At 45.8% G+C, this 144,179-nt stretch overlaps 6 protein-coding genes across 8 annotated transcripts; 1 reads left to right on the top strand and 5 right to left on the bottom strand.

The window, feature by feature from the left end:
• Positions 1-26,649: 26,649 nt before the first annotated feature.
• LOC116957641 (beta-1,3-galactosyl-O-glycosyl-glycoprotein beta-1,6-N-acetylglucosaminyltransferase-like) lies at positions 26,650-34,508 on the bottom strand. Its single transcript, XM_032979910.2, has 2 exons — positions 32,901-34,508; positions 26,650-30,329 (listed from the first exon to the last, which is right to left on the bottom strand). Exons 1-2 carry the CDS (start codon positions 33,522-33,524, stop codon positions 29,631-29,633), a joined length of 1,323 nt encoding a protein of 440 aa, XP_032835801.2. The 5' UTR covers positions 33,525-34,508; the 3' UTR covers positions 26,650-29,630.
• A 50,891-nt stretch (positions 34,509-85,399) lies between these two features.
• Positions 85,400-94,345, bottom strand: LOC116957643 (uncharacterized). The gene is made up of 4 exons (XM_032979912.2): positions 91,289-94,345; positions 89,584-89,931; positions 88,077-88,331; positions 85,400-85,943 (listed from the first exon to the last, which is right to left on the bottom strand). Exons 2-4 carry the CDS (start codon positions 89,929-89,931, stop codon positions 85,560-85,562), a joined length of 987 nt encoding a protein of 328 aa, XP_032835803.2. The 5' UTR covers positions 91,289-94,345; the 3' UTR covers positions 85,400-85,559.
• A 94-nt stretch (positions 94,346-94,439) lies between these two features.
• LOC116957612 (uncharacterized) lies at positions 94,440-120,398 on the bottom strand. Of its 3 annotated transcripts, XM_076056960.1 has the most exons (4): positions 120,066-120,398; positions 116,753-116,890; positions 113,719-113,979; positions 94,440-106,307 (listed from the first exon to the last, which is right to left on the bottom strand). In XM_076056960.1, the coding sequence occupies exons 1-4, from the start codon at positions 120,106-120,108 to the stop codon at positions 104,701-104,703; spliced, it is 2,049 nt and encodes a 682-aa protein (XP_075913075.1). In that variant the 5' UTR covers positions 120,109-120,398; the 3' UTR covers positions 94,440-104,700. The 3 variants fall into 3 exon arrangements, with proteins under 3 accessions (XP_075913075.1, XP_075913076.1, XP_075913074.1); XM_076056961.1 differs by lacking the exon at positions 120,066-120,398 and having other exon boundaries at positions 113,719-114,007; positions 116,753-116,850; XM_076056959.1 differs by lacking the exons at positions 116,753-116,890; positions 120,066-120,398 and having other exon boundaries at positions 113,719-115,275.
• Positions 120,399-120,719: 321 nt separating this feature from the next.
• On the bottom strand, positions 120,720-123,306 carry LOC116938035 (zona pellucida sperm-binding protein 3-like). The gene is made up of 5 exons (XM_032945200.2): positions 123,181-123,306; positions 122,337-122,514; positions 121,822-121,957; positions 121,630-121,724; positions 120,720-120,900 (listed from the first exon to the last, which is right to left on the bottom strand). The coding sequence occupies exons 1-5, from the start codon at positions 123,218-123,220 to the stop codon at positions 120,735-120,737; spliced, it is 615 nt and encodes a 204-aa protein (XP_032801091.2). The 5' UTR covers positions 123,221-123,306; the 3' UTR covers positions 120,720-120,734.
• Positions 123,307-123,689: 383 nt separating this feature from the next.
• On the bottom strand, positions 123,690-125,219 carry LOC142907454 (zona pellucida sperm-binding protein 3-like). The gene is made up of 3 exons (XM_076056958.1): positions 125,102-125,219; positions 124,405-124,616; positions 123,690-123,978 (listed from the first exon to the last, which is right to left on the bottom strand). The coding sequence occupies exons 1-3, from the start codon at positions 125,154-125,156 to the stop codon at positions 123,811-123,813; spliced, it is 435 nt and encodes a 144-aa protein (XP_075913073.1). The 5' UTR covers positions 125,157-125,219; the 3' UTR covers positions 123,690-123,810.
• A 390-nt stretch (positions 125,220-125,609) lies between these two features.
• Positions 125,610-139,470, top strand: LOC116938036 (zona pellucida sperm-binding protein 4-like). The gene is made up of 13 exons (XM_076056957.1): positions 125,610-125,684; positions 129,765-129,838; positions 130,686-130,775; positions 131,608-131,729; positions 133,142-133,256; positions 133,852-133,986; positions 134,307-134,485; positions 135,901-135,998; positions 136,370-136,497; positions 137,499-137,688; positions 138,193-138,328; positions 138,756-138,849; positions 139,132-139,470. Exons 1-13 carry the CDS (start codon positions 125,647-125,649, stop codon positions 139,389-139,391), a joined length of 1,659 nt encoding a protein of 552 aa, XP_075913072.1. The 5' UTR covers positions 125,610-125,646; the 3' UTR covers positions 139,392-139,470.
• Positions 139,471-144,179: the final 4,709 nt, after the last annotated feature.

The raw sequence follows: 144,179 nt of genomic DNA, 5'->3' as shown, positions 1-144,179 counted from the left end.
ACCAATATTAATCATGAGAGGTTTTTTTGGGCTAGATCGCGTAAATATAAATACGTCGTTAAACCTGGTACCACTAGACTGTATGAGCTACCAAAGATTCATAAAATCGGCATCCCATTACGACCCATAGTCACTACAATTGGCTCTGCCACATATAAATTAGCAAAATATATAACTAATCAAATACAGCCCTACATCGTTAGGACATCTTCATTCATAAGAAATTCAGAACATCTTGTGAATGTGATTAAAGATATTAAACTTAATCCTAATGATATTCTGGTAAGTTTTGATGTGATTTCTCTATTAACTAAGGTCACAGTGAACGAATCGCTTAAATTACTTGATACACTTGTAAAGAATACAGGTTTACCAAAATATATTCCGAAACTTGCTGACAATTGTTTAAATAACACTTACTTCTTATGGAGAGGGGATTTCTTTAAACAAAAGGAAGGAGCAGCAATGGGCTCTCCTTTATCTCCTGCTATAGCAAATCTGTACATGGAAAACTTTTATATAAGAGCACTTGCCTCGAACACATTAAAACCATCTTTTTGATTTAGATATGTGGATGACACTTTGGTTGTCTGGCCACATGGTGAAGATACACTTAATGATTTTCTAAATCATCTCAATGCACAAAACCCGGCCATCCAGTTCACCATGGAAATGGAGGTGAATAACATACTCCCGTTCCTAGATAGTTTGCTTGGACATGGCCTAAACGGTAAAATAACACAGCGTTTACAGAAAGCAAACGCACACTGATGCCTATATGAATGCAGACTCGCATCATCATCTAGCTCAGAAATCCTCTCTTATCAAGACGCTCATACATCGGGCTTAAGCAGTGTCAGATGGTGAAAGTTTAGTGAGAGAGATCAAACACGTTAAAAACGCATTACGACAGAATGGCTACAATAATACCCAAATTATCAGAGCAATGAATGCCAAATCATGATCGCAAAGCAACTGCTGAAAGCGATCAGATCGTTAAAACAATTAAAATTCCATATATCTCAGGAATAACTGACAAATTAGCCCGTGTTTTGCAAAAGCAAAACATTACAGTAAGATTTGGTAAAGTACACAAAATTCAAATACTAGTATCTTGCACTAAAGACAGCGTTGGAATGAAGACAGTCAAGCCCAGGTCGCGTCCTTTAAGCTGTGGGAGGAAACAAAACGCTTTGACAAAGGAATTAGCATAAAATGCTCATAGAGTACCGGCACGGAAGGGGGGGGGAGTTTACAAATGTACAAAAGTTGGTGTGAAGGGAAACGCTTTGACAAATAAATGAGCATAAAATGCTCATAGAGTACTGGCACGGGGGGGGGGGGGGAGGAGAATTTACAAATGTACAAATGTTGGTGTGAAAGGAAATGACTGTAAAGCAACGTAAAGGACCGGCACGGGAGGGGGGGGGGGGGAGGGAAGGGGGAGGGGAGTTTACAAACGTTGGTGTGAAGAGAAATAAGCTGCTGTGAAAGTTTGGTATATCACTACTTGGATAAATATACTATACCATTGAAAATTTGTTTAATGTTTGGTATGATTTAGAACATCTTTCCAATGATTGCTTAATTTGAAACCGTCTTCTCCGTTGGAATTGTGTCTGTGTTTGTAAATCTGAATTGCTTCGTGGATAAATCTCTGATGATAACCTGTGGGTTTGCAAAAGACCCTGGTATCAGAGAAAACTATATCGTGATCACCCACAGCGTTGTAACAGTGGTCAGCTACGGCAGAAGAATTCGTTCTGCCGTGTTTCAAATCTGATTTGTGCTCGCGAATTCGGTCAGAGACATTTCGTTTCGTCTCCCCGATATAGCAATCACCATAGGTGCAGCTCAATTTGTAAACCCCGGGGTACTGTAAGTCAGGAATGACATCCTTCACGGATGGGATCAGGTCACGGATTTTGTGTACTGTATTGAACCGGACCAGGATCTTGTGTTTGTTTAGAATTTTGGAGGTCTTTTTGGTAACGCCTTCTATATATGGTAGTGTGATGGTTTTGATCGGAGTGTCAAGTGGTTGTTTCTGTATGGAGGGAGAAACAGCTTGGCGGATGGTATGGTCAGAGTATCCGTTTCTCTTGAGGGCCAGGTGTACATGTTTTAATTCACTGGTTAGGTGGTGTTGGTCCGAAATGCAATGAGCCCTGTGGTATAACGTTTTGATGAGATAATTATTTTGAGCTGGGTGGTGGTGGGAATCAGGTTTCAAGTAGGAATCTGTGTGGGTGGGTTTCCTGGAGACAGAGTGTCTCAATGAGCCATGGATGTTCTGTTTGAGAGAAGACCTGACACTCTGTCTACAGGAAACCCACCCACACAGATTCCTACTTGAAACCTGATTCCCACCACCACCCAGCTTGCCACAAGCTCTGGCCCCGTCCCGGGGGCTCCTACTGACAAAGGAGTAATGTGGGCCCGAACTGTTCCCGCCTGCACCGTCACTGCTCTGTTCGAGGTGTTCAGCACTTGAATGAACATATGCTGGTTCCCCTGGACAATAGTTTCAGCCCCAACCAGTGTGTGGCGATCCGTGGCAGCTGGCGCCGGAGACACCAGGATGGGTGAGTCTGGCCGGGCTGTCACGAGAGAAGACCGATATCACAGCGGAATCAGCATCTGGGCTGCCAGGGGAATGGAGACAGATTCGCTGACCAGAGCCTGCACGTAGGGTACCCCCCGGCCGGCCCCCTCCACCTTTATGAAATGGAGATGTGTTTCCTGGATTTCCACCCGCCCATTGGCCAGATCGATTTTCATAGGCATTTGCTTCAAAAAGTCTGTCCCCAACAGGCAGGGCACAGGCAGCATTGCGGAGACAAGGATGGGTCCTGCTACCAAAAGCTGCCCAATCTGTATTTGGGCTTCAACTTGGCCCAGGAAGCCCATACTCCCTCCATTTGCTGTGATGAACATGGTCTTGACGGGGACTAAAGGCCGTTTTTTTTTATCTGGCAGCATCTCGTGCATGGTGCTCGAGATGATCGTGGCCGATGTCCCCGTGTCAACCGAGATGCGTGCCGACATTCCCGTGATTGCACCGACCAGGACCGAGGTTCCCGACGTGGCCGCTACCACCCGCCTTGCATGGCTTCTGCCATTGTGTGTCCGACCATTGACCAGGTGGCGGCTCACTATCCTGCGGTGTATGGCGAGGTGACGGGGGATGGATTTGAACGGGCTGAAGATGGGGTTCCCTCCTTTGGGGTGTGTCGCACCAGGTGGAGTTGGCTGTCTCCGGCTCCGTGCAACACCCCCTCGCCACGTGCCCCTCTCAACCGCAATGGTGGCAGACCCACCGGGCGTTTCATGAGGGTGGCTCGGCGCGGTGTTGTAGAGGTGGCTGCCAGCGGCGCGGCGGCTAGTTGCGCCCCTGGTCTCTCTGCTCCACCATTCCCCGGATCACCGCGTAGACCTCCAGCAGCGATGGCTCTGGCTCAGACGTTGGAGGTCCGTTCCCAGCTGCCACGTAGGCAGCCTGTGGCGACGGTGCAGGTTCGGCGATTGGCGTCGCTGGCCCCAGTATTACCACGGTAACAATCTGGGTGCTCCTCCCCGCCACGCCAGCCACCTGGCCCACGGGTAGTGCCCGGCCCATGACCTGTTCATGGACTTGTAGGATCCGGGAAGCCCACAGCGAGGTATGTTCCTCCGGCATCACCACTGGCATTACAATGCTGGCGCAGCAAGGATAGGTGGTGAGGTGCTTGACCACGAGATTCTCGAGCGCCTCGTCAGCGAGGCGAGGGAAAGCCCTCCTCGCCAACATGAACAGTGTACCCCTGTAGGCTAAAGGGGACTCTCTAGACCCCCGCTGGCAGTCCTGGAACCGTCTAAACGCGCCCTCAGCTGGGCAGTAGATCTCCCCCAAAGCCTCGTAGGCCACCTGTTGCATGGTCTTGCTATGCGCGGGAAGGGAGGTGTAAGAGGTGAACGCATCGTCGTCCAGAACGGATTGCAACGGACGTAGCGCCTCTTCATCTGACCAGATGTAAAGGAGAGCTGACACAAGGTTTCAGGACGTTCGTCTTTTATTGCTTCCCCCAGTCCACACTCGTCCCAGCCTTCTCGATCCGGTTACCGCCAATTCTCCCCTTTTTCCGCCCATTCTCTCTCTTATATCACCTTGCCTGCTCCTCCCCCTTCCAATGTCATCGTCCCACTCCCCCTCCTTTTTATGGGAATCCTTACCCTGACATCCCTTACATCTTTATGCCCTGGGCCCCTTCTTCTCTCTCGTACCAGACACAGGAGGGTTTGGGGCTGCTTTGGGTAGCTGTAGAGGTTGTGGAAGGTGTTTGGGGCGTGTGTGATAGATTATAGTTGACATAAATTGGAATTGGCTAAACCTACCGCATGACACATGAAACTTTACAAACCAGTACAATCTAAATCCACTGATTACTTCAACAACTCGACCCAATATTGAACGAAAAAAACTAAAATATATATTTTTTATTTTACCAGGTAAGGCCCCACTGAGCTGTGTAGCTCTTTTTCAGAAGCGACCTGGCCACACGTCATGATAGCTCAACTAAGTGATCCTAAAAGGATAATGTGTGATGAAAACAAAAGTACCTGGGGATACGCAGCATGTACCGGGGTGGTAACGTTCACGCTAAACATCGCTCTGTGTGCCCTCTGCTCAAACATGCAGTGACGGTGGCTCGGAGCCAAGTTGTGTCAACTCCACATTCCTACAGTGGAGGTTGCTGTCCATAAAGAATGACCACTGATTAATTCCTATGAAGTGGTTCTACTTTTATTGACTGCTATAGATTGAACTGACATGCAACCGTAATACAGTCTGTTTTTTCTATAACACGTAGTTTTCATAACGTGAATTGGATATATAATGCGCTGAATGTATTAGGAAACTTATTTTTTTATAACGCGGATGTGAATTAGATATAACACAATTGTATGAATGGAACTACGTCACAGCGACTAGGAATAAGTGGTTGGAACGGCTGCCTCGGCGTAGCAGCATCATCATTATCACAAGGCATTGGGATGCTGCTGGATGCTTTAAGATGCTACCCACCATGTACGTATTTTGCATGTTGTCGCAGACTGTGTTTTACCCACTATATTATTTATTATGACGCGATTTTTCCATAACGCGGTGTTCTTCACAAACACAAATACTTAAGATTTATAGGAGAACCAAACTATACGAACTTACCACCGGCCATGACTCGAAGTGCACTGACCACCGTGCTACCTGACCTTCCTGTTGCAGGGGTTAATCGTGATTTGCATATCTCGACAGGCCTCCATTCTGCCACGACCTCCATCTGCCCTTGCACCCACGAGTGGGCCCTTAGAAGTCTCGCTGCAACATCCGTTTGCTTTGTTTTGATCTCGATGGTCTTTGTGGCTGCTTTCGGACACATGAAGTGGAGACAAAACCACACCACAGGTAAAGAAAGGTGTTTTTGCTAGTAAGAGTGGCTGTCGCCTGATGAAGCTAGCTGTTGTTGTGATCGCGAGAGAAGCGTCACCGTGCTCGAATTGTAAATGCTGTGGGGTTACTCTCCAACACAACCTGTGAGTGTTGAAGTAGGAGTGCGTCTTTTGGCGTCTTCTGTTCTAACACCGTTTGAGACTTGGCTCGAAAGAAAGCTGTCTCTGGTGTGGACCAATCAGTTTCAAAGGCAATGCATATATTATCAGAGTATATTTTTGTTTGCATTCTGACCACAAGTATTGTGGTTAATGCACACATGATTCCTTGTGGAAGGTTTAGATATCAAACAGGAGAATTTAGCATAAATTCTCCTGTTTTATATGTAAACCCCTTTGTCAAGGTGCCTCACTTCTCTCAACCAGCTTAAAAGACGCTGCGAATCTTAGCAGCGTTCATTGTAGCTCTGTCGTCCCGACAGGTTTGTTCCTTTCACCTGAAGAAGGCCACTTGTGATGTGGCCGAAACGTCGTGAGAATTTTATTGTTTTATTGTATTATTTTATTCTCATTCTACGTGACTTTACCGAAAGAACCAAAGAAGATGAATCCTTGCATTCACAACAGCTTTAAATCGAAATTTAACGTATACACTTCAAAAATAAGTAAAAAAATCACTGAGGTCTGCATTAGAGAGCTGTTTTCAACGCTGAAACCGAAAATGGATAATGTCACTCATTGGCTGATGGCGTGGCTCAGCCCCCACTAATGAGCGCTCCGAATGGCCAAATTTAGAACCACCACGTGCACATATAACGGAAACATGTTAGCGTTCGTCAACATTTGTAACGTTCAGTCGAAACCATGGGGGTCCTTTGGGAGGCGAAAGGTAAACCGAAAAGACCGTTAACCGATGTCACTGCTAACCGAGGGACTACTGTTTTTATAAAAAAAAAAACATTGTTACTTAGCAGTAGTCGAGGTTTTTTTTAAAATGTGGGTTAGTTCACGTGAATATAATAGCCAATTAAAGTCAGCTTTTTTGTCACGAAAACAAAATGTGCGGAATTAGTTACTTGTTCAGAAGTCACCGGTGTGTGTATGTGTGTCTGTAGCGGTTAACGCGCTGTGCTATGAACCTGGCGACCCGGGTTCGATTCCCGCTCACGGCCAACACCAGTGGACGATAATCTGAACCGGTCCCGGGCCTCCCCTAGGTCGACTCAGCCTCAAATGAGTACCTGGTGCGGTGTGTAAACATTGCCACTAGGGAGACAAAGGCGGTCGGGCGTGGTGCTGGCCACCCACCCCCTCGTGTGCCGTTTTGGCCTTCATAGGTGCTCGCTAACAGCACTTGCCCCTACAGTCTGTTAAGGCTATACGGGGGGTCTTTGTCTTTGTTGGGGAGTAAAACCCACAACATTTTACAAATGAACGACACGTTTATAATTTACGCGATCTAGCCCCCCCCAAAACAACCTATATTATGGATAATATTGGTCGCAAAGCCTTACTACTATTACTATTACACGTTAAACATTACTCATCAGCATTGTAATCAAATTCTGCTTTCTTGCATGGTCAATTACGAGGGTGCAATGCACGTGAGCTCACCAACACGAAGAATACCCTACCTCGTCTCGCACTCCTCACTTTGCTCATGCGCAGCATGCGCGCGTGAGATACATTATCGTGAAAATGTATTTTATCCACAGTCTGCTTTTTCTATTAAGCATATCTGCGGAAAGTCACCGGGAAAACAGATATAGCATGGGGAATATCTGGATATCGCACGATTTTTTGCGTCATATTTTTTTTACGCTCAACATGATTTCATGTATTCGTTTAATAAGAAATGAGAGTTATAATACTGAACCAATGATAGCAGGGCGAAATGTATGAATATTTCTTCAGACTGCCCTAGATATCCTTCAGGCTCAGTGCAGAATTATCTCCACGCCTTCTACTTCACAGCGAGATAGCAAGGTTATTTAGTGACCTTTCTGGCACATGTTTGTCCCCATCAAGAGCAGACCCTCATGCGGATTAAGGCCTCCCGCAGCCTGAAGACACCAACACGATCTCCTCTAAACCTTCAACATCATAGCTAGGCATGTTTTGATTATATCTCTCGCTCTGTCATCCCTTCCCCTGTAAAAAAAAAACAACTTCCTGGACTCATTTTGGGGGTACCCCCCCCCCCCCCATGCTTTGGGGCAGTGAGCCCGTTCCCCATCTTTCTTATGCCCTGCTTTCATAACCAGTGTCGCTTATATATTCTTGGTTCTTTCGGCAAAGTCACGTAGAAGGGAAACAATAAAATAATAAAAAAATATATCTAACAATAAAATTCTCACGACGTTTCGACTGCAACACAAGCAATCATCATCAGGTGTGAAAACCACAGCAAGAAAATGTTCTTGTCGTGAGAATTTTATTGTTTTATATTTTTATTATTTTATTGTTTACCTTCTACGTGACTTTACCGAAAGAACCAAAAATACGAATCCCTGCAGTCACAACAGCTTTAAATCAAAGTGTGGCTTATGTTAACTGTGTGTGCGTGCGTCACAATGCGTTGTGTCATGCCCGTAAATTGTTCCAATATATATAAAATATAAAAAAAATACTAGAGTTACTAAAAATAAGAATAGGTTTCTACCCTTTCTGGCTATAAAAGAGGTCCATAAGAGGTTTCTGGGATCGCGTAAATATAAACCGGCCACCACCTGACACAGCCAAATAGTAAGGTTTGTCACGTGAACAAAATATGCCAATTTGTATTGTTTACGTGACAAAAATCTGTTATAGATAACATTGATCGCGAATGTCCACATTAAGGGACGGCTTTGATGTGGACCAATCAGTTTCAAGGACAATGCATATATTATAATAGTATGTTTTTTGTTTGCATTTTGACTGCAGGTATTGTGGTTAATGCAGACATGAATCCTCGTAAAAAGGTTTCAGTTCTGTTGCCAGAAAAAAGGGGAAAACCCCTATTATTACATTTTGGTACTGGCAAAGGAGGTCTAATGAGGTGTTAAGATATTATTGGTTCTTTCGGTGAATCCCTGCAGTCACGAAAGCTTTAAATCGAGGTGTTAAGATGTTCAAACACCACACTGATGTTTGAAACTCCTGAGACAAGGCCATCAAGAAGTATTTCTTTAGTGTAGGCCAATCAGTTTCAAACACAATGCATATATTATCACAACATTTGTATTTGTTTAGCCACATGTACTTGTGGTTAATGCAGACTTGATTACTTGCAAAACGTATATATTTGGTGTATGAGCATCTTAACATAGATTCTGTGTTATTGCCAGACAGGGTAAAGCCTATTCTTATTTTACATACTTTGCTACTGGAAAAAAATGTTCGATTGAAATATAGTTGCATCTGTAATGCTTTAATTAAATAAAGTGCTTTTATATGATTATGCACTCTTTATTGTAATGACCCTTTAATATTCGAAATGTCTACTAGACTAAACCATTTTTTTTTCTACCAGGGAAGGCCCACTTAGCTATATAGCTTTTTTTTTACAGAAGCAACCTGGCCATCACAAATGATAGCTCTACGAAGTGGCCTATCATTATTTGGAAATTGATAGCAACTGTCAAATACTCGAAATGCATATCGTTGATACTAAATGTGGAGGGAAAAACTGGAGGACATGGAGAACAAAAACCACGTGATCGAGGGAATGAGTGACGCATGCAAACTCCAAATATACAGCAGGTGTTTGGGTCGCGATCGAGCCCATGACCTCCTATATACCACGCAAGGTAGTTCAGATCTTATAGCCACCGTGATACTATACAACATGCGTCACGGTCGGGTTTGAAACCACAACCTCCTCCATCCCGGGATAGGTAGTTAACATCCCTTAGCCATACGAAATGCCATCGCACAGGGTTAATTCGCTCGTTCTCGTAGAGACAGGACGACCCACAGGGGCGCGGAGCAACCACTGACAACAAACAAGGCAGAAGCAAGCAGCAGCTACCAACAGTTGCGTAAGCTCTGCTGTCCTTAATATTATTAAGGTACTATCGGCCAATTAACCCCTTTCCCGTTTCCAAGACATCTACAAGTGTGCTGGGTGTGGGTGCCCCATTCACTACTGAAGCTCTGATTGGTGCAAGGAGGTATCGGTGTAAATTGTATTTGGAGAGAGGCGTAGTAGCAGTAACGCCGTTGTGTTTAAATAAGTTGCTACTTACCACAGAGAACCATCGTGACACGACTGCCGCCACTCTCCAATAGCTGGTGCAAAAACTGTGCCACACAACCCTCCCTCATGGCCTTGTGGAGGAGCCTTGGTACCAATAAAGTTATTTTATTTAAATTTTAGTTCCGATTCCGTTACGATGACGTACACACAGGTAGTGACGTACACGTACATACGTGATTGGAATGGGAAAGGGTTTTAATGGGTGGTTCTTTGGGATATATACTCTTCGATCATTGCGATGAACATTTCATTTTAGCAAACACACCATGTGACCAAAGCCCCATTTGAGAAATGCTTCTCTATCTCTATCAGATTCTGGAAAAGTAAAATGAATATACATTAACAAACACAAATAATTACAGAGTAAATGCGTTATAGAATAGGCAGCCACTGGAGCTATGCACTTTGAAATCTTGATAAAAAAAACTAATTTCTTTTAAAAAAATGTGTGTTGAGTTTGTTGTCCTTCCCCCGCACCTCTAATTAGCACGGTTACTTACGTACGGTGCGAAAGAAGTTAAACATACGTACAGTTACAAACAAACAATAGTCTATGGGTAAGTTCCCCAAACATATTTGGCTTAAGTTAAATGACCAGCACCTTCCTTGAGTGAAACACATTACTAATACACCTACGCGAATCATTTGGTGTTGCTACCTTGGCAGTCGTCAACAACACAGGAATCAAAATACCGAGCAGATCGGGTCACTGGGGTGGCAAGCAAATGTTAGCTCCTTCGCTAGGTGTGCAGGAGGTCTTGAGTTCGATCCTAACCCTGATGCCTACTGGATATTTGGAGTTTGCGTGTCTCTCTCCCCGTGGTCGCGTATATTTTATCCAGGTCCTACAGGTTTTCCCCTCCACATTTAGAATTAATGTCAAGCATTTCAGAGTATTTGGCTGCTATACATTTCCACGTGATGGACCCACTTCGTTGAGCATCTACATCTACAAGAAATTATACAACTTTTAAAGCCATCCCCCCTGTTTAATGTATATGCTGTATACAATGTTTTGAATCGACAGGACTAAAGTTGGACTTAGGAACAAATTCACTTACGAACAGCCTTGTGCGATGATGCTACGCCGAGGCAGCCATTACAACCGCTTATTCCTACTCGTTGAGATGTAGTTCCGTTCGCTCGATCGCGTTATTTCCAATTTGCATCTGTGTTATAAAAATTGTGTTTCCTGATACTTTCATCGCTTTATATGCAATGCACTTTACGAAAACAGTTATTGGAGAACAGGCTATACCTGAAATTGGTCACATGAATCAATTTGTGCAAGGAAGTTCTGAAGCTTACAAATTCCCCTCTCTTGCTGAATCTGGCTTCTGAAATTTGGGCAAACTATTATGTTGAATATTTACTATTCAAGATCGTCTGGGTGAGTAAATGTATCCAGATCAAACGGGCAGTCAATGCCTCCCCCAACCGGTCCTTTGGGTACTCCACTATCTGTAGAAGTGGCTGTGTAGCTCGATCCAGGGTGTCACGGTGGAGAGAAGACATTAACTACCTCGCCTCGTATGCAGGAGGGCATGAGTTCGATGCCGATCCCGACCCTGACATCTGCTGTATGTTTGGATTTTCCATGTCTCTCTCCCCGTGGTCACATGGATCTTTCTCCAGGTCCTGCGGGTTTTCCCTCCACATTTATAAAAAAAAAACATGCGTTTAGAATATTTGGCTGTTATACATTTCCACGCAATAAGTCACTTTGTTGAGCTATCATTTGTGACCAGATTGCATCCGAAAAATATCTATACAGCTCATTTGGCCTTACCTGGTAAAATAGAAAATACATAGTTGAATAGTTTAGTTTAATTATTTGGTTATTTCCCTCATAGCTGACCGTATGCACACTATGAACATTATGGACGGTAGATTTGCAACAAGTAAAAGAAGATCGCTTGTGTCGCGGTCGAAACGTCGTGATTGATTTATTTTAATATAATCTTGTGGTATTTCTACATACGTGACTTTACCGAAAAAAACAATGAGTAATTTATGCAGTCACGAAAGCTTTAATTCTTTATTAAGTAAAATAGGCTTATATTGGGTCATTTTACAGCAATGCTGTCTGAGCATTGGAGGAATTTCTCTATCTGGGATCTGTACAGTTTTTTTTCAGTTTTCAGTTTCATTCATTAGGTATAACCCTGTGAGCCATGCGGCTTTTGACTCGGGTGCAACAGCAAGAAACAAAAACATGAAGAAACATCTTAAAGTGACTACACGCAACAGAAAAATCCAGGAAAAAACAGCAAAGTCTCGCAGAAAAAACACCGTATAGCAACGCTGTCTGAAAAATCCCAGTGGTATGAAAGTCAAACAATAACAACCATAAGACAATTTAGATTAAAGTTATCAGGCTAACTCTGTACTGCAACAAACAAACATGGCTAAACCAAAACTTTTTAAAATCATCAAAATAAAGCTATAAAAACAATGTAACAATCATCATAGAAACTGTGATTCAAATTTAACAATAAACGACATACATAACATGTACGACCAAACTTTGCAGCCATAGCCCGCTGCATGAGTCTCTTTATAACAGCAAGAGTATCAGTAGCTGTATCAAAAATTAACAAAACACCATTAAAGATCAGCACACTTTAATCATACTTTGCAGTGGTCATCCAGAACGATACATTTTATTTCAGGCTATTCTGAATAGCAGTGGCAGCTAGGGGTGTACAACTCCTCTAGAGCAGTTTTGAGTGATCTAAGTTGCAGTTTATTGGCGATAGCATTCCAGACCCTGGGGGCATCAATAGAAAAGGCCGTTCCTCCAGTATTTGTACGGCAATAAGGAATGTGAAGCTGGTAAATGAGCAAAGACCTCAGGTCACATTTGTTCTTCGTAACAGTGAGGAGATCCAGCAGGTAGTCTGCTGATTTTTTCGTAAGTACATCGTGAATAATAAGATCTGATGCACAAGCCATCGATCATTAAGATAAGTTAAGTTTGACCCAATGTAGAGATCGCAGTGGTGGGTCCAATATGGGCAGTTCAATGCAAATCTTAAGGCCGAGTGATAAATTGAGTCAAGCTTCTTCTGTATAGTACTGGGGGCTGATTTATATACGATGTCACAGTAATCAAGTAGAGGCAGTATGGTAGCTTTGATCAATTCAAAGCCGAACATAGGGGGGAAGCAGTGCTAGTCTGGATACAGAAAACCAATTTCTAATTTAGTCTTTTTATCAATGTGATCTTGAAAATTTAGTTTTGAATCAAAGATGACCCCACCATACTGATAGATCTTGACACGCTCTATTTGATGATTATTTAAGGAATATAATTGGGGAAAAATAACTTCCTGCTTTAGTCCTGGTCAGAATCATACAGTGAGAGAAAAAAAGTATTTGATCCCCTGCTGATTTTCTACGTTTGCCCACTGACAAAGAAATGATCAGTCTATAATTTTAATGGTAGTTTGCTTGAACAGTGAGAGACAGAATAACAACAAGAAAAATCCAGAAAAACGCATGTCAAAAATTTTATAAATTGATTTGCATTTTATGAGGGAAACAAATATTTGACCCCCTCTCAATCAGAAAGAATTCTGGCTCCCAGGTGTCTTTTATACAGGTAACGATCTGAGATTAGGAGCACACTCTTAAAGGGAGTGCTCCTAATCTTAGCTTGTTACCTGTATAAAAGATACCTGTCCACAGAAGCAATCAATCAATCAGATTCCAAACTCTTCACCATGGCCAAGACGAAAGAGCTCTCCAAGGATGTCAGGGACAAGATTGTAGACCTACACAAGGCTGGAATGGGCTACAAGACCATTGCCAAGCAGCTTGGTGAGAAGGTGACAACAGTTGGTGTGATTATTCGCAAATGGAAGAAACACAAAAGAACTGTTAATCTCCCGCGGCCTGGGGCTCCATGTGAGATCTCACCTCGTGGAGTTGAAATGATCATGATTACGGGAGGGGTCAGCCCAGAACTACACGGGAGGATTTTGTCAATGATCTCAAGGCAGCTGGGACCATAGTCACCAAGAAAACAATTGGTAACACACTATGCCGTGAAGGACTGAATTCCTGCAGCGCCCGCAAGGTCCCCCTGCTCAAGAAAGCACATATACATGCCCGTCTGAAGTTTGCAAATGAACATCTGAATGATTCAGAGGACAACTGGGTGAAAGTGTTGTGGTCAGATGAGACCAAAATGGAGCTCTTTGGCATCAACTCAACTCGCCGTGTTTGGAGGAGGAGGAATGCTATGACCGCAAGAACACCATCCCTACCGTCAAACATGGAGGTGGAAACATTATGCTTTGGGGGTGTTTTTCTGCTAAGGGGACAGGACAACTTCACCGCATCAAAGGGACGATGGACCGGGCCATGTACGTCAATTCTTGGTTGAGAATCTCCTTCCCTCAGCCAGGGCATTGAAAATGGGTCGTGAATGGGTATTCGTACATGGCAATGACCCAAAATACACGGCCAAGGCAACAAAGGAGTGGCTCAAGAAGAAGCACATTAAGGTACTGGAGTGGCCTAGCCAGTCTCCAGACCTTAATCCCAGAGAAAATCTGCGGAGGGAGCTGAAGGTTCGAGTTGCCAAACGTCAGCTTCGAAACCTTAATGACTTGGAGAAGATCTGCAAAGAGGAGTGGGACAAAATCCCTCTTGAGATGTGTGCAAACCTGGTGGCCAACTACAAGAAACGTCTGACCTCTGTGATTGCCAACACGGGTTTTGCCACCAAGTACTAAGTCATGTTTTGCAAAGGGGTCAAATACTTATTTCCCTCATTAAAATGCAAATCAATTTATAACATTTTTGACATGCATTTTTTTGATTTTGTTGTTGTTAATCTGTCTCTCACTGTTAAAATTAACCTACCATTAAAATTATAGACTGATCATTTCTTTTTCAGTGGGCAAACGTACAAAATCAACAGGGGATCAAATATTTTTTTCCCTCACTGTAGCACCTTGGTTTTGGAGGTATTCAGGACCAGTTTTAGAGCAACTAGCTGATGTTGTAGTTTGTTGAAATCACACTGGAGCTTAGCAATCACGTAATCTGGAGAGTGGCCAGCAGTAATCAGTATCGTGTCATCTGCAAACAGATTTACCCTGGAATGATCTGGGTTAGTGCCCAAATCATTGACATGAAGAGAGAACAAGAGGGGGCCGCGGATGGAACCCTGTGGAACCCCTTTTGTTATCTTAACACTGTTTGACCTCCAACCATCTGTGAATATAGTTTGGGTGCGAGAAGAGAGGTACATTTTTAACCATTCTACTGCGTGTTTGGAGAAACGGTGGCAACTCAGTTTACTAAGCAGGGTGTTGTGGTCAACTGTATCAAAGGCTTTGGACAAGTCAAGAAAAAGACTGGCGCAGTACTGCTTATTATCAAGGCTACTGTAAATGTGATTCAGACATTTTAATGCAGCAGATGGGGTGCTGTATTTTTTTCAGAACCATGATTGGTTTCGATGTAATAGATTGTTGTCGGACAGGAAACTGCTAATTTGGTAGTTTAATAATTTTTCAAAAATTTTCATCAACGGGGACAAAATTGAGATAGGTCGGTAGTTGTTTGGATCATCTTTAGGGTTACCTTTCTGAAGTGGACGAACATAAGAATGTTACCATTCGAGAGGTACTGATGCTTCTTTGATGGACAGGTTTAAAATATGGGCTATAGGTTTGTATATTAGGTGACCAACAGTTAGCAGCGCAAAGATGGGAATACTATCCGCTCCGGTAGAGGAGAACCCTTTGAGTAAGGACAGTTGTTTCAGAACATTACTTTCGTGGATAGGCTGGAAACTAAATTCGTTTAATGTTTGGCCAGGGGTGTAAGAAATTTCATGAGCAGGGGTGACTCCCAATACATTTTCAAAAAGGTCACCAGCTTCAGAAAAATGAAGGTTAAAATTGTCGACTATTTTTTGGGGCTCTGAAAAATAGTCCCCATTACGGTTAAGTGCAACGGGCAGATTATCTGTGTTAGATGCCTTTTCGATACATTTGATTGTTTTCCAGAAGATCCTGGCATTGCCATGTGGTTCCAGGAGAGTGGAGGAAAAGTAAGCATTTTTTGCATGCCGTATTTTTTGACGCATCTACAGTATTCCTTAAAATCCTGTATTCTAACCAGTAATTGACCAAATTACTTTTCTGAGCACATGCCCAAGCCTTGTCCCTAGTTTTCATGAGCTTAGTAATCAAAGGATCAAACCATGGTGGGCGGTTGCCTTTAATTTTAAATCTAACCAACGGAGCATGTTTGTTAAGAATTTGGAGAATCGCTTACCTGAAGGTCTCCAAAGCCGCAGTCAGGTTGCAGATATCACAGACCTTGTCAATATCCGAGTGAAGCGCATCATATTACTCCTCAGTCAGCTCATTTCGTGCGTTCGTTTCTCAATCCGCTTGTCCTGGTGAGGGTAACGGTGGCAGCATGTTGAGTAGGGCGGGCCATACTCTCTTTCACTGGCGACAGACTCTGGCTTTTCCTGGGAAATTCCCAGGCATTCCCAGGACAGCAGAGCGACATCGTCCTGCCAGCGTGTCCTGGGCCGACCCTGGGGTCTTTGCCCAGTAAGAAGTGCCCGGTAGAGTTCCAGGGGGAGTTTATCAGGGAGCATCCTTACCAGGTACCCGAACCACCTGAGGCTCGCCCAGATTATCGAGCTCTTCACCCGATCCCAAACAGTGAACCTGGCAACTCTGCGGAGAATCCTCATTTCGGCCCCTTGTGGCGATGATATCATACTTTCAGTCATTACTCAAAGCCCATGACCAAAGGTTCGGGTGGGAATGTAGATCAACTTGTAAACCGAAAGCTTCGTTCGAGAACTCAGCTGATGCTTCACTACCATGGAACAGTACAGTGCCCGCAACACTATGGACGCCGCACCGATCCACTGGCTGATCTCCCACTCCCACTAACCATCACTCGTGAAAGAGACTCTGAGGTACTTAAACTCCTCCACGAAGGGCAGCTCTTCCCCCCTCACCTGGACAAAACAATCTACTGTCTCCCGGTAGCAAACCATGACCTCAGATTTGGGGGTGCTGATCCTCACCCCAGCTGCTTCACATTCGGCATTCAAACCGTTCAAGTGCATGTTGGAGATGACAGACTGACGAGGCAAAGAGGATAATATCATCTGTAAAAAGTAGTAATGCTAACTCCATGCCCCTGTACTGAATACTCTCCATAACTCGGCTGCACCCTTGATATCCTGTCCATGAAAATCACAAACAGAAGCGGATACACGACGCAATCCTTGCGGGAGTCCAACACCCACAGTGAACGACTTTGATTTAACACCAATAATACGACGATAGCTCGCACTCCAGGAATAGAGGGACCAGATAGCGCACAAACACGGCACCGGTACATCATACTCCCCCAGCACCTCCCACATGACATTGTAGGGAACACGGTCATGTGCTTTCTCCAAATCTACAAAGCAGAGATAAACTGGAGAAGTATAATCCCATAACCCCACAAATATCTGAGAGGGAAAAGAGCTGGTCCACTGTTCTATGATCATGACATAATCCACATTATTACTCCTGAATTTGAGGCTCGACCACCGGACGAAGCCTCCTCTCCAACACTCTGGCATAAGATTTACCTGGGATGCTGAGGAGTGTGATTCCTCTGTAGGTGGAGCACACCCTCTGGTCCTATTTGTTTTAAATAGGAACAATGACCCCAGTATGAAAACCCAGATATACTGTACCCGCCTTCCATGCAACATTGAAGAGGTGTGTTAACCACGACACTCCTACGTACACTGTCCAGCACTTTCAACAAATCTGGCCGGATCTCGTCCACCCCAGCAGCTTTGCCACTCCAAAGGCCATCGACCACCGCAGCGACTTCAGCAGTTGTGATGGATCCGACCCCCCCCCCCAGTTGTTTCCAGGGCTGCCTCCTGAGAGGAGGGCATGTCCACCGGGTTGAGGAGCTCCTCATTGTGTTCCTTCCGTCTCTCGACTATCTCCTTAGTTGAGGTCAATGTTACGCCGCCCTAACTGAAAACAGCCTGAGCCACGTCCCGTCGACCCCTCCTAAGGCGTTGGATGGTTTACCAGAACATCTTTGAAGCTGCCCGGTAGTTCCTCTCCATGGACTCTCCAAACTCCTCCCATGCCAAGGTTTTCGCTTCAGCAACCATCGCAGCTACCGCCCTCTTGGCAAGCCGGTACCTCACAATTAAGTCGGTAGACCTTTTTCTGAGCATAGCTTGGAAAGCCTCCTTCAACTTGACAGCTTCCCTCACCACTGGTGTGCATCAGCGGGTTCTAGGGTTGCTGCCATGACGGGCACCAACTGACTTCATGCCACAGGTTTTTGCAGCTGCATCCTCAATAGAGGTCTTGAACATCGTCCACTCAGAATAAATATCTACGACCTCCCCTGGAGTGCATGAAGTTGGAATCTTTCTGCATTGGATCTTTAGACAGACGTTCCCAGAAAACCCACACTCTTCATTTGGGCCTTCCACGTTTATCTGCTCGGTGAGCCAAGCGTCGAATCCAACTTACCACCAGATTGTAATCAGTTGACTGCCCTCCCTTTACTCGAGTATCCAGAACATATGGCCTTACGTCCGATGATACAACTATAGAGTCAATCATTGACCTACGACCCAAGGTGCTTGGGTGCCAAGTACACTTATGAGCATCTTGTGTTCCAACATGGTGTTTGTTATTGGCATTCCGTGACTAGTGCAGGGAGGGGGGGGGGCATTTCTCCCAATCATGCCTCTCCAGGTATCTCCATCTTTTCCCACGTCAGGATTGAAGTTGCCTGTAAAGACTATGGAATCGGTAGGTGGCACTCTGTGGTCTCCAAGAAGGCCGAATACTCTGATCTGCTGTTCAGTGGATAAGCACAGATAATAGTCAGAGTTTTCCTTTTTGAGACTAGAACTCTTATTGAGGTTACCATATCATCAACTGGGAGAAATTCAAACCGAACATAACCCAGCTGGGGGCTTGTGAGTATCCCCACACCCACCCCGGGGAATCTCACCAGAGGTTACACTAGAATATGAGAGACCACCCCTGATCGAGAAGTTTGGTACCAGTGTCAATGATGTGTGTGTAGTTGAGACCAACTAAATCTAGTCAGTTGCTTTCCCCCCTCCTCCACCAGTTCTGGCTCCTTCCAACACAGTGATGTGGAATTCATGCGTCCCAATAGCTAGTATCCATCGCCAAAGTCTAGTCCATCTGAGACTATCCCTCTCCCTGCCATACTGGCATCGCACCCGCCCCTGACCCTTCATCTTGGGGATGGTGGGCCCACAGGACGGTGTCACATAGCCATTTTGGGCTGGGCCTGACCAGTTTACGTGGGTTACCTGGCTGCCAGGTGCTTGCCAGCGAACACCACCCCCAGGCCTGGCTCCAGGGGGGTGTCCCGGCACACCTTCTCCGGGTGATGTTCTCTGATTTATTTTTATTTTTTTGTTACAATTCATGAGGGGCTTTTGTTTGGACCGTTATTTGTCTTGAACCTCCCTCCAGACCTGTTCGCCAAGGGAGACTCTACCAGGAGCACAAGACTCCACGCGACATAGCTCTGAGGCTTATTGAAACACACAAACCCCACCACCACGATTAGGTTACAATCTTTCAGTGCGGAGCTCATTTCTGAAGTTCAAATTTTATGTTCGTGAGATTTTCTTCCCATTTTATAGCATTTAGTGCCATCCATAGGTATCAGCGTGGCTATAGATTCATACACCCTGACTCGTTTATGCATAACTATTTCTAGCGGAACATATTTCGGAGATTTGTTGAGGTTAGATCACGTAAATATGTCATTAAACACACCACCACCACCCGACACGGCCAAATAGTAAGGGTTTGTCACGTAAACAAAACGTGCCGGTTAGTTAAGAGATCAGCACTAACCGGTTTTGTGTTGGAGAGTAAACCCACAACACTTAAAATTTGAGTACTGTGACCTGTTGCTGGTGATTGCAACATCCAGCTTCATCAGGCAAATCGCCTGATGAAGCTGGTGCTTAGGGGCCGTCCATAAATGACGTCACGCGATTTTGGACGATTTTTGACCCCCCCCCCCCATCGTCCCACGGCATCACAAAAGTTAGACCCCCCTCAAATATGAAGTCACAAAGCTCTGCCCCCCCCCCCCAAATAAAACATGCTTCAAATCGCTATAAACTATTGTCATTATAGTGCGTATTTAATGTGGCGCTGCACTCTGATGTTGTAAGATAAAACATTTATTAAAAAGTCTATTTAATAAAGTAGAACGTGTTGTCTATATTTATTTAAAGTTGCGCATTTTGATGTGACGTCACATTTCTCAAACCCCCCCCCCCCTCGTCACACATCGTCACAAATGTCTGACCCCCCCCCCCCCCCGTGCGTGACGTCATTTATGGACGGCCCCTTAGGCACCTGGTTGGCAAGTGGATGCCAGCCGCGTGGCAGTTCTCCTCGATTAGCATGGTTGGCTGTGTACGGTGCCAAAACAGTTCAGCACAGGTACACTCTACTATGCCACACACTACACGATACACTACTATACACTACTCTGCACACTACAGTCCAAACGACACTACACTCTGCACTTCTATACGCTACACTAAACCCTACTATACACAATACGCTACACACTACGCTACACACTACATATATACACTAATATACACTACACTATACCTTACAATATACACTACACTGAACACGACTATACACTACACTAAACCCTACAATACAGACTATGCTACACACTAAACACTACTATAAACTGCACTATACACGAGGCTACACACTACACGATACACTACAATACACACTATATGCTACTATACACTACACCCTACAATACACACTTATGCCAAACACTACACTATACACTCCTATACAATACAATATACACTAGGCTACACACTACACTGTATAGTGTTGTACACTACAGTACCGTATAGTGTAGAATTAAGGTAAATGGAATTCATCTTGATTTTGGGGGAAAAGTGTTTTGGACGAGTACAGAAACAATTAATACCTGCATCTCACACACAAGCCACTCCATGCTGGTCTGATGTCTTACTATAGACCACCAAATAGCAAGATAATAAATTCACCTCTGGATAAAATTATACCACCCATTGCAAAAGGGGAACGAATAGATCATAGGCGACCTAAATTGGATTTGGCTAAACCAGTGGTTCTTAACCTTGTTGGAGGTACCCAACCCCACCAGTTTCATATGCGCATTCACCGAACCCCTCTTTAGTGAAAAATAAAATGTGATTTTTTTCAAATTCAAGACGTAGATATGTTTTTTACTGGTACACAAAATGAGCCGTGCATGAACATTACCTTGTTCAAAGAATAAAACCAACACAATGCATAAACTCACAACAAATTACATACCTGGAAATCAATGTGACTTCTGCTGTTGCCTTTGAGAGATCAGTTCAGATATGCGTGGCTTCACCTTGGCAAGTGCCACTCTCATGTCATTTTCACAGCAAAGTCTGTTCCTTTTCTTCGTTTTTATGTCCAGCATCCTCGAAAAGGATTGCTCACAAAGATATGTTGTAACAAATGGTATAAAAAAATCCAGGGCTTTCTTAGCAATAACTGGATACTTGTTCATTTGTCGACACCAAAACGTTGAGAGCGTTGTTGTTCTGAAGAGTTGCTGTTGAACCTGGCTCTGCTGAATTTCAATGATTTCGTCGAGGAATTCATCATTGACATCTGCTGTTTCAACAGCAAACGTGAACGGCTGTCTCACCCATGCTGGATATGACTCTCTTGTAGGGAAATATCCGTCGAGAGACTTTGCAAGCTCATCTAAGTGCGTGGCAATTGTTTGCTTCAGTTCCGTGGATACAGAAATATCTCCGATTCCAGACACATCTTCGATCTTACTTGCACAGTCGTCCAGAAGCGGGAAGTTTGCGAAGTTATTGTTCTCTGTTCGTCGTTTCCATAGCGGTAGCTTTTTTTGAAAAGCCTTCAGGTGTTCTTCCGCTTCCATGATATTGACTCCACCACCCTGCATCTGCTGATTGAGATGATTGAGAGCTGCGAATATATCAGCCATGTACGCTAAAATGAGAATGAACTCAGGATTTTTGGAGCAATCTGCATGGCAGTGTTGGTGCTCTTGCAAAAACAGGGCTAATTCCACACGCATGGCAAAAACACGATTCAGCACCTGTCCCCGGGATAACCACCGAATATTAGAATGGAGCAGAAGTACCTCAAATTCAGAGCCCATTTCTTTACACAGCTCACTGAAGATGCGGTGCCTCAGAGCACTTTTTCGCACATAGTTCACACATTCCACCACAGTTTTTAATACTTCTGTCATTTTTGGAGGTAAGGTTTTTGTTGCCAACGCATGCCTGTGCAGAATACAATGCGTCACAATGATGTGTGGTGCATCGGCCTTTACTAGCGCACCAAAACCAGACTTTCTTCCCAGCATGACTGGAGCTCCGTACGTACAAACTGCAGAAACCATATCCCATGAAAGATTGCTGTCTCTGAAGAAGTCATCCACAAGCTTCTTCACATCGGCTGCCTTCGTTGTTGTTGTAAGAGGCTTACAAAATAAAAACTCTTCTTTTATCATGTCGTCTTTCACATAGCGTACAAAAACAGCAAGCTGGCTTAGATCAGAAACGTCTGTGGTTTCGTCGAGTTGAAGGCTGAATTTTGCCGGGCTTGAAATCAGATCCGCGACTACTTGAGCCAAGATGTCTTTACTCATGTCTTCTATTCTGTCACTGACGGTGTCATTTGAAAGGGGAATTTGGGATAATTTACCTTCGGCCGCTGTTCCGAGTATCAGATTCGCCATCTTTAATGCAGCTGGTTTCACAAGTGTTTCACCAATGGTGTGTGGCTTGCCCTGCTTTGCGATCAGGTAAGCAACTTCGTACGATGCTGTCAGGATCGGTTTGTTAACAGGTACAAATCCAAGAGCAGGCAGAGTGGCCCTTTCATCGAATCTGGCTCTCTTCACCCTGAATTCAGCAAGTGTTGTGTTCTTGTATTCCCCGTCTCCATGCAGCTTCAAGAAGTGTTCCTTTAGTTTTGCCGGTGCAAGACTAGAGTTGCTCAACTTGGCGTTGCAAATCATGCAGATAGGACGCTCACTCCCATCACGTTCCGTGATACATGAGAATCCATGTTGTACATATTTGTCCGACCACTTTCTTCTTTTGCCTGACATAGTTAGTATGGATAAAATATTAAAGAAATCACACGACGTACGACAACAACAGTCACACGTTGACTACTGAGTACGCACTAAATTCCCCGCAGCGCTGATTGGCCAAGCAGTGTAGCATGATCATCTGCAGCCAGTGATGGCCAAGCGGGCCGTGTGTGTCATCACAAATTTACACAATAATTCAAGTGTGTCCGGACCTCCGTGGCGGGGGCTCTGCCGAACCCCTGAGATCGACTCACCGAACCCCTGGGGTTCGATCGAACCCAGGTTAAGAACCACTGGGCTAAACCTACCACATGATGTGTTAAACTTTACAACCAGTGCAATCTAAATCAACTGATTATTTTAAACACTCAACCCAATATTAAACTGTGAAACTAAACTATTTATTTTATTTTACTAGGTAAGGCTCACTGAGCTATGGTAGCTCTTTTTCAGAAGCGACCTGCCCACAAATGATAGCTCAACGAAGTGGCTTATGTGGAAATGTGTAGCGACATCGTTGAGCGCTTTACGTGATTGCCACGACTTGTAGCCTGTAGTAACGGCCTCGAGTCAACAGGGGGCAGAATGGAGTACAATGGCGATGAGTTAGGCCCTTGGTCTAACACTCTAACGTAAACCCCACGGCAGCTCGGGACCAGCGGTACAAACTTCCAGACCCCATGAAGGGGGCTGGAGGATAACGTCACTCCCTAGGCCCCTTCAGACGGTTCCAAAAGGGGGGAGTGGCTAGGGGCGGAGTGAGCCAGAGACCAGTATAAAAGACGGTCCCCTGAACGGGACCGGGAGTCATCGTTACCTGAAGACTCAAGAGCCAATTCTAGATTTGAAGCTTTCGTGACTACAAGCCCTTCCCGTAGAGGTTATCAATTCTAGATTAAAAGCTTTAGTGACTGCAAGGATCCATAATCTTTGGTTCTATTCGGTAAAGTCATGTAGGTAAACAATAAAAGAACAAAAATTACGTTTCGGCCACAACAAAAGTGGCCTTCATCAGGTGAAGGGACCAAAGATTATGGATCCTTGCAGTCACGAAAGCTTCAAATCTAGAATTGATAACCTCTACGGCAGGGGTCGGGAACCTTTTTGACTAAGAGAGCCATGAAAGCAAAAAATTTGGAAATTTATTTCAGTGAGAGCCATATAATATATTTTAAAAGTGAATTCAACTAAATGTCAGTATAATAAGCCTCTGAATTTATTCTTTTAAATAATGTTGTTATAACACTCACCATTAATGCGACTTCTGGTGCTGCATGGATTTGCTGATGTCTTTGTAGTCGGGTTGGTACTTGGTGAGGTTAAGCTTCATGCAAGCGTTGAGGCTTTCATCCGTTAAACGTGATCGTAGGTTGGACTTGATGTTTTTAAGATGTGAGAATGACTGCTCACATGCATACGTAGATCCAAACATGGTCAATACAGCAATACTCACACGCTGCAGTGTGTGGTATGTGACAGGAAGCGCGTTCCAAGTTTTGAGAATCAGCTGGTCTTCGGGTTGGAGTTTTTTCATTTCTGTCCACATGTGCTTGCTCGCCAACTCCGCTTTCTGTCGTGTGATTCTTTCCAAATCTTCATTCAGTGACTTGAACTTATTCACCCACATGTCTGAGGCCTTCAGGTCAGCCACTTCTGCTTCAAAATCTCTGACGGAGACACCAGGGATGTAATTCAGGTTGGCTGTGTTCAGTGAACACTCGTTTGGATGGGTGATGAACTTAAAAAGACGAGTGTGCTCACGAAATTCTCCAAAGCGTGCTTTGAAGGACTGTAGGAGACTGGATGTGCAGCCAGCTAGCTGGTGGAGATCAAGGTTTTGAATGGGCTCACTTGCTGTGCATGCATCTTTAAATTGGCTCAGTTTTTCAAAATGTAGTAAACGACCTGTTTCAATATCCGTGATGAAAAGCTCCAGCTTGTTTTCAAAAGCAAATACAGCTTGTTGAAGGGATAACACTGTATTTCCAATGCCTTGCATTTTCACGTTGAGCTGGTTCAGATGTTCAGTCAGATCTACGAGATAGTAAAACTTGAGGAGCCACTCGGTGTCGGCTAGCTCAGGATGCCCGACGCCTTTCATTTCAAGGAAAGTCCGGATTTCGTTCAGGCAAGCCGCAAAACGGCTAAGCACCTTCCCTCTTGACAACCAACGCACATTGCTGTGCAAAAGCAGACCAGGATAGTTATTTACAACTTCATCCAGCAGTGTTTTAAACTGGCGATCATTTAAGGCTCGGGCAACAATAAAGTTGATCACACGAATGACCAGCGACATCACTTCGCCAAACTGCCTGTCACACATCTGAGCACAAAGTGCCTCCTGGTGTATAATGCAATGGAAACTTAGGATGGGTCTATTTTCATGTTCACGGAGAAGCGCCACAAATCCTTTGTTTTTCCCCACCATACACGGAGAACCATCAGCACACACTGAGAGAAGTTTATCCATAGGTAGACTTTTTTCTTGAGCAAACTCCATGAAAGACTTGAATAAATCCTCACCTCTTGTGGACCCTTTTAATGGCAGAACAGCAAGACTTTCTTCGCGCAGTGTGTCACCAACAGCATATCTTGCAATCACGCTGAACTGCGACAAATGGCTCACGTCTGTTGACTCATCCAAAGCCAGAGAAAAGAACGGCGCTGCATTTATGTCCTTCACTTGCGTTTCCTCCACTTTGTTTGCCATCACGATGGTACGATCATGAACAGTTCTTGCCGACAGAGGCATGTCTTGTATCCGTTTGATTATCTTGTCTTTGTTCGGAAGATCATCAAAAAGTTCATTGGCTACATCCAGCATGAACGTTTTAGCATACTCGCCATCTGTGAATGGTTTTCCGTTCCTCACTATTGCTAAAGAACCAGCAAAGCTAGCCGAATTATAGTCACCTTGCCGGGTCCATACGCGGAGTTGCTGCTGGCTAGCTTGCACCCTGCTCAGAAGCTCTTGGCACGCTTTCTTTCTGCTGTCTCCCGCAGGGTATTTTGATGCAAAGGTAGCGTGGCGCGTGTCGAAGTGCCGCTTTACATTCGACCGTTTCAATGATGTAATTTTGTCATTGCAAATTAGACACACCGCAGAACCCGCTCTCTCTACAAAGGCGAATTCTTCGGTCCATTCGTCCTGAAATGTACGATACTCGTCGTCTTTTTTTCTTTTCGCCATCTTCTTCGTCGAAGGGTTAGCTTTGAGCTAATGACCGAGCAGACGCAGTCTCAGACTGATTCAAAAGGGGGCGTTTACCTGTTTTACCCAGCAACGGCAAACGTAGGCCAGTATCATCCAATTAAAATAATGGACAATTGCTCCTGCAGCCCTGAACAGGACATGCGCAGTGAAAAATCGATGGATGGATTAAAACAAGTGAGAATATTTTGTTTTATCTGCGAGCCATATGCAATCATCAAAAGAGCCACATCTGGCTCGCGAGCCATAGGTTCCCGACCCCTGCTCTACGGGGAGGGCTTTCACCTATCTGTTAGAGCTTTCAACAGACAACGGGACAAGAAGTCACAGCTCATCGAGACGCTGACCTTCCTCAAAAGATGCCGCGACCACAAGCTTAAATGACGCGACCTGGGCTTGACTGTCTTCATTCCAACGCTGTCCTCGTGACAGTACGGTCCCTTCACCTGATGAAGGCCACTTGTGTTGTGGCCGAAACGTCGTGATTTTTGTTTTATTTTTTACCTACGTGACTCAAGAGCCACCTTGGAGCTGCCACCTTGAAGACCCGAAGCGAAGAGCCCAAAGGGCAGAACCCGAACCCCTGGCTAAGGTCGGGTCAAAGCTTAACCAGCGAAGAGGTTAGAGCGTAACCAGTGTTCGGGCAGGCTATCCCGGAGGGAATTACCTCCCTAGGTATCGGGTGGAAGTGTCCGTATGCCTTTGTGTTATTGTAATGTTTAAATAAACGTGCTGCCTCCAGAAGAGTGAAGTCCTCTCACGTTTGAACCCACTACAAATGTATAGCAGCCAAATACTCTAAACGCGTGTTGATACTAAATGTGGAGGGAAGATCGAAGAACCTGGAGAAAAATCCACACAACCACGGGGAGAGAGAGACTCAAATTCCAAAAATACAGCAGCTGGCAGAGTCGGGATCAAACCCACGACGTCCTCTATACCAGGCGAGGTAGTTAACATATTGCTACCATGGCGAGATAAGATACAAGTTGGTAAAAAAAGTTAATGATCAGCATGGTCCTGTAAAATAATTAACCAGATATATTACATTTATTTGGGAGGTTTTAATTATGTCTTCCAACATCTACAGTGCTGCGAGAAAGGTTGGGAACCCCTTAGGATTTCACATATTTTACATACTTCAAACCTAAAATGTTATTAGATCTAAATCTAAGCCCTAATAATAGATAACGATCACATGATTAAACAAATGACACGAAAACATCATGTTCTTTCAACATTTATTCATCCTCAAATGATCCTACATTGAACCATATAAAAAATACGTGAATATTTATATTCAGTAACTGGTGACACCCCCTTGAGCATCAATGACTCCAACTAAGTGTCAGTCAGTCTCTCACTTTGGATTTGAGGAATATCGGCCCATTCCTCCTTATAGAACTCCTTCAACTTGGTGACATTTGAGGGTTGCCTTGCATGGACAGCTCGCTTCAGGTCCTGCCACAACATTTCGATGGGGTTTAGGTCCAGACTTTGACTAGGCCATTGTAAAACGTGGAATCTTCTTCTTTTGCAGCCATTATTTTGTATATTTGCTTGTATGTTTAGGATCATGGTCTTGCTGAAAGACCCACTTTTGGTTCAGGTTCAGCTTTAGTGGACGGATAGCCTGACATCCTCCTCCAGAACCTTCTCATACAATGCAGAGTTTATGGTTGTGTCAATGATGGAAAGCTGTACAGATCATGAGGCAGCAAAGCATCCCCAAACCATCACATCACCACCACGATGCTTGATGAGGTTCTTCTGTTCAAAAGTGGTGTTTCGTTTTTTCCAAACAACGTTTGTCATTGAATCCAAAATGTTCTACCTTTAACGCTTCTGTCCAGAGAACATTGTTCCAGAAGTCTTGTAGATCATCTATGTGCACTTTGCCGAACTTCAGACGGGCAGCAATGTCATTTTTGGAGAGTAGTGGCTTTCTCCTTGCTGTTCTTCCATGAACACCATTCTTGTTCAGTCTGTTTCTGATAGTTGAGTCATGAACAGTCACGTTAACCAAGGCGAGAGTGGCCTGCAGATCCTTGGATGTTTTTCTGAGGTTATTTGTGACTTCTTTGATGATTTTCTGGTTTGTTTATGGAGAGATTTTTGTTATAGTGACTGTGGTCTTGAACTTTCTCCATTTGTAGACTATCTGTCTATCAGTGGATTCAAATCCACCAAAAATGGTTTTGTAACGATTTCCGGACTGATGAGCATCAATAACTATTTTTCTGGGGTTCTCAGAAATGTCTTATGATCATGGCATGACCTGTTTCTACACACCTCTGTGGTGAAGACCAAACTGACAAAGTTTTTTATCTTTATATAGGATGCGGCCTCCCAAACTCATCCCTGAAAATCTAACTAATTATTTAAACACCTGATTCAAATTCTTGCCTTAATTGAGCTAATGCAATCAGGGGTTCATTTGCTTTTTGAAATACCTTGAATCTTACTTACTCATTGTTTTTTTAATTCAAACATCATTTTGCTTCAAAAGACATGGAATTGGTGAATATAAACCCTATTAGATATTTAAGAAAATACCAGTTTTGATTCAAGAAGCCTATTATGGATGTTTATCCGGGTCCTCCGGTTTTTTCCATCCACATTTTAAAACATGCGTTTAGAGTATTTGGCTGCTATAAATATCCTCATGACAATACGCTATTTCGTTAAGCAGTTATTTGTGGCCAGGTCGGTTCTGAAAATGAAACTAATAGCTCATTGGGCTTTAGCTAGTAAGATAAAAAATAGTTGTGTTATTTGTATATATTTTTTTAGTGATTTGATTACCTTTCCTATACTTTGCTCGCCAGTTACGGTCAGGCCTGTGCCTACCCTATCACTACACCAACCCCTAACACTACCCCTACCCATAGGGGCGCCAAGATAGCAAGGTAATGTTAATTATATTGCCTGGTATACAGGAGGTCGTGAGTTCTATCCCGACCTTGATGCCCGTTGTTTATTTGGCATTTGCGTCTCTCTCTCTTCTTCCGTGGTCACGTGGATTATTCTCTGGGTCCTGTACATTTTCACACGACATTGATATCAGCCACTTCGTTGAGCTATCATTTGTGGTAGTCAGGGTGATTCTGAAAAATAGCTGCACAGCTCAGTGGGCCTTACCTCGTAAAATAATAATGGTTTAGTTTTCATTTGGCTGCTGCTATAAATTTCCACACGATAAGCCACTTTATTGAGCCATCATTTGTGATGGCCAGGTAGCTTCTGACCAAAGAGCTACATTGCTCAGTGGGGCCCTACTACTGAACTATAATCTATAGCAGTGGTTCTTAACAATTACTGCAGCCTTGCACTCCTTTGGTTCTCAATCGTAAAAAAAACATGTATAATGTTAATGAATACATAGGATTGATTAAACAAAATAGTTGTACTTCCGTGCCCATGCTTAATTTGTCTTTCAATAATTTACCTTCTAAAATAATATAGCCATATGCTCTATAGTTTTATATTAAATAACTATACGTGTCGGCCATCAACCTTCCTCCCCCTCCCATTCTAGATTCCTATGACGAGCGCCGCCTCTGCCAGCGCCTTTTTCCGCAGGTGGTGCTCCAGGCAGTGCACCGCCACGTGGTCGACGGCCGTGTCCACCTTGTTGGCGAAGAGATGGTGCTGGCGCAGCACCCACGCCAGGTCGCCAGCGCCATACACGCAGACGTCCCTGACATGGGTGCCTCGGCAGGGCGGATAGGCCGCCCCGCCGCCGGCCACATCACCCTCGAAGGCGGACCACTTGACTAGGCGCGCCAGCGCCGCCGCGTCCGTCACGTCGTGTATCCGGTGCGCGGGCGTTGAGCCGGGCACGCCGGGCATCCGCTGGAGGGTCGCCCACAGGTGCTCGTCGGGGCTGTAGGTATCCCCTGCCCACTCGATGAGAGCCCGCGCTGCCGGGTCACTCAGCACGTGCTCCACGAAGGCGCGCGTCACCACCACATATGCGCTGCCCGTGAACATGGGTGTGGGGATGGGCGGCGGGCGCTTGGTTAGGCCCGTCGAGCGGATCTCGTTGCCCGCCACTTTGTAGCTGAGGGTCCAGCGCGCCCTCTTGCCCCTGGGCATGCGCACTGTCTCCAGACTGTTGCGGCCATTGAGGGTGCGCAGCGCCCGCACCATCTCGAGGTTCGTCTTGATGGGGAAGTCACGGCCGCACAGGTTGATGAAGTACCTCCATGGAACACGCTCCGCCATGGCCACCTGCAGCCAAAGTGAGCACGTTATGGCGTTGTTGTTGCACTATAATGCCATCGTGTTTGTTCGTATGTCCAGTTGCCTGTTTGGACTGAGAGTCGTAAGTTCAACCTCAGCGCAATAGATGGCGGTGGTGGCATCTACATCTGCATGACATGACGAACCAGTGGCATCTACTTCTACAAAACATGAAGAACCAGTGGCATATAAATTAACAGATTATTATATTTTTGAAGCCATTCCCCATGTTTAGTGTTCATGCCATACAACATGTTTGGAATCGACAGGAGTAAAGTTAGGTTTACAAACAAATCGACTTACGAACAGACCTCTGGAACCTTACTCATTCGAAGCATAAGAAGTTTAAATGAGTGTAATTTTTCAGAGATACAGCGTGGTATTTGATGATAATCTATATTTAACATAATTTTTCTTCATATTTTTTCTTTTTATTTTGCGATTATGATTTGCTAGAATTTTTTTATTTATCTTGTCTGTTATTGTTTATTATTGATTTATTTTACTGTTTTTTGTTGCATTTGTTGGAGAAGCAGTGTTGTTTTTGTTGATGAAACCCGATTTAAGAGCTTCTTGGCTCACACGCTACTTCAAAATGAACTGAAAATGATAAATTTCGTTTTAAAGCTTTCGTGACTGCAAGGATTCATCTTCTTTGGTTCTTTCGGTAAAGGCACGTAGAATGAGAATAAAATAATAAATTAATATAAAATAACACAATAAAATTCTCACGACGTTTCGGCCACAACACAAGTGGCCTTCATCAGGTGAAGGGACGAGACTGTCAAGAGGACATCGCCGGAGCGAACACAGCCAAGCTCAGACCACGACCTTTAAGCTGTGTGAGAAGAAACAGAGCGCCTTAACAAAGGAATTAGCATAAAAATTAGCATTTAATTGGTGGACTTAGCATGATGAACGGTGTAGAGGGGGTGAATATGTGCAGACCGGCGAGGGGGGGAGGGGGAGTTTACATATTGATGGTGTGAAAAGAGAATTTAAGCTGCTGCGAAAGTTTGGGATACCACTACTTGAAAAAATATACTGTACCATTGAAAATTAGTTTAATGTTTGGTTCAGATAATTTAGCATTAAAATAGCTGCGTGATTAGCTTGTGACTGGTCACAGAAATGGCTATGTTAAAGTCAAAGCCTACACATCCACAGAGGCACCTTGTACAAATCAAACAGGAGAATTTAGCATTGAAATAACTGAGTGATTAGCTTGTGACTGGTCATAGAAATAGCTATGTTAAAGTCAAAGCCTACACATCCACAGAGGCACCTAGTACAAATCAAACAGGATAATTTAGCATTGAAATAGCTGAGTGATTAGCTTGTGACTGGTCACAGAAATGGCTATGTTAAAGTCCGCCAATTAAATGCTAATTGTTATGCTAATTCCTTTGTCAAGGTGCTCTGTTTCTTCTCACACAGTTTAAAGGTCGCGGTCTGAGCTTGGCTGTGTTCGCTCCGGCGCTGTCCTCTAGACAGTCTCGTCCCTTCACCTGATGAAGGCCACTTGTGTTGTGGCCGAAACGTCGTGAGAATTGTATTGTGTTATTTTATTTTATTAATTTATTTTTTTATTCTCATTCTCGTGACTTTACCGAAAGAACCAAAAAAGATGAAAATTATAACTGAACATCGCGAAGATTAAAACGTTTCCAGTCGCCATGGATTACCACTAATACTCGCATTTCTTGAGAGCCTCTACAATGATGAAAGTAGCACCCATGAGGCGCCTCAGCAGTGGAGGTGAGAAAAGGTGGTACCAATTTACTCGACCCCTTTGTTGGACCAGGGCCGAACCCAGGCTTCTCTGCAGCTCCTGACGAAGGACACAGGAGGAGCTGGTGTTTGATCACCCCGTCCGAAACGTGCTTATCAATTTGTGTTTGTTTAACACGTAGTCGTTTGCGACTAATACTATCTACAATGGGGGTTTTTGGGGTTAGATCGCGTTAATAGAAATGTGTCGGGAAACCCACCGCCACCCGACACAGCCAATAAGTAAGGGGTTTGTTACTTAAACAAAACACATTTAAAATCAATGTCACGTGTTTAGAGTATTTGGCTGCTATAAATTTCTACATGATGATAAGCCACTTCGTTTAGCTATCATTTGTGATAGCCAGGTCGCTTCTGAAAAATAATTAAATAGTTCAGTGCCCCTCCTGTATACCAGGCAAGGAAGTTAACATCCCCTAGCCACCGTGATACTATACAACAGGTGTAAGGGTAGGGATCGAACCCACGACCCTCCTGTATACGAGGCGAGGTAGTTAACATCTCCTTGCCACCGTGGGGTGCATATGCCAATAAGCCGCGTGTATATTATAATATTTGTAGCGTTATTCTTTACTTCCCCTCTTCCCTTTATTATCTCCCCCCCCAATTCCCTCTTCACCCACGTAATGGTCCCGGGTTCACGTTAAAACAATGCACGAATATTTCCTAGCCATCGTGGAGCGTATGCCTCATCGCTTCAGGCATGGATCTGGCCTTTAAAAAAAAAAAATTTCCACCGACTCCACGCACTCTCTCGCCATTACGCACCAGCTCGCTCATGCAGTTGAGGTCGGCCTGCACTCTCGACCACGAGGCGTAGACGACTCTCTCCAGGTGTGCCGCCACGAACACGTTGGGGAAGCAGGCGGCGAGGGCGCGCGCCGCCTCCAGGTAGGCGCGGGGGGACTTGGCGTCCACGTGGAGGCAGTAGAGGTTCTGCGGGGCGTAGACGGCACGCAGCAGCCTCTCCAGCATGTCCACGCGGTGGTGGGCGACCACGGAGTAGGCGATGGGGAAGGCCTCCTCCTCGCGGCTCAGCGGCACCAGCACGTACCTGCGCGCGCGCCTGAACGCGTCGCAGTCGCGCGTCATCGCGAGCAGCTCCGCCTCGCCAAGCCCATGGTGGCCGCGACTCTTCGCCGTCTTGGCCACGAGCTCGGCCGCGGCGGCGATGGCCACCTCGTCGCCCTCGACGATGGCGGCGCAGTTGAAACGCCGGGAGGTCGAGGTCGACATCTCGACGTCGCTAATCTCTAAGCCTAACGACGGGGAGTAGCGAGGCGGTGGCGGCGGTGATGACTCCTGCATGATGATGGTGTAGAGGCCGACCGCGGTGGACGTGAGCGTGCACATGCAGATGAGTCGGAAGCGCTTCCTGTTGGCGAGCACCATATTTTACTTCTCTTTTCCTCCCTCGAGCACGCGTCGTTGCTGGGCCCAGAACGCTTGGCAGGTTTCAAAGTTTTGTTTTTTAAGTGAGTGTAAAGTCTCACAACTTAGCCAACCTTGCAAATCGGAGATAAGGTGTAGTGTATGGTATAGTGTATAGTAATGTGTATAGTATATAGTTGTGTAGTGTATAGTGTACTGTATAGTAGTGCAGTGTGTAGTGACTAGTTTATTGTATGTGTGTTGAACTTATTTCGCAACGTACGTAGCCAACCGTGCTAATCGGAGGTGCCGAGGGGAAAGGACAACAAAATAAACACAATAACAGCAAGCAATTCCCCGAAGAAATTAATTTGTCAATTTGGATGATGATTTAAACCTTTACACCATAGCTCCCAGTAGCTTCCTAATGTCGGAAGGAAGAGCGCTCCAGACGGCCGCAGAAGCGCATCCGAAAGCGCCGCACGATGTGGTGACCGTCTTTGTTCGACGGCGAGCCAAAAGTATAGCATATGATGTTTTAGTAGAGTATAGTGTAGCATATAGCAGTGTAGTGTATAGTGTAGCGTGTAGTGTCTAGTAGTGTAATGTATAGTTGCGTAGTGTGTAGTAGTGTATAGGGTGGCGTTCTATACCGGCCACAGTAGCAGCGCAGTGTCTTAAAGCGCCGCGTGATGCCGCGTTGATGCACAAAGCAGCCGAGGCGATCCCCACTGCCCCTTCACACTACACGCACTCTGGGTGCCTGAGCAGTCCGCTTGTCACGGAGACAAAACTTCTTCGCCTCGGAGCTCCTGCCAACGCGGGGTGGTGACGCGGGGCGTGTGGGGGTAGTAGAGACGAATAGCACAGCAGTGGAAACCCCTCGCAGACGCAAACCTCGCTTCTGCTTATAACGGCGGAGGCCCTTGACGCTTGCGGACGCGCCTCTGATAACCCCCTTCAGGGGACAACCCCGGGTGTGAGGTGGGTGCCGTGCTAGGGTGGGGTGGGGGGATTAAGGATGCTCAGTGGACCGAGGCACATGCCGGGAGGGGGGGAGGGGAGCGCTCATGACATTAACTCAACCTCCCCTCCGCATCCCACCCATCGCCCCGTCCCCACCCCGCCACAATCCACTCCAACAATCACAGCTAACCAAGCAGCAGCGGTGTGGGTCACGCGAAACAATGGCACGTCCGGGGTCGTCCAGCCTGTAAACGAATTTTCAACCTTCGTCTAAAGTACAAAGGGGTAAAAAAAAAAGACGTCACCCATTGGGGTCCTTTCATAACGTTCATCACCCTGACGTGTTGGTGGTGGTGGTGGTGAGAGTGGGGATGGTGGGGATTATACCTCGGATCGCTTTGTCATCGTACACACGTCTCGTAAATACTGCAACAACAAAAAAAGACGTGATTGTGGGTTAATGTCAGTTATCTTAATCTGGCGTGACGTGAATTGACTTGACGTGGTCCGAATGCAAGCACGATTATCAAGCGTGCGTCACTTTTACATTTACACAATAATATGTTCACAGTTGAGGATGTGTCTGGCTCAGTGGTGAGCGTACTGTGCTAAGAAGCTGGTGACCTCGGAGTTGTTAACTCCCTCGCCTGTTATGCAGGAGGTCGTGGGTTCGACCCAGACCTTGCTGTCTGTTGTATCGTATCACGGTGGCTCGGAGATATTAACTCCCTCGCCTGGTACGCAGGAGTTGTGGGTTCGATTCCGAACCCTGCTCTATATATTTGGTGTATGCGTGTCTCTCTATCTCCCCATGGTCGTGTGCATTTTTCTCTGGACCCTCCGGGTTTTGCCTCCACATTTAGAAACATGCGTTAACATTATTTAGAGTATTTTGCTGCAATAAATGTCCCCATTGTAAGAAGCCACTGTAAGAAGCCACTTCGTTGAGCTAATTGCTCAGTGGGCTTTACCTGGTAAGAAAAAGAATAGCTTAGTTGTATCTTCTTGGTTCTTTCGGTAAAGTCACGTAGAATGGAAATAAAATAATAAAAATAAAACATAATAAAATAAAGTTCTCACGACGTTTTGGCCAAGGGATTGGAGGAGAGGTTCAAACTGAAAAAGGCAGGAAACGGAGGTTGAGCGTTGAGGCGACGGTTGAGAACCATTGAGGGAGGATGGAGATTTGCTGAAAGGAATACATTGAGAAAAGTTTCGAGAGAAAAGGCTCGAAGGGGATAAAAGGGGAGAGCACAAGGAGAGGGGACGTTCGGAGATAGTTGGAGCGTCAAGAGTCAAGCCAGAAGCAAGGCCCAGTGTTGGTGCTGTGTCAAATAAAGAAAAGGCTCCAAGTACCATACGTTATGGTCATCTTTACACTATTATTCCATAAGCGACCTGGCTATCACAAATGATAGCTTAAGGAAGTGTCTTATCACTTAAGTCTTTCAAGGCTACACAGGGGATGAAACGCCCAGGATCAGACCACTTGTTGAATGAGGAGAAGGGCGACTCCCTGTGACGAAGCAATTTACTTACATGCTGTGACAACTGGTCAACAGCTTTTATGCATTGGTGCAGTGCAAACTCCACTGCCGCATCCCCCTGCTGCTGGTAAGTGATTAGTGAGTAACACACTTGGGAGCTCTTTTGCTAGCTGGGCGCACAACAATCCCGACTCCAGGCTCGGGAAAGACGTTCACAGGGCAGAAGAAGCCTTGTCGGTGACATTTCGATGAGACAGGAAGAGGCTCACGGTTCGAAGACCATGGCCGCGGTGGCTAAGGCGTTCATAGCTCCCTCACCTGGTATGAAGGAGGTTGTGGGTTCGATCCCGACCCTGACGCCTGATGTATATTTGGAGTTTGCGTGTCTCTCTCTCCCCGTGGTTGCGTGGATTTGTCTCCGGGTCGTCCGGTTTTTCCCTCCATATTAGGAATGAACCTCATGTGTTTAGCTTATTTGGCCGCTATGAATTCACAGGCTGCAACATTTTCCCAAAATAGCCAGGTTGCATCTGAAAAATAGCTACATAGCAGCTCTGTTGGACCTTTCTCCTGGTAAAATAAAGAAAATAAGAAATAATTCACCGGTGTAATGTCCGTTAAAGACACGCTAACATGATTCGTAAGAGGTGGGACACTGCGTGTCTGCGTCAAAAAAAGTACAAACATTTTTTTCATGTTTAGAAGTTGCACTGCACACTACTCGATTGGGATTACACGGGGTGGGGGTACCTACTGGGAGACTATGGGACTTCATCCTCTTATCTTCAGTTCTCACATGGTTAAACAATGCAAACGTAAAACAACTTATATTCCCACTCTGTGCACATCTCCACGCGGGTGGCTTCGGCGGGTTCACTGGCTGTTGTCATTAGCAGCCTGAAGTCCACCGAAGACACGGACATTTGAGTTCAGAATCAGTATTTATATTGCAGCAGGAGGAATCCGATGAGGTACAAAGCTCGTGGTCACCTATGTTCAGTAGGGGGCACGGGGTCAGAACGTTACAACAACACAGAACACACACAAACACGATAGGAGTCCAAAGTATATGAAAGGTAACAAATAACTTTAATAAATACGAATACAACTAAGCTCCGATTTAAAGCTTCCGTGACTGCAGGGATTAATCTTCTTTGTTCTTTCGGTAAAGTCACGTATAATGGAAATAAAATAATAAAAATGAAACATAATAAAATCAAATTCTCACGACGTTTTGGCCACAAAACAAGTAGCCTTCTTCAGGTGAAGGAACATAACTGTCGGGACGACAGAGCTTCAATGAACACTGCTAAACTTGGCAGCATCTTTTAAGCTGGGTGGGAGGAGCGAAGTGCCTTGACAAAGGAGTTTACATATCAACAGAATAATTTAGCATTGAAGTAGCTCTGTTAATGTGTTGGATTAGCAGGGAGTTAAAGTCAGAAATTACCATGTAACTGCGAGATTAGCATGATGTTAGTGTGAAGGATTAGCATGTAACTGGTCACGGAAGTAGCTATGTTAAAGTCAGAGTTTACATATCAACAGAGGCACTTAGTATATTGACGCTAAAGAACTGCAACTACCCAACTATCATACAATAAGCCGAAGTGAAAGAACTAAGTATAAACTACATCAATATAATAAATGTACTCAATATATTCTTCAATAAGTTGAGCTATTAACATAAAGTAACTGGGTATACACTACACTATATAATGAATACCATATAGTTAACTGATGAAAAAAATTAAAATATAAAGTACATCAATGTTATCAATAAACTCAATATACTCTCAAATCAGCTGAGCAACTAACAATAAGTCGTTATACATTACAATTCTACGTCGAAAAAAGTGGCGGTTTCTTTTTTCTTTTCAACGCTAGCACCACGGAAAGCGACGAGCTTTGTTCAGATGGACGAGTCCATCTATGCTAGGAACAAAGGAAGGGGAAAAAGAGAAACAGCTGTGATGCGCTTCTCTGTCCTGTGTTGCGTTACAACTATGCTATAAACTAGGCTAGTATACATTACAATGTTATACATTCCAATCTAAACTACATTGTATATCGTATACACAGCCCAATGTAAGCTCTAACATTATGCATTATATTGATATGTCTCCATCTAAACTTTTTTCTACCATTAGACGACTATACACCGTAACATACACTGCCATAGACAAACCCCACCCTTGAATTATACAATGCGTTACTATACACTACCCTATACTTTAACCTATAAAATATTAGACTTGTAATATTACACTATGTATTATTCTACCAACTCTACTGTATACCACACTGCTGTATAATCACTAAACAATTACGATACTATATATTGCCTTATGAATTATGGTAAATATTATACTGTCATACTATTTATTATTATACAACATGCTATAAACCATACCATTGACCGTCGTGTGAAAGGTATTAAGAAGCAGTGCCAGCGAATGGACTGTGGTCTGAAAGTCACCGTAAAATACAATCAATAAAGAACCGAAATGGTTTATAACGTCTTTACAATGGTTACTAAGCCAGAATCATTCTTCTCGGTTGAAATTGTCTCTGAGTTTGTATATTTGGATGGCCTCATGAACGAATCTCTCATGGTAGCCGGATGGCTTGCAGAGAACCTCCGTCTTGGAGAAGTCAATGTCATGTGAGCCCACTGAATTATAACAGTGATCTGTCACGGCTGAGGTGTTCATCCTACCGTGTTTAAAGTCTGCTTTATGTTCACGGATGCGGTCCGAGATATGTCGTTTGGTTTCTCCAATGTAGCTGCTACCAAAGAGGCAACTTAGTTTGTAGACGCCCAGGTACTGATTGTTTGGAACCACATCTTTTACAGACGGAACCAAATCACGGATTTTATGTACTGTGTTGAATCGGACCTCGATTTTGTGTTTATTCAGGATTTTGGAGATCTTTTTTGTGACCCCCGCAACGTAGAGTAAGGTGATCGTTTTGAATAGCTCCTCAAGAGGATCCTTCTTCATGGTTGGAGTGATGGCTTGGCGGATTGTGGAGTCGGAGTAACCATTAGCCTTGAGAGCTTGGTGTACGTGCTTGAGTTCACTGGCAATGTGTTCCTGGTCGGAAATGCATTGGGCTCTATCGTATAGTCTTGATGAGGGAATTCTTCTGGGAAGGATGGTGGTGGGAATCCGGTTTTAAGTAAGCATCTGTATGGGTAGCTTTCCTGTACTAGATTTGAAGCTTTCGTGACTGCAAGGATCCATACTCTTTGGTTCTAGGAAGTGTCAAATCAGCGCAGGTGTATTCCTCCATACAGAAACAACCACTTGATACTCCGTTCAAAACCATCACACTACCATATATAGCAGGCGTTACTAAAAAGATCTCCAAAATTCTAAACAAACACAAGATCCTGGTCCGGTTCAATACAGTACACAATATCCGTGACCTGATCCCATCCGTGAAGGATGTCGTTCCTGACTTACAGTACCCCGGGGTTTACAAATTGAGCTGCACCTGTGGTGACTGCTATATCGGGGAGAGGAAACGACATGTCTCTGACCGAATTAGCGAGCACAAATCAGATTTGAAACACGGCAGAACGAATTCTTCTGCAGTAGCTGATCACTGTTACAATGCTGTGGGTGATCACGATATAGTTTTCTCCGATACCAAGGTTCTCTGCAAACCCAGGGGTTTTTATCAGAGATTTGTCCACGAGGCAATTCAGATTTACAAACACAGACACAATTTCAACCGAGAGGATGGTTTCAAATTAAGCAATCATTGGAAAGATGTTCTAAAGCAAACCAAAAATTAAACTCATTTTCAATGGTACAGTATATTTTTTCAAGTAGTGGTATCCCAAAATTTCACAGCAGCTTATCTCCCTTCACACCAACATTATGTAAACTCCCCCCCCCCCCTCACCGTGCCGGTCCAGTACATCATTTTATGATAATTCCTTTGTCAAGGCGTTTTTTGTTTCCTCCCACACAGCTTAAAGGACGCGACCTGGGCTTGGCTGTCTTCACTCCAACGCTGTCTTCTGGACAGTCCGGTCCCTTCACCTGATGAAGGCCACTTGTGTTGTGGCCGAAACGTGATTTTTTAATTTTATTATTACCAATGTGACTTTACCGAATAGAACCAAAGAGTATGGATCATTGCGGTCATGAAAGCTTTAAATCTGGAATTGATAACCTCTACGGGGATGGCTTTCACCTATCTGTTAGAGCTTTCAACAGACAACGGGACGAGAAGTCAAAGCTCATCGAGATGCTGACCTTCCTCAAAAGATGCCGTGAAAACAAGGTAATACCCATCGCTTTCACACTCACATCTGCTGCTGTATGCTCACCGAATTGTAAACAGATTCTGTTTAAGGCCAGCCTATCTTTGATCTCAGAGAGGATAAGACTACTCCGTTTTGAACTCGATACTTTAGACAGGACTCTCCTGCAAGCTCATTTAACGCTAACACAAAAAATGTCACCTTCTGATTGGAATCACGTAGGCAACATGACTGCTTCTTCTGCCGATTCACTTTCAGTCAAATACAAAGCTAACCTGATTTCTAAATTCAACCACCTATCGAAGAAGAACCCAGTCTCACATATAACAAAACTAGACGTTAACAAAATCATCATTAATCAGAGTAGAACCCCGGTTTCGGACAATCTGAAAACAGTACTGGCTAGAGGGCTAAATTTTGCTGTGATATCATGATATCATCTCTCAGGTCGATGTGGCCCTTAAAGGCATAGGACACATCCAAGCAGACGTTGCGAGAGCTGAAATAGCCACTATTCTTAAGAATGCTAAGAAACCCATTAGCAACATCAGCAAAAATGAACGCTCTGAACTCACGAATTAAAAAAAAAAACAGAAATGATATAGTCATCCTCTCAGCCGACAAAGGCAACGCTACTGTAATTATGGATAAAGATTCGTACAACAAAAAAAATCCAGAACCTACTCAACGATGGAAGTTACTCAAAAATAAAAAAATGACCCTACTAATAGCCTAACTATAAAAACCAACAAGATCATCACAAGTTCGACCTCCCGAATCGAACCAACTAAACGTCCCTCCTTAAAACCTTATGCTGCAAGACCCCATAGATTCTCTGCAAACGTAGCAATTATCTCAATTAAAAAAGAGGGATGACATTGTCATCCTCTCAGCCGACAAGGGCAATGCCACTGTCATCATGGACAAAATAGAATATAACAACAAAATTCAGGAACTACTCAACGATGGCAGCTATACAAAAATAAGAAGAGACCCCACCAACAGTCTCGTTACTAAAACCAACAAAATCATTTATGATTCAACAGCATTAATTGATCAAACCAAACAGTTCTCGTTGAAATCTTCTCCGGCCAGGCCACCAACATTATATGGCCTTCCAAACATACGTAAATAATAAACACCCCTCCGTCCCGTCGTATAAACTATCAACTCCCCCACCTACAAACTGGCTCATTTTCTGTCTGGAATCCTGCGGCCTTTTATTGGAAAAAAAACACCTCTGCGGTACTAAACTCTACTCACCTGGTAATGACAATCAAGGGTATTTCCCTGTCCCCAGACGACCTGCTTGTCAGTTTTGATGTGGTTTCCTTATGAAACAAAGTTCCTGTACCTGACACCATCGCAATCATTGAAGACTTGGCTCATCAAGGACTGCATGCTGATGTACCCCCACCCCCCCTGGTGAAACACAGCTTAACCAACACATACTTCACTTGGAATGGAACTTTCTACAAACAAACTGATGGCACCCCAATGGGCTCCCCCCTATCTCCGGTTGTAGTTAACGTTTTCATGGAGAAATTTGAGACTGACGCCATCCAGCCTGCCACTCTATGCCCGACCTTATGGAAGAGGTACGTGGATGACAGTCATCTAGCCACATGGCCGGCCTGCTCTAGACCAATTCCTCGACCACATCAATTCCATACACCCAGCCATCAGATTTACCATGGAAGTAGAAAAAGATGGCAAGCTACCCTTTGTGGATGTCCTAATTAAAAGGAGACCTGATGGTTCAATGAGCCACTCTGTCTACAGGAAAACTACCCATACGAATGCTTACTTAAAACCGGATTCCCACCACCATCCACCCCAGAAGAATTCCCTCATTAAGACTTTATACCATAGAGGCCAATGCATTTTCGACCAGGAACACATTGCCAGTAAACTCAAGCATGTACACCAAGCTCTAATGGCTAATGGTTACTCCGACTACACAATCCGCAAAGCCATCACTCCAAACATGAAGAAGGATCCTCTTGAGGAGCCATTCAAAACCATCACCTTACCCTACATGGCGGGGGTCGCAAAAAAGATCTAAAAAATCCTGAATGAACACAAGATCGAGGTCCGATTCAACACAGTACATAAAATCCGTGATCTGGTTCCGTCTGTAAAAGATGTGGTTCCAGACAATCAGTACCTGGGCGTCAACAAACTAAGTTGCCTCTGTGATAGCAGCTACATTGGATAAACCAAACGACATATCTCAGACCGCATCCGTGAACATGAAGCGGACTTGAAACACGGTAGGACGAACACCTCAGCCGTGGCAGATCACTGTTATAATTCAATGGGCTCACGTGACATTGACTTCTCCAAGACGGAGGTTCTCTGCAAGCCATCCGGCTACCATGAGAGATTCGTTCAGGAGGCCATCCACATATACAAACACAGAGACAATTTCAACCGAGAAGAAGGATTCTGGCTTAGTAACAATTGGAAAGACGTTATAAACTATTTCGGTTCTTGATTGATTGTATTTTACGGACATTTCAGACCGCAGTCCATTTGCTGGCACTGCCTCTTAATACCTTTCACACGACGGTAAATGGTATGGTTTATAGCATGTTGTATAATAATAAATAGTATAACAGTGTAATGTTTAACATAATTCATTAGGGAATATATCGTATCGTAATTGTTTAGTGATTATAGAGCAGTGTGGTATACAGTAGGGTTGGTAGAATAAAACATAGTGTAATATTACAAGTCTAATATTTTATAGTCTCTAGTATAGGGTAGTGTATAGTAACGCCTTGTATAATTAAAGGGTGGGGTTTGTCTATGGCAGTGTATATTACGGTGTATAGTCGTTTAATGTAGAAAAAAGTTTAGTTGGAGACATATCAATATAATGCATAATGTTAGAGCTTACATTGAGCTGTGTATACGATATCATACAATGTAGTTTAGATCGGAAGGTATTCTATTGTAATGTATAGTAGTCTAGTTTTTAGCATAGTTGTAACGCAACACAGGACAGAGCAACGCATCGTGGCTGTTTCTCTCTCCCCCCTCATCCGTTCCGAGCATAGATGGACTCGTCCATCTGAACAAAGCGCGTCGCTTTCCGTGGTGCTAACGTTGAAAAGAAAAAAGAAACCGCCACTTTTTTCGACGTAAAATTGTAATGTATAACGACTTATTGTTTGTAGCTCAGCTGATTGGAGAGTATATTGAGTTTATTGATAACATTGTTGTAGTTTATATTTTAGTTTTTTTTATCAGTTTACTATATGGTATTCATTATATAGTGTAGTGTATACCCAGTTACTTTATGTTAATAGCTCAACTTATTGAAGAATATATTGAGTACATTTATTATATTGATGTAGTTTATACTTAGTTCTTTCACATCGGCTTATTGTATGATAGTTCGGTAGTTGCAGTTCATTAGTGTCAATATACTAAGTGCCTCTGTTGATATGTAAACTCTGATTTTGACATAGCTACTTCTGTTTCCAGTTACATGCTAATCCCTCACACTAACATCATGCTAATCTCCCAGTTACATGGTAATTTCTGACTTTAACATCCTGCTAATCCAACACACGAGCAGAGCTACTTCAATGCTAAATTCATCTGTTGATATGTAAACTCCTTTGTCAAGGCGCTCTGCTCCTCCCACCCACCTTAAAAGCTTTGCAGTGTTCATTGAAGCGCTGTCGTCCCGACAGTTCTGTTCCTTCACCTGAAGAAGGCTACTTGTGTTGTGGCCAAAACGTCGTGAGAATTTTATTTTATTATGTTTCATTTTTATTATTTTATTTCCATTATACGTGACTTTACCGAAAGAACAAAGAAGATTAATCCCTGCAGTCACGGAAGCTTTAAATCGGAGCTTAGTTGTATTCGTGTTTATTAAAGTTATTTGTTACCTTTCATATACTTTGGACTCCTATCGTGTTTGTGTGTGTTCTGTGTTGTTGTAACGTTCTGACCCCGTGCCCCCTACTGAACATAGGTGACCACGAGCTTTGTACCTCATCGGATTCCTCCTGCTGCAATATAAATACTGATTCTGAACTCAAATGTCCGTGTCTTCGGTGGACTTCAGGCTGCTAATGACAACAGCCAGTGAACCCGCCGAAGCCACCCGCGTGGAGATGCGCACAGAGTGGGAATGTAAGTTGTTTTACGTTTGCATTGTTTAACCATGTGAGAACTGAAGATAAGAGGATGAAGTCCCATGGTCTCCCAGTAGGACCCCCCTCCCCGTGTAATCCCAATGCAGTGCAACTTTTAAACATGAAAAAAACAAGTTTGGACTTTTTTTGACGCAGACACGCAGTGGCCCACCTCTTACGAATCATGTTAGCATGTCTTTAACGGACATTACACCGGTGAATTATTTCTTATTTTCTTCATTTTACCAGGAGAAAGGTCCAACAGAGCTGTTATGAAGATATTTTTCAGAAGCAACCTGGCTATTTTGGGAAAATGTTGCAGCCTGGGAATTCATAGCGGCCAAATAGGCTAAACGCATGAGGTTCATTCCTAATATGGAGGGAAAAACCGGGCGACCCGGAGACAAATCCACGCAACCACGGGGAGAGAGAGACACGCAAACTCCAAATATACATCAGGCGTCAGGGTCGGAATCGAACCCACAACTTCCTTCAGACCCTTAAATAGACAGAGACGGCGGGGCTTGGACTGAGAGACAATGGGACACAAATTAGCATGAAACAGTAGCACATACTCGGCAAAGGACTGCGCGGGTGGATGACACTAGTTGTCAGGCACATAGGGGCTGCGGAGGACACAAACCCAAGCCAAGACACAAAGGTAGACACACCTGCAGAGACAACACAAAGACACAGACTTCATACCTCCCCGTAGAGGTGGTTCAAACTTATGTAATTTTATTACTTCTTATTTCTACGTGACTTTACCGAAAAAAACCAAAGCGTAATTCCTGTAGTCACGAAAGCGTCAAATCAAGTTTGAACCACCTCTACGGGGAGGTATGAAGTCTGTGTCTTTGTGTTGTCTCTGCTGGTGTGTCTACCTTTGTGTCTTGACTTGGGTTTGTGTCCTCCGCAGCCCCTATGTGCTTGACAACTAGTGTCATCCACCCGCGCCGTCCTTTGCCGAGTATGTGCTACTGTTTCATGATAATTTGTGTCCCATTGTCTCTCAGTCCCAGCCCCGCCGTCTCTGTCTATTTAAGGCCTCGACACAGAGATGCTGCTTCACTGTGTGCATGTCTCTCCTCATGTGTCTCTGTGCTAACTCGTTCTGCTTGGATGTCGTCTATATATGTGTATGCGGTCTGTATTCTATCACTCTCTTAAATTTCAAACTTAACTTGCAATTTATCAATCTTTTAAATAGCGTAATCAACCAGACCATGCGTTAATTGTGTTTTGACCGACCGTCTGTGTTGCTTTATATGGTTTCCAAATTTAGCTAAACCCTGTTTGATTTAGTGTGCTCCTCCGTCTATATATCTGCGGTTATGTGTTTCATCTCTCTCTTAAATTTAGCTCTTCTGTACCTGATGATGATGATGATTGCTTGTGTTGCAATCGAAACGTCGTACGCTATTATGTAATTTTATTATTTCTTATTTCTACGTGACTTTACCGAAAAAACCAAAGAGTATGACCACAACATGTTGTACTTGGAGCCTTTTCTTTATTTGACACAGCACCAACACTGGGCCTTGCTTCTGGCTTGACTCTTGACGCTCCAACTATCTCCGAACGTCCCCTCTCCTTGTGCTCTCCCCTTTTATCCCCTTCGAGCCTTTTCTCTCGAAACTTTTCTCAATGTATTCCTTTCAGCAAATCTCCGTCCTCCCTCAATGGTTCTCAACCGTCGCCTCAACGCTCAACCTCCGTTTCCTGCCTTTTTCAGTTTGAACCTCTCCTCCAATCCCTTCAAACCTTGCCTCCCGACCAATCACCATGGAGACTTCTCTGCACCAATAGGAGGCCATGGCCTACTTCCTGGTAGTCTGTTTGGCTGCACATTTGGTTGGGGTGAGTGGTCTAGAATTTCGGTCATTACATGACCCCCCCGCCCCCCCCCCTTTTTAAAAAGGAGCCATCCCGGCTAATACCAGGGAGGAATGACTGACCTAACAGACCACGGGGAGCCAAGGGGAATTTCACACACCAGAACTTGGTGACACCATTTCAACATTTTCTGTGTCCAACTATGTAGCAATGCTCTTTGGTGCTTTCGGTAAAGTCACGTAGGTAGAAATAAAATAAAAATAAGACAAAAGAAAGATCCAAAGAGTATGGATTCCTGCAGTCACGAACGCTTCAAACATGTAGCAATAAACAATGCATACACCGAACAATGTGTGGTGTGAATTATTTAGCAGTGCAGATTTAGCACCTTCCACAATTAGTGACAAAAACAACGGGAGGATTGTGGCAACAACGAGGTGCAATGGTCTGCTGCGTTTTCCAGGAAACTGTCAGCGCCATCGTGCACATCTTGCGCGGGTTCTCATTTGCCGGACTGCCATCCTCTGCAGGGTCCCGCGACAAGGCGTTATTGATTGCACCCAGCTCTGTGGGCAGCACAGGGTCATGTACGGGTGATCTGTGTGCAGTTGGCGGCTGCATCGGCTCATCGGACACCTGAGATCTCCGGCGAAACAGGGCAAAGGATGAGTTGTATGGATGATGATGAAGATACGGCTTTAGGCACGATGGGGGTGACCATACCAATGGCAACGTCCCGACTGTATGCGTAGTTGCGTACGCATTGCGGCCACTTAACCTCAGCTATTTCGACTGGGCCCTGCCATGGCAATGTAACTTAGGGGAGATAAGCAAAGGGACCTTGTCGCCAACTGCCCAGGGGAGTGGTGTGATCTCAAGGCATTTTATTTCGCTCGTTAGTGGCCTGGGTTTTCGAGGTGTTTGCCATTGCCGCTGTCCGCACTTCGTGTAGTCAATCGATAATTTTGGTGATCTATTCCTAATGACTGACACTATATGCTGTATGTAACGCTGGCTAGGCAACGTGGAGTTTCATGACATTTTTAATATATTTTGTGTTTTTCATGAAAAGCTTATTATTAAAACTGTAACAAATTATTAGTTTATGTTTGCTTTGTCAAGATGCAAAAAATCAAACAACATCAAAGTGGCGATTCAACAAAATATATCTAAAGGGAAACTTTACGGAGCTGATTGTCAATTTACACCAAATGTGATATATAGAGAGATACATTTTTGATTGAATAAATTCAATACAATCTTTACATTTTAGTCTTTTCCATTAAATTGTTATGAGCCCGTAATATGACGGGCAATTTCACTAGTGAAAAATAAGTTAATACCTCAGTGGGCTTTGCCTGGTAGGATGAGGATGGTTTTCTTTTACAGTAGATCATCGATGATCCGGTGACATCGGGGGGAAGGAGGCGCCAGATTTTCTAAAACGCCAGATAATCACTAATCATTGTTTAAAATGATTTATTTTTGCACATTCTTGAATAAGACTATGTTTTTTAGAGTATAAAATTGGTTTACGATGTGAAATTGGAATAAATAAACATACAGACAAAAAAATATTGTCCCGTAAAAAGTGACTATTTACTGTACCGTACTTACAACTCAAATCTCTAAGACTGCATGGGGTGATGTAGTACGTAGTACTACTATGCTTTTGTTTCAACACAACGATGTGTGTTTGACAATTGCTGGACTGATGCAGCCTCTAGGCTGGGTGCTCCAGATCGTACGGTGTAAATTTTGACTTAAAGCTTTCGTGACTGCAGCAATCCATATCCTTTGGGTCTTTCGGTAAAGCCACGTAAATAGAAAAATAACTGGTAAGACCACCTCAGCTGTACTTAAATCAGCCCACTTGATATCTTCAATCAAGGACATCTCACTATCTCCAGGTGATTTGCTTGTCAGTTTCGATGTGGTATCTTTGTTGACCAAATTCCCTGTGCCTGACACCATTGCAATCATTGAAGATTTGGTCCAACAAGGACTGAATGCTGATGTACTGGCCCTGGTTAGACACTGCCTCACCAACACTTCACCTGGAATGGGACATTCTACAAACAAGTTGAAGGTACCCCAATGGGTTTTCCCTTATCTCCAGTTGTAGCCAATGTTTTCATGGATAAATTTGAGACAGATGCTATCCAGGCATCCACGCTAAATCTTTCTACGTGGAAGAGATACGTAGATGACACGTTCGTCATCTGGCCACATGGCCTACCAGCTCTGAACTAATTCTTCGACCACAATTACATACACCCAGCCATAAAATTCACCATGGAGGTGGAAAAGGATGGCAAGTTACCATTATTGGATGTTTTAATCGAAAAGAGACCTGATGGCTCAATGGGACACTGTCTACAGGAAATCCACCCATAGGGATGCCTACCCAAACCCTGACTCCCACCACCATCCATCCCAGAATAATTCCCTCAACAAAACTCTATACCATAGAGCTCGTATTTCCAACCATCACCACCTAGCCAGAAGAATAGATATTCAGACTACACAATCTGCAAAGCTATCACCCCAACCGTTGGGAAATAACCATCTCAGGCACCCAATTAAAACTATCACCTTGCCATACATAGCAGGGGTCACCTAAAATAATTCCAAAATCATGAGCAAACACAAGATTCAACACAGTACATAAAATTCGAGATCGGATCCCATCTGTGAAGGATGTGATCCCTGACATGCAATACCCCGGTGTCTACAAACAAAGCGGTGTCTGCGGCAGCAGTTACATTGGAGAAACTAAGCGACATGTCTTAGACCGGGTTCGTGAACATAAGGCAGATCTGAAACACGGTAGGACGAATACCTCAGCCGTGGCTGATCATTATTTTAATGCTGTGGGCACACACGAAATTGATTTTGCCAAGACGAAGGTACTCTGAATACCCACTGGCTATCAGCAAAGATTCGTCCATGAAGCCGTCCAGATATACAAACACAGACACAATTTCAACCGAGAAGATGGGTACACACTGAACAATCATTGGAAGGACATTATTAACCAGTTTAGGTCATAACTGGCTGTGTTGTTGCCTTCCTACCTACCTATGTTAGCAGTTATTTTCGACTCTCTGAGTTACATTCACTAACACAGCCACCGTTAGCTGTATTAGTAAATGGCGGCTTGCCATCCTTTTCCACCTCCATGTGGCGATGTTGTATTCCGAGCTCTCTCTAGCTTACATTTACAAGCAAATTTCTTACATTGACATGCTAATCTCTCACAATACAATTCTAGTGGGTTACAGGAGACTTGCAACGTAACTTGGAGGCAACACTTTTATTTATAACGATAACATGACACCCCTTCTTTGGTTCTTTCGGTAAAGTCACGTAGAATGAGAATAAAATAATAAATTGATAAAATAAAATAACACAATAATATTGTGTTATTTTATATTCTCATTCTACGTGACTTTACCGAAAGAACCAAAGAAGATGAATCATTGCAGTCACGAAAGCTTTAAATCGAAACATGACACCCCTTTACCCCTCTCTCTAGGGACGTACAGCCTCTGCGCTAACGTGCCCTATCACTCGGGGTAACCTAGAGCCCTCTGGCTAAGGGTGACCTAGGGGAGACAGACTGACCCGACCCAGCCAAGGTACGGGTCCTGACCACTGGTCCGTACTCAGCCCCGGCCCTTACAAGGACGTCGGGTCCCGAAGTCCCAGGGTCCTAGCTAGGTAGGCTAGGCTGACCCAACCCAGCCAAGGTGCGGGTCCTGACTACTGGTTCACGCTCGGCCTCGGCCCTTACAAGGGCATTGGGTCCTGGGGTCCCAGGGTCCTAGCCTAGCTGGTCTTCGGTCTTCATCTTCGTAGCACTGCCTCGAGCCGACCTGAGAGCCGCCTTTTATACACGTCCCGGGGATTCTCCGTCCCCGGTACCGCCCCCTTTCTGGAACCTTCCAGGGGGTCCTGGAAAGGCCCCCCCAACCCCTCACTTGGGGTCGGGGAGGGGAACCCAGCCTCTCTATGGTCCGACACTCTCTCTCTATCCCCTTGTACAAGTTATAGCCCCCTACAGACCCCTGGCCGCAACTGCAGCTAAGTGAACAGGTGGTGTGTGCATAAGTATTTCCGACGCTACACAATGGCCACCCCCACAGCGGCTTGCGATCCTTTTCCAGCCCAAAGTGGCGATGTTCCTTTCCGAGCTCTCTCTAGCTTACATTTACATGCAAATTTCATCTTTAGCCCCGCCCACTGACCCTTGGGCAACACCCATCTCAAACCTTTATAACTCCCTGCCTTAGCAGCGCTCCTGTGATATATTCTTTCCTGCTTCAGTAGCTCTCAACTAATGACGATTGCTTGTGTTGCGATCGAAACGTCATAATATTTGATTTTTTTTATTATTTTCCTATCTGCGTGGCTTTACCGAAAGACCCAAATAATACGTGTATATTTTGTTATTAGTTATGAAAAATACATATACGTGCAGTATTTTCATTAAGTTGTATGTAGTGTATAATGTACTATCAATATAATATTTGACACTCAAATCAAGCGTAGCTACTTTTTTGTCACACGCAAGTGGTGCCGATCGCCGGACTGATTACAGCTTTTGGAGCGGTTTCACAGTATCGGCCATAGACCGCTGGATATTGGAAGCAGCCAGACAATCGATAATTAATCAACTGTATTTGTATATTTTGAGTGATTTGTTTGCCTTTCATATGAAAATATTGATCTTAAATATGCGTGCCGAAAAGAAACGGAAAAAAACGAGTTAAAACTTGTTTATGTTCGATATTTTTTGCATTGGCCGCACGGCGCGACACACGGGTTTGCCATTTGTCGGAAAGAACAAGACTGTAGCCCACCTCCCTTCACTTCCCCAGCGTATCATGACGTCATCACCCCTCTCCTTACCTCTCCGGCGTCTCATAATGTCATGACCCCTCTCCTCACCTTCCCAGCGTCTATTAACATAATCACCCCTCACCGCCCCAGCGTCTCGTGACATCACACCGCTGCCCCACCTCCCCAACGTCTCATGATGTAATAACCCCATCCTCACAGCCCCAGCGTCTCATGACGTAATCACAGCTCTCCCGCCTCCTCCCCAGCGTCTCACGACATCATCAACCCCACTACTCCAAATCACCTGTGTCGTGTGACGTCATCAACCCGTCTCTTTCCTTACAACCGTTTATGTCTCGTGACGTCATCAACCCCTTCTCACATCGCCCTGCGTGACGTCATCATACTCCTCAAGCTCAATAGTGTTGAATAACGTCAGCCCCCTCCCCTCCACCTCACCACCACCATTCGCTCCCTCTGCGTCTCGTGACGTTATCACCCCTCTCCACCTCACCAGCGTGGCGTGACGTCAAAACCCACCCTCTCCCCACTCGTCCAAATTTGTTTTTTCTTATTTTCTTGTATCTCCCAGTGCGTTACAGACAGACAGACAAACACGCATATTCCTATTATTTGGTTCTTTCGGTAAAGTCTCGTAGAATGAAAATTAAATAATACATTGATAAAATAAAATAACACAATAATATTCTCACGACGTTTCGGCCACAACACAAGCGGCCTTCATCAGGTGAAGGGACGAGACTGTCTGGAGGACACGCATATTGTTATTATTAAATAAATTTTAGTTGTCACAACCACAATGCATATTTGAAATGTATGTTGGTTTATATAACTGGGTGATTATAGAGCAATGTAGTGCAGGTTTTAAGTTTTTGAGAATGTATCACCCAACCCAAAAACAATATCCAGGAATTCTAGATTTGAAGCGTTCGTGATTGCAAGGATTCATACTCTTTGGTTTATATTCTTAGCTCTTTCGGTAAAGTCACGTTGAAGGGAAACAATAAAATAATAAAATATATATAAAACAATAAAAATTCTCACGACGTTTCGACAATAACACAAACGGTCGTCATCAGGTGTGGCGGTTTGCATTAATTTATTTATTTCTAAACGGTGTATTTATTTATAATATAAAAAACGTCAGCGCCACGTGCAGCGATTTGGCAGTTTATTTAGAAGGACTAGTCCATCTATGTTCTGAAAAGAGGAGGGGGGAGACGATAAAGTAATGTATGCTGTCTGAAAGCCACTGTAAGCGTGAACAATCAATTAAGACCTGAAATGGTTTATCAAATCTTTCCAATGATTGCTAAGCCAGAATCCATCTTCTCGGTTGAAATTGTCTCTGTGCTTGTATATGTGGATAGCCTCATGAACGAATCTCTCATGGTAGCCAGATGGCTTACAAAGAACCTCTGTCTTGGAAAAGTCAATGTCATGTGAGCCTACTGAATTATAACAATGATCTTCCAACGGCCGAGGTGTTGGTCCTACCGTGTTTAAGGTCTGCTTTGTGTTCACGAATGCGGTCCGAGACATGGCGTTTGGTTTCTCCAATGTAACTACTACCACAGAGGCAACTTAGTTTGTAGACACCAGGGTACTGTATGTCCGGAATCACATCTTTTACAGACGGAACCAGATCACGGATTTTATGTAATGTGTTGAAACGGACCTGGATCTTGTGTATATTCAAGATTTTGGAGATCTTTTTTTGTGATCCCCGCAATGTAGGGTAAAGTGATGGTTTTGAAAGGCTCCTCAAGAGGGTTCTTCTTCATGGTTTGAGTGATAGCTTTGCGGATTGTATAGTCGGAGTAACCATTAGCCCTAAGAGCTTGGGGTACGTGCTATCGTTTAGTGGACGAGCAGACAAAATGACGGGGTGGGGGAGGGAAGTGGGCGGGGCTGGGAGTGGGGAGTTGAAGCATCAGAACAAAATGTCACCTACGTGACTTTACCGAAAGAACCACAGAGTATGGATCCCTGCAGTCACGAAAACTTAAAATCTAGCCTTACTTCTCTACAAGAACCTCTGGGGGGTGGGGGGGGGCGTGATTTGTCCTATACTCATGGGAACAAAAATGGAAAGCAACAAATTAAACACAAATCAAGGAACTACTGTAACGACAAATGCTAAACAAACAAGAGATCATGGGGACGGAAATCGAAAAGAAACTGCAATGCAACAAAAGCGACGGTTAGAAAAGGCTCGGATAAAGTAACAAATAAAAGCGTGCACATGAAGATGAAGAGGCAAAGCGCGCCAGACTTGCGAAACGACGTGATCGTTTGAATGATGAAACACCAGAAGCTCGTGATGCTCAGTTGGAACGAGATCGTGAACACCACATACAATAAAGAAATCAAGAAACACCAGAAGCTCGTGATACTCGATTGCAATCTGTGCGTGAACGCATGTCACAATTAAGAGTTGCAGAAACACCTGAAGCACGTGATGTCATATTAATGCGAAATTGTGCATATCAATTGCAACGTCTTCAAGCACACTTCAGAATCTGTATTTATACTGGAGGAATCCGATGGGCTATGAAGCTCTTTTTCACAGATATCCAGTCGTGGAGGGTAAGAATGTTACCACAACAAACACAATACACAAACACGTTAGTCGTGACACAGAGTATGTTTCTGCCCAATATTAGGCGATCTAAGAGTACGTTATTTATATTCTTAGCTCTTTCGGTAAAGTCACGTTGAAGGGAAACAATAAAATAATAAAATATATATAAAACAATAAAAATTCTCACGATGTTTCGACCATAGCACAAACGGTCGAAACGTCGTGAGAATTTTTATTGTTTTATATATTTTATTATTTTATTGTTTCCCTTCAACGTGACTTTACCGAAAGAGCTAAGAATATGCATTACTGCAGTCACGAAAGCTTTAAATCAAAATTTAGTACGTTAATTCTTATAGTAGTATATTTAGAGACTATTTTCTCTCTCACAGTAGCAGGGATTCCCCCCCCCTCCAACCTCACCACTACCTCATCACTTTTACATAGTTGCATATTTAACACACTGACAATCCATCCCAGGTTAGACTTTAACCCACGTCAATGGCTCACCATCAGTTTCCGTCGGTTACTCCTCTGGAACGTAACCCCCGCAGTTGGCGAGGGATTGCTGTAATATCCAAGCTTAGACTCAGTCCTGGAGACTTTGATTGGTTCCACCACACATGCACCCTCGTTGGTGTCCTGCCTCTGGACATCTAAAAAGCAAAAAAACAATATTGAAAAATGCAGGCATTTCTTATACTACACACAAGTATGTTCATTCGCTGCAAATTTACATGTATCATTACAGACAAAGGGGCCGCCCATAAATGACGTCACGCGATTTTGGACGATTTTTGACCCCCCTCCTCCCCTTCGTCACACGGCGTCACGAAAAGTCAGACCCCCCCCCCCCTCAAATATGACATGCTTCAAATCGCTTTAAACTATTGCCATTGTAGTGCGTATTTAATGTGGCGCTGCACTCTGATGTTGTAGGAGAAAACATTTATTAACAAGTTAATTTAATTAAGTAGAACGTGTTGTCTATATTTATTTAAAGTTGCGCATTTTTACCTGACGTCACATTTCTCACCTCCCCCCCCCCCCTCCTCGTCACACATCGTCACAAATGTCTGACCCCCACCCCCCCCCCCCCAGGTGCGTGACGTCATTTATGGACGGCCCCAAAGTGCTTGCCACAAATGAACCATAATACCTTGCTGATCTCGTCATGGAGCATAAACCATCATCACGTGAACTCGGGTCATCCCCGCAACGGCTTTTGGCAAGCCATCAAAGACGGTCACAGCATCGTGCGCTTTCAGATGTGCTTCTGCGGCTGTCAGGAACGCTCTTCCATCCCACATTAGGAAGCCACTGGAGATATGTGTGCTACTTTTAAATCTAGATTAAAATCTCACGTCTTTAAAACTGCGTTTTGTGCTTACAGTAGTTTACTGTCCTTCACTCACACATACGATTATCACGGTTGGCTACGTGCAGTGAGAACGAAGTTCAACAGATAATACCTTCCATGCAATATTGTAAGCCTTTCTGGAATATGCAACGCTGTGTCTACGTCATCCCTCCAGTATACGTGATGCTAACTTTTGTCCGTGTTTATATAATGAAAACACCGTCACGCTTCGCTCTCCTGACATTTTCAATGACATCACCCGCTGTTGACTTTACTGATAAGTGTGTATTAGTCTCAGGGTTCTCTCCAGTTCAAATCACTCAACAACCGGACATGAAATCACCATCTCATTTCTCCCTGCACATGTCTGCCGTTAAAACTCGGCAGTCATGGGCATCGGTGACTATACTACGCTGATGAGTCTTAATACGGAAGGAACTGGTCCACAATTGAACCTTATGGCGAGATCCCGGGGTCCCATAAGCCCCCGGCTCTCGCATGAACTGCGTTGCGACGTCATTTTATGTCTGTTGAAGGCGAACGATACGGCAATCTATTCCTCTCTACGAGATCTACACGATGCGCTAATCAAAGATCTGTTTATGACTATGGAAATTTTGGCAACGACGGGTGCTTGGTGAATGATCCGCGCCAGGTGGGTCACGGCGTTTATGTGCGCGGTGGGATGGAGTTGCCAAAAATAAATAAACAACTTACGATTTTTACTCCAGTTTATTCAGGACCCCGGGGTCCCGCCATAAGGTTCAGTTGTCTTCCTTGTTCCTGTTTCTGCGTACCTGTTAATCATGTTTTGAGTTGTTTTTCAATTCGCTTAAGGGTGGCTCGAGACTCAATGACCACAGTGCACATGTTAAACCAGAAGTTACAATCTGCTCCATGCTTTAAGGGTGATAAGCTCTGTTTTTCCCCCTTTTCATTTCCTGATCTGCATGAATCTCTGCTAGAATAAATCATGGCACATGTGGAGGGCCGCCCAGGGACAAACCACACTCTGTGGGCCATACCGACACTTTCAAACTAAAACAATGTGACATCGAAATGCAGGGCCCCCAAAAGCACGGGGCCTGGGGCGGTTATTAAACCCACCACCACCTGATTTTGGCTGTCGCCTGATGAGGCTGGTTGTGATTTCTGGCTAAACGTCGTACTCGAATTGCAAATGCAGATTTACTCTCCAACACACCGGTGTTGTGAACTAGTAACTCATTGGCATGTTTTGTTTACGTGATAAACCTTACTAATTAGCTGTGTCGGGTTGGTGGTGGGCTTAATGATGCACTTATATATTTACACGATCTTATAATAATAAAAAACCTCTATTGTGGATATTGGTCCCGAAAGCCTACTACGTGTTCATTTTGCGTCCATCTCGGAAACCAGTTCAGCCGACCACGAACTCTACAAAATGGCCTACTGCAGAGGCCAGTATTAGCACCAGCCTTGTGTGATCTCTACACCAGCAACATGCTGGTCACATTCAGCCACAAGTTCATTTACGCAGATGATCTAGTACTGGCCAGCCAATCAACAACATTCAGCGCAGCTCAAGACATCTTGAACACCGACCTCAAGAAATTGGAAGAATATTTCAACTCCTGGCGACTTGAGCAAAATCCAACCAAGACCGAATCCTCAACTTTACATCTCAACAACGTCGAGGCAAAAAGTACGCTGAAGATCGAGTTTTGTGGTAAAATCATCACCCACGACCCACTCCTGAAATACCTTTGAGTTGTGCTTAATCGAAGTCACATTTTCAGCTGTAACATTAAGAAGTTGAGCAACAAGACAAAAACCATATTCTTTGGGTCTTTCGGTAAAGTCACGTAGATAGGTTCAAAGAAAATAACAAAAAATAACAATAAAACGACATTCTTTGAACCTGTCTACGTGACTTTACTGAAAGACCCAAAGAATATGAATTCCTGCAGTCACGAAAGCTTAAAGTCAAAAGATCAAAACCCGCATGAACATCAAACTTGATTTGGCGCTATCGTGACTGCAGGAATTACTCTTTGGTTCTTTCGGTAAAGTGACGTAGAAAGAGAAAATAATAATTTAAATAATAGCATACGACGTTTCGATTGCAACACAATCAATCATCATCAGGTACAAATGAAAGAGAAAAAACCTAGTAAACTTAGAGATATAATACAATACAGCACAGATAGTCGGTTAACATAACAGTCAACATCCTACCTGGTTGATTACGTTCTTCCAAAGAGTGTTACATTTAAGAGAGATAAAACACAGAACCGGAGACATAGACAGACACATAAGCAGAGAGAGATAACACAGAGACACACAGAGAGACACACACATAGGCACACAGAGAAACAACGCCTCTGTGTCGAGGCCTTAAATAGTGTTGCATTGCATTACATTTCCAAAATTTACTAAGTTTGTTTGACTTAGTTTGTCTTCTCTCTCTCTCTGTTTCCCCTGGTTTTGTTGCTCTTGCTTCCTGCAGTTGCGCCAGGTCTCTCATTGACATGCTAATTTCTCTATCCCCCCCTCTCTCTCTCTGCCCCCCTCTATCTCTAAGAGGTTGGAAATAATGCGGTCAGTTGATGGCTGATAGTGGTGGTGCTACGGTGGCGAGATGTTAACTACCTCACATGGTGTTCAGGAGGTCGTGGGTTCGATGCCGACCATGAAGCCTGTTGTATAATTGGAACTTGCCCCGTCTCTCTCCCTGTGGTCGCGTGGATTTTTCTCTGGGTCCGTCTGTTTTTCCCTCCGCATCTAGAAACATGAATTTAGATTGTTTTCTGATAGAAATGACCACGTGATATGCCACTTCGTTGAGCTAGCATTTGTAGCCCAATGACGTGTCAAATCCACCCTCCCGCTAGCGTCCACAGATGCTGGAGCTGGGGAGATCTGCACCGAGGGTAACAGCTACAATGTGTGCGTGGCGAGGATTGTGGAGGCCGCGGAGGGAGGCTCCGCCACTCTCCCCTGCAGATTCGCGTTCCCTGAAAGCGTGATGCCGAGCAGAATCAGTGTCACGTGGAGAATTGGAACCTTTCATGGCGAACCCATCTTTAACAACACGGGCGACCCGACCTTTATCAGCGAGCTGTTCATGAACCGCCTCACCCTGGTGGGAGATCCTGACAAACACGAGGCCTCGCTACAGATCACGAACGTGAGACGCAGCGACAAGGACACGTACTTCTGCCGAATAATGTTACACACCCCGTCAAAGAATGTTGTGTTACAGACAATTCCAGGAACTGATCTGATTATACAAGGTAAGAACTGGCATAAACAAAAAATTACCATACAAAAAAGTAATAATGAGAATTGTATAAGCAATTGCCAATTCTCTTCTTTGGTTATTTAGGTAAAGTAAAGTAGAATGAGAATAAAATAATAAAATAAAAATAAGACGATAAAATTCTCACGACGTTTCGGCCACAACACAAGCGGCCTTCTTCAGGTGAAAGAACAGAACTGTCGGGACGACAGTGCTTCAATGAGGGCTGCTGAGATTCGTGGCGTCTTTTAAGCTCGGTGATAGGTGTGAAGCACCTAGAAAGCAGGATAATTTAGCATTGAAATAGCTAGGGATTAGCTTGTGACAAAAAATAGCTGTGTTAAAGTCAAAGTTTACATATCAACAGAGGCATTTAGTATATGGACGCTAAAGGGCCTCCAACTACCCAACTATCATACAGTAAACCAATGTGAGAAAAAACTAAGTATATATTACATCAATATAATAATTGTACTTATATTCTTCAATAAGCTGAGCTATTAATCACAAAGCAACTGGATATACACTACACTATGTAATGAATACCATATAGTAAAACCAATGAAAAACGAAATATAAACTAACTCAATGTTATCAATAAACTCTATATACTCTCCAATCAGCTGAGCCACCAACAATAAGTGGTTATATATCACAATGCCATATTGCGAAAAATGGCGGTTTTTCTTCCCATCAACGACCAACACCACAGACAACGAACGAACTTCGTTCAGATGGACGAGTTCATCCATGGTCGGAACAAAGGAGGGGGAGGGAGACAGCTGCGAAGCGCTGTTATACTCCATGTTGTAAACCATACCATTAACCGTGGTGTGAGAGGCATTAAGAGTCAATGCCAGTGAAAGAGCTGCGGCCTGAAGGTCATCGTAAAATACAATTAATTAAGAACTGAAATGGTTTAAAACATCTTTCCAATGGTTACTAAGCCAGAATCCATCTTCTCGGTTGAAATTGTCTCTGTGCTTGTATATGTGAATGGCCTCATGAACGAATCTCTCATGGTAGCCGGTTGGTTTGCAAAGAACCTCCGTCTTGGAGAAGTCAATGTCATGTGAGCTCACTGAATTATAACAGTGATCTGCCACGGCAGAGGAGTTCGTTCTACCGTGTTTCAAGTCTGCTTTATGTTCGCGGATGCGGTCCGAGATATGTCGTTTGGTTTCTCCAATGTAGCTACTACCACAGAGGCACTTTAGTTTGTAAACGCCCGGGTACTGTATGTCTGGAACAGCATCTTTTACAGATGGAACTAGATCACGGATTTTATGTACTGTGTTGAATCGGACCTGGATCTTGTGTTTATTCAGGATTTTGGAGATCTTTTTAGTGACCCCTGCAATGTAGGGTAAGGTGATGGTTTTGAGTGGCTCCACAAGAGGATCCTTCTTCATGACTGGAGTGATGGCTTTGCAGATTGTGTAGTCGGAGTAACCATTAGCCCTGAGAGCCTGGTGTACGTGCTTGAGTTCACTGGTAATCTGTTCCTGGTCGGAAATGCATTGGGCTCTATGGTATAGAGTCTTGATGAGGGAGTTCTTCTGGGATGGATGGTGGTGGGAATCCGGTTTCAAGTAAGCATCTGTATGGGTAGCTTTCCTGTAGACAGAGTGGCTCATTGAACCATCATGTCTCCTTTTAATTAAGACATTCAAAAAGGGTAGTTTGCCATGTTTTTCGACCTCCATGGTAAATCTGATGGCTGGGTGTATGGAATTGATGTGGTCGCGGAATTGGTCTAGAGCAGGCTGGCCATGTGGCCAGATGACAAAGGTGTCATCCACGTATCTCTTCCATAAAGTCGGGCGTAGAGTGGCAGTCTGGATGGCGTCAGTTTCAAATTTTTCCATGAATACATTGGCTACAACCGGAGATAGGGGGGAGCCCATTGAGGTGCCCTCAGTTTGTTTGTAGAAAGTTCCATTCCATGTGAAGTATGTGTTGGGTAAGCAATGTCTCACCAGGGGGGGTACATCAGTATGCAGTCCTTGATGAACCAGGTCTTCAATGATAGCAATGTGTCAGGTACCGGGACTTTGGTGAACAAGGACACCACATCAAAACTGACAAGCAGGTCGTCTGGGGACAGGGAAATGCCTTTGATTGTCGATACCAGGTGAGTAGAATTTAGTACCGCAGAGGTGGTTTTTCCAGTGAAAGGTCGCAGTATATCAGCAAGAAAACGTGCCTGTTTTCAGGTGGGGGAGTTGATAGTAGAGACGATGGGACGAAGGGGTGTATCTTCTTTGTGTATCTTTGGAAGGCAATATAATCTTGGTGGTCTGGCAGCAGAGGGTTTCAACGAGAACTGTTTGGTCTCATCAATTAATGCTGTTGAATCAGAGATGATTATGTTCGTTTTGGTAACCAGGCTGTTGGTGGGATCTCTTTTTATTTTGTATAGCTGCCATCGTTGAGTAGTTCTTGAATTTTGTTGTTATATTCTGTTTTGCCCATGATGACAGTGGCATTGCCCTTGTCGGCTGAGAGGACGACAATATCATCTCTCTTTTTTAATTGAGATAATTCAAAACGTTCGTATTTGCTGATTTTGCTGGGTGGCAACTTAGCGTTTTTGAGGGTTGCAGCGATTTCAGATCTTGCTACGTCCGCAGAGATGTGACTCAAGCCCTTGAGTGCAACGTCGACATGGGCAATGATATCATTAACCGGTAAGTGTCTCGGTGTGACAGCAAAGTTTAGACCTTTAGCTAAAACGGATTTCAGACCATCAGAAATGGAACTGTTACTGCGATTGATTACGACTTTGTTGACGTCTATCTTTTCGGTGTGTGGATCCGATTTTTTGTTGTAGAGGTGATTGAATTTGGAAATCAAATTGTCCCTACATTTGGTCGACATAGTGGCAGCCGAAGAGGTAGTCATACTGTCTACATGTTCCCAATTCGATGTAGACATTGTTGCTGTCAATGTTAAGTGTGATTTGTAGAGTGTCTTGTCTAACTGATCGAGTTCGGTGCGTGTAAGTCTGTTTTTTTCCGAGATAAGAGCGAAGCTAGTTCTAGCTAGAATTCGTTTTGCATTGAGAGAAGTTGCAGCAGCAGAGGTTAGTGTAAATGCGGTTGGTATTACCTTAGAGTCGCGGCATCTTTTCAGAAAGGTGAGAGACTCTATTAGTTGAGCCGTCTTATCCCGGAGTCTGTTGAATGATCTTAAGGTTGTGTGGAATCCCTCTCCGTAGAGGCGGTTAAATTTCGATTAAAAGCTTTCGTGACTGCAAGGATTCATCTTCTATGGTTCTTTCTGTAAAGTCACGTAGAATGAGAATAAAATAATAAATTGAAAAAATAAAATAACACAATAATATTCTCACGACGTTTCAGCCACAACACAAGCGGCCTTCATCAGGTGAAGGGACGAGACTGTCTGGAGGACAGCACTGGAGTGAAAAAGCCACGCTCAGATCGCGACCTTTAAGCTGTGTGAGAAGAAACAAAGTGCCTTGACAAAGGAATTAGCATAGAATTTAGCTTTGAAATAGCTGAGTGATTAGCTTGTAACTGGTCACAGAAATAGCTATGTTAAAGTCAGAGCATACACATTCACAGAGGCACCTAGTAAAAATCAAACAGGAGAATTTAGCATTGAGATAGCTAGGCGAATTGAGCATTGAAATAACTGAGTGATTAGCTTGTGACTGGTCACAGAAATGGCTATGTTGAAGTCAAGGCCTACACATCTGAGCTATTCACAGTAACTGGGTATACACTACAATATATAATGAATACTACATAGTGAACCAATAAAAAACTAAAATATAAATTACCTCAATGTTATCAAAAAACTCTATATATTCTCCAAACAGCTAAGCTACCAACAAGAAGTCGTTATATATCACAATGCTATATGGTGGAAAAAAATGGGTGGATTCTTACCCTCAACTTTAGCAAAACGGTTAGCTACGGGCCCCGTTCAGACGGACGAGTTCATCCATGGTCGGAACGGAGGAGGGGGAGAGAGACAGCTGCGAGGCGCTGTTATACTCTATGTTGTAAACCATACCATTAACCGTGGTGTGAGAGGTATTAAGAGTCAATGCCAGCGAAAGAGCTGCGGCCTGAAGGTCATCGTCAAATACAATTAATTAAGAACTGAAATGGTTTAAAACATCTTTCCAATGGTTACTAAGCCAGAATCCATCTTCTCGGTTGAAATTGTCTCTGTGCTTGTATATGTGAATGGCCTCATGAACGAATGTCTCATGGTAGCCGGTTGGTTTGCAAAGAACCTCCGTCTTGGAGAAGTCAATGTCACGTGAGCCCACTGAATTATAACAGTGATCTGCCACGGCAGAGGAGTTCGTTCTACCGTGTTTCAAGTTTGCTTTATATTCGCGGATGCGGTCCGAGATATGTCGTTTGGTTTCTCCAATGTAGCTACTACCACAGAGGCACTTTAGTTTGTAAACGCCCGGGTACTGTATTTCTGGAACAGCATCTTTACCGGCGGAACTAGATCACGGATTTTTATGTACTGAGTTGAATCGGACCTGGATCTTGTGTTTATTCAGGATTTTGGAGATCTTTTTAGTGACCCCTGCAATGTAGGGTAAGGTGATGGTTTTGAGTGGCTCCACAAGAGGATCCTTTTTCATGACTGGAGTGATGGCTTTGCGGATTGTGGAGTCGGAGTAACCATTAGCCCTGAGAGCCTGGTGTATGTGCTTGAGTTCACTGGTAATCTGTTCCTGGTCGGAAATGCATTGGGCTCTATGGTATAGAGTCTTGATGAGGGAGTTCTTCTGGGATGGATGGTGGTGGAAATCCGGTTTCAAGTAAGCATATGTATGGGTAGCTTTCCTGTAGACAGAGTGGCTCATTGAACCATCATGTCTCCTTTTAATTAAGACATCCAAAAAGGGTAGTGTGCCATCTTTTTCGACCTCCATTGTAAATCTGATGGCTGGGTGTATGGAATTGATGTGGTCGCGGAATTGGTCTAGAGCAGACTGGTCAAGTGGCCAGATGACAAAGGTGTCATCCACGTACCTCTTCCATAAGATCGGGCGTAGAGTGGCAGTCTGGATGGCGTCAGTTTCAAATTTTTCCATGAATACGTTGGCTACAACAGGAGATAGGGGGAGGCCATTGGGGTCCCCTCAGTTTCTTTTAAGAAAGTTCCATTCCAGGTGAAGTATGTGTTGGTTAAGCAATGTCTCACCAGGGGGGGTACATCAGTATGCAGTCCTTGATGAACCAGGTCTTCAATGATAGTGATCGTGTCAGGTACTGGGACTTTGGTGAACAAGGGCACCACATCAAAACTGACAAGCATGTCGTCTGGGGACAGGGAAATGCTTTTGATTGTCGATACCAGGTGAGTAGAATTCAGTACCGCAGAGGTGGTTTTTCCAGTGAAAGGTCGCAGTATATTAGCAAGAAAACGTGCCAGTTTATAGGTGAGGGAGTTGATAAAATAGACGATGGGACGAAGGGGTGTATCTTCTTTGTGTATCTTTGGAAGGCCATATAATCTTGGTATTCTAGCAGCAGAGGGTTTCAACGAGAACGGTTTGGTTTCATCAATTAATGCTGTTGAATCAGAAATGATTTTGTTCGTTTTGGTAACCAGGCTGTTGGTGGGATCTCTTTTTATTTTTGTATAGCTGCCATCGTTGAGTAGTTCTTGAATTTTGTTGTTATATTCTGTTTTGTCCATGAAGACAGTGGAATTGCCCTTGTCGGCTGAGAGGACGACAGTATCATCTCTCTTTTTTTAATTGAGATAATTCAAAACGTTCGTCTTTGCTGATGTTGCTGGGTGGCAACTTAGCGTTTTTGAGGGTTGCAGCGATTTCAGATCTTGCTATGTCTGCAAAGATGTGACTCAAGCCCTTGAGTGCAACGTCGACATGGGCAATGATATCATTAACCGGTCAGTGTCTCGGTGTGACAGCAAAGTTTAGACATTTAGCTAAAATGTTCGTAGCCAACGTATTCATGGAAAAAATTGAAACTGACGCCATCCAGACTGCCACTCTACGCCCGACCTTATGGAAGAGGTACGTGGATGACACCTTTGTCATCTGGCCACATGGCCAGCCTGCTCTAGACCAATTCCGCGACCACATCAATTCCATAAGCCCAGCCATCAGATTTACTATGGAGGTCGAAAAACATGGCAAACTACCCTTTTTGGATGTCTTAATTAAAAGGAGACATGATGGTTCAATGAGCCACTCTGTCTACAGGAAAGCTACCCATATAGATGCTTACTTGAAACCGGATTCCCACCACCATCCATCCCAGAAGAACTCCCTCATCAAGACTCTACACCATAGAGCCCAATGCATTTCCGACCAGGAACACATTACCAGTGAACTCAAGCACGTACACCAGGCTCTCAGGGCTAATGGTTACTCCGACTACACAATCCGCAAAGCCATCACTCCAGTCATGAAGAAGGATCCTCTTGTGGAGCCACTCAAAACCATCACCTTACCCTACATTGCAGGGGTCACTAAAAAGATCTCCAAAATCCTGAATAAACACAAGATCCAGGTCCGATTCAACACAGTACATAAAATCCGTGATCTAGTTCCATCTGTAAAAGATGCTGTTCCAGACATACAGTACCCGGGCGTTTACAAACTAAAGTGCCTCTGTGGTAGTAGCTACATTGGAGAAACCAAATGACATATCTCGGACCGCATCCGCGAACATAAAGCAGACTTGAAACACGGTAGAACGAACTCCTCTGCCGTGGCAGATAACTGTTATAATTCAGTGGGCTCACATGACATTGACTTCTCCAAGACGGAGGTTCTTTGCAAACCAACCGGCTACCATGAGACATTCGTTCATGAGGCCATTCACATATACAAGCACAGAGACAATTTCAACCGAGAAGATGGATTCTGGCTTAGCACCCATTGGAAAGATGTTTTAAACCATTTCCGTTCTTATTTAATTGTATTTTACGATGACCTTCAGTCCGCAGCTCTTTCGCTGGCATTGACTCTTAATACCTCTCACAGCACGGTTAATGGTATGGTTTACAACATGGAGTATAACAGTGCCTCGCAGCTGTCTCTCTCCCCCTCCTCTGTTTTCCTGCCATGGATGAACTCGTCCGTCTGAACGGGGCCCGTAGCTAACCGTGTTGCTAAAGTTGAGGGTAAGAATCCACCCATTTTTTTCCACCATATAGCATTGTGATATATATAACGACTTATTGTTGGTAGCTTAGCTGTTTGGAGAATATATAGAGTTTATTGATAACATTGAGGTAATTTATATTTTAGTTTGTTATTGGTTCACTATATAGTATTCATTATATATTGTAGTGTATACCCAGTTACTGTGAATAGCTCAGATGTGTAGGCCTTGACTTCAACATAGCCATTTCTGTGACCAGTCACAAGCTAATCACTCAGTTATTTCAATGCTCAATTCGCCTAGCTATTTCAATGCTAAATTCTCTTGTTTGATTTTTACTAGGTGCCTCTGTGAATGTGTATGCTCTGACTTTAACGTAGCTATTTCTGTGACCAGTTACAAGCTAATCACTCAGCTATTTCAAAGCTAAATTCTATGCTAATTCCTTTGTCAAGGGGTGCCTCTGCGGATGTGTATGCTTTAACTTAGCTATTTCAATGCTAAATTCTATGCTAATTCCTTTGTCAAGGAGTGCCTCTGCGGATGTGTATGCTTTAACTTTAACATAGCCATTTCTGTGACCAGTCACAAGCTAATCACTCAGCCATTTCAATGCTAAATTCTATGCTAATTCCTTTGTCAAGGCGCTTTGTTTCTTCTCACACCGCTTAAAGATCACGATCTGAGCGTGGCTTTTTCACTCCAGCGCTTTCCTCTAGACAGTCTCGTCCCTTCACCTGATGAAGGCCACTTGTGTTGTGGCCAAAACGTCGTGAGAATATTATTGTGTTATTTTATTTGATCAATTTATTATTTTATTCTCATTCTACGTGACTTTACCGAAAGAACCAAAGAAGATGAATCCTTGCAGTCACGAAAGCTTTAAATCGAAATTTACTGCTACATAGTGGCCGGTCTGTACATTCCCAATTGACCGCAACAACACAACCGACAATGCTAAATGTTATCCGCCATCACCATACCTGTCAACCCACACGGTTTCACCCCTTATTTTTGTACGTGGGAAATAGAGTTTTCGGGTCCATATGGCCTCCAGGCGTTTGTGATGGGACTTTGTAGGATGAACGTTGGTCACGGGGTGACCAAACGGTTCTGAATTTGTTCTAAGGTTGAGCACTGATAGGGGTTGACAGGTACGTAGTAGTGTAGTGTATAGTAGTGTAGTGTGTAGTGTAGTGTATAGTAGTGTAGTTTATAGTAGTCTAGTGTATAGTGTAGTGTATAGTAGTTTAGTGTATAGTAGTGTATAGTAGTATAGTGTGTAGTGTAGTGTATAGTAGTGTAGTGTATAGTGTAGTGTATAGTAATGTATAGTAGTATAGTGTGTAGTGTAGTGTATAGTAGTGTAGTGTATAGTAGTGTAGTGTATAGTAATGTATAGTAGTATAGTGTGTAGTATAGTGTATAGTAGTGTAGTGTATAGTGTAGTGTATAGTAATGTATAGTAGTATAGTGTGTAGTGTAGTGTTTAGTAGTGTAGTTTATAGTCGTGTAGTGTATAGTGTAATGTATAGTGTAGTGTATAGTAGTGTAGTGTATAGTGTAGTGTATAGTAATGTATAGAAGTATTGTATGTAGTGTATAGTAGTGTAGTGTATAGTAGTGTATAGTCGTGTAGTGTATAGTGTAGTGTATAGTAGTGTAGTGTATAGTAGTGTATAGTGTAGTGTATAGTGTAGTGTATAGTAGTGTAGTGTATATTAGTGTAGTGTATAGCAGTGTAGTGTATAATAGTGTAGTGTATAGTAGTGTAGTGTATAGTAGTGTAGTGTATAGTAGTGTATAGTGTAGTGTATAGTGTAGTGTATGGTAGTGTAGTGTATATTAATGTAGTGTATAGTAGTGTAGTGTATAGTAGTGTAGTGTATATTAGTGTAGTGTATATTAGTGTAGTGTATAGTAGTGTAGTGTATAGTAGTGTAGTGTATAGTAGTGTAGTGTATAATAGTGTAGTGTATAGTAGTGTAGTGTATAGTAGTGTAGTTTATAGTAGTGTAGTTTATAGCAGTGTGTTGTAGTATACCTGTCAACCCATAGAGTTTACCCGTATTTTTGTACAAGGAAATCGAGTTTTGAGGTCCATACGGCGTACAATCTTCTCAGTTCGGGCAAAAAAATTGTCTTTGTGTTTCTCTCTTGCGATGCGACTTTGTAGGGTGAACGTTGAGATTTATGAAGGGCATGGGGGTGACCAACAATGTCTGAATTTGTAATAAAGTAGGGTACTGATAAGGGGTTGACAGGTACGCATCACAAAAAATAACTACTTATATTTTGCATCACCAAAACACTCCACAATCATCTTCCGACTCGGCTATATCCTTCGATTCGAGTTGGATTGATGCAAACGAACGAGTTACTAATGCTCAATGGTCGTAGTAATAATAATCAACTTGCCATGAGGGGCCCAACGCCGTCTTATTAGTAAGATTCGACCGGCAAAAAACCGGCAAACTAACGTACTCAAGAAATAAGTGGAGATCTCACGCCTGCAATAGCGACCAGAGACACCATCCATAACACAGGTTGTTTTTGGGTTAGATCACGTAAATATATTAAAGTGTCGTTAAACCCACCACCACCCGACACAGCCAATTAGTAAGGTTTGTCATGTAAACAGAGCAGGCCAATTCGTTACTAATTCAGCACTAGTGTGTAGTGTATAGTGTAGTGTTGTATATAGTGTAGTGTATGTAGTGCATATTGTAGTGCGTAGTGTATAGCATAGTGTATAGTAGTGTAGTGTATAGTAGTGTAGTGTATAGTAGTGTAGTGTATAGTAGTGTAGTGTATAGTAGTGTAGTGTATAGTGTATTGTATAGTGTAGTGTATAGTAGTGTAGTGTATAGTGTAGTGTACAGTAGTGTAATGTATAGTGTAGTATACTAGAACAGCACACCGGTGTGTTGAAGAGCTAAGCCACAGCATTTACAATCTTGAGTACGATGTTTCGCCAGTAATTACATCTAGCTTCATCAGGTGACAGATTTTGTAGAGACACCGTCCTGTTTCGATCCTTAAATAGAGGGTTGATGTGATGACAACGCTTGTGTGTTCTTCTTACGCAGCTGGGTGGCGATTAACGAATGCGTATAAATGACTACGGGTTTCAATTGCCGTTTTGGTTATTTATATGCCATCACATTATGGGATCTAACCCAAAAAACCCGTATTATGGATATTGGTCGTGAAAACCTTCGTGTTAAAGAGACGCCCTCCACCGCCAAAACACCTCGGCTTAAAATTCCTCCGGCGGAGATTGAGCGGCGCCAGCGTTCAATATATTCTGGACCCGATTATGATAGGTATTTATTTATATATGTATCTTGAAATGAACGTTAATATCAAAAGTTTTAATCGGTGCGTGCCTTCATCGCCGCCGATAACTCGACCAACAGTCAATTGACATCACCAAGCTCATGTCGGTCGATTGCCATTCACGTAATATCCATTTAACGTTTATTTATTAATCCGAGCTGATGTAGTACGTGTTACCTGTACAGAGTTGGTCGGGAGGGAGAAGTGCCTCCTGCACTCGGCTGTGCATGTGGGGGTTCGGGGTTCAATCACTGATCGCCGTTGCCTCCTTCATTTAATAATAAATAATCTGCACGCCTGGCTACATTACGGCTGTGTGAAATGCAAGGCGACCCGTGATTCCTCGGGCTCCCACATGCTGCAGAGTGCACAATTGTACGCGCGATTCGTCGAAAGGTAAGCGTTGTATATGCTCCCCTTTCCATCTTAATATTAACAAGTAATATTTCAATACATATAGATACATCTTTCTATTGTTTCTTTTAATTTTAATAATGCATAAAAACACCAAACCAGGCCTCAACATGGCATGTGGAGGTCATATTTACCTCGACCCACTAACACGATTTTGACGTTCAGAGCCCTCCCAGGGTCAGAGGGAGCAGATAGAGAGCAGAGCGCAGCGGATTGGAAGGGGCTGACGTAAACACAACGCCAGGGTCACTGGGAGGTTGCGTTAGCCTAGATCTAGTGAAGTCAAAAAAGCTAATTGGTTCTGCATTACTATTAAAGTAACTTAAAGTCGGAATTTAACGACAGGGTAGGCTAAAGTTATTGATCTTCACACCCACTTCAATTGAACCCTGCCACAAGCTACGTCAATGTAACCATCACCAGTCTATTAATTTAATATGAAATGTATTTACATATTTTAATAATTTCTATATGACTTGACCCGAAGCCTAACAATCAGGTTTTCCTAAGTCAACATGAATGCTCTAATCCACCCATACGCAAATAATAAGCCGGGTTAAAGTAAGAGTAGAGAGGAAAAGAAATGCAAGCGCACAGCAAAACTGCAAAGTAAGCAAAGGGCGATGTTAAACCCAGGGTCGGAGAGAAAAGAAGATCCCGGCCGTCTTTGTATCCCCGCAGCGCGGGGTAGGAATGTGTATACGCTCGGGGAAACACGAGTCAAACACCACAACGGGAAGCTGATCCAGACCTTGGATTAATACAGAATCATAACTGTGGAACTCTGATGAAAATAAATGTTAACTTAAAACTTTTTAACCATTTATTTGTGCGTCGGTGAAAGTCGGAGGTAATATCGCTCCTCCCTCCAGGTTGTGCACCCAGACAGAGAGGCGCCTTCGAGACAATTCATAACATTTGATTGTTTTACTTGTGGGTTTTATGGTAGGAGTATGACAACGGAATATACCGTGGGTGATGCACACAATGACACACACTGACACATGTACGGACACACACGGACGCAGATACATACGGACAAATCCTGAAGCAGCAAAAATCGAAAGAATCCCCGCCTTGTGGGCAGGATCCGAGTGAAGGGATTTTTGGGCATAAAAAGAGGATCCTGAGCATTGAAACCTCAGTTCGACCGGGAGGGCGGTCGGCTCACCAGAGTTCGACCGGGGGGTCGACTTTCGGGAGACAGTTCGACTCGGAGGAGCAACTCGGAAGAGTTCGACCGGGGGGGGGGTCGGCTCACCAGAGTTCGACAGGGGGGTCGACTCTCGGGAGACAGTTCGACTCGGAGGAGGTCGGAACTCGGGGAGTTCGACTCGGAGGAGTTCAACTCGAGGGAGTTCGACCAGGGGGGTCGGAACTCGGGGAGTTCGACCAGGGGGGTCGGAACTCGGGGAGTTCGACTAGGAGGGGTCGGAACGCGGGGAGTTCGACCGGTGGATCGGCTCAGGAGCAGTTCAAATCGGGAACGAGAGCAACAGGTCACCAGCCGGCGAGCTGCAGAGCAGGGGGCGGCGAGCAGAGGCCAAAGTGGCCCCGTCGCTACCCACTGACGTTGGCAAGACTCGCAGGGTAGTGAGGCGTCACCTAGTGTGATTTCCAAGAGCTGAAAGACAGAGTATTGCTGAAAGTTTAATTGAAATTGAGTCCAGCTGCAGATCGACCGACGCACCAAGCAAGAGCTTCTGCAAACCAGAGCAAGAGTACGTGCAACTTGAGTCATCCAGCAGTGGAGAAAAACCTGCTGTCAGAGAACCAGTACGAGCGCGTGCGACCTGAGTCATCCAGCAGTGGAGAGAAACCTGCTTTCAGCAAACCAGCAACGAGTACGTTCGAGTTCTCAACACAGAGAGAGAGGGAGCGTGTCGATGCAGCTCATCCAGCAGCGGAGAGGAACTGCTGTCAGCGAACCAGCACGAGCGTGATCGTGCAGCTCATCCAGCAGTGGAGAGAGGTGTCCACTGAGCAGCACTGAGAGCGATCAAGCTACTCTCCCCCGTGGACAGAGGCTGGCTGCTGTGTGAAGGAGGGAACGCCGATACGTATGATGCACTCCCACACACCTCACCGCTCTAAAGGGAGCGAGGCTACTTCTCCTACAAGCGATGCCAACTTCAGCGTATGTTAACGCAAATAATTAATTCCAAACACTGACTATTCAAAACAATTCATATCACTCAAACATACACGGGTCCTTAACCAGAAGCGAACACTCAAGTACGTGAACCATCTGACCGTGGAAGCATCAATCGTGTGATAACAGTCCGTCGTTTATAAGTATATTAATAATTTCCCTCTTTAATATTTTGTTTTGGACTGTACTTATAATCGCATAAGTTACCAACCGATCCATAAATGCGAATTAACCCTTGGCACCTTCGCCACGGAGCTACGCTCCCGGGGAGGAATCGTGCTAAACCGATTTTCTGATCATACAATCTTATTCACGAATTAATTAATCTCCCGTGAGATAACACGTTTCGCCGCATACCCTCACACTAAGCCATTTCGGTAATCTTATAGTCTGTCCAGTGGATCTGTTGTTACATTTATGCCTTTGGAAATAATAACTGTTTGATTGTCTTTTTATATGAATACCGTTGCATGTTAATCAAGCGCCTGTGATAATGTGCTGACCATTTCAAGCATAATTATCGTTCATATTATAATGTATAAGCTTTTGTGTAGCATAGCATTGGCATGTTCTGACTCTCTCTCTCACTAACAGCAATCGCTTTATGCGGGGTCCATGTGTTATCAAAGTGAAATCGTACAGTCGTGGATGATACTGTCTTGATACCGTGTGGATACCGTGTTGAAGTTCCGAGATTGAGAGTTCACATACATATTATAGTTAAGGTTTAATTAGAAATAAATTGATTAATACAGTTGTGGTCGTGTGATTCTTTCCTGGAAATTTTTGCATAAGACCTGTATCCTGCGATGAGATATGAACTCGGGAACCTAAATTATAAACACACCAATCCACAGTCATTAAACTTTAAAGCGAATGATATGAACTTGGGACCTAAAATATGAACACTCGGAGAGTGTTAAAGCGAGAATCCTTGTATTATGCTGATCAATAATACGAAGTTAGACAATGAGGCCGAATTGACACTAGCGTAACTGCACACGATTGATTGCGTTATCCTGATTGATAACCCCACCTCTTTAACGAGGCGGGGCCTGATTATCATGAAGGATATCATTAACACAACCACACTCACTCGTATAAATTAATATAATTACCTCTCTAATTAGCATAGTTATACGCATAATTACACGAATTAACTTAATTTCGGATTAATTATGCAAATTTCGAATTTCATTTAATTTTCAATATTTTTCATTAATTTTCACACACCCACATATACAACAAATTGGGGGCTCGTCCGGGATCTCTCGCAGACAGTTTATGCTTAAATTAAGGAACGAATCACTGTTGTATTAATCAAGGTATTGTGAACTAACATTGCCCTGTGACTGTAAACGGTGTAAAACAAACAAAAAAATGCACTCTGAAGGAAAATACCAGAGTAGCAGTGGATAACAAAGACAGTGGGAGTAAGATTATTCGCTCAAATCGAACCAACATATTCTGTGATACAAATGTTTTTATGCGCGCTCTGAGGGGAATTCCAGAGTAACTCACGCCACACATGAGAGACTAGAGTTAAGATACACTCTTAAGTCTATTAACTACACTACATAATAGAGATGGCACATGACCCGCAACGTTCTGAGTGTGACATCCCAACGTATAACACTGATACAGAGTGGACCTCCTAGGAGGAGATGGAATCAATGGAAAAACAATATCGTGAATTTGTGTTAAAACGTACTGGACGGACTGCTAGACAGCAGACAGAGCAGAGAGACGTATGGGAGGGGAGACATATAGAAGATGTTAAGGCACATAGGAGGAAACTACTTAAGGACGTGATGACATGTAACAAAGCCGAACGTGATGTAAAAATTGCAGAAATAGTAAGGTTAGACTCATATCTCCTCACACAGACAGACAGAAAAAGATTATGGAATGAGGAAAAATTTGAAAAGGAAAGAGAGGAGAAACTGTCCCTAATAGAGGAGGTAGAGTGTCTGCACGCCCTCGTGAAAGTGAAAGAATCCGCACTAGCTGCACCAGCGGAACCCCCAGACGTTGATACACATAACACATACGGAAGTAACAGTTTACCACACTCCGAGCCACGCGGACGTAAACCAGAGACAGGTCACACAGGAGGTGTGGCTACCAATCAAAGTGGTTTTGACAGAGATTCCCCCTCGCGACTCGAGAGAGGGGAGGGAGAGATACGGATGAAAACAGGGAAACATGGGACTGACAACTTCGAGGGTAGAGAGGGAAAAAATATTAACACTAAGTCAGCAGGATATTCTGTACTGATAGAGCAAAAAAGGGCGGAGCTGGGGCGAGACGAGCGACATGACAGAGACAGCTCACTTGGTAGACACATTCTACGCAAGCACGACCGACGTGAAACCTATGGCAGAGATTACTTTCCAGAAAGACGCACATCACCCAAGCATGAGCATGGGATAAGCAGGAGTCACCGAGCAAAGTTGACTCACGTTACAGGTGCAAAAGGCACTACAAAAGTTATGTTGAGCAGCGACACCGTGATGGTGACAGTTCGAGTGAGCACTCCTCAGGAACAGACGCCTCTGACGATGATCAACTGTCCGAATACTCATTCAGTAGTAAAACTCTGAAATTGATGGACAAGGATCTCGTCAGAATTCCCTACTTCGATCCACACGATAGGAACAGAGACATACACGCTCCATCGCAACGATAGAAGCAGAAGCAGTGATCAGGGGTTTGAGGAAAACGAATGAGAAAGCCAGTTTACTGAGACGAAGCTTGCACGAGCAGTCTATACCATGGGTAAAGTTGCTATCATACAAGGTTCGGAACGATTTCAAAAAGCTGAGCCTGGCAGTGATTCGGAAGTTTGGAGAATATTTAACATGGTCTGAGGGATTTAATGCTGCAAAATCTATGACCCAGTGCGCAGACGAGGATCCGCGAGATTACCTCCTACGGTTTAAAAGAGCGTACTACGCGGGTGATGTGGATCAGTATCACGAAGGTGACAAAAGGTTCAAAGTTATGTTTTTCGGGTCTTTGAATCCAGAGATTACAGAAATTGTGGGAATGGGTTTGAATCCAGAAACAGCCTCCTTACACCATATAGAGGATAAGGCGCACAGAGCTTGGCTGTACAGAGCTAAAGACTAATTCTACGACACCCAGGGAGAGGGATGATGTAACCAGCGTTTCAGAGGGAAATACAATCACGTGGGCAGAGGCGCAGCACCACCAGCGAGGCAATGGCCCGCAGGCTGGGAGCGATCGCAGCGTGCAGGGACGCATATTTGCGAGAATCGCGGTGTGTGTAGACCAAGAGCAGAATCATGCCGGGTCCCAATGCCACGACACACGAGGGATCAAACACAATCGGCCCACTTCCGATCGATTCCCCCACCAGTTTTACCAGGAGAGCAGAGGCATGAGGAATAGGGAGACAGGCGTGAGCTGGGCTGAGACACAAAAAATGACACGGGCACGTGATGAATCAATCGCATTGGTTGAGAGGGAGCTTTCAGTGAGAACGGTGTCCGTGGAGCTGCAGGGAAATCACGGACCCGTTAAAAAAATTAAGCAGGCTGGTGTTGACAAGGTTAACCAGGAGGGTCCCAATGATTGTGAAAAGCTAAATGCGTCGTGTACCAGTTATGATAATGTGGTGGAGAACGCCAGAGTCGCTCCCGTAATTGACACACCTATCGAGCAGGGAAACATAACTGCATTAAAGTGTGATCCTACAGGAGATGATAACCAACCGCAGGGAGGGGAAGGAAAACCTGATTGTCTGGTAAATAGAAATTCCACCCCTTGTGTCGCGGAAGTGCGCGAGTGTACTGTGGAAGAGGCAGATGAATGCAGACATCAGCCTTTGGATGATAAATTGTGCTCGGGCACACTAAGGAGGGATGGAGATCAGAGTGTTGAAGTGGAGGAGAAGAATATCCGTGACGGATCGGGAATTGTATTGAAACACAGCACACTCAAAAGAACGGAATCGAATCGTGGCACAGAATGGAATCGTGGCCCAGAGTCAAATCGACTCCCAGAGGCAGCAGATGTGCACAGGGCTGCGGAGAATGCAAATGACCACCACAGTCGAGCACGGAAACTCGTGGTGTATGTTGATCCTGGTTCCGCACAGCATAACTTCACGCCACACAATCTCACATGCAAAGGGAGTGATAAAATAAATTACCGATACGAACCAGTGAGCCGTGTTCATTTGGCCAAAGCCATGACGACGATGAGCCGGGACGATGATGTGATGATGTTGCATGGAAGGGTCATAGGTAACTCTAAGATACCTGGCCATGAGAGATATGATACACTCTTGACTAAAAGAGTCAGTCAGGTTATCAATGACTTGGTACAAAGGTGGCAGAGAGGTAACATGAGAAAGACAGAGAGACACCGTGGTTCTCGTTAACCTGCACTCCGCCATGGTTAACTTAATAATCCAAGAATTGGGTTTCGCAATCCGAGATCTGTACGAAGAAGAGAATACTCGACAGCCAATTCAATGGTTGATCCAAAGACTTGTTGCATTGCACCAGCAGCAGCATCAGTGATCTTCTCCAAGGACAAATTCCTTCATATCTGGTAACTCCAACACTAAAAAAAAAAAATGTGCTACCATCAGCATCCCTGGAAACAATCAGTACAACACAGGTACAAATTGCCTTTAAAATGGGTACAGCCACACCCATACATGGGGACTCCCAGACCAGACAGCTGGCATTTTTGTTGAATTTCCCACTGGTCAAACCCGAAAATGTATTCCGATTGCGGACAGTATTGAACGTGGGTACATGGAATAACGACATCTCCTATAACATGTAGCCAGTAAAACAATTTCCCCTTGTTTTACCTTCCTTTTAGTATTTATTTTCTTATTTCAAATGCAATCATAAGTTGTGACGTGCACGCATTGTAAGGAAAAATTACTTAAGTAATATTGATGATTCATGATGGAAAAGTGCATATATTCTTTATTTTAAAAATGACCTGTGGCCAAATGACCCCCGATCATTTTTAAAAGGGCGGATGTTGTATATGCCCCCCTTTCCATCTTAATATTAACAAGTAATTTTTCAATACATATAGATACATATTTCTATTGTTTCTTTTAATTTTAATAATGAATAAAAACACCAAACCAGGCCTCAGCATGGCATGTGGAGGTCATATTTACCTTGACCTACTAACACGATTTTGACGTTCAGAGCCCTCCCAGGGTCAGAGGGAGCAGATAGAGAGCAGAGCGCAGCGGATTGCAAGGGGCTGACGTAAACACAAAGCCAGGGTCACTGGGAGGTTGCGTTAGCCTAGATCTAGTTAAGTCAAAAAAGCTAATTGGTTCTGCATTACTATTAAAGTAACTTAAAGTCGGAATTTAACGACAGGGTAGGCTAAAGTTATTGATCTTCACACCCACTTCAATTGAACCCTGCCACAAGCTACGACAATGTAACCATCACCCGTCTATTAATTTAATATGAAATGTATTTACATATTTTAATAATTTCTATACGACTTGACGCGAAGCCTAACAATCAGGTTTTCCTAAGTCAACATGAATGCTCTAATCCACCCATACGCAAATAATAAGCCGGGTTAAAGTAAGAGTAGAGAGGAAAAGAAATGCAAGCGCACAGCAAAACTGCAACGTAAGCAAAGGGCGATGTTAAACCCAGGGTCGGAGAGAAAGGAAGATCCCGGCCGTCTTTGTATCCCCGCAGCGCGGGGTAGGAGTGTGTATACGCTCGGGGAAACACGAGTCAAACACCACAATGGGAAGCTGATCCAGACCTTGGATTAATACATAATCATAACTGTGGAACTCTGATGAAATTAAATGTTAACTTAAAACGTTTTAACCATTTATTTATGCGTCGGTGAAAGTCGGAGGTAATATCGCTCCTCCCTCCAGGTTGTGCACCCAGACAGAGAGGCGCCTTCGAGACAATTCATAACATTTGATTGTTTTACTTGTGGGTTTTATGGTAGGAGTATGACAACGGAATATACCGTGGGTGATGCACACAATGACACACACTGACACATGTACGGACACACACGGACGCAGATACATACGGACAAATCCTGAAGCAGCAAAAATCGAAAGAAACCCCGCCTTGTGGGCAGGATCCGAGTGAAGGGATTTTTGGGCATAAAAAGAGGATCCTGAGCATTGAAACCTTAGTTCGACCGGGGGGGCGGTCGGCTCACCAGAGTTCGATCGGGGGGTCGACTTTCGGGAGACAGTTCGACTCGGAGGAGCAACTCGGAAGAGTTCGACCGGGGGGGGGGTCGGCTCACCAGAGTTCGACCGGGGGGTCGACTCTCGGGAGACAGTTCGACTCGGAGGAGGTCGGAACTCGGGGAGTTCGACTCGGAGGAGTTCAACTCGAGGGAGTTCGACCAGGGGGGTCGGAACTCGGGGAGTTCGACCAGGGGGGTCGGAACTCAGGGAGTTCGACTAGGAGGGGTCGGAACGCGGGGAGTTCGACCGGTGGATCGGCTCAGGAGCAGTTCAAATGGGGAACGAGAGCAACAGGTCGCCAGCCGGCGAGCTGCAGAGCAGGGGGCGGCGAGCAGAGGCCAAAGTGGCCCCGTCGCTACCCACTGACGTTGGCAAGACTCGCAGGGTAGTGATGCGTCACCTAGTGTGATTTCCAAGAGCTGAAAGACAGAGTATTGCTGAAAGTTTAATTTAAATTGAATCCAGCTGCAGATCGACCGACGCACCAAGCAAGAGCTTCTGCAAACCAGAGCAAGAGTACGTGCGACTTGAGTCATCCAGCAGTGGAGAAAAACCTGCTGTCAGAGAACCAGTACGAGCGCGTGCGACCTGAGTCATCCAGCAGTGGAGAGAAACCTGCTTTCAGCAAACCAGCAACGAGTACGTTCGAGTTCTCCACACAGAGAGAGAGGGAGCGTGTCGATGCAGCTCATCCAGCAGCGGAGAGGAACTGCTGTCAGCGAACCAGCACGAGCGTGATCGCGCAGCTCATCCAGCAGTGGAGAGAGGTGTCCACTGAGCAGCACTCAGAGCGATCAAGCAACTCTCCCCCGTGGACAGAGGCTGGCTGCTGTGTGAAGGAGGGAACGCCGATACGTATGATGCACTCCCACACACCTCACTGCTCTAAAGGGAGCGAGGCTACTTCTCCTACAAGCGATGCCAACTTCAGCGTATGTTAACGCAAATAATTAATTCCAAACACTGACTATTCAAAACAATTCATATCACTCAAACATACACGGGTCCTTAACCAGAAGCGAACACTCAAGTACGTGAACCATCTGACCATGGAAGCATCAATCGTGTGATAACAGTCCGTCGTTTATAAGTATATTCATAATTTCCCTCTTTAATATTTTGTTTTGGACTGTACTTCTAATCGCATAAGTTACCTACCGATCCATAAATGCGAATTAACCCTTGGCACCTTCGCCACGGAGCTACGCTCCCGGGGAGGAATCGTGCTAAACCGATTTTCTGATCATACAATCTTATTCACGAATTAATTAATCTCCCGTGAGATAACACGTTTCGCCGCATACCCTCACACTAAGCCATTTCGGTAATCTTATACTCTGTCCAGTGGATCTGTTGTTACATTTATGCCTTTGGAAATAATAACTGTTTGATTGTCTTTTTATATGAATACCGTTGCATGTTAATCAAGCGCCTGTGATAATGTGCTGACCATTTCAAGCATAATGATCGTTCATATTATAATGTATAAGCTTTTGTGTAGCATAGCATTGGCATGTTCTGACTCTCTCTCTCACTAACAGCAATCGCTTTATGCGGGGTCCATGTGTTATCAAAGTGAAATCGTACAGTCGTGGATGATACTGTCTTGATACCGTGTGGATACCGTGTTGAAGTTCCGAGATTGAGAGTTCACATACATATTATAGTTAAGGTTTAATTAGAAATAAATTGATTAATGCAGTTGTGGTCGTGTGATTCTTTCCTGAAATTTTTGCATAAGACCTTTATCCTGCAATGAGATATGAACTCGGAAACCTAAACTATAAACACACCAATCCACACTCATTAAACTTTAAAGCGAATGATATGAACTTGGGACCTAAAATATGAACACTCGGAGAGTGTTAAAGCGAGAATCATTGTATTATGCTGATCAATAATACGAAGTTAGACAACGAGGCCGAATTGACACTAGCGTAACTGCACACGATTGATTGCGTTGTCCTGATTGATAACCCCACCTCTTTAACGAGGCGGGGCCTGATCATCATAAAGGATATCATTAACACAACCACACCCACTCGTATACATTAATACGATTACCTCTCTAATTAGCATAGTTATATGCATAATTACACGAATTAACATAATTTCGGATTAATTATGCAAATTTCGAATTTCATTTAATTTTCAATATTTTTCATTAATTTTCACACACCCACATATACAACATAAGCTCGCACCGGCTACACATGTAAGGATGTAAGGACGTGTGTGTAAAGATGTATGTAAGGATGTATGGATGATGGAAGGATGTGTCTACGTAAAGATGTAAGGATATGTGGATATGGATATATGTATGTATGCATGTAAGGATAAATATACAGTGGTATCTCGGTATACGTTGTTAATTCGTTCCAAAAGGGAGGAGGACTTATACCGAAAGTGACGAACACCAAACGAAATTTTCCCATAAGAAAAAAAGGGACAGGAAATAATCGGTTCCAGAGTATAAGAAATTTTATTTTATATGGCATATACATTAATGGGGTTGTATAACAATGTAGACACTACTTAGTACTAAAATGCATACATACATTAACATTCCTAAATTAATTAAAATAAATTGAAATGAAAAATACATCAAGGGTTGTGCACTGAACCAGATCTACAGGCAGACTGAGGAGCGGCGCTTGTTTCAGTCGTGAACGGGGTAAACGCGGGGACGTGGTGACTCATCCCGACCCATACAAGTTCTAGCAAGTGCGTCGTATCCCAAGGAAGACGTGTCCCAAGACATTTTTTTCTCGTCAAAACACGACGTATACCAAATTCAACGTATTCCAAAGCGGTCGTATACCGAGGTACCACTGTATAGTAGTGTAGTGTATAGTAGAGTGGTGTAGTGTATAGTAGTGTAGTGTGTAGTAGTATAGTGTATAGTAGTATAGTGTATAGTAGTGTAGTGTATAGTAGTGTATAGTGGTGTAGTGTATAGTGTAGTGTGTGGTAGTGTAGTGTATAGTGTAGTGTATAGTAGTGTATAGTGTAGTGTTGAGTAGTGTAGTGTATAGTGTAGTGTATAGTAGTGTATTGAATAGTGTAGTGTATTGTGTAGTGTATAGTAGTGTATAGTGTATAGTAGTGTAGTGTATAGTAGTGTAGTGTTTAGTGTAGTGTATAGTAGTGTAGTGTATAGTGTAGTGTATAGTCTAGTGTATAGTAGTGCAGTGTATAGTGTAGTATATAGTAGTGTAGTGTATAGTAGTGTATAGTAGTTTAGTGTAATGACTTCTTGACACACTTCTCTTGAGATGGCACTTTATTGAAGAGACGTTCACTTGACATCAGGCGGAGATCCCACTGCAACAACCCAGAGTCTCCCCGCGCATCTCCCCCTTATATATCAACACGAAGTGGCGCCCCCTTTCTCGATCATTCTCGCTGGCTCTGGACGCTCGCTCTACCGGCAGACTCCCCCGTCCTCTTCCGTCTCCTGACCACGCTCCCTGCTCGAACATTCCCGTAGCCACCAGTCCCTTTGCACTCACAACTCATAACCCTGTCATGACCTCCCGTGGCCATTAGTCCATTCGCACTGCAGGCTGACTCCTTTGTCATCACCTCCTGTGACCACTAGACCACTCACACTGCAGGCTGACTCCCCTGTCATTACCTCCCGTGGCGACCGGTCCACTCACACTGCAGGCTGACTCCCCTGTCATTACCTCCTGTGGCCACTGGTCCACTCACACTGCAGGCTGACTCCCCTGTCATTACCTCCTGTGGCCACTAGTCCATTCACACTGCAGGCTGACTCCCCTGTCATCACCCCCCGTGGCCACTAGTCCACTCACACTGCAGGCTGACTCCCCTGTCATTACCCCCCGTGGCCACTAGTCCACTCACACTGAGGGCTGACTCCCCTGTCATTACCTCCCATAGCCACTAGTCCACTTACACTGCAGGCTGACTCCCCTGTCATTACCTCCCATGATTACCAGTCCACTCACACTGCATGCTGACTCCCCTGTCATTACCTCCCATAGCCACTAGTCCATTCACACTGCAGGGCGACTCCCCCTCTCATCACCCCCCGTGGACACCAGTCCACTCACACTGCAGGCTGACTCCCCTCTCATCACCTCCCGTGGCCACGAGTCCACTCACACTGCAGGCTGACTCCCCTGTCATTACCTCCCGTGGCCACGAGTCCACTCACATCGTCACTACACACGCATTGCTACTTTTACTTCGAGCGCTTGCTCTGTCCTCCTGCCACGTGCACAAATGCTCGTGCGTTAGCCTCTTCCATTCCGCACGGCTGCTGATGTCGATGCAGAGCGACAGCGATCGCTGTGATGCCTCAATGAGTCGATGGGTCTCTGTGGGTCTCTGTGGGTCTCTATGAGTCTTTGTGCATCTCTGTGACTCACTGGATCGCTATGGGTCTGCCGATTCTCTATGAGTCTATGTTAGTCTCTGTGGGTATGCATCTCTATGGGTCTCTGTGTATCTCAATGGGTATCTATGAGCTTCTGCGCGTATCTATGGGTCTGGATGTCAATGGGTGTATCTATGAGTCTCTGTTAGTCTCTGTGGGTTTGGATCTCTATGGGTCTCTGTGTATATCAATGGGTGTATCTATGAGTCTCTCCTTCTTCCTCCTCCGTACGGCTGCTGATGTCGACTAGGGCTGAACAATTTGGGGAAATATCTCATTGCGATTTTCCTGACAGACATTGCGACTAAAATGTTCAAAGTCAAGCTTCAGTTCAATATTCATTGTGTAATAGATTTGAAACACGTGATGGAGCATTACCACATGATACCATCAAAATATGAACTGGTCTATATTTTCTAATGCAAGGAGGTGTGGGAAGCTGTACGTCCCAGGCTACTTTGGGATCGCCTTCCCATCAACCAGAGGCGAGGAGTGGTGGTCGTGGTTGTTTATGCCCCCACTGAAGACGAACATCCGAGGATGGATGCAGGCAAGGCCGATGAGTCAGCTGCCTTCTATGACCTTCTATCACAGGTTCTGGCTAAAGTGGCCCCTCGGGATAGAGTCATCCTGTTGGGTGACTTCGATGCCCGAGTTGGTCATGATGCTGGCACCTGGTCTGGAGTAATTGGAAGACATGGGCCAGATCAGCTAAATAACAACGGCAGGAGACTGCTAGATTTTTGTGCAGCCCATGGGCTCGTAATTATCAACACGTTGTTCCGGCATCGACGCATCCACCCATGGATGCATGCCGGGTCCAAGCAAGAACATCTGCTAGACTGCATAGTGACGGAACAGCGGATGCGGACCCATGTCCTTGACACCAAGACCTACCGTGGAGCTGATCTTCCCTCTGACCATCGACTAGTCATCTCTAAGATGCGCCTGCCACTCTTCCACTCCGGTGGTGGGTGTACACCCAGGACCCCATTCTAACCTAAGGTGGCCTGGTCTCAGCTAGCTGATGGAAGTTGCAAGTGATAATTTCATAATCGCTTGCAGCTGGGGTTGGCATCGTCCCCCACTCCTGATGTCGAGGGGAAATGAGCGAGGTTTAGGACAATGACTCATGCAGCTGCAATGGCTGCTTTGGGTACGCGGTCCAGACCTCCCCAGAGACCCTGGCTGACAGAGGAGGTGTTCAGGATGGTTGAGAAAAAGCGACAGGCCCACTCTCATCGGCTACAGCATCCCACGTCAGAGAATGAGGAGGCTTACCGCAGCCTTCGCTCGGAGGTTCGGAGAGCCGTGAGGCGCTGCAAGGATGGGTGGTGGTCGCTGGTTGCTGAGGAGATGGAGTCTGCTTCAATGGCCTGCAATCACAAATCCCAATGTAACTCCATCAAAAAAGTAACCTGCAGCGCCACACCTATTACCATCATTAGGGGAAAGAACGGTGATCCAATCTCCGACCCCCAGGAACAGGTTTGCAGATTTCTGAGGTTCTGGGGAAGGGGGAATCCCTCAGCCTGGAAAACATCATGGGACAAAGTGGGGATGACCCTGTTGAGGCTGCGGTGCCTGAGATATTGGAGGAGGAAGTCACCCCCTGTGAGTGGCTGGCTGAGGCGCCATCCGTTGAAGAAGTACTGAAGGCGATCCAGAGTCTGAGACCAGGAAAGGCACCGGGCAGAGATGAAAGGCACCGGGCAGAGATGGGTGAGTGAGTGGGTGAGTAAATGGGTGAGTGAGTGAATGGGTGAGTGGGTGAGTGAATGGGTGAGTGGGTGAGTGAGCGGGTGAGTGAGTGGGTGAGTGAGTGGGTGAGTGATTGGGTGAGTCAATGGGTGAGTCAATGGGTGAGTGAGTGTGTGGGTGAGTGTATTGGAGGAAGTCACCCCCTGTGAGTGGCTGGCTGAGGCGCCATCCGTTGAAGAATTACTGAAGGCGATCCAGAGTCTGAGACCAGGAAAGGCACCGGGCAGACTTCTGACTTTACCGAAAGAACGGGATTATATTATCCTCAGTAGCAAAAGTAGCTACGTAAAACATTTCGACTTCAAACCTTCGTGACTGCCGGAATTCACATCATCTTGTTTCTTTCGGCAAAGTCATGCAGATAGAAAATAAAAAAATAAAATAACATTTACAAAGAAATACAAAAAAATCCTTTTTCTCCACTTGATGAAGACCGCTTGTGTTGCGATTTTCAACTTGTTATTTTTTTATCTTATTGTTTTTTTATATTTTACTTTCATCTTTTGATTTTTTTGTTTTCTATTTACGTGACTTTACCGAAAGGACCAATACTTTGAATTCCTGCAGTCACGAAAGTTTAAAGTCTAAACTACACTAAACATTACACTATACACTCCACTATACTCAACACTACATCACTAGATACATGCCAATCCCTTGTCAGTGGCCCACCTTATCACAGACCAATTCAGACCCTATCGGTCACCCCGTGCACCCCTTATAAATATCAACGTTCATCCTACAAAAGTGCCATCACGTGGGGAGAAACACAAATGGACGAAAAGAGGATTTTGTTTACTCAATCACCCTGCACAAGAATATACGCGTGTAGTGCCGTAGATGGGCCACACTTACCGGCAGTGGCAGACAGGGCCCACTTGCAGGGGTGCCTCGTGCCGCCAGGGGAGGGGCTGCAGTGCCAGCCCAAGAGGGGAGGGGCTGCTGGGGACTCAGGATCCCCCGCAGCCCCACCCCTCGAAGGGGCAAGGGGTATAAAAGGGGACCTCCCCAGCCGATCGGGACCAGTCGCAGCCGAAGAACCAAGACCCAGCCAGCTTACGACCCTGGACCCCCTCGCCCCCCGCCCTTATAAGGGCGTGGGCGCTGTGCGGGCCGGTGGTGGGACTCTGGGATCCCCTTGCCCCGCTGCCCTTGTAAGGGCATGGGCGCTGTGCGGGCCGGTGGTGGGACTTTGGGACTCCCGGCCCCGCGCCCTTGTAAGGGCGTGGGCGCTGTGCGGGCCGGTGGTGGGACTCTGGGACTCCCTGCCCCGCTGCCCTTGTAAGGGCACGGGGCCGAGGAAGCCAGAGGTCTAGACCCGCAGCTTGGCTGGGTCTTGTCAGGGCAGCCTCCCCTAGGGTAGTTATAGCCGGAGGACCCGAGAGCGTAGCCAGTGTCACGGCACGCTAGGGGTAGGCTGTGTGCCCGGGCCAGGGGCGGGCAAATTGTTTTGACTCGCGGGCCACAATGGGTCCTAAAATTTGACAGAGGGGCCGGGCCAGGAACAGATGGATTGAGTGTGTGAACTAACAGAAATGATGCGTAAAAATCATTACATGAAAGGATTTGGCCTTCAACAAGTAGCAAAGCATTTATTTGCGGCGTTACCGCCGAAAGAACCGAAGATTAAAAATATATTTGACACTTTATTATTTACAACACGGCGCTCACAGCAGCGACACGCGTCGCCCCAAACGTACACCGAGCAAGTTCATCGTGCAATGCCCCCCCCCCCCCCCACGCTGTCCGAGCGACACCGCCACGAGAGGCGTCGTCGTCATCTGAGAGCCTCAGCATTCAGCCCGGCACGTTCCCAGGCAGTGAAACTGAAGGCCCCTCCCAGCGCGCCGCATCGCCAGGATGGAGCGCAGCACACGGACGGCGGCGTCCGTCAGGCCCATGGGAGGCTCCTCCCCCTCCGCCACCGCACGGCGCGTTGCCCCGATGGAGCGCAGCACACGGTTGGCGGCGTCCGCCGGCCCCGCAGCGTCGCTGGGCCCGCGCACCTTCGGCCACTGGGGGATCGCGGCCCACCGCCGGTGGCCCCGTGGCGGTGAGCGCGCCGCGGCCCTGACGATGCCGACGAAGCCGGCGGCCGGCGTTGTCGCCGCCCGCTCCCTGGTCTGGCTCCGGACGTTCGCAACGCTCTTGCACATGCCGGGAGGCCTCCGCGTCTGTGAATGAAGATGACAATCCCCCGTCCCCCTCACGTTTAGCGAAACCATTGGGAATATCTGCGAATCTGCGGTGACTGTGATTGTCACTGCGTGGCGCCGGGCTTACGAAGCCACGGCGGATAACGTGTTGGCATCACGTGCAGCCCGCTTACTGATCGAAGTACCACCGGCCCTAGCGGGGCCTGGGTTGAGCACTGGTCAGCAGCGGGGGCACCGCGAGCGGCGTGCGGTGCGGACTCCCGGTAAGGGAGCCAGAGCGAGCGTCGGCCAGCCAGGTTTACGTTGGGGCACGATACGCCGGTTGACCTGCCGGCACGTGACCGGACGATATTGGAGGGGGGCCACCGGTGGACTGGGGGCCGCTGGGGGGTCACGTGGTCTAAAGGAGCTGTTGGGGAGCCTTTGGGAAAGAGCCGGAGAGATCTAGAAGGTGGGCGGGGCGAGGGGCGGAACCAGGCCCAGCCCCAGGCCGATATAACGGGGGCCCCCGTGAAGGGGCTCGGGGGTTCTTCGTGTTGCTGGTGATGAAGATCCACGGTCGGGTAAACGAAGCCTCTAGCCACGCGGTTCCGGACCCAGCTCGTGGTCCGGGCCGGGGATAGGGAACCGTGTCTAGTTCTGTCGTGGCGTGGCCAGATGAGCATTCAATACCCAAGTGTAGTTTGTGTTGTGTTATGTTGATTTATTGAATAGTGTTGCTCCCAAGACAAGGTCTGTGATTCAGTTGGACTCACTACAAACCTATTGGGATGTCTTTGAAACGATTGGCCAGCAATACACCTGGCAGTCTTTGCCACACCAGTAGCGACGTTTCCAAACCGGACCAGGAAGTTATTTGACGACCTGGTGTGCACTCTCGTGTGTATCTTCACCAATGAAAGTTCCACCGGGAGCTATCCCAAGGCCATATTCGTTAGCACGGCCTGTGGTAGAATCATCGCTGCGCACCGTGGAATCAGAATTTTTATTTATACTGGAGGAATCCGATGAGCTATGAAGCTCATTTTCACAGATGTAAAATAATTATAACAGGTGTTCAATATCGATTTAAAGCTTTCGTGACTGCAAGGATTCGTCTTCTTTGGTTCTTTCTGTAAAGTCACGTAGAATGAGAATAAAATAATAAAATAACACAATAAAATTCTCACGACGTTTCAGCCACAAAGCAAGCGGCCGTCTTCAGGTGAAAGGTACAGACCTGTCGGGACGACAGAGCTTCAATGAACGATGTTAAGATTCGTAGCGACTTTTAGGCTGGTTAGGAGAAGTGAGGTACCTTGAGAAAGGGTTTACATATCAAATAGCTGAGGGATAAGCTTGTGACTGGTCACAGGAATGGCTATGTTAAAGTCAAAACCTACACATCCACAGAGGCAACTAGTAATTTAGCATTGAAATAGCTAAGGGATTAGCTTGTGCAAATAGCTAAGGGATTAGCTTGTGACTGGTCACAGAAATGACTATGTTAAAGTCAAAACCTACACATCCACAGAGGCAACTAGTAATTTAGCATTGAAATAGCTAAGGGATTAGCTTGTGACTGGTCACAGAAATAGATGTTAAAGTCAAAGCCTACACATCCACAGAGGCACCTCGTACATGGAGGCCAAAGGGGGCTGCAACAATTCAACTGTCATACAGTAAACCGATGTGAAAAACCTAATTCTAAATTACATCAATGTAATAAATGTACTCAATATATAGTTTCAGAGATGTCCAATAGTTTTACAGATGTCCAAAAGTTTCAGAGATGTCCAACAGTTTTACAGATATCCAATAGTTTCAGAGATGTCCAATAGTTTCAGAGATGTCCAATAGTTTCAGAGATGTCCAATAGTTTTACAGATGTCCAATAGTTTTAAAGATGTCCAATCATTTCAGAGATGTCCAATAGTTTTACAGATGCCCAATAGTTTTACAGATGCCCAATAGTTTTACAGATGCCCAATAGTTTTAAATATGTCCAATCATTTCAGAGATGCCCAATAGTTTTACAGATGCCCAATAGTTTTACAGATGCCCAATAGTTTTACAGATGTCCAATAGTTTCATTCATGTCCAGTCGCCTTCCCCTGGTGCAGCCCCCAACGTAAACACGAGCCGTGAGGTTGACACACAGCTCACCCGTACCGGGATCTTGGTGGAAGCCGAGCGGAACGATGATCGCCTGTCGGTAGTCTCGGCCGTGAGCCTCACTTCTCTCCCTGGAATCCCCACGGCCACCATCGCTTTGTCAGCAGGAGGTGGTCGCAGTCGCCGCACCGTCACCCCAATGGTGTTGCGGTTGGGCGGGCTGATGCCGTCCTTGCTGCTGTTGCTGCCACTGCTGCTGCTGATCCTCCTCGCATGCAGGGCGCTCTTGCTCACAGCGGGAGGGATTGGCATCTGTGCGCGCAGGAAGGCAACAATCCCCCGCATAGCATTAGCGGACTGTTGGGGTAAGTGAAGTTAGCGAGGAGCACCGATGAACACCGGCAAAACTCCGCACCGCACAAGTGGGTGGCGTTTGCAGCACCGCCTCCTAGTGGAACTGATAACGCACTGCACCAGGTAGTCATTGCGACCGAGTCCCAGGAACACGCCGGATATCCGCCGCTGATATCGAACTCGGGTCGCCGATTTCACAGGGCAGCGGACGCACCGCCCATACCGTTACTACTACTCACAGGAATTTATTATTTACCAGGTAAAGCCCCGGAATGAGCTATCGGCTCGTGTTCAGAGGCGACCTGGGCGCACGTGACAGCTCACCGCAGTGGCTTTGCCATCACCACACATGGGAATCATTCATAGCCGCAGCCCAGTGATCTCAACGCGTGTCTCTAAAGGTGAAGGTAGGCAGAACCGGAGAAGGAGCCTGCAGGAGAAAGGTCCTCGAACAGATGACACTGAAGCAGATGAATGGGGAATAATATAATTTCAAAAGTAGTAACTTTGCATTATTTAAATATTTGCCATGTGCCGAACACCTCCAATCACAGGATCGGTTCCCACTCCACTCAGTCCCATCTTGCAGAGATCCCACAGAACCATCTGTTTCTGTTTCTCCAAACATCCCATGTGCGTACGCACCGTGCGCTACCGCAGCAACTCCTGGCGCAATCGAGCACCCTCGCGCGCGCACGATTACACTCGTAAAGATTCCCCCGGGCAGTTATGCCCACCCGGGATATGATGATCACTGTTACATTGCTTTAATAGATTTATTTCTGTGATTTCGAAAACGTTTTTGGCTTAGCCATATTTTTGTTGTTGTAGTAAATAAGTTAGACCGATAACTTTAATATGAATTGTCTTGTGGTTTGTTATTGTTTGACTCGCATCCCACTGGGATTGCTGCACACAGTGTTGACGCACGGTGCTCTTTCTTGAAGACTTTGCTGTTTTTTCCTGGATTTTTCTGTTTGCGCGTCGTCACTTTACGATGCATTTCTTGTTCGTGTTTCTGTTTGTTGCGGTTGCAACATGATTCGAGAGCCGAACGGCTCAAAGGCGCACAACCAAATAAATGGAACTGAAAAATAGAAAGACGATCGTCAGCACAGCCTCTCCCTTGGTAGAGAATCGTCTGCAGCCATCACCCCTGGCGCGGCGCCCCGAACCTGAGCGCGAGCCACGAGGCCCAAACACAACTCACCGGCGCTGCCGCCTTAACGGATGCCGAGATGTTGGTGGGCTTCGCCGTGAGCCCCGATCCTCTCTCCTCAGTCGCCACCGCCGTTTTCGCTCTTTTAGCAGGCCGCGGCCGTTGTTGCGGTCCCGGCGGCGGCGGCGGCGGTGGTGGTGGCGGTGGTGGCGGTGGTGGCGGTGGCGGTGGTGGTGGCGGTGGTGGTGGTGGCGGTGGTGGCCGCGCCGTGACCCTGAAGGTGCCGCCACGGTCGCCTGGCCAGGCGCTGCTGTTGCTGGTGGCCTTGGTTAGGACCCGCTCCCTGATCCTCCTCACGTGCATGACAATGCTCTTGCAGGTGACGGGGGAGATTTGCATCTGTGTGGACAAAGGCAAAGATGCCCCCCCCCCCCCCCATAGAACATTAACAGGCTGTTGGAGCCAGCGCTGTTGGTGAGTGCATGACTGTCAACCCCTTATCAGTGTCCTACCATATTACAGACCAATTCAGACCTCATACACAGCACTATACTCTACACTATACTCTACACTTTACGATACTCTACACTATACACTACACTATTACATACCTGTCAACCCCTTATCAGTGTCCGACCATATTACAGACCAATTCAGACCTCATACACAGCACTATACTCTACACTATACTCTACACTACACTCTACACTACACTATACACTACACTATACACTACACTATTACACACCTGTAAACCCCTTATCAGTGTCCTACCTTAGTACAGTCCCATTCAGACCTTATACACAGCACTATACTCTACACTATACTCTACACAATACTCTACACTATACAATACTCTACACTATACACTACACTATACACTACACTCCTACATACCTGTCAACCCCTTATCAGTGCCCTACCTTAGTACAGTCCCATTCAGACCTTATTGGTCACACCGTGCTCCCCTTATAAATCTCAACGTTCATCCTACAAAGTCCCATCACAGGGGAGCAACACAAATGTACATTTAATTTTTGCCCGTATTGAAACGGCTGTAACGCCGAATGGACCTGCAAACTCAATTTCCCCGTACAAGAAAACGGGGTAAACCGTGCGGGTTGACCAGGTATGTGAGAAGCACCTATCAAGGCCGGCACGGCACCACGATGGGGGGTAGGTGGCCTACACAAAAGCTGCCCAGGCCACCTTTTTGTTTGCCAAGTGCCGATGATTTGAGGCCAAGTCGGCCTAGGATCAGTTCAGGCGTCCGCCGCTGATATTTGTCACCGAACAGGAACCAAAAGTCGAATCGCCGGGTTCGAAGCGCAGCCCGCTGACCGCTGCACCACCGCTCACGCTATCGCTGCTTTTTATTTAAAACGTTTCTTTCTTCATCGGGTAAAAGGCACCGAGCCATAAAACCTCTTGCTCGGAGGTGACCTGGCCGCACGCGATGGCTCATCTCATTTGTTTTATTGCCGCACGCGGGGAATCGTTTACGGTGTCACCCCAAGTCTGCGGTGGAATTCCCGCACGGCGCGGTCGCAACATTCACGCGCGGCTCAGCCACATCGGCCACACCGTGAGGCACCCCCCCCCCCCCCGCCCCGCCCGAGGGAGGGCAGCGGGCTGATGGGGCAGCGCTACGACCATTGCCGGTTCGAGAAAAGCCGGCCGCCTCCTCCAGTTCCTGGCCTCGCTGTGGCCCAAACTGCTCGCGACGACGAACGCGATTCCGTGGGATCGTTCCTACCGGAAACTTGGGAGGACGCTGAGCAGGAGGGGAACGCGAACACTCCACGCTGTACACACTCACGCTCTGCAAGACAGGGGGACAGCACGTGCGAACGTCACTCACTCAGGCTCTGCAGAAGGGGCGCGCAGGACGTGCAGATTTCCACGCAACTCGCGCACCCATGGAATGGAATGCATTGAACGAGGAACTCGCATGGTGGATGTTTGGCCCAATGGACGCTGGGAGTTTGTTTACCTTCGAGTCTCTGATCAAGCCGTAGGTTCTTCGGCGAGAAGCTCCTCCTGCCTCCATCTCGAGACGTGGAACAGCCATTAGTGCGTGGCTGTGCGTCACCGCGTGGGAGGGGGGAGTGGCGGGGTAGCGGCTTGCGCTGCTGCACTACGGAGCCGGTGACCTGAGTTTGATTCCCGCTCACGGCCAACACCGCCAGTGACGACTATCTGAACCGGTCCCGGGCCTCCTTTAGGTCAACTCGGCCTCAAATGAGAACCTGGTGCGGTGTGTAAACCATCACCACTGGGGTTGAGGATAGTGTCCACGCGTGGTGCTGGCCAGACACCCACGCGTGTGCCGTGCCGGCCTTCATAGTTACTGTCTAACAGCACTTGCCCCAACAGTTTGTTAAGGCTAAAGTGGGTGAGTGAGATGGTGAGATGGTGAGTGGGTGGGTGAGTAAGAGGAGGGGAGAATGTGAGTAAGCAGGTGCGTGTGTGAATCGGTGGGTGAGTAAATGGGTGAGTGAGATGGTGGGTGAGTTAGTGGGTGAGTGAGTGAGATTGTGTGTGAGATGTTGAGTGGGTAAGTGAGTGAGAGGGTGAGTGAGGAGGTAGGTGTGTGAGTGAGTGCATGGGTGAGTGAGGGAGTTAGTGGGTGAGTGAGATGGTGGTGAGTGAGCAGGTGAGTGAGTGTGGGGGTGAGTGAGGTGGTTAGTGAGATGGTGGGTGAGTGGGTGAGTGAGGTGGTTAGTGAGATGGTGGGTGAGTGGGTGCGTGAGGTGGTTAGTGAGATGGTGGGTGAGTGGGTGAGTCAGATGGTGGGCAGGTGAATGAGATTTTAGGTCAGTGAATGGGTGATTGAGATGGTTAGTGAGTGGGTGAGATGGATAATGAAATGGTAGGTGGGTGAGTGATTAGTGAGTGCGTGAGTGAGGAGGTGGGTGGTCATTGGGTGATTTAGTGGGGGAAAGAGAGGGTGATTGAGATGGTGAGCGAGTGGGTGATTGCGTAAGTGAGATGGTGAGTGAGTGGGTGAGTCAGTGGGTGAGTGAGAGGGTGAGTGAGATCGTGGGTGAGTGAATGGCTGAGTGACATTGTGAGAGAGATGTTGGGTGAGTGGGTGAGTGAGTGAGTTGGTGGGTGGGTGAGATGGGGAGCGAGTGGGTCAGTGAGTGGATGAGTGAGTTGGTGAGTGACATGGTGAGTGAGTGGGCAAGTGAATAGGTTAGTGAGTAAGTGGGTGAGTGCGTGAGTGAAATGGTGAGTGAGCGAGTGGGCTAGCGAATAGGTGAGTCAGATGGGCAGTGAGTGGGTGGGGGAGTGAGCGGGTGGACGAGTGAGTGGGTGAGTGGGTGAGTGGGTGGGCGAGTGGGTGGGCGAGCGGGTGGGTGAGTGGGTGAGTGAGTGGGTGAGCGGGTGGGTGAGCAGGTGAGTGAGCAGGTGAGTGAGTGGGTGGGTGAGTGGGTGAGTAGGTGAGTGGGTGGGTGAGTGAGTGGGCGAGCGAGCGAATACGTGAGTCAGATGGGGATTGAGAGGGTGGGGGAGTAAGCGGGTGGGTGAGTGAGTGCGTGGGTGAGCGAGTGGGTGAGTGAGTGGGTGAGTGGGTGGGTGAGCGGGAGGGTGAGTGGGTGAGTGAGTGCGTGGGTGGGTGAGTGAGTGAGTGAGTGGGTGAGTGAGTGGGTGAGTGAGTGAGTGGGTGAGTGGGTGAGTGAGTGAGTGGGTGAGTGGGTGGGTGAGTGAGATGGACCGCTCCCCCCACACACCACCCCCAAAACAAGGAAGAGAAACATTCTTGGTTCTTTCGGTAAAGTCACGTAGACAAAAAATAAAATGAAAAAATATATAAATTAAAGTAATAAAATTAAAAATATCAATAAAAGTAATATCATCTAATTTAAATAACAAAATAAAAATAATAAAATGTAATTAAAATAAAAAAATACAAGTTATAGTATAAAATAAAATAATAAAATAGAATAAAGTTTAAATAAAAAAATAATTAAAAAATAAAAGTTATATTATAAATTTTAGATAAATAAATTAAAATAAATTTAAAGTAAAAGCAAAACACACGACTCTGATGAAGGCCGCTTCTGTTGCTTTCATTTTCAATTTTTTTTAGTTTGTATTTAATAAAAAAATGTTTCAATTAAATTAAAAAAATTTCATTTCATTTATTTTATTTAAGAAAAAAAATTCCTACCTCTGACTTTTCTTCCGAAAGAGCCAAAGAAGAATGAAGTCCCCCGCAGGCCACCAAAGTGTCAAGCCTAAGAGACGAGAATCTCACCACCAACTCCCCTGCCGCTTCACTGCGCTTCCTCCACTCGCTCACGCCACCTGTCACGTGGCGCGTCGCGTGACACGGAGTGACGTCACGCCGCGGCGGGTGTCGTCACGCGAGCGGAAGTCGGCCACGTGACCGCCGCTGGCCCCGCCCACTTGGAGGGGCGGGGCAAGGTGACGTCATGGAGTAGGTTGGGCGAGCGGCGGGGCGAGGGGCGAAGTCGACACAGTCACTCAGTCAGTCATAGTCACTCAGAGTCACTCATAGTCACTCACACAGTCAATTACACAGTCACTCAGTCACTCTCACAGTCACGCAGAGTCACTCAGTCACACAGTCAATTACAGTCACTCACAGTCACTCACACAGTCACACAGAGTCACTCACAGTCACTCACACAGTCACTCATAGTCACTTACAGTCACTCACACAGTCAATTACAGTCACTCATAGTCACTCAGTCACTCACACAGTCACTCACAGTCACTCACACAATCACTCACAGTTACTCAGAGTAACTCGCAGTCACTCATAGTCACTCAGAGCCACACATAGACACTCACACAGTCAATCACTCAGAGTCACTCAGTCACTCACACAGTCACTCACACAGCCACTCATAGTCACTCAAACAGTCACTCATACAGTCCGTAGTTCCATTTATTTGGTATAGCCCTGTGAGGCATTCGGCTCTTGAATCGGGTGCAACCGCAACAAACAAAAAACAAAAACATGAACAAGAAAACATCTTAAAGTGACTGTGTGTGACTGTGCAAACAGAAAATGCAGGAAAAAAAACAAAATATTCCTGAAATAGCACCGTACACCAACGCTGTGTGCAAAAATCCCAGTGGAAGCAAGTCAAACAACAACAACAACCACAAGACAACTAAGATTAAGGGCATCAGTCGAACTCCGTACTACAATAAACAAAAACATGGCCAAACCAAAAAAACTTTTCGAAATCACCAAAATAAAAGCCATAAATGCAATGTAACAGTGATCATAGGGACTGTGACCGAATTTTTAACAATAAACTACATAAATAAATTATAACACCAAACCAGAGAGCCATATTTTAGGCCACTGAATAGCAGTGGCAGCTAGGGGTGTACAACTCCTCTAGAGCAGTTTTGAGTGAAGATCTCATAGGTAGTGATTCAAGTTGCAGTTTATTGGCAATAGTATTCCAGACCCTGGGGGTATCAATAGCAAAGGCCCTTCCTCCGGTTTTTGTACGGCAATAGGGAATGTGAAGCTGGTAAATGAGCGAAGACCTGAGGTCAATTTTTTTCTTTGAAACACTGAGGTTATCCAGTAGGTAGTCTGCGTATTTTTTTGCAGTACATCGTGAATAAATAAGATCTGGTGCACAAGCCGTCGAACATTAAGATATGTTAAGTTTGACCCAATGTAGAGATCACAGTGGTGAGTCCTATATGGGCAGTTCAATGCAAATCTTAAGGCCGAGTGATAGATGGAATCAAGCTTCTTCAGTACAGTACATGGGGGCAGTCCCTCATAGAGTCACTCTGAGTCACAGTCACTCACAGTCACTCAGTCACTCACAAGCAGTCACTCACACAGTTAATCACAGTCACTCATACAGTCACTCATACAGTCACTCAGAGTCACTCAGAGTCAGAGTCACTCACAGTCACTCAGTCACCCATAGTCACTCACACAGTAACTCAGAGTCACTCAGTCACCCACACAGTCACTCAGTCACTCACAAAGTCAATTACAGTCTCACACAGTCACTCACACAGTCACTCACACAGTCACTCAGTCACTCTACACTACTATACACTACACTACTATACACGACACTATACACTACACTATCCACTACTATACACGACACTTTTCACTACACTACTATACACTGCACTATACACTACTATACACTACACACTACTATACACTACACTAGACACTATTCACTACACTACTATACACTACACTATACAATACACGACTACTATACACTATGCTACTATACTACTATACACTACACTATACATTACTATACACTACACTACACTTTACACTACACTACTATACACTACACAATACACACGACACTATTCAATACACTACACTTTACACTACAGTATACTCTACACACTACCCTATACACCACACTATACACGACACTACACACTAGTGCTGTACTAGTGACGAATTGGCACGTTCTGTTTACGTGACAAACCTCACTAATTAGCTGTATTTTATTTCTGGAAATTTATTTAAACGTATTCAATGTATCCTGAACTGTTAGCAATATTAAATTCAGGATGTATTGGGTCACGTTTTAGAAAATATATATGACGGGCTATCAAGCGTAATCAAACGCAGCAATCAATAGCAATGCGATAGTCGGCCGCACATGGGGTGTGGTGCTGTCAGACAAGAACAATCGATCGTGAGCACTATCCAACCAGGATTGATCACACAGGTGTAGTGACCGTCTCAGAGACACGGCCTGACAGTAATGCTTGGTAACTACGGTTTTCCCAGTCAGGACGGCGGTGAAGACTGCCTTACTGGCGACGCCGAGACGGTGACGACGGTGACGACTCCAGCAGCAGCTCGACGGGGACCCTACTCCACGCGACAGCCACGACGTCCACTCCAGGGGCCCCTCTTATACCCTCAGCGTGGCCTGGCTCCGCCCCCGGCCACGCCCCCTTCTGGAACCTACTAGCGGGCCCTCAGCGTGGCCTGGCTCCGCCCCTGTCCACACCCCCTTCTGGAACCTACAAGCGGGCCCTCAGCGTGGCCTGGCTCTGCCCCCGGCCATGCCCCCTTATGGAACCTACTAGCGGGCTCTCGGTGAGATCCCTCTCTGGTCTATCACGTGGCCTGCTGTCAGTCAGGGCTGCTGTAAGCTGCAGATCGCCTTCCCCGACAGCAGCCAGCGCTATGCTGCTACGCGATCGATTCTATGTCACTGCACTATTCTGCTGCCGAATGCAAGGTCAGTTCTGAATGTTGCTCATATTCGTGCATGACACAAAACACTTTCAGGTGTCCTCGCCTCGCTTTCATTGCCGAAACTTGGGTGCGCAAAGGGCTGTGACCAGCCTTTAGCTGATATAGTTCACCATTGGCTACTCGGTTTTGCACATGCCAATACCGGGTATGAAGAGAGGTGGGGGCGTAGCTATGATTGACCAATCCAATCTCATTTGTACAATTCATCTTGGTCCTAGGGTCGGGGTCGTTTGAGTATCCGATCCATGCGTTGCACCACAGACGGGAGCCAAGGGATACACGTTTCACTCTTGTATACAGGCTACCCGGTTTCCAGTGGTGATTTTGTGCACGATTTGTCCGAGGTGATCTCCCCACTGATAATTGAATTCCCTCGCACTATTGCGCTGGGGGATTTCAACTATTGGGTTGATTATGCCACAGACGAATATGCCATAGCTCTCCCGGACACCATGGGGTTCTATGGGTGCCATTCACGATCATGGTCGTACATTGGACCTGATCTTCGCCCAGGGTGTTACAGTTGGGGAACTTTTCTCTCCCCTCCATGAACTGATCACAGGGTGATCCAGGCTGTAATAAGGGGTGCACACTCCCCACTTAGATGGCGCGGAGGTTCCTCGTCCCATTGGATTTGGTCAAGAAGCAAATGGATCCGATTCAGTTCGAGCTGGCCCTACGGACCGATTTAGCCTCATTCCCAAATAGGTGCTCCACCATCGAGCAACTTGAAAAGGACGATGGCAGATTTCGCTCTGCCACTGACGATATCGAGCCTTGTCGGTTAGTTCCTGCTTGCCCACTGGGTGCCTGCTCCTTGGTATTCCGGAGAGGTCCACTCGTGGAAGCGGGGACTTCGGGAAGGAGGAACCTGGTTGCCATGCAGTGAGGGAAAAAAAAGTATTTGATCCCCTGCTGATTTTGTACGTTTGCCCACTGACAAATAAATGATCAGTCTATAATTTTAATGGTAGGTTTATTTGAACAGTGAGAGACAGAATAACAACAAAATCCAGAAAAACTAATGTAAAAAAAGTTATATATTGATTTGCATTTTAATGCAAAGTATTTGAGGGAATTTTTCTGGGATGGATGGTGCTGTAACTTCTAATACGAAACATTATTTCCAGAACTAGCTTAGCTCTTATCTCAGAGAAAATCAGACTTATACGCACCGAACTACATCAGTTAGACAAGACACTCTACAAATCACACTTATCATTGACGGCAACAATGTCCACATCGGATTGGGAACATGTAGACAATATGACTGCCTCTTCAGCTGCCACTGTCGACCAAATGTAAGGACAACCTGATTTCCAAATTTAACCTCTTCTCCAACAAAATACCGGACCCACACACGAAAAAGCTAGATGTTAACAAAGTCGTAATTAATCGCAGTAACAGTTCCATTTCCGATGGTTTGAAATCCGTTTTAGCTAAAGGGCTAAACTTTGCAGTCACACCGAAACACATACCAGTTAATGATATCATTGCCCAAGTAGACGTGGCTCTCAAGGGCCTGGGTCACATCGCTGCAGACGTAGCAAGATCTGAAATCGCTGCAACCCTAAAAAACGCTAAGATGCCAGCTAGCAACCTCAGCAAAGATTAGTGTTTTGAATTATATAATTTAAAAAGAGGGATGACATTGTAGTCCTCTCAGCTGACAAGGGCAATGCTACTGTCATCATGGATAAAATAGAATATAACAACAAAATTAAAGAATTACTCAACGATGGCAGCTATACAAAAATAAAAAAGATTCCACCAACAGCCTCGTCATACAAACCAACAAAATCATTTCTGATTCAACAGCATTAATTGATCAAACTAAAGAGTTTTCGTTGAAACCGTCTGCTGCTAGGCCACCAAGATTATACGGCTTACCACCCCTTCGTCCCAACGTCTCTATCAACTCCCCCACCTACAAACTAGTTCGTTTTTTGTCTGAAATCCTGCGTCCTTTCACTGGAAAAACCACCACTGCAGTACAAAATTCTACTCACCTGGTATCGACAATCAAGGGTATTTCCCTGTCCCCAGACGACCTGCTTGTCAGTTTTGATGTAGTTTCCTTATTCACCAAGCACCAAGGTTCCTGTACCTGACACCATCGCAATCATTGAAGACTTGGTTCATCAAGGACTAAACACTGAGGTACCCCCCTGGTGAGACACTGTTTAACCAATACATACTTCACTTGGAATGGAACTTTCTATAAACTGAGGGCACCCCAATGGGCTCCCCCCTATCTCCGGTTATAGCTAACATTTTCATGCAGAAATTTGAGACTGACGCCATCCAGACTGCCACTCTGCACCCAACCTTATGGAAGAGGTACGTGGATGACACTTTTGTCATCTGGCCACATGGCCGGCCTGCTCTAGACCAATTCTTCGACCACATCAATTCCATACACCCAGCCATCAGATTTACCATGGAAGTCGAAAATGATGGCAAGCTACCTTTTTTGTATGTCCTAATAAAAAAGAGACCTGATGGTTCAATGAGCCACTCTGTCTAAAGGAAAGCTACCCATGCTTATCTGAAACCGGATTCCCACACCATCCATCACAGAATAATTCTCTCATCAAGACTCTGTATCATAGAGCCCAATGCAAATCCGACCAGGAACACATTGGCAGTGAACTCAAGCACGTACCCCAAGCTCTTAAGGCTAATGGTTATTCCGAATATACAATCCACAAAGCTATCACTCAAACCATGAAGGACCCTCTTGAGGAGCCTTTCAAAACCATCACTTTACCCTACATTGCGGGGATCACAAAAAAGATCTCCAAAATCTTGAATAAACACAAGATCCAGGTCCGTTTCAACACATTACATAAAATCCGTGATCTGGTTCCGTCTGTAAAAGATGTGATTCCGGACATACAGTACCCTGGTGTCTACAAACTAAGTTGTCTCTGTGGTAGTAGTTACATTGGAGAAACCAAACGCCATGTCTCGGACCGTATTCGTGAACACAAAGCAGACCTTAAACACGGTAGGACCAACACCCCCCTCCTCTTTTCAGAACATAGATGGACTAGTCCTTCTAAATAAACTGCCAAATCGCTGCGCGTGGCGCTGACGTTTTTATAAATAAATAAATACGCCGTTTAAAAATAAATAAATTAATGCAAACCGACACACCTGATGACGACCGTTTGTGTTATGGTCGAAACGTCGTGATAATTTTTATTGTTTCATATATTTTATTATTGTATTGTTTCCCTTCAACGTGACTTTACCGAAAGAGCTAAGAATATGAAAAATGCATATATTATCATAGTATGTTTTTGTTTGCATTTTGACTGCAGGTATTGTGGTCAATGTAGTAACAGGAATCCTTAAAAAGGTTTCAGTTTTGTTGCCAGAAAAAAAGGGGAAAAACCCTATTATTATAATATTCATTTAATCCGCAATACATGAGTCAGCCTCATGGAAAAAAAACTCCTCCAGTTCTGGATAGGTTTGCCCCAATTTCTTCCTAAGCCCTCTGGCAACTTGCTTGGACCACCTGTGGTTTGGATACAGTAGCCCCAATGCTTACGTTAATCATCAAATCCTCCCTTTTGAATGGCGAGGTGCCTGTGTCCCTGCAAAAGGCCCTGGTGCGACCACTTCTGAAGAAGCCGGGACTGGGTGTAGATCAGACGTGGGCAAAGTACGGCCCGTTGGGCTTTTTAATCCGGCCCGCCGAACTTGTCCAAATATTATTAAATTAAATTTTACCTTTCTCCTGTAATGCCCCCATTTCCCCATTAGATGGCGCACTTTGACCGGGAGTTACGACGTGTTTTTGTATTCATGTTGGTGCAATTTGTTAAACTGCCTTGCAAATAAATGCTTTGCTACATGTTAAAGGCCAAATCCTTTCATGTAAAGATTTTTACACGTCATTTATATTAGTTCACACAAACACTCCATCCATCTGTTCCTGGCCCGGCCCCTCTGTCAAATTTTAGAACCCATTGCGGCCCATGAGACAAAAAAATTGCCCACCCCTGGTGTAGATATACTGGCAAACTATCGCCCAATCTCCAACGTCCCATTTCTGGGGAAGCTGTTGGAGGTGGTCTCTACATTGTCTCGAGTCTGGTAGTTTTTTTTTTGTATTACCCAAGTCCGGCTTTCGAGCCAGTCGCAGCACAGAGACGGCCCGCATTTGTGTGGCTCATGACCTTCTTCAGTCCATTGATCGTGGACAGATATCAGCCCTTGTCTTGCTTAGCTGTCTCAGCGGCTTCGAGCACATCACTCCCACTCTCCGTGGCGATCTGCACTGGCTTCCAAGTAAGCTTTCGCATCCAGTATAAGTTATCCATTCTGGCCTACAAAGCGCTGCATAGTCTTGGACCAATGTACCCGCGGGTCTGACTGATCTGTGATATGGCTGGAGTTTATACAGCACTCTCCCAGCCTCGGCTTTTGTGCTTGATGCTGGGGGTGGGGGTCAGGCCTTCTCAAGTGTTGCCCCCCAAGGATCTGGAATGCCTTGCCAGCGGTGATCCGGCACGCTACGAGCTTCAGTGTGAGTGCAAGACTCACTATTTTCTCATGGCTCTTACTGTAACATTATTTTATCTTGTCTTTGCATTTTGTTTTAGCGTACAATGCTTTGATACGCCTTTTAAGTGGAGGTGATATTACAGGCAGTGGCCCCGGGTTTTAATACAGCACGCGTTAAAAGTGCAGCGCGGTGAGGTTGCGGATGAATACAGCGGAGCGAGGCGTAAGGCAGGGCCGCATATTCCCCAAAGCGGTGGTGTTCGTGCATAGCACTCCGAGTCACGCTGCTACATTGTTACAGCAATTAGACTAGACCCGCCACATCGTCCCCCCTTTTCCTTTCGTAGCGTTACATCATCATCGTTTGTTTCCTATGCTTCATGGTTATTCGCAAGACAATTGGACACAGTACAGTATATGCCCTAATAGTTTAATTGTGGGTAGTGTCAGGGTAGCAATTCGATCAAATGAAAGAATCACAGGAAGTGCACAGCGTACGTACAGTGATACGATGCAGGTCGCGGTACAACACGGACGACGGCGGTGCGTTGCGGTGCTGAGAGAAAACGAAATAGTAAATCGGGTAAAGGAGGCACAGCTATTTTACAACATGCGATTTTATCGTTGATTTTTGGGGGGGGGGGGGGGGGGGGGAATTGTTCGGTTTCTGACACACAAATTCGGGTTAGCGTACTTCCCGACATGCAACAAACTTGAAATTTGCCATGTGGGTACTTTCCAGACTGTACACCGTGCAAAAATATAAAAATACACTTTTGTTTTTTTGGGGGGGCGGGGTGGGGAGCTCAATAATGTATATATTATTTGCACGGCAAGTGAGCTGTGACATCAAATTTGTCATGTGTCCCGCGCATGTGGAAGCGTAACGCATTGTAGTGCAGTGGTTAGCGCTACACTGTATGTGTGTGTGTGTGTCTGTGTGTATGTGTCTGTCGTCTCAATTGGTGCTAAACCAGATGACGCCAAAAGGCGTACACAGCTCAAAGACAATGCCACTATCAAAGTAATGAGGGCTCGGGGTAAGCATTTACATCATTGGACCTCGTTTGCCAGTACCAAAATATAATAATAGCCTTTTGGCGTCATCTGGTCAAGCATCAATTGAGACGAGGCTCAAAAGAAAGCCGTCCCTGGTGTGGACCAATCAGTTTCAAGGAAGATGCATCATATATATCAGTGTGTTTTTTGTTTGCATTTTGACCACGAGTATTGTGGTTAATGCAGTAACACGATTCCTTGTAGAAAAAGGGTTTCAGTTTTGTTGTCAGAAAAAAAAGGGGAAACACCCCTATGATTATATTGTGGTACTTGCAAAGGAGGTCTAATGATATTCTTGGTTCTTTCGGTAAAGTCACGTATAAGGGAAACAATAAAATAATAAAAATATAAAACAATAAAATTCTCACGACGTTTCGACTACAACACAAGCAATCATCGTCAGATGTGAAAACCACAGCAAGAAGATGGATTCTGGCTTAGCAATCATTGGAAGGATTTGATAAACCATTTTGGGTCTTAATTGATTGTACACGATTAAGGTGGCTTTCAGACCGCATCCATTCTTTTCGTCTCCCCCCTCCTCTTTTCCGAACATAGAAGGACTCGTCCATCTGAACAAACTGTCAAATCTCTCTCCGTGGTGCTAACGTAAAAAAAAAACGCCACTTTTTAAAAAAATTATTGTTGTGGTTTTCACACCTGATGATGATTGCTTGTGTTGCAGTCGAAACTTCAATTTTATTGTTTTATATTTTTATTATTTTATTGTTTCCCTTCTACGTGACTTTACCGAAAGAACCAAGAATATGAATCCCTGCAGTCACGAAAGCTTTAAATACAAATTTAGGTCTAATGATGTATAGCTTCTGATTTATTGGCGGAAAGGGTTCCATTCTGATTTTTCGTAATTTTCTTACACTGGCAAAAAAAGTGTCATAGATAAAACTGCTCGAACTGAACCGTAAGTGCTCCGATACTTGCGTTGTCTTTGCAGTGTTCTCCTTTCGGCGTTCTCTGGTCTAAGCCTGGTAAGACAAGGGCATGAAGAAGGCCGTCCCTGCTGTAGGCCAATCAATTTCAAAGATAATGTCCAGGGTAGTCCCCGACTTACGATGGAGATGCGTTACGACGACCCCCATCGTAAGTCGAAAATATCGTAAGTCGAAAAATGGCCTAGCCTACCCAGGAGTCTTTAAAGAATGGTGATAATTTAGCAAAAACAGAGTAATTTACAGTACCGTACTGTATAAACTATATACTGTACGTATTTATTAATTACAATACTGTATTGCAGTCAAATTAAAAGTAAAAAACAAGGTAAATTCTTGGCCTACCTATATGAGCTGCAATTTAATATAAAGTTTTTTCAGGAAACAATCCTATCCGCTATATAAAACTTTTAACATGCATTTAACGTATCGTAGTAACCCTAAAATGAAATCGCTAAAGCTTTTTCTTCGCTAAAGCTGCGTATCACACGTGCATTGAACGTATCGCAATGTATCATATAGTACTCTTACTCACCAAGATTCTGTCCGTCGTCTGCATACTTGAACGATGTTTAGGTTGTCGATGGCCACATTAACTTAGTTGTTGGAAGAGGAGGATGGCGATGATCAAGTTACAGTGTCGTACCTTGTAGTATGCTGCTGCATTTGCCTGAGGCGCGGCATTTTAAATATTTTACAATTTTGTCGTATCGCTAATCGCCATCGTCAGATCGAAATATCGTGAGTCGGACCATCGTAAGTCGGGGACTACCTGTACATATTATCAAAGCATGTTAGTTTGCATGCTTTGCCACACGAATGCGTGCTTAGTGCAGACGTGATGCCTTGCAAAAGGCGTTTGAACATGTTAACAACAACCCCTGTTTTAGTGCCAGAAAGGTTAAAACCCATCCCTATTTTTCACCAATGTTGACGCTGTAGTCTTTGTTGTTGCTGCTGCTGCAGCCACTGCTGCCACTGCTGCCACTGTGCTCGCACACCACCCATAAATCTCCCGTGTAAAATAGCCGGGCAACTGGATGAACGGGACCGTTATCCACGTAATGAATCAACATCAACTCAACACTCAAAAGACTGGGGGCCTGAAATGAATACAATCTTAAAGTCTGAATAATCAGTGCTTTCGTATTCTCTCTCTCTCTCCAGAGAGAGAGAGAGAACTTCGATCATCTTTCCGGGCATCCGCTCTCCCGCCCGTGGATCCGCGACCCAATTCCCCCTTCGAAATTCACTCTGTCGAGTTGGCGCCGTCGGCGGCGTGCGTCCGCCCGCCGGTGCTTGCGGAGGTACTCCCTCTCGGCGAAGGCCCTGCCGCACGCGTCGCACCCGTGCAGCCTCTCGCCGGTGCGCGCCCCTCAGGTGCTAGCGCAGTTTCCCCGGCTCGGCGAACGCCTCAGCGCAGGCGTTCGCCAGGTGCCACCGCAGCTGCTTGGCCGCCTGGAAGGCCTTGCCACACGCGGCGCAGGCGAGCGCCTTCTCCTCGCCGGCGCAGCCGCCGTCGCCGCCCGCCTCCGCGGCGTGGTGGACCTCGGCGTGGCCGTCGAGGTCCGTCGGCCGCGGGAAAGCCCTCGCGCCCGCGTGCAGCCTCGCGTGCGTCCTCAGGCTGCCCGACTGCGCGAACGTCTTGCCGCACGCCGAGCAGAGGTGGGGCTTCTCGCCGCCGTGGGTCGCCACGTGGGTCTTGAGGCTCGACGGCTGCGCGAATCCCTTCCCGCACACGCCGCACTTGCACGGCCTCTCCCCCGTGTGCGTCCTCACGTGCAGCTCCAGCTTCTGCCGCCCGGGGAAGCCCCGCCCGCACACGGGGCACGCATGCCTGCTCTCGGCGGCCGGGCGTCCCCCGCGGACCGGCGTTGTTTGCGCGGCCGACCCGGACGCCGCCTTCTCCTCCTCCTCCTCCTCGTCCCCCTTCCCCGCCTCGGCGTGGGTGCCCGCGTGGGCCTCGAGCTTCGTCGGATCGGCGAACGTCCTCTTGCACACGGTGCACATGTGCGGCCTCTCGGCGTGGATGGCCACGTGGTTCTTCAGCTTGGACGACTGCGCGAAGGCCTTGCCGCACGTGGGGCACGCGTGCGGCTTCTCCCCCGTGTGGCACCTCGTGTGCTCCCTGAGCTTCCCCGACTCGGCGAAGCCCTTGCCGCACACGGGGCACAGGTGCGGCCGCTCGCCCGTGTGCGTCTTCGCGTGGCAGTTCAGGTCCCCCGGCCGCGCGAAGCCCTTGCCGCACACGGGGCACCCGTACGGCCTCTCGCCCGTGTGCGTCTTCGCGTGCACCTTCAGGTTGCTGGACCACGCGAAGCCCTTGCCGCACACGGAGCACAGGTGCGGCTTCTCGCCCGTGTGCGTCCTCATGTGAGAGTTGAGGTCCCCCGGCCGCCTGAAGGCCTTGCCGCACACGGCGCAGCCGCAGGGCCTCTCGCCCGTGTGGATCCGCATGTGCAGCTTGAGCTTCCCCGGCAGCGTGAAGCTCCGGCCGCACACGGGGCACGCGTGCAGGTCCTCGCCCGTGTGCGTCCGCGCGTGGATCTTCAGCTCCGAGGAGGCCGTGAAGGCCCTGCCGCAGACGGGGCACACGTGGGGCCGCTCGCCCGTGTGGGTCCGCGCGTGGTAGCCGAGCTGCGTCCGCCACGCGAAGGCCCTGCCGCACACGGGGCACACGTGGGGCCGCTCGCCCGTGTGCGTCCTCGCGTGCGCCTCGAGGCACTTCTTGCGCTTGAAGGCCCTGTCGCACAGGGGGCACCCGAAGGGCCTCTCGGCGGAAGGGGCGCCCGTCGCCCCGCGGCTCTCGGAGGCGACCTTCAACTTCGTCACGAGCGGACGGGGGTCGCCGCGAAACGGGCGTCGCGCGCCGGGCTCGGCCCGGTGACGCCTCACGTGGTCGCTGAACGCGCGCGCCTTGACGAAGCCCCTGCCGCAGACGGGGCACGAGAACGTCTCGGGACCGTCGCCGTTGGCCGGGCTCTCGCCGTCTGCGGCCGGATTGAAAGACGCACGCGCGAGCGCAAGAAAGAGACGTGAACCACGCTCCGGACGGAGCGCGTCAAGATGAGCACGGGGGAGTTGGCGACGTGCTCGAGCGGGTGGCGGCAGGCTAACAATGGGGCAGCTTCCAGTGTGAAACTGCGTGAAGATAAACGGAGCGTGTTGGTGAGTAACAATATTCTAAGGCTAACCCATTTCACTAAACGGAGCGTGTTGGTGAGTAACAATATTCTAAGGCTAACCCATTTCACTAAACGGAGCGTGTTGGTGATTAACAATATTCTAAGGCTAACCCGTTTCACTAAACGTAGCGTGTTGATGATTAACAATATTCCAAGGCTAACCCATTTCACTAAATGTAGCATGTTGATGATTAACAATATTCTAAGGCTAACCCATTTCACTAAATGTAGCGTGTTGGCGATTAACAATATTCTAAGGCTAACCCATTTCACTAAACGTAGCGTGTTGATGAATAATAATATTATAAGGCTAACCCATTTCACTAAACATAATGTGTTGATGATTAACAATATTCTAAGGCCAACCCGTTTCACTAAACGTAGCGTGCTGGTGATTAACAATATTCTAAGGCTAACCCATTTCACTAAACATAGCGTGCTGTTGAGTAACAATATTCTAAGGCTAACCCATTTCACTAAACATAGCGTGCTGTTGAGTAACAATATTCTAAGGCTAACCCATTTCACTGAATGGAGCGTGTTGGTGAATAACAATATTCTAAGGCAAACCCATTTCACTAAACATAGCGTGCTGGTGATTAACAATATTCTAAGGCTAACCCATTTCACTAAACGGAGCGTGTTGGTGAGTAATAATATTCCAAGGCTAACTCATTTCACTAAATGTAGCGTGTTGATGATTAACAATATTCCAAGCCTAACCCATTTCACTAAACGGAGCGTGTTGGTGATTAACAATATTCTAAGGCTAACCCATTTCACTAAACATAGCGTGCTGTTGAGTAACAATATTCTAAGGCTAACCCATTTCACTAAACGGAGCGTGTTGGTGAGTAACAATATTCTAAGGCTAACCCATTTCACTAAACGGAGCGTGTTGGTGAATAACAATATTCTAAGGCAAACCCATTTCACTAAACATAGCGTGCTGGTGATTAACAATATTCTAAGGCTAACCCATTTCACTAAACGTAGCGTGCTGGTGATTAACAATATTCTAAGGCTAACCCATTTCACTAAACGTAGCGTGCTGGTGATTAACAAAATTCTAAGGCTAACCCATTTCACTAAACGGAGCGTGTTGGTGAGAAATAATATTCCAAGGCTAACTCATTTCACTAAATGTAGCGTGTTGATGATTAACAATATTCCAAGCCTAACCCATTTCACTAAACGGAGCGTGTTGGTGATTAACAATATTCTAAGGCTAACCCATTTCACTAAACATAGCGTGCTGGTGATAAACAATATTCTAAGGCTAATCCATTCCACAAATGTAGCGTGTTGGTGAATAACAATATTCTAAGGCTAACCGATTTCAATAAACCTAGCGTGCTGGTGATTAACAATATTCTAAGGCTAACCCATTTCACTAAACATAGCGTGCTGGTGATTAACAATATTCTAAGGCTAACCAATTTAAATAAATGTAGCATGTTGATGATTAACAATATTCTAAGGTTAACCCATTTCACTAAATGTAGCGTGTTGGTGAATAACAATATTCTAAGGCTAACCCATTTCACTAAATGTAGCGTGTTGATGATTAACAATATTCTAAGGCAAACCCATTTCAGTAAATGGAGCGTGTTGGTGAATAATAATATTATAACGGTAACCCATTTCACTAAACGTAGCGTGTTGATGATTAACAATATTCTAAGGCTAACCCATTTCACTAAATGTAGCGTGCTGGTGATTAGCAATATTTTAAGGCTAACCCATTTCACTAAATGTAGCATGTTGATGATTAACAATATTCTAAGGCTAATCCATTTCACAAATGTAGCGTGTTGGTGATTAACAATATTCTAAGGCTAACCCATTTCACTAAACGGAGCGTGTTGGTGAATAACAATATTCTAAGGCTAACCCATTTCACTAAACGTAGCGTGTTTATGAATAATAATATTCCAAGGCTAACTCATTTCACTAAATGTAGCGTGTTGATGATTAACAATATTCCAAGGCTAACTCATTTCACTAAATGTAGCGTGTTGATGATTAACAATATTCCAAGCCTAACCCATTTCACTAAACGGAGCGTGTTGGTGATTAACAGTATTCTAAGGCTAACCAATTTCACTAAACGTAGCATGCTGGTGATTAACAATATTCTAAGGCTAATCCATTTCACAAATGTAGCGTGTTGGTGAATAACAGTATTCTAAGGCTAACCCATTTCAATAAACGTAGCGTGTTGATGAATAATAATATTCCAAGGCTAACCCGTTTCACTAAACGTAGCGTGCTGGTGATTAACAATATTCCAAGGCTAACCAATTTCAATAAATGTAGCATGTTGATGATTAACAATATTCTAAGGCTAACCCATTTCACTAAATGTAGCGTGTTGATGATTAACAATATTCTAAGGCAAACCCATTTCAGTAAATGGAGCGTGTTGGTGAATAATAATATTATAACGGTAACCCATTTCACTAAACGTAGCGTGTTGATGATTAACAATATTCTAAGGCTAACCCATTTCAGTAAATGGAGCGTGTTGGTAAATAATAATATTATAACGGTAAGCCATTTCACTAAACGTAGCGTGTTGATTATAAACAATATTCTAAGGCTAACCCATTTCACTAAACGTAGCGTGCTGGTGATTAACAATATTCTAAGGCTAACCCATTTCACTAAATGTAGCGTGCTGGTGATTAGCAATATTTTAAGGCTAACCCATTTCACTAAATGTAGCATGTTGATGATTAACAATATTCTAAGGCTAATCCATTTCACAAATGTAGCGTGTTGGTGAATAAAAATATTCTAAGGCTAACCCATTTAAAAAAACGTAGCGTGCTGGTGATTAACAATATTCTAAGGCTAACCCATTTCACTAAACATAGCGTGCTGGTGATTAACAATATTCTAAGGCTAACCCATTTCAATAAATGTAGCATGTTGATGATTAACAATAGTCTAAGGCTAACCCATTTCACTAAACGTAGCGTGTTGATGATTAACAAAATTCTAAGGCTAACCCATTTCACTAAACGTAGCGTGCTGGTGATTAGCAATATTCCAAGGCTAACCCATTTCATTAAATCAAGCGTGTTGATGATTAACAATATTCTAAGGCTAATCCATTTCACAAATGTAGCGTTTTGGTGAATAACAATATTCCAAGGCTAACCCATTTCAATAAACGTAGCGTGTTGATGAATAATAATATTCCAAGGCTAACTAATTTCACTAAATGTAGCGTGTTGATGATTAACAATATTCTAAGGCTGACCCATTTCACTAAACGTAGCGTGTTGGTGAGTAACAATATTCTAAGGCCAACCCATTTCACTAAATGTAGCGTGCTGGTGATTAACAATATTTTAAGGCTAACCCATTTCACTAAATCAAGCATGTTGATGATTAACAATATTCTAAGGCTAATCCATTTCACTAAACGGAGCGTGTTGGTGAATAACAAAATTCTAAGGCTAACCCATTTCAATAAACATAGCGTGCTGGTGATTAACAATATTTTAAGGCTAACCCATTTCACTAAATGTAGCATGTTGATGATTAACAATATTCTAAGGCTAATCCATTTCACAAATGTAGCGTGCTGGTGATTAACAATATTCTAAGGCTAACCCATTTCACTAAACGTAGCGTGTTGATGAATAATAATATTCCAAGGCTAACTCATTTCATTAAATGTAGCGTGTTGATGATAAACAATATTCTAAGGCTAACCCATTTCACTAAACGTAGCGTGCTGGTGATTAACAATATTCTAAGGCTAACCCATTTCACTAAATGTAGTGTGCTGGTGATTAGCAATGTTTTAAGGCTAACCCATTTCACAAATGTAGCGTGTTGGTGAATAACAATATTCTAAGGCTAACCTATTTCAAAAAACGTAGCGTGCTGGTGATTAACAATATTCTAAGGCTAACCCATTTCACTAAACGTAGCGTGTTGATGAATAATAATAATATTCCAAGGCTAACTCATTTCACTAAATGTAGCGTGCTGGTGATTAACAATATTTTAAGGCTAACCCATTTCACTAAATCAAGCATGTTGATGATTAACAATATTCTAAGGCTAATCCATTTCACTAAACGGAGCGTGTTGGTGAATAACAATATTCTAAGGCTAACCCATTTCAATAAACATAGCGTGCTGGTGATTAACAATATTCTAAGGCTGACCCATTTCACTAAACGTAGCGTGTTGATGATTAACAAAATTCTAAAGCTAACCCATTTCACTAAATGTAGCGTGTTGATGAATAATAATATTCCAAGTCTAACTCATTTCACTAAATGTAGCGTGTTGATGATTAACAATATTCTAAGGCTGACCCATTTCACTAAACGTAGCGTGCTGGTGATTAACAATATTCTAAGGCTAACCCATTTCACTAAACGTAGCGTGTTGATGAATAATAATATTCCAAGGCCAACTTATTTCACTAAATGTAGCGTGTTGATGATTAACAATATTCCAAGCCTAACCCATTTCACTAAACGGAGCGTGCTGGTGATTAACAATATTTTAAGGCTAACCCATTTCACTAAACGTAGCGTGTTGATGATTAACAAAATTCTAAAGCTAACCCATTTCACTAAATGTAGCGTGTTGATGAATAATAATATTCTAAGGCCGACCCATTTCACTAAACGTAGCGTGTTGATGATTAACAATATTCTAAGGCTAACCCATTTCACTAAACGGAGCGTGTTGATGATTAACAATATTCTAAGGCTAACCCGTTTCACTAAACGTTGCGTGTTGACAAATAATAATAATATTCTAAGGCTAATCCATTTCACAAATGTAGCGTTTTGGTGAATAACAATATTCCAAGGCTAACCCATTTCAATAAACGTAGTGTGTTGATGAATAATAATATTCCAAGGCTAACTAATTTCACTAAATGTAGCGTGTTGATGATTAACAATATTCTAAGGCTAACCCATTTCACTAAATGTAGCGTGCTGGTGATTAGCAATATTTTAAGGCTAACCCATTTCACTAAATGTAGCATGTTGATGATTAACAATATTCTAAGGCTAATCCATTTCACAAATGTAGCGTGCTGGTGATTAACAATATTCTAAGGCTAACCCATTTCACTAAACGTAGTGTGTTGATGAATAATAATATTCCAAGGCTAACTAATTTCACTAAATGTAGCGTGTTGATGATAAACAATATTCTAAGGCTAACCCATTTCACTAAACGTAGCGTGCTGGTGATTAACAATATTCTAAGGCTAACCCATTTCACTAAATGTAGTGTGCTGGTGATTAGCAATGTTTTAAGGCTAACCCATTTCACAAATGTAGCGTGTTGGTGAATAACAATATTCTAAGGCTAACCTATTTCAAAAAACGTAGCGTGCTGGTGATTAACAATATTCTAAGGCTAACCCATTTCACTAAACGTAGCGTGTTGATGAATAATAATAATATTCCAAGGCTAACTCATTTCACTAAATGTAGCGTGTTGATGATTAACAATATTCCAAGCCTAACCCATTTCACTAAACGCAGCGTGTTGGTGATTAACAATATTCTAAGGCTAACCCATTTCACTAAACATAGCGTGCTGGTGATTAACAATATTCTAAGGCTAATCCATTTCACAAATGTAGCGTGCTGGTGATTAACAATATTCTAAGGCTAACCCATTTCACTAAACGTAGCGTGTTGATGAATAATAATATTCCAAGGCTAACTCATTTCACTAAATGTAGCGTGTTGATGATTAACAATATTCCAAGCCTAACCCATTTCACTAAACGGAGCGTGTTGGTGATTAACAATATTTTAAGGCTAACCCATTTCACTAAACATAGCATGCTGGTGATTAACAATATTCTAAGGCTAATCCATTTCACAAATGTAGCGTGTTGGTGAATAACAATATTCTAAGGCTAACCCATTTCACTAAACGTAGCGTGTTGATGAATAATAATATTCCAAGGCTAACTCATTTCACTAAATGTAGCGTGTTGGTGAATAACAATATTCTAAGGCTAACCCATTTAACTAAACGTAGCGTGTTGATGATTAACAATATTCTAAGGCTAATCCATTTCACAAATGTAGTGTGTTGGTGAATAATAATATTCTAAGGCTAACCCATTTCACTAAACATAGCGTGCTGGTGATTAACAATGTTCTAAGGCTAACCCATTTAACTAAACGTAGCGTGTTGATGATTAACAATATTCTAAGGCTAATCCATTTCACAAATGTAGCGTGTTGGTGAATAATAATATTCTAAGGCTAACCCATTTCACTAAACATAGCGTGCTGGTGATTAACAATGTTCTAAGGCTAACCCATTTCACTAAACTTAGCGTGCTGGTGATTAACAATATTCTAAGGCTAACCCATTTCACTAAATGTAGCGTGTTGGTGAGTAACAATATTCTAAGGCTAACCCATTTCACTAAACGGAGCGTGTTGGTGATTAACAATATTCTAAGGCTAACCCATTTCACTAAATGTAGCGTGTTGGTGAGTAACAATATTCTAAGGCTAACCCATTTCACTAAACGGAGCGTGTTGGTGATTAACAATATTCTAAGGCTAACCCATTTCACTAAATGTAGCGTGTTGATGATTAACAATATTCTAAGGCTAACCCATTTCAGTAAATGGAGAGTGTTGATGAATAACAATATTCTAAGGATAACCCATTTCAGTAAATGGAGCGTGTTGGTGAATAATAATATTATAACGGTAACCCATTTCACTAAACGTAGCATGTTGATGATTAACAATATTCTAAGGCTAACCCATTTCACTAAACGTAGCGTGCTGGTGATTAGCAATATTTCAAGGCTAACCCATTTCACTAAACGTAGCGTGTTGATGATTAACAATATTCTAAGGCTAACCCATTTCACTAAATGTAGCGTGTTGGTGATTAACAATATTCTAAGGCTAACCTATTTCACTAAACGTAGCGTGTTGATGATTAACAATATTCTAAGGCTAACCCATTTCACCAAATGTAGCGTGTTGATGATTAACAATATTCTAAGGCTAACCCATTTCACCAAACGTAGCGTGTTGATGATTAACAATATTCTAAGGCTAACCCATCTCCGTGCCAGCCGTTGCCTTTTCAATTGACGCAGACAGACGGGGGGCTCCCTCCCTCCCGCCCGCCCACTCTTCCTCCCGCCCTGTTTCCCCATCCTCTCCCCCCAACCCCTCCCTACCATCAATGTCGTCCTCCAGCTCCACCTCGATCTCCGCCACGTCCGCCCGTGAAGCCGCTGCCGCCCGGCCTCTCCGCAGCACCCGAGGCTCGCCGGACCTCACGGCGGAACCACGACCACCGCCGTCACCACCGCCATCATCACCGCCACCTGGCTGAAGGTCCCTTCCACCAGTCTGGCAATCATCTTCTTCTTCGTCGCCGCGAATGTCCGCTCCATCAAGTTTAACGTTCTCTTTCAGATCTGGCGAGCGACCGAATGCTGTTCCACACAGACGTGAGGGGGCAAACTGCTTCGTTTTTGTTGTTGTTGTTGTAAACGTGTGCACGTGCGTGCGAGTTGCAATGGGGGTGTGGGAGCGTGGCAGTGAGGTGTGGGGAAGCTGTGATTCCCAGGCTCCTGTGGACTCGACATTCCCATTAAAGGGCGGTGAGGAATGGTGGTGGTCGTGGTTATTTATGCCCCCATGGAAGGTGAACATCCGTGGAGGGATGCAGGCAAGGCCGATGAGTCAGATGCCTTCTATGACCTCCTGTCCCACGTGCTGGCTAAAGTGGCCCCTCGGGATAGAGTAATCTTGTTGGTTGACTTCGATGCCTGTGTTGATCACGATGCTGGCACCTGGTCTGGAATGATTGGAAGGCATGGGCCAGATCAGCTCAATAACAACGGCAGGAGGCTGCTAGACGACTTCTGTGCAGCCCATGGGCTCGTAATAACCAACACGCTGTTCCGGCATTGTTGCAGTCATACAACATCGTGGATGCATGCCAGGTCCAAGCAAGAACATCTGCTGGACTACATAGTGACGGAACAGCGGATGCGGGCCCATGTCCTTGACACCAGGACCTACCGTGGAGCTGATCTGCCCTCTGACCATCGACTAGTCATCTGCAAGATGCGCCTGCCATTCTTCCACTCCGGTGGCAATCATGGATCAAGGTCCCCAATAAAACCCACAGTGGCCTGGTGTCTCGCCTAGCTGATGAAGGTTGCAAGCAGGAATTTCATCATCACTTGCAACTGGGGGTTGGCATCGTCCCCCCACTCCTCCTGACACCGAGGGAAAATGGGTGAATTTCAAGATAGCGGCTCATGCAGCTGCTATGGCCGCATTGGGCAAGCAGTCAGGACCTGCCCAGGCACCCTGGCCAATGGAGGAACTGTGTTTCGGCTCGTTGAAAATAAGCGGCAAGCCCAGTCCCACCGTCTACAGCATCCAACATAGGAGAATGTGAGGAGGCTTAGTGGCCGTACATAAATGATGTCACACGATTTTGGACGATTTTTTACCGCCCCCCCCCCTTCGTCACAAAAAGTCAAACCCCCCCCTCAAATATGACGTCACAAAGCTTTGCCCCCTCCCCCATAAATATATAAAACATGCTTCAAATCGCTTTAAACTATTGTCATAGTAGTGCGGATTTAATGTGGCGCTGCACTCTGATGTTGTAGTAGAAAACATTGATTAAAAAGTCCATTTAATTAAGTAGAACGTGTTGCCTATATTTATTTAAAGTTGCGCATTTTGATGTGACGGCAACATTTCTCAAACCCCCCCCCCCCCCCCCCCCATTGTCACAAATGTCTGACCCCCCCCACATCTATGTGCGTGACGTCATTTATGGACGGCCCCCTTACCGCAGCCTTCGCTCGGAGGTTCAAGGAGCTGTGCAGCGCTGCGAGGATTGGTGGTGCTCACGGGTTTCTGAGGAGATGGAATCTGCCTCAAGAACCCGCAATCACAAATTACATTTTAACACCATCAACAAAGTAACCTGCAGCACCACACCTATCACCAACCTTAAGGGAAAGAACGGTGACTCCGATCTGACCCCCAGGAACAGGTTCGAAGATTTGCTGAGCATTTCTGTGAGGTCCTGGGGCAGGGGAAATCCCTCAGCCAGGAAAACATCGTGGTGCAAAGTGGGGATGACCCTGCTGAGGCTGTGGTGTCTCAAATATTGGAAGAAGAAATCACCCTCTGCGAGTGGCTGGCTTAGGTGCCATCTGTTGAGGAAGTACTGAAGGCGATCCTCAGTCTGAGACCAGGAAAGGCGCCGGGCAGAGATGATCTCCCAAACGAAATGCTAATGGAGGGTGGCGTTTGTGCACAGACTGCCCTATATGACATCATAACAACAGTCTGTGCCACTGGACGGGTTCCGCAGGATTGGAAGGATGCCCTGGCGGTTCCACTTTTTAAGAAGGGGGACCCCGCACAGACTGTAACAACTACAGGGGCATCTCACTCCTCAGTGTGCTGGGAAAAGTCTAGGCAATAATGACTCAACATCACCTTGCCAGGCATGCTGAGGAGAGGCTTGCGGAGCCCCAATGTGGTTTCAAGCCAGGGCGGTCCTGCACGGATGCCATTTTCTCTGTCCGTCTGCTACAGCAGAGGTATAATGGTGGGCAGGCCCGGCTAAAGCTACGTGGCCGGGAGTAATAGATTTTCTGTTTACCTTGGGGTGTGACAGGGATGTCATCCATAATGGGAGGCTGATCGATGTCCGGGTGTGGTCAAGGGCTGTCTGTCTATTGGTCAAGCATGTTACGTATGCTGATGTCGTAATTGCTACCAACTCTGAGTATGATTTGGAGATGCTACTGCTGAACCTGAGGAAGCTCTTGAAGGATGCCACTGGGCATTTGGAGGCAGTCGTCCTCCAGTAACGACCGAGGACAGAGGAGCGACGCTCTACAAGAACGAGCGGAGCGCCGGGCGGCTAAAACGTAGAAAGTTTGCACGGTCGGTGCATCTGCCGGCCATTTTATTCAGCCTACCCATGGCACCGACTGGATCTGTTCCGTGACCTCCTGCCATCGGGACTTCCAACAATTCACCTGGCCTCAAAGTGCACCTAGCATGGCACAAAGCGCCGTGGTCCCGTCACTGCCGTGCACACGCTATACCTTGCGGTAGGAACACAGCACCATTATATTCCGTGTGTGTGTGCGTCTCGTCGTGTGGATGTTGTGGATTGGTTCGGGTTGCCCTTGGGAGCTGGACAACAAAGGCTCGATCACTCACGGTCATCGCCGTATTCCCTCTCCACCTTCACCGGTAGCCACGTCCCACTCCGAGCCTCCTCCTCATCGTCTTCTCTCTTGACAAACAGCTCCACGGGCAGAGAGAAAGCGGCCTCCTCCATCTCCTCCACCTCCTCACCTGTGGCGAGCGAAATGCAGCAGAGGCTCAGACTGCTGCTGTGTTGAGTCTATGGTGCAGTGTTGAGTCTATGGCGTAGTGTTGAGTCTATGGCGTAGTGTTGAGACTATGGGGCAGTGTTGCGTCTATGGGCAGTGTTGCGTCTATGGGCAGTGTTGAGTCTATGGTGTAGTGTTGAGTCTATGGGCAGTGTTGAGTCTATGGTGCAATGTTTAGTCTCTGAGCAGTGTTGAGTCTATGGGCAGTGTTAAGTCTATGGTGCAGTGTTGAGTCTATGGCAATGTTGAGTCTATGGCGTAGTGTTGAGTCTATGGGTAGTGTTGAGTCTATTGGCAGTGCTAAGTCTATGGGGCAGTGTTGAGTCTGTGGGCAGTGTTGAGTCTATGGGCAGTGTTGAGTCTATGGGCAGTGTTGAGTCTATGGGCAGTGTTGAGTCTATGGGCAGTGTTGAGTCTATGGGCAGTGTTGAGTCTATGGGCAGTGTTGAGTCTATGGTGCAATGTTTAGTCTCTGAGCAGTGTTGAGTCTATGGTGCAGTGTTGAGTCTATGGCAATGTTGAGTCTATGGCGTAGTGTTGAGTCTATTGGCAGTGCTAAGTCTATGGGGCAGTGTTGAGTCTGTGGGCAGTGTTGAGTCTATGGGCAGTGTTGAGTCTATGGGCAGTGTTGAGTCTATGGGCAGTGTTGAATCTATGGCAATGTTGAGTCTATGGCGTAGTGTTGAGTCTATGGCAGTGCTAAGTCTATGGGGCAGTGTTGAGTCTATGGGCAGTGTAGGGTCTATGGGTAGTTGAGTCTATTGGCAGTGTTGAGTCTATGTTGCTGTGCTGAGTCTATGGGCAGTGTTGGGTCTATGGGCAGTGGCGAGTCTATAGTGTAGTGTTGAGTCTATGGGCAGTGTTGAGTCTATGTTGCTGTGCTGAGTCTATCGTGCAGTGTTGAGTCTATGGGCAGTGTTGAGTCTATGGGTAGTTGAGTCTATTGGCAGTGTTGAGTCTATGGGTAGTGTTGAGTCTATGGAGCAGTGTTGAGTCTATGGGCAGTGTTGAGTCTATGTTGCTGTGCTGAGTCTATGGGCAGTGTTGGGTCTATGGGCAGTGTTGGGTCTATGGGCAGTGTTGAGTCTATGGGCAGTGTTGAGTCTATGTTGCTGTGCTGAGTCTATGGGCAGTGTTGAGTCTGTAGTGTTGTAAGGACGAGCAGACTTCTTTAGGAGGCACTCTGTTTATTGTATTATTCCTTATACAACGCTTAACACACAGGGATATTCGGTCCCCTCACCCGATACCCTAGGGAGGTACAGCCTCCAGACCTGGCGGGACTCACACGTCTACCGCTATCCTAGTCCTCCGGCTAGGACCTAGGGGAGGCTATCTGACCACCACTGGGTATGCCGAGCCTTAGCCCTTAGAAGGGCTGAAAGGCTGGTCCAGGGTCCTAGCTAGGCTTCAGCCCAGTCTTCTATCTTCGTGCAGGGAGAGAACTCCGCAAGGTCCGTTGGGTCACCAGTCTTATACCCCTTCGTGGCCAGGTAGAACCAATCATACATTCCCATGTGGAACCGTCTGATTGGTTCGCACCAAACCCTGGCCACGATCCGTTTCACCTCGACTGACCCCAACCGTTGTACCCAGGGGTAATGCTGCACTGCCCTGGTGGCAATGCAGGTTACGCAACAGCGCGTAGTTAACACCTCTACAAGTCTATGGTGCAGTGTTGAGTCTATAGTGTAGTGTTGAGTCTATGGGTGGCAGTGCTGAGTCTATAGTGAAGTGTTGGGACTATGGCAATGTTGAATCTGTGGTGCAGTGTTGAGTCTATGAGCAGTGTCGAGTCTATGGGGTAGTGTTGAGTCTATGGGCAGTGGTGAGTGTTGAGTCTATGGGGCAGTGTTGAGTCTATGGGCAGTGTTGAGTCTATGGTGCAATGTTGAGTCTATGGTGCAGTGTCAAGTCTATAGGCAGTGTTGAGTCTATGGGTGGCAGTGCTGAGTCTATGGGTGGCAGTGCTGAGCCTATGGGCAGTGTTGAGCCTATGGGCAGTCTTCTTTGGTTCTCTCGGTAAAGTCACGTAGAATGAGAATAAAATAATAAATTGATCAAATAAAATAACACAATAAAATTCTCACGACGTTTCGGTCACAACACAAGCGGCCTTCATCAGGTGAAGGGACGGGACTGTCTGGAGGACAGCGCTGGAGTGAGAAAGCCACGCTGAGATCACGACCTTTAAGCTGTGTGATAAGAAACAAAGCGCCTTGACAAAGGAATTAGCATAGAATTTAGCATTGAAATGGCTGAGTGATTAGCTTGTGACTGGTCACAGAAAAGGCTATGTTAAAGTTAAAGCATACACATCTGCAAAGGCACCCCTTGACAAAGGAATTAACATAGAATTTAGCATTGAAATAGCCAAGTTAAAGTATACACATCCGCAGAGGCCACTGTCTACAGGAAAGCTACCCATACAGATGCTTACTTGAAACCGGATTCCCACCACCATCCATCCCAGAAGAACTCCCTCATCAAGACTCTATACCATAGAGCCCAATGCATTTCCGACCAGGAACACATTACCAGTGAACTCAAGCACGTACACCAGGCTCTCAGGGCTTATGGTTACTCCGACTACACAATCCGCAAAGCCATCACTCCAGTCATGAAGGATCCTCTTGCCTTAACTTCAACATAGCCATTTCTGTGACCAGTCACAAGCTAATCACTCAGCCATTTCAATGCTAAATTCTATGCTAATTCCTTTGTCAAGGCGCTTTGTTTCTTATCACACAGCTTAAAGGTCGTGATCTCAGCGTGGCTCTCACCCCAGCGCTGTCCTCCAGACAGTTTCGTCCCCTTCACCTGATGAAGGCCGCTTGTGTTGTGGCCGAAACGTCGTGAGAATATTATTGTGTTATTTAATTTTATCAATTTATTATTTTATTCTCATTCTACGTGACTTTACCGAAAGAACCAAAGAAGATGAATCCTTGCAGTCACGAAAGCTTTAAATCGAAGTATGGGTGACAGTGCCGAGTCTATGGGTGACAGTGCCGAGTCTATGGGTGACAGTGCCGAGTCTATGGGTGACAGTGCCGAGTCTATGGGTGACAGTGCCGAGTCTATGGGTGACAGTGCCGAGTCTATGGGTGACAGTGCCGAGTCTATGGAGTCCTCACCGCCAGCGGTGGCTCCGCTCCGTGCGTCCCCTCTGCGCGGCATCTCACGGTCCCCGCGGTCTCCTGCAGCTCCTCGCAATGATGGAGATGGTCATGGAGATGATGGAGATGGTGAAGGAGATGGGTGATGATGGAGACTCCTCTGTGGTGTTCATCGCAGGTCGACGCCTGTCAATCGCACGTAGACGCAGATTATCCGCGCTCACGTGAAGCACAATTTCATGCCTAGAGCCTCAGGTCACGTGGACGACTACACGCGGGGCAAGACGGGTCACTCAGACACAACAACTCCCCACCATCCACAATAATTCGATACCAATCCCCCAGTCGTAGACTCCCGGCCAATCCGGGACGTTTGGCAACCCTCCACCCCCCCTCCCCCCGCTTCCCCAGCGCCCCCCCTCCCCCCGCTCCCCCCGCGCCCCCCCCCCTCCGCTCCCCCCGCGCCCCCCCCCTATGATTCGTGTTGCAAGTCTGGAGTTTGTAGATAATAATTGGTATGATTCGTGATGCAAGTCTGGAGTTGATAATTATTGCTATGATTCGTGTTGTAAGTCTGGAGTTTGTAGATAATTACTGTGATTCGTGTTGTAAGTCTGGAGTTTGTAGACAATTATTGCTATGATTTGTGAATGTCGCCGTTTGGCTTTAAATGACACTTTCCAAGAACTAAACTCCCTTGATATTCAAGGGTCTCCTGTACAAGACTAAAAATGGCCGATTACGACGGTTGTACTCACCAGTCACTGCTGCCACATCCCTGCGCCTTCTTCCACTGGGGCACGTGGACTCGCAGCAGCTGCACACAGAGTCCGAGCCATCAGCAGAGACCCACCTGCATTGCACACAAACGGCGTCTGTAGTTGCACAGGCAATGCTCACGCGTATCCGTTCACATTTGAGGAAAGTGCCAATCGAGCACCTGTTTAGGGCAAGCAACGTGGTGGTGTACCATTTGGCCAGCACCACGCTCGACCAGACCGATGGCGACAATACCACACTCGATGTGCGCAGTGGCCAGGAATCCAACTCTGGGCGTAGTTTTGTTTAACTGTATGGATAGCACCCGACCTGTAAAGTCAGAGTCTTAAAGGAAAAGTACTGCAAGTATTTGTAGCATCAAGGGGCAGTCTGTGGCCAGCCCTAGTGATCAGCTTGAGAAAAAAAAAAAAATCTACGAAGGCAGATCTCAGTTGATGCTCCTGACATTAGCCACGAGTGAGATTTGAACTCTGGCTACCAGGCTCAGATTTTTTTTTCAAAACGAGCTCAAACGAATTACGGACGACATATGCAGGCTTCTGCACTTGTTGCTACACACAAGAAAAGTGCAGATTATGACTAATAACCATCGGAACACATCTAAACAAGAGCCGACCCGTGGGACTGCACAGGAATTGTTGTAATACCAGTTGCAGGTAGAAACCCAAGTCAAGTCTAGGGGATCTTAGTCAAGCACACATGCATGCAATATGGTGCAGCCCACATGCAAGGCATGGATTGAGCTATTGTATGGGAGACGCTGAAAAACAAATTTCTGGGCAATGCAAGGAAGCAGACCAACCTGTATGCAGCCGAGGGGCTGTAGGTGCAAGCTTTATTGATGGTCGTTGGAGATGTTGCAACATCTGCAACCTTCAGCTGGCAGAAGACAAAAACCTGGACCGAGAAGAGGAAGAGAGTTTCTCACTCAACCACACTGCCTACCACGTGGCTAAAGGTGGTGTCTGTAGAAGCCTGCTTGACAGTAGATCACCTGATTGCCATTGTTGGTCAACGTCGCAAGGAAGCAGAAGGAATCTATGAAGAAGCGAAGGACGTTGTCACTTTGCCAGAGCAGGAAGCCAGAAGTAAGGCGAGCATCATACGAGACTTTCCCATCCACCAGACACCTGCACAGACACCGTAGACGTATGACACGTGGGGCTTTACATAGGGCAGGCTAGCAGAAAGCCAGCGCTAGGAGATGTCGTACTCATGTTCCACTGTATAATGATGCACCAAGCCCCACCTCTTCATGGGCTCCTCCCACCCACAAACCAAAGCAGTCAATGACGCACAATACAACATCTCTGATCAGTAGTGTATTGACCGACACCACATGACAAAAAGCATTCACCATATACCTGGGCAGGCTTAACCATCAGCAAGATTCAGCAACATTCCAAGGTCAGGCTCTGTTATATGCTCAAGCAGTGGAATGCCACCTTTACGACAAGGAGCATAAACATTCAGACAGGATTAGGAGAGAGAGAGAGAGAGAAATCTCACCCAGAGTTAGAAATTATTTGGTAGCTGAGGGGAGAGTTCCTGTCTGGAACCGGGGTTGCAAAGCAGCTGACCACGAAGATCCTGAGTGGAACGTGGTTCACCGTCTGCACGCTCGCCTCGACATTCAGAGTCTGGCCCAGCTGGTATACGGTGGAAGGTCGCGCCACACTCCAGTCGTCTAAATAAAAACAAACAATTAGACAACATAAAAACACAACTACCAAGGCCGAGTGCAGACTCAAAGCGCAGCCAGGAAAGTGCTTGCTCACGCCACTGCTTGTGGAAGGATCCCAGATAAATCATGCGATCTTCTGTCAGTACCAAACTATGAGAATAGCTTTTTTCCGTTTTTTGGCAACAGGTGTTAAGATGTTAAAACACAAAACTGAAACTTTTAACGAGAAATGATGTCTGCATTAACCACAAAATGTGGTCATAATGGAAATAGAATACTCTGATAACATACGCATTATCTTATAAACCGATTGCTCGAAAGCAAGCTCTGGTTTGCACCGGAGTCTCTAGGCTCAAAAGAAATTCGTCTGGTGTGGACCAGTTTCAAAGGCAATGCATTTATTATTTGAATTCTGACCACAAGCATTGTGTTTAAATGCAAACAAGATTCCTTGCAAAACGTTTCAGTTTGGCGTTTTAACATCTTAACACCTGTTTTGTTGGCAGAAAAGAGAAACCTATTCTTAAACCTCAAAGTTTTCGGGACCTCGGGCATATATCTGGCCTATTCTTCAATACCAAGCAAACATCTTGAAGGGTTTATAATCTAAACTGCCATCCTGGTAGCAGCCATGTGCAGAATAGGCAATGTCCTAACATCACCACTGACCGGTCATGAGCCTCAGCGTGAAGCTCAGCTGCTGCTGCATAACCTTGGCGCTGCTGAAGGGGATCCATGTGGGTTTGATGGCATTGCTGGACACATTTCCCTTCCTGCAGCGAGGAGAAGATCAGGCATACATTCTCTACAACGAGCAGAGGTGGGTGATTCTCAATAGCACTAATTGTGACCAGATTATTGTGGCAATGCCGTTAACATCTTGCAAATAATAGACAAGCAAATATATACATAACCATATTTTCAGAGTATATTTACCATCGCAAAGTGCAAGAAGTATAACCGACGAGGACGTCGGTTATATGAGACTTGGTGCAATGCATGCTAAGCAATGGAGTATAATTAAGGGGACCGTGGTTCACACAGTATGCAATGCATGCACCACTTCAGGCGTGGATACGTGCAAGGCAGGATGTTTGAGGCAGGGCACGACACACAGGCGATTGATGTGAACCCATCAGTAAATTTTTCACAAAAAACCATGACAGACTGCACAGGGAGACTTTCCATGCGTGGATTAAATCGCTGTCATTTTGGCTTTATTGCAATTCAGGCCTTGCAAAGCTAAACAATAAGAAAAGGCACGAAGTTTTTAAAGCCAGTGTTAGAATTGCAAGCAGTTTAGCTGGAGATCAAAATTAAGCAATTTTGAACAAGAGACTGTTGGTCAACTCGCCTGGGATAGCGGCAAACGACCGGCACGGCGACGTAGTTTGTGCGGATAATGCCCGTGTTGGACGTGGGGCGGTAGTAGAGGTAGTTCTCGTAAGACAGCAGCTCTGCACTCATCTAAGAAGAGAGGAAGACGTGGGGTTTATTACCAAGTGCGATACTAGTGAAATAAAAGAAAAGCTCAAACAACTTGGTGAAAGACGCAATGCAGCAGTTCCTTGGTTTAACTAATTTACCTAGCTCATGTCCACCATAAAAACCACATCCGCACAAACCATGGCAGATGCAGATTCCTGATGTATTATGGGAGAATAAAAACGCTCTAATGTACGACTGATCATCCAGAACAGACCTTAACATAATAATGCAATGACCGATCTACAAATACCAAGGGGACTTCAAAGCAATACACCCCGCTGATATTGAAGAAGTCTGGCTCGACTCGAATGCGGAATTGTAGTTCTTATGCATGTACACTCGGCCAAAAAAAGAAAGCAGTTGGATTGCGAAGATTATGTTACAGCAGCATTAGCAGCCAGTTACCTGGAGGCTGCTGCCACAGCTTTCCAGTGCGTAGAGGAACGTCACCGTCCCAGCAAGGGCGTCGCTCCCAGTGACGGGGCAGGCTGGCACTCCCAGGGACAGGTCACTCGCCTGGGCCAGGTGACCCGTGCCGAACAGGTCCCTGCTCACGGTCAGCGTGAGCGTCGCCTCGTCACACACCACACTCACCGTGGCGGAGGTGGCCACTGTAGCTGGCGGTGCCACACGGGACGAGGCGCGAGAGTTACCCAAACGGTGACACAGGTGGTCAGTGAAGCCGTAGAAAGTCTCAGAAACTCGCAGTCACAATCATCCACACGGAGCTGCGAATACTTGGGTGCGAATTCCCCAGTAGCACCTCAGTAACTTAATACACGCGTTAAGACAGGTTAAGAATACGTTTTGGCAATCCACTATTGGATCAAGTCTTGCACACTGCTGTCGTCAGTTTGACCATACAGATCAGTACGGGCTTAATTAGGGCAAAGCCCAGGTCTAGACACCTGTCGCCGATGTTAACATTACCGGGACGCAAATTAGTGTTCAGGTATATAGAACAGTGAATCAACCACCACGCCACATTTGCAAACCCATCGTTAGTACGGGTATATTGTGGTGTTCTCATCAGGCAACACGGTAGTTGCCTAGAACGACAAAAAAAGATTGAAAATGCATCTTTCAACCAAACTCCACTTACCAGAGGCAAGACATAACAACCCCAAGACCGCGAACAAAGCCCTCGTGGTCTCCATCGCAAGGCCAACAAAAACCGAGACTTAGCACGGCACCAGCAGAGTCAACGCAGCCACTGTCCCGACTCGTGGCTTTTATCTGCGCGCGGGCTCATTCGGTTTCAGTAATGAGCCAATTAACGCCTCCTGTGTACGTGCAGCGTGATTGCGGTGCAGCTCCCACCCATGCACTTGTGCCGACATCGAGCAAACCTCTACCGATGAGACAATGAGTGAGTGGATCTGCTCTGATAAAATCTCGCCGATGAGAGAATGAGTGAGTGGATCTGCTCTGATAAAATCTCGTTGATGAGACAATGAGTGAGTGGATCTGTACTGATAAAATCTCGCTGATGAGACAATGCGTGGGTGGATATGCTCTGATAAAATCTCGCTGATGAGACAATGCGTGGGTGGATCTGATCTAATCTGGATCGGGATCGCTGAGGGCTCTCCATATAAAAGGGGGTGCCGTGGGCGAAGGGAGGCGACGCAGCCGATTTGTTTAACGATGGCGAACCTGCGAGTTCTTCTACTGCTCCTGACCAGGTGAGGAGGCCGGAGGAGTGTGGTGGTGGGTTTTAGTTAGTGGTGGTGGGTTTTAGTTAGTGGTGGTGGGTTTTAGTTAGTGGTGGTGGGTTTTAGTTAGTGGTGGTGGGTTTTAGTTAGTGGTGGTGGGTTTTAGTTGGTGGTGGTGGGTTTTAGTTGGTGGTGGTGGGTTTTAGTTGGTGGTGGTGGGTTTTAGTTGGTGGTGGTGGGTTTTAGTTGGTGGTGGTGGGTTTTAGTTGGTGGTGGTGGGTTTTAGTTGGTGGTGGTGGTGGGTTTTAGTTGGTGGTGGTGGTGGTGGGTTTTAGTTGGTGGTGGTGGTGGGTTTTAGTTGGTGGTGGTGGTGGGTTTTAGTTGGTGGTGGTGGTAGTGGGTTTTAGTTGGTGGTGGTGGTGGTGGGTTTTAGTTGGTGGTGGTGGGTTTTAGTTGGTGGTGGTGGGTTTTAGTTGGTGGTGGTGGGTTTTAGTTGGTGGTGGTGGTGGTGGGTTTTAGTTGGTGGTGGTGGTGGTGGGTTTTAGTTGGTGGTGGTGGTGGTGGTGGGTTTTAGGTGGTGGTGGTGGTGGTGGGTTTTAGGTGGTGGTGGTGGTGGTGGGTTTTAGTTGGTGGTGGTGGTGGTGGGTTTTAGTTGGTGGTGGTGGTGGTGGGTTTTAGTTGGTGGTGGTGGTGGTGGGTTTTAGTTGGTGGTGGTGGTGGTGGGTTTTAGTTGGTGGTGGTGGTGGTGGTGGGTTTTAGTTGGTGGTGGTGGTGGTGGTGGGTTTTAGTTGGTGGTGGTGGTGGTGGTGGGTTTTAGTTGGTGGTGGTGGTGGTGGTGGGTTTTAGTTGGTGGTGGTGGTGGTGGTGGGTTTTAGTTGGTGGTGGTGGTGGTGGTGGGTTTTAGTTGGTGGTGGTGGTGGTGGTGGGTTTTAGTTGGTGGTGGTGGTGGTGGTGGTGGGTTTTAGTTGGTGGTGGTGGTGGTGGTGGTGGGTTTTAGTTGGTGGTGGTGGTGGTGGTGGGTTTTAGTTGGTGGTGGTGGTGGTGGTGGTGGGTTTTAGTTGGTGGTGGTGGTGGTGGTGGTGGTGGGTTTTAGTTGGTGGTGGTGGTGGTGGTGGTGGTGGGTTTTAGTTGGTGGTGGTGGTGGTGGTGGTGGGTTTTAGTTGGTGGTGGTGGTGGTGGTGGTGGTGGGTTTTAGTTGGTGGTGGTGGTGGTGGTGGGTTTTAGTTGGTGGTGGTGGTGGTGGTGGTGGTGGGTTTTAGTTGGTGGTGGTGGTGGTGGTGGGTTTTAGTTGGTGGTGGTGGTGGTGGTGGGTTTTAGTTGGTGGTGGTGGTGGTGGTGGTGGTGGGTTTTAGTTGGTGGTGGTGGTGGTGGTGGTGGGTTTTAGTTGGTGGTGGTGGTGGGTTTTAGTTGGTGGTGGTGGTGGTGGTGGGTTTTAGTTGGTGGTGGTGGTGGTGGGTTTTAGTTGGTGGTGGTGGTGGTGGTGGGTTTTAGTTGGTGGTGGTGGTGGTGGGTTTTAGTTGGTGGTGGTGGTGGTGGTGGTGGGTTTTAGTTGGTGGTGGTGGTGGGTTTTAGTTGGTGGTGGTGGTGGTGGGTTTTAGTTGGTGGTGGTGGTGGTGGGTTTTAGTTGGTGGTGGTGGTGGTGGTGGTGGGTTTTAGTTGGTGGTGGTGGTGGTGGTGGTGGGTTTTAGTTGGTGGTGGTGGTGGTGGTGGTGGTGGGTTTTAGTTGGTGGTGGTGGTGGTGGTGGGTTTTAGTTGGTGGTGGTGGTGGTGGTGGTGGTGGGTTTTAGTTGGTGGTGGTGGTGGTGGTGGTGGGTTTTAGGTGGTGGTGGTGGTGGTGGTGGGTTTTAGGTGGTGGTGGTGGTGGTGGTGGGTTTTAGTTGGTGGTGGTGGTGGTGGTGGGTTTTAGGTGGTGGTGGTGGTGGTGGGTTTTAGTTGGTGGTGGTGGTGGTGGGTTTTAGGTGGTGGTGGTGGTGGTGGTGGGTTTTAGTTGGTGGTGGTGGTGGTGGTGGGTTTTAGTTGGTGGTGGTGGTGGTGGGTTTTAGTTGGTGGTGGTGGTGGTGGGTTTTAGTTGGTGGTGGTGGTGGTGGTGGGTTTTAGTTGGTGGTGGTGGTGGTGGGTTTTAGTTGGTGGTGGTGGTGGGTTTTAGGTGGTGGTGGTGGTGGGTTTTAGTTGGTGGTGGTGGTGGTGGTGGGTTTTAGTTGGTGGTGGTGGGTTTTAGTTGGTGGTGGTGGTGGGTTTTAGGTGGTGGTGGTGGGTTTTAGTTGGTGGTGGTGGTGGTGGTGGGTTTTAGTTGGTGGTGGTGGTGGTGGGTTTTAGGTGGTGGTGGTGGTGGTGGTGGGTTTTAGGTGGTGGTGGTGGTGGTGGTGGGTTTTAGGTGGTGGTGGTGGTGGGTTTTTGGTGGTGGTGGTGGGTTTTTGGTGGTGGTGGTGGGTTTTTGGTGGTGGTGGTGGGTTTTTGGTGGTGGTGGTGGTGGGTTTTAGTTGGTGGTGGTGGTGGTGGGTTTTAGTTGGTGGTGGTGGTGGTGGGTTTTAGTTGGTGGTGGTGGTGGTGGGTTTTAGTAGGTGGTGGTGGTGGTGGGTTTTAGTAGGTGGTGGTGGTGGTGGGTTTTAGTAGGTGGTGGTGGTGGTGGGTTTTAGTAGGTGGTGGTGGTGGTGGGTTTTAGGTGGTGGTGGTGGTGGGTTTTAGTTGGTGGTGGTGGTGGGTTTTAGTTGGTGGTGGTGGTGGGTTTTAGGTGGTGGTGGTGGTGGGTTTTAGGTGGTGGTGGTGGTGGGTTTTAGTTGGTGGTGGTGGTGGTGGGTTTTAGGTGGTGGGTTTTAGTTGGTGGTGGTGGTGGGTTTTAGGTGGTGGTGGTGGGTTTTAGGTGGTGGTGGTGGGTTTTAGGTGGTGGTGGTGGGTTTTAGGTGGTGGTGGTGGGTTTTAGGTGGTGGTGGTGGGTTTTAGGTGGTGGTGGTGGGTTTTAGGTGGTGGTGGGTTTTAGGTGGTGGTGGGTTTTAGGTGGTGGTGGTGGGTTTTAGTTGGTGGTGGTGGTGGTGGTGGGTTTTAGTTGGTGGTGGTGGTGGTGGTGGGTTTTAGTTGGTGGTGGTGGTGGTGGTGGGTTTTAGTTGGTGGTGGTGGTGGTGGTGGTGGGTTTTAGTTGGTGGTGGTGGTGGTGGTGGTGGGTTTTAGTTGGTGGTGGTGGTGGTGGTGGTGGGTTTTAGTTGGTGGTGGTGGTGGTGGTGGGTTTTAGTTGGTGGTGGTGGTGGTGGTGGGTTTTAGTTGGTGGTGGTGGTGGTGGTGGGTTTTAGGTGGTGGTGGGTTTCTCAATAGCTCTGGTTAATGAAGTCTTGTGTAGGTTTGTAAGAGAGGGCCAAGAGCGTAATTGTAATATATATTGGGGGGGGAACACATCTCCCCCCAATATTCAAATATGCTGAAAGTGTCCCCAATATATTGCTGTAGAATAGATTTGTTTATGATTGTGGTTATGGTTGTACTTTATTAATCCTTAATCTCTTCTATTACATATACTGAAACAAGAAATAGTAAAACAAAGCAAAGAGCAATACACTATTAGACAGTATTGTAAATAAATATAAAGTCCATCCAATGTGTTAGTGAATTTTTATATTTTAGGCAGGAAATTCTCTTTCAAGTTTAGAGGGGCGATCCCCCCCCCCCCCCCCGACCTCCACAATCACGCTGCACGTACACAGGAGGCGTCCGTCCCCCCCCCCCCCCCGACAGCTTCCTCTGCCTGGGCTCCGTCCTCGCTATTATATTATTACATACACTGAAACAACAAATGGTAAAACAAAACAAAGCAAAGAGCAATACACTATTATACATTATTGTAAATAAATACAAAGTCCATCCAATGCATTGAGATAAAAATGCGGTCCTGAAAGGTCTTGCGTGCACCATTTGTGGGTGGCAGGGGTTCCAAAGGTGGCTTTGCGTGGCGCTGTTCACGCCAACTCCATCGTGCACCGTGCTGGCCTTGAATAATAGGTGCTCCCTAAAATCGCCACTGGCCACTTCATTTTTGGGGAGGCGGGCGGTGTTTGCCTCCCTCCTTCCCATGCGTTCTCTCGTCTTGGCGGTCACGTTTCTCGTGCCCCCCCCCCACCGCAGCTTCCTCTGCCTGGGCTCCGTCCTCGCGAGGCTTCGCCAGTCGCTGGGACCGCGGACGCTGGGGGAGCCGAGTGGTAAGGGGGCGCTGCTGCTGCTGCCGTAGCCACGTGACAACCACATCGCCCATTCTCTCAATACCACCTCATGTGTACAGACACCGCCGTGTGCAAGACTAGAATGGCGGCGTCTCGGTGAACTGGAAGGCGTTACCGGCGACATGAGTTGCCCACGAGAGCTCTGCCTGGACGTGGTGGGGGGGGGGGTTACTTTGTTGTGCGCTGCAGCAGTCACGTGACCCGACGTCACTGCTGCTGGGCACGAGACCGGCACGTGGATGGTTAATAGTCCCCCAGCGCATGGCAAAGGGGTTGTTCGGGGACATTAACGCTCCCATGCACGTTCCTTTTAACGATAATAACGTTTTCGAAAAATGTGGCTTGTGACTGATTGGCACGGCTCTTGCAACTTTACTTAAAATAGTGAATTGTACGACATTTGACTGCACACGACCTATACGTAACACTCTCGTGGCAAAATCATCATGGCCTAGTTCCTTTCCATTGTAGTAACGGTGAACTGTGCACTCGCGTTAATAATTTGCATATATCAGGATTTACCGTGGAAACTTTCCACTACAATTTCAAGAGTCTAATGCGGGGGTCTACGAACAAAACATAAAGAGCCATGTTTTAACCTGCGGCTTCGAAGAAGCAGGTTGACGATCTCTGGTGTGAGGTTCATACTGTCGAATCGTGCACGTGACCTTTTGGAATTTGTGCCAAATTACAACAACGCAACACCTTATAGACTTGTGTGCACAGAACAATGAATGCACTGTGCCCAGCCAGCAACCGGCACGGGCTGTTTTTTTTATTTTTCCATAAGGTGTCGATGTGTCAACTTCTGAACTGTCTCCCCCAGGTCTGCTGAAGCAATGCCTCTCCTCCACTCTGGGTTTCTCTGTGGGATGGAGCAGCTCCTCTGACAGTGATTACCGTGTCTTTGTACGGAGTGAGTCCATGAGCTTTCACTTCAAGCGTGATGACATAATTAACCATTGATCCATTGTATGATGACTCCATATATATCAAGTTTCTCAAGGATACGATAAAATTGATTCGGGGCTGAGATTCTCTGGCCACTTGTTTGGTCCCAACTCCTTTTTCGATGCCTTCTGATCTGCAGTTTTTTTTTCTTATACAGTGTCGCTTTTTAGCTTTCTTAGTTCGCTTTGCGTTGTGAAATGTAATTCATATGAACAATGGAACATTTAAGAATCTGGGATTCGAAGCATGGTAATGATTTGGCTTCGGGGTTCATTTCAACTAGTCTAATGCAACACGACGATAATTAAAATCTCATTCTTCCATTGGATAACTGCATGTGTTTACAAAATGGGTGAATCCCTTATTAATCAATGCCACATTGTGCGTGTCTGCAATGGGCTCTCCCTTTCCTTGGAACATTTCATGCAAGGTGGTGCCTTCCGTTGTAAACTGAACCTGGTGACTCCTGTCAGACTCTGGTTCTCTACTCGCATCATCTGCATTTCCCACCTGAGTCCTCGGTTGACGACTTGGGAGATCTTGTCGCCAAATCTGACACGCAGCCTTATTTACTAGCAGCTATTATACGAGTTCGTTGTGCTGGTTTTGTGAGTACCGTAATTCCAGCAGCGTATTGAGGATCCTGTTTCCTAGAAACGTTCCTGGGACTGGACACTTCCTATTCGAGCTGACACTGACACCATCCTTTGTTCTCCTTGCAGTCACGCTGCCTACATTAACTTGTGGTGTACAAGCCATCCAAACGCAGGTTTTTCTAACTTTGTTCTTGTGTCCAGCGGTGCGGAATGAGGCCGTGGATGTGGAGTCTTTGCAGGGGGCGTGCGGCTTCTCCATCGCGAGGGACGGTGCTGGGCTCCACTTCACCGCTGCTGGTGATGCCTGCCACGTGCGCGTGGAGGTGAACACGAGGAGACCGTTGTGACGTGCATCGATACTAGTACCTGCTGGGGCTGCTGTGGTAGTAGCGAAATTTATGTTTTGTAATCATTTCCGTTCAGCTATCACGTGCCAACGATGTCATCTGGCCTTAATCAAATTGGATTTTGCCTACCGTGGTATTTTCCATTTGCTTGGCTCGTGCATTTTAAAGTTTGTTTCCAAGATTTAATCTTTGTTTTAGCTCTTATCGTCCACTCTGGAATTTGTTTTCAGGTGGGTTTTATTGCCTTTTCTATTTATTCCCACAAGATGATATGATTTCGATCATCACTCAGTGGTAGCTGCTTTGTTTCTAGTTTATACAGCAGCTCTTTCTCTTGACTGGTATTCCCGTACAATCGATGCCATGCTAATTCCATCTGTCTTGCTATCAAAATCTTGCCATCCTTGTCTTACCAGTTTACCTTGGTTTGTCGTCTTGCTCATTGTATTATGCCATGCTGCTACACTACTCTCTCAACCATTCCTAAGTCTTGCTCATGACCTTGTCTCCATTGCATTTCTTTTTTTGTCTTTAGTCTCAGTCTCATCAGTCTTATCTCTAGCATAATTGTTCTCCTCCTGTGCATAACAGTAAAAGATTTGCCATATAGACATCCATGTCACCAAGTGGCCACCTTGATAGAGGGAATATGTGAACGGTTAACTGTACGTCACAAAGCACGGCAAAACACGCTTTCAGTTTATGTAATTCACGCCTGCCAATGTATGCAGCTTTCACAATACTACTCGATGCAAAGATTAGCATCAAACTGCTTTGATTCCAGGTATAGAATAAACGGCACTGTATTACTACAGAAGGTCACTATCCAAGCTGGCCTCCTAAGAGACCAGCGTAGATGTAAGAAAAATATTGCATACAAGGCGAATTAGGACATGGATGGTGTATAACAGCAAAATGTAAGTGGCAGACCTAACCAACATACGAGCTTTGTGCCAGAAAGATGTACAAGTAACCTCAAGTAGTGCACAAGACATGAAAGTGAAACCAAATAACAAATGTGTAGTTGACACCTAATGGGATGTCTGCCCAGGGATCGTGATGCCCATGTGAAGGTGTTTGTGGCAAGAATAATGGAGGTTTTGTGGTACGGTGAATATGGAAAATGATATTACACGTAGAGCAGGGCAGCGTCCGTTTGTACAATAACGGTTAACCTGGGGAAGTTATTTTGGACCCAGGAATGCAACCCCCATGTGGTCTGCCTATCTTAGTTTGGCTGGCAGGTGGTGACGGGTTTCCTATTGAGTCTTACTTGTCGTTAACCTGGCCTGACCCAAACATTTAGAATGCACTAAATCTACTGATTTGTTTGAGCCTTCCTGGAGTACTGGTCCTGAATCCGATTTGAGGACTGCTGATTTCACCAGGATGGCAGGAGGAAGGTCCAGGTGGAGCTACAGGAGATGTGGAAGGGGCTGAATGGACTCGTCTGGGCTTTCACCATCGACTGCCCTGAGAACCTAAGATCGGCGAGGGCCGGAGGTGAGTATCATTGACTCTGCTAATCGGACGTACAGACTTCACTACCTATGACTTAGTGCTATAGAATGGGTCTGCTGGGTCAACGGCTGCCTTTTGTATCGACCTATATCGTTTCTCCTGGTGCTTTTGCTTTTCCTGCAAGTGCGTTTCATGTCCTTGGATTTCACTGTACCAACTTTGCTGTTTGAATCCTTTTCCGATGCAATTTCCCCCAATGGCTGATTGCAATAGTTGCACCATATAAACGCGTATTCCTAATGCACTGCTGATTGGTGCTGCCCCTGGTTCTTGAGGGTTAATTTGACCATGCTTCACCACGCTGCTCCTCGTTGGCAAAGATTGAGTGGCACTGACCTGCACTGCAACGAACTGTGCTGCACTGCCATAGCCTTTTACAGCCAGTGAGCATGGTCTTTGCCTATCTTTGCTGTGCACTCAACCCTGTTCCGCTTCCGAGATTGCGTGCATTGCCTGGGTAATTTGGTCATGTGCCAAGTAACACTCATTCACATACTTGACACGTGGCTCAAACGATGACTTATTTAACTACGTGGGGTTTTTGTACGATCACCTGTTGTGCTCCTGCTGTTGTTAGAGATCGCCACGTGCTCTGGTCAAAGCAGGAACTTCCCATGCAACTCTGTGCAGAGTGTCCCGAGCGCGGACGTCTGTGCACAGAGTGGCTGCTGCTACGACACCACTCTACGCCGCTGCTTCTACAGTGAAGCTGGTACGTAGCTGACTCAAAACGGAGGTTAAATAATTCGCTACCTGAACTAGGCTCTATTTATTCTTCGGTCTTTTATTATGTATTTTTTAATTGTTTCCCTTCTACATGGCTTAACCGAAAGAACCAAGAATATGAATCCCTGCAGTCACGAAAGCTTCAGATCAAAATTTAGGCACTTGCTGTGAGTGTCTATGTTGGTGCACAGTAGCATCCTGCTATGCTGGTTTCTTGAACTTGTTGCATCACCACGGGCTACATGGGGCATCTTTCGTGATTCACCGAACTCGCCCATACCCTTTCTCCCACCATGCTCCACCCAGTGTGCACCACAGAAGGGCGCTTTGTGGTGCCTGTGTCTCGGAACCTGACGTCTCCACCGCTGGACCTGAGCACCGTGCACCTGACTGGCGGTAGCGGTGCGCAGTGCAGTCCCGTCCTGGTGTCTGCAGACCTTGCAGTCTTTGACGTGCCCATGGCAGCGTGTGGTGCCACTGTGCAGGTACTGGGCTCCTGGACTCTGCTTTGCCCTGCCCCCATCCTGATGTAGTTAAATGGGTAACTTGTGGTGCGGTGACCATGCTGAAACCCAGCGACCAGTTCACCGCACTCCTAAAACTCTATAGCAATTGACGTACCTTTACGTCAACTGGAGTGGGATTAAATGCATCACATGGGAGTGCTGATGTGCAGTATCACTGGCATGTGCCAAATTGTGCAGTCATTGAGGTTGCTCTTTGAAGCAATGTGCTTTGACCCCGGGACACGGGAGTCGATTCTGACACTTTCGTTAAACAATCCCAACGCGTTCACTCGTGGGCGAGTGGACTTATGCCTGGTGCAGTTGTGTATCTGCTGCCATATTTGCCTTCGTGGCTTGCACATAGTTTGCTTATTGCATAGGATTTGACTTGAGCAAATGAGGTAACGATCAATTCTTGCAAGAAAATTTCAATTTGTTCTGGTTGATGGTCATGCTTCTGGTACACAGGTGACCATTGCAATGGAGCATACATTAATCGAATGACTTCACCTATTAGCCAAAAGGCAATGCACCTCGGCAAGCACTGGACGGACTTGGTTGGATTTTGCAGTACCCATGACGACACGTGCCAAAGCGCTTCGTACACTTTGCAGCTTGTTAATGTTTCTACCGGATGACCTGTAGGATGGAGAATTGCAATAGTCACGCTTTGTCGATACGATGCTGTATGCCACTTGGCTGTGACGACTCAATGATGGTCTAGTATGTTGTAGAGCCCTGATATGCAAATGTTTTTAAGCCCTGACTATATTTTGCATAAGGTGGTCGATTGAACTATTCGAGTTGTATGGTGCCCAAGGCTCTAAAAGAGTAGGCAACAATCTTGGAATCGGCGACTGCCATGCCTGATCATCCCACAAATGTGCTTTCCTATGCCAACCAGCAGAACCTCCGATAGTTTTCTCGATTCATCTGTTTCGTGTACTGCTAGTGTATCTACGATTTTCCTGAGACTCCGTAATTAAAAATATTGACTTCACTGCAATGTATTGTTGGCATACTGATGGCCCTGTCATGCAATAATATAATATTGGCAAACAAAGACCTACGATTAAAAATAGGAGGGTCCCGAGGATGGATCCTTGTCGTACACCAACTAGGTGTGGCGTAGGTGTTGGCCATCCAGCTTGATGAATTGATCGACCATATAGTTATGAGACGATCCACCCAGTGCCATACTGGATGAACCTAACCTTGGGCTGCCCGATTTTAGTAGCTCTCGGTCAATGGTGTCAAAATATCGCGTGTAATCCAGTCATATATGATCTTGTAGAGCACTGGGGCATATTTTAATTTTGATTTAAAGCTTTTGCAGCTGCAGGGATTCATACTTGGTTCTTTCGGTAAAGTCATTATCGTTTTGGTGTGTCCAGTGGAATGGGCAGGAGCTCGTGTACGAGTTACTGTTGGCCTCTGAGCGGGAGCTCTGCGTCGATGGAAACGTCGCAATCACCAAGTCGTCCACATACAAGTAAGCACTGCCACCACCCCTCTGCAAGTGCTCTGCTCATGAGGGTCAAGCATGAGTCTTGCAGAGGAGACCCACCCCCGTCACTGGCCACTGTCCCTGCGACGTTAAATATTTGCAGAACCATGACCAATCTGAGCTTCCGTATTGAAAGATTTAATTTTAAAATTGGGACATTCAACGCACAAGGGCATCTTGTCTGTCACTGGATCTTTAACGTCTCCTGAAGTAGTAGAAATACGGTTTATGGCTAATGTAAACACAGGTGTTAACCAAGGTGGGTCCCTTCACTGGTACATCTGCAAAACGCCCTGCAATCTTTCTGCCGTGAGGGCGTGGTGCATACCTTTGGCGGGTGGTGTCTGTTTTACCAGGATGGTTCTTCAATGCCGCTTCCTTGGAAGTGGCGACCTGCAGCTTGGAGTGCAGGTGAGCACTCTCCCACCGCCACCTCCAGCCACTGCCACTGGACCCCTCTCCCTGCTGCTCCAGGTCTTCACTGGTGAGTGCTGCCCTCTCCCACAACCTGTGCACCTCGGAGCAAACAAATGCCACGTTAGGGAACACGGGTTGTGATGTCGCTCTACCCAGGAAAGACTTTGGTCCGTTTTCTCCGTATTAGCTGTGGCTCGAGCTTATTTTATCCATTGCTGAGATGGAGCTCGACCCTGGTTTAATGTCCACCGATTGCAGGCTGCATGAGATTTTTGGATGCATCTGCAGCATTAATCGGCAGGGCTGCTCGACTTGAATTGCAAACCACTGCAACAAACGGATGACATGCTAGGCTGCGCGGCCAGAGTATTGTGAACCTGCTAACAGAGTTCATAGCCACAAGTGAACTAGAACGCCTTGCACATTCTCCATGGTACGACGTGCAACTTTAAATGCTAATTTCTGCTGAGGTTTTGAAGCTAGCAGCTACCAGCTGAAACCATTTTGTTAGTGGAGCCGACATTGAAAGGGATGACGATTCCCTTAATTGCCATGGCACTACCAAATGCGTCTTTTGCACAACCCATCAACCAAAACGGTCTCCTTGAGGGAACTTTGAAGGAGAATTGGACTGCTTTCTTGGCCTCATTTGTCCAGGTCACCTTTGCTTGAACGAATGCTTTTCAATAGCTTAATTAGTTACCAATTGGCTAAAAATGGGACTTGGAGCTTGGCCAACTGTTGCCACCCGATTCCCACCACCTCCGTGTGAAACCGCGTGCCCCTTATAACATCTACAGACATTGAGAGATGCTGTTGTATACACATCATGTAGCCAACCATGCTAAACGGAGATGAGGGTGACAGAGTTTATTCTGAAAATACAAATGAAATGTTAACCACTTTCTATGCCAGGAAAATGTTGCGATAATGTGTGCCAGAGTTACAATTCAAAGTAATGCGCACGTTTTAGAGGGCTTCGTGCTTTTGCCTTGTCCATGTGCTGTAAACAGGACCTTTTACACAACTAATCCACATGCCTTGTGAACCGTCTCCGCACGCTGCCAGACAACTCCTACACCACGCCGTACCAGCCCTGGCAGTACCCGCTGGTGACGCTTCTGGGCACGCCGCTCTACGTGCAGGCGTCACTGCTGCACCGCTCTGACCCCACGCTGGCGCTCTTCCTGAAGGACTGCTGGGCCACGCCCACGGCAGATGACGTCGACCCCACGCAGTGGAAGCTTGTGGCGGATGGGTAAGGCTGGGGGCGGGGTAGTGCTCTCTAAACCCTCTCTCACTGCCACAGCAGGGCCTGCAGAGGCAACCTCGTTCAAGGCATTGGTTAGCTGTTTTTCCCCAACGTATGCAGAGTTGTGCTAATTACGTCCCTTTTTCCAATGACAACGGTTCGTGTAATGGCGACCAAGTACTGGCGTCGTTTTAAACAAGATTACAGTGCCATCCCCAAATGTCGATGACCACAATGCTCCTTGGGTTGATGTTCTGGATGTTAACACAGCCACCATCTGCCTCCCAGAGATGGTTGTTTGTACAAGGCCGACCACATGCAGTGATGGTTGCATCGGACATGGTGCACTGCATATTGACATTTGGGCTGCCTTGCTGGTCGTGAGCACGTCCTGACTTTAAAGCTGGCCTTCATCCTCGCGTGCAGATTTTAAATAAAGATGCGCGAATTCCATCCGATGCATGACACTTGCTTGGAATTGAGGGTTTAACGGCACTGTTTCCTGTGCAGCTGCCCCGTGCAGTCTCCTTGTTGCAGTGTGTCCTTCCCTGGTGTCGCTGACCTGCCGCTGCCTTCTCACTACAAGCGCCTGGCGCTCCAGGCCTTCGCCTTCATGAACTCTGACCGCCGCACCACCCGTGACCTCGTGAGTGCCCGATTCTTTCCATCCATTAGAAACCAGGTCCCCATGGAGGGATGAAGACGTGAACTGTATTTTTAATTTCGTTTTTTAAAGCTTTTCATAACTGCAGGGATTCATATTCTTGGTTCTTTTGGTGAAGTCGCATAGAAGGGAAAAAATAAAACCAAAAAATTTCACGACGTTTCGATTACAACACAAGCAATCATAAGGTGTGAAAACCACAGCAAGAGAATTTGGCTAAAACCGACACTTTTTTAAAATTCTTTGGTTTTCACACCTGATTCCTTGTTTTATTTGTATTTCCCTTCTACGTGACTTTACCGAAAGAACCCAGACTATGACGTGTACTTTGTACAATTGGACGGCCAGAAGCACTACCTAAAACATGGGCACATTTAGTTACTGCAGCGATGCATTCTGTCTGCCACAGGTTTACCTCCACTGCTCTATCGTGGTGTGCGACAGCTCCAGCCCCAACTTCGTCACCGAGTGCAATCGGCAGTGTGGGCAGACCAGGCGCTACAGTGAGCACCACCGCGACCTCTATTGAATATCTTGCGCTTGTTTACCTTAAAGACTCGCAGAGTAACCCTTTGTCAAGATGAAAGGGGTTTTCATTGCTTGTGGTAATGTTGCTATGTTATTGTTCTTATTTAGATCACATTAGCTGTGACTTTGCAGACTGGTCTTTGACAAGCCGTGGCATGCCATTAATGACCTACACTTTTTTGCTAACTTGACCTGAAGCATATGGCGTCCTTTTGAATGGGTCCGTGGTCATCAACCAATTTCTGTTCTTGTTCCAGAGCGCAACACCGTCTCTGACGCTTCCAGCGTGGTAGGAAAGCACGTGGTGTCGCTGCAGGGCCCCGTGCTCTTTGAAGAAGCTCCTGTTAACGATGCAGCTCTGCTGTTGCTGGAGACTCCCTCCTCATCGTGGGCCAAGGCTGGGACTCTGTCCTTTCTCCTCGTCATTGCCACAGCCGTCGTTGCTCTCCTGTCTGCTGCCATTGCCGTCAGGAGCCGCAGGAGCCGGGCTGTGGCGCTCGATGGGAGTGGCTATTGATCACGACTATTTGTGATTTGCTGGAACTTGCATGTCTTGCTGACCATTGTGGTCAAATAAAATAAAATGCTGAAATTCGCTACTGCTGTTCTGACCTTTCACAAGGATTGTATGTGTGCAGTATTAGTGCTGGATTTGGGCAAGTCCCTCAATAGCGGCAACTTGTACCACCGTTTAGGCTATTGCCTTCTTCAAACAAGAGCACCTTGCCATGCTTAAAGAATCTGAATCCAGATGTATTTTATTAATTAATGAATCGTTCTCCCCTAAAACGTGCAAATGTGGACATGTTACAGAGATTTCTATCACACAAACTATATCAAAGGTACATGAAGAATGTGGGGCAAGGGGTAAAGGTATACTGTTAGCTTTAACTAGCTTTAAGTAAAGGTTAGGTTGTGGCATTACAAAGCATCTGTCCACATTGTCAAAAGTGCTCTTCCCCTGGAAAAGACAACCACCCCACCATGCTATGGAGGCTTGACTAGACATTCTTTGTGGCCTTGTGCAAGAGCGGCTTGGTCCTTCAGACCCCTGGGTGCTGATGCAGTGGCGACGCGTCCGTCTCTAGCTACATTAGGGTGATTGCTGGAGAAACGCTGCCTCAACTCGGTTCCTCGATGATTAATTCCTTGTGCATGGCCACCACAAATGCTGATAGCCAGGATTCTCATGTCTACAACTGCCTGAACTGTTAAACCATCTGCCTGGAAAACTCCACTGTTATGAAGGCCGCTGCATCAAACACGGCCTGGAAATCATTTGTCCATCTCCCTGGACATGGCCTCCCTTCCTGAAAAGTAAACTTGAACGGCGTTTCTCCTAAACGCCCTCACACTGTATGAAGGACGGACAACCTGAAAATATCATATCTCCTGGCCTTGCTCAATCTTGCATAACTGACATGATAACGAATGAACCAGTACTCTATTTTCATCGGTAATTTCCTGCTAAGTCCTACCTGGTAATATTAGAAATTACACGAACCACAACTTCTTGACCTATAACCTGAAATATTATGGTATAAAATAACGTCCTGAACTGAACGTTTGTAATATAAATGCCTAATGGCACCCATATACACACCCTCTTTGCCTAATGAACATGATTGTCTTCCTTTTTGACGCTTTAAACGAACGGTTGGGTTTACAAAGCCGACAAACTAAAGCCCCCGAATGAACTCGCTATTTGTTTGTATCCTTGGTGCAAGATGAACTAAATACATCAAACTACAATGTATGCTTATTTTAATGAGAACTGAGCCACAGGATGCATCTTGTTGTATATGTGCCTTTTCCAAAATTGATATTAACAATAATATTTGCCGCTATATATATCATATTTTTTTAACAAACGAAAAAAATAATCAATAAAACCCGTAAGTCAGGCACACGAAAAACCAGATGTCGGTCATAAACAGGCCATTAATAAATAAAGAAATAATAAAACTCTCGAGGCGAGGATGTTAGCAGCTATCTGCGAAGATCTCCAGATGAACAAGAGTTTGTTGTGCCCTAAGGGAGGTCACGCAGAGGGAAGCCTTCCGCAAGCCAGAAATGAGGACGCCCACGGGTTAAACCATTTTTTTTAAACAACGGTTAAAATTTAAAATGCAATAACAAGAATAAGCTAAAGTTAACGGTCCTCGCGCTCATTCCAATTAAGACCAGGCCACCAGATACATCAGTGAATTATTATCCAATAATTAATTCGCTATCAAATGATTTTCACCTTTAATACTTTGACTGTTAAAACAAAGCTTGGAGACAAAATACAGAGTCACATCAAAGGTTTTCGAGAAGGAATGAGGCAAACGGGCAAACTTACGAAAGAGTTTAAACAATATCCCAAGCAACTCCGACCACCTTTGTCTCTCCCGAAGAGCACGAGAGAGGAATTTCACGCCAGGGCAAACAGATCGTTATCGCAGGAGCCATCTGTACACACACGAACTCGCACACAGACCCTGCCCCCACCTTTTCCACTGCGCAGAGATAATGGTCTTTGAATATAACCGTCAGCCGCATTTTCAAAAGTCAGTGAAGTTAAGTCAAGAGTCAAGACAGATCAGCGAGTCAAGACGTCCACAGGATGAGCAGTCGCATGGAGCGGCTGGCTCTGAGCCTCGCTGAGTAGCGGGATCATTGAGTCGCGATTTATCAACAAAAGTGAGTCATACAGCAGTGGAGGAAACCTGCTGTCAGCGAACCAGCACGGGCGCGTTCGCGCACTTCAACAGAGAGAGCACGTGCGACTCAACTCACTCAACTGAAGAAAAAGCTTGGCCAGCCGCCAACAAAGTATCAGCGAATCAGCGCTGAGAGCGCTTGAGCATCTCCACAAAGAAAGCACGTGCAACGTGGCTCAACCAGCAGCGGAAAAGCACGAGCAGCCGCCAACAACTTCAGCAAACCAGTGACCAAGCGCGTGCGACTTGAATCATACAGCAGTGGAGGAAACCTGCTGTCAGAGAGCCGCCAACAACCTCAACAAAGAGAGCGCGTGCGACTCGGCTCACTCAGCAGAAGAAAATCTTGACCTGTCGCCCGCGAGCGCAGCGTCAGATACTACAGCAGCGGAAAGAGCGCGCTCCGGCGCAGATCATCCAGCAGTGGAGGAAACTGCTGTCAGCGAATCAGCACGGGCGCGTTCGCGCATCTTCAAGGAGAGGGAGCGCGCGCCAACAGCGCGCCACCAGCGCGCCACCAGCGTGCCACCAGCACCAGCGCGTGCCAACAGCGTGCCACCAGCGTGCTACAGCGCGCAACTTCGCGTCACCAGGGCTGAGAGGGAAGCGGCCCTGCAACTCAACACCCATCGGCGCGACGACGGCGAGCGTCGTGCTGACTCATCCAGCCAGCGGTGGACAGAAACTGGCAGTCGTTCGTATGCCCCTCCCCCACACTCCTTCCTCACTCCCCCACCGCTACACAACGAACAGACATTTTTTTTGACGAGGAAATCAACCTAGGCGTTTGCTCAACGCAAGAAATCAACAACCCTCCCATTAAAGATACAAGACTTATGATAACTGCGTCAACTATTAGCTGATAACGAAAAACATCGCCACCCATTGAGTTACGTTGATGAGGCAATCAGAATTATTTCAGTCGAACGCTTTAATTGCATAATCGTTGATGAATCAATGAACGAACATTGCCGTGGTACTGTACTGACGATTTCAAGCATAATAATTTCTCATATCAGAATGTGTTAAGGATTGGATACGAATCAAAGACCGAGTGCCGTGTTGTGTAATCATTCAAGAATACGAGTTTGCATATTATAAGGTTAAGGTTTTGATAGAATAGTTCGCTTGTTTTTAATCTCTCTCTCAACAACCGATCAATTGCGTTATGCGTCGGGAATTAACCACAGGTGCCGCTATCGAGGTGAAACAACGCAATCGTGATGGTATCATGTTAACGCTGTGTTGAAATTCCAACATCCCGAGATTGAGTTTTCATATTATCCAAAAATTAAAGTTAGCTAGAAAGTAAAATTGATCAAAGCAGAAGGTTTGTATGTGATTCTTCCTGAAATTCTGCTTAATATTGATCTGCGTATGAGATCTGAATCCTGGGGACCTATCATAACCACACTATCACCACACATAATCCATAACACACATAATTCGTAATGTTCAATCGAGAGTAATCGTATCCTTATCGATAATACGGAATTAAAGAGCAGAGTCGAATCGACTCTCTCTCATTCACGCTCCCAACGCCTGCGTCACTGCATACGATTAATTGCGTTATTCCAATTCATAACACAATCCTCGTCACCGAGGCTCGACCTTATAATCCATAACGACCTGCATTATCATAACCAGGCCCACTCGCATAAATTAATACGATTATCTCTCGAATCAGCATAATTTATGCGCATAATTACATTGATTAACATAATTTCGGATAAATTATGCAAATCTCAAATTTCATTAAATTTTCATTATTTTCATCAATTTTCATAACACCTATATATACAACAATCTGCACATGCGTGGTTGCCTCGAGCAATACAAACGGTTGCTTGGTGTTGACGGGAGGTTCTGTGGCGCTAAAGACTCGGTGGCCATTTTGTTTACAAAAAATGACTAAAAAAACCTCCCAAACAAAAAGTGGCAGCGTTTGGCGTGAAAAACAAAAGGAGGAGCTGCGGCTCTCAACAGCAACCAAACAATGAAGTTTGGCAGCACGGGCTGAGTGTAAACTGCAGAGCAGCCTGCATCAAGACAAGCCGGAGATAGCACCATTAATGTTGCAAGAGCACAGGCTTAGGACAATCCTGGACAGCATGCAAGGAGACAAGCCAGACTGCACAATTGCCTCTGCAGCACGGGCTAAGAAAACACTTTCTAGCTCATTCTTGGTTCTTTCAGTAAAGTCACGTAGAAGGGAAACAATAAAAATATTGTCATTTTATTTTTTATTATTTTAATGTTTTCTTTCTACGTGACTTTACTGAAAGAACCAAGAATATGAATCCCTGCACTCACGAAAGCTTTATATCAACTTTTTAGCTCGTTTGGAAGGCTTTTTGGTGCTTTGTACCTCGCTTGTCGCTTTCCAACACTTACTTTACTTGGAATGACATCTTTTACAAACAAAATGAGGGTACCCCCATGGGTTCCCCCTTGTCGCCAGTGATACCCAATGTTTTCATGGAGAAATTTGAATTGGACGGCATCCTCAAACCTTCCCTGTGGAAGAGATATGTAGACGACACTTTCGTCATTTGGCCACATGGCCTCCCAGCTTTGAACATTTTCCTACACCACATTAA

This window comes from Petromyzon marinus, chromosome 79 (genome assembly GCF_048934315.1).
Source record: "Petromyzon marinus isolate PM22_M1 ecotype Great Lakes invasive population chromosome 79, UKy_Petmar_22M1.pri1.0, whole genome shotgun sequence".
NCBI classification, from domain to species: domain Eukaryota; kingdom Metazoa; phylum Chordata; class Hyperoartia; order Petromyzontiformes; family Petromyzontidae; genus Petromyzon; species Petromyzon marinus.
Note: the sequence above shows the minus strand (reverse complement) of the source record. Positions and strands in the feature narration are given on the sequence as shown.

Bases quoted from the DNA above. Each gene is read 5' to 3' on its own strand.
- LOC116957641 (XM_032979910.2), bottom strand. From the start codon at position 33,524: ATGGTGCTCGCCAACAGGAAGCGCTTCCGACTCATCTGCATGTGCACG. The intron at 30,330-32,900 runs GTGCGTAATGGC...CTTTGGCTGCAG, and splicing joins TCAACTGCATGAGCGAGCTG to GTGGCCATGGCGGAGCGTGT.
- LOC116957643 (XM_032979912.2), bottom strand. From the start codon at position 89,931: ATGCAAATCTCCCCCGTCACCTGCAAGAGCATTGTCATGCACGTGAGG. The intron at 88,332-89,583 runs GTGAGTTGTGTT...CTGCGCGCACAG, and splicing joins CCGTTAAGGCGGCAGCGCCG to ATGCCAATCCCTCCCGCTGT. The intron at 85,944-88,076 runs GTACGGGTGAGC...CTTCATTCACAG, and splicing joins CGGCTTCCACCAAGATCCCG to ACGCGGAGGCCTCCCGGCAT.
- LOC116957612 (XM_076056959.1), bottom strand. From the start codon at position 114,199: ATGTTCACCTTCCATGGGGGCATAAATAACCACGACCACCACCATTCC. The intron at 106,308-113,718 runs GTAGGGAGGGGT...ATCCGGCCGCAG, and splicing joins GCTGGAGGACGACATTGATG to ACGGCGAGAGCCCGGCCAAC.
- LOC116938035 (XM_032945200.2), bottom strand. From the start codon at position 123,220: ATGCAGCAGCAGCTGAGCTTCACGCTGAGGCTCATGACCG. The intron at 121,958-122,336 runs GTGAGATTTCTC...GTGTCTGTGCAG, and splicing joins CAAATAATTTCTAACTCTGG to GTGTCTGGTGGATGGGAAAG. The intron at 120,901-121,629 runs GTTGGTCTGCTT...TGTGCAATGCAG, and splicing joins AGCCCCTCGGCTGCATACAG to GTGGGTCTCTGCTGATGGCT.
- LOC142907454 (XM_076056958.1), bottom strand. From the start codon at position 125,156: ATGGAGACCACGAGGGCTTTGTTCGCGGTCTTGGGGTTGTTATGTCTT. The intron at 124,617-125,101 runs GTAAGTGGAGTT...TGGCACCGCCAG, and splicing joins GTTGTTATGTCTTGCCTCTG to CTACAGTGGCCACCTCCGCC. The intron at 123,979-124,404 runs GTAACTGGCTGC...CTCTCTTCTTAG, and splicing joins GCTGTGGCAGCAGCCTCCAG to ATGAGTGCAGAGCTGCTGTC.
- LOC116938036 (XM_076056957.1), top strand. From the start codon at position 125,647: ATGGCGAACCTGCGAGTTCTTCTACTGCTCCTGACCAG. The intron at 136,498-137,498 runs GTGAGTGCTGCC...GCACGCTGCCAG, and splicing joins GCTGCTCCAGGTCTTCACTG to ACAACTCCTACACCACGCCG. The intron at 138,850-139,131 runs GTGAGCACCACC...TTCTTGTTCCAG, and splicing joins TGGGCAGACCAGGCGCTACA to AGCGCAACACCGTCTCTGAC.